This window comes from Vicugna pacos, chromosome X (assembly GCF_048564905.1).
Source record: "Vicugna pacos chromosome X, VicPac4, whole genome shotgun sequence".
In the NCBI taxonomy this organism is placed as follows: Eukaryota; Metazoa; Chordata; class Mammalia; order Artiodactyla; family Camelidae; genus Vicugna; species Vicugna pacos.
The window spans coordinates 107,044,547-107,152,297 of record NC_133023.1 but is presented as its reverse complement, the minus strand read 5'-3'; the positions used below and the strand labels follow the sequence as shown (position 1 = coordinate 107,152,297).

Below are 107,751 nucleotides of genomic sequence, written 5' to 3'. Positions count from 1 at the left end.
GGGACACAGACCCAAGACATCACATCATTTTATGTCTAAATATTTCAATATGCATTTCTAAAAGATAAGGACTTCTTTTTAATAAACCATAGACCCAATACAATTACCACTTCAAAAAATTAAATGTCATTCATATCACCAGATGTCCAGTTTTTTTCACATGTACCTGGGAGCCTTATATGTTTTCAGAAACTTGAATTGGTGTCCAAATATGGTCCACACCTTGTGGTTATTCATTATGTTCCTCAAGTCTTAAAAATCTGTGAATTCCTTTCACGTCACCTCTTTTTCCTTAAATTTCTTTTGGTAGGAAAAAAAACAGGTCTCGTGTTCTGTCCAGTACCTCATAGTGCAGATCTTAGTGAAAGTAACATTTCGGTGCCCTTTAACATGTCTTCCAGCCTCTTGTATTTCGTTAAAGTAGTGATTATAGGTATAAGCTTGATCGGACTGAGGTGCTTGTGTGTTTGTTTTATTGTTGCTGTTTTACAAGACCACTCCATAGGTGATGCTGTGTACTTCCAGTAGGAGGGACAATAGTGTCTGGTTGTCTCTCTCTGTGCTGATGCTGGCAGTCATTGATGATCATCACCTTTACCCACAAATCCATTATGGCGTTGCTGAATGGCAATGCTCTCATTCTCTCTTTCTCTCTTGCTTTGTTTATTAGCTGAAAAACTTCTATATGTAGAAACTTTTCCTTGACCACATTCACCATTGGGTTATACTGAGGGAAAGGTATCACATATTTGTCGTGTTGGCTTATAATATTTAAATCTCCTCTGCATTTGTATTTTGTACAATTTATTTAACTTATATTGTTTGCTTTTTTCATTAATAATTGGGCATATTTTCAAAAAAAATTCTACTTCATGAGTATTTTGAAAGAACTGGCTTTTGTTATTCAGCTCTACTGTTTTCCGTTTCACTATTTCTGCATTTATATTCATTATTTCTTACCTTCTAATTCTATGTATTTCCCTCTGAGTATCACTTGGGCTGTATCACACAGATGGTTTTATATAGCTTTGTATGTATTGCTTAAGTTTTTGACAAGTTGAAGCTATCACTATTATTTAGTTATTAGACTTTTTTCAACATACGTACAAAAACTAAAGTGAGTTAAATGATTATTTTTATGTATTCATTTATTTATTTTTATTAAGGCATTGCTTAAACAGAAGTTTTAGGTTCACAGCAAAATTGAGAGGAAAGTACGGAGATTTCCCATGTAGCCCCAGCTCCCACACATGCATAGCCTTCCCCAATATCAACATCCCACACCCAAGTGGTACATTTGCTACAACTGATCAACCTATACTGAAACCTCATAAAGAGTCAAAGGTAATGGTTGACATTCAGGTTCACTCTGATGTTGTATATTCTGTGGGTTTGCGCAAATGTATGACATGTACCCATCATTATCGTATCACACAGAGCACTTTCACTGCCCTACAAGTTCTTTGTGCTCAGCCTATTCATCTCCCCCCCAACCCCGCCTCAACTCCTGACAGCACTGATTTTTCTTTTCCCAAAGACTCCATAGTTTTACCTTTTCCAGAATGTCATATAATTGGAATCATACAGTACGTAGCCTCTTCAGATTGGCTTCTTTTACTTAATAATATGCATGGAAGTTTCCTCCATGTCACTTCATGGCTCAGTGGCTCATTTCTTTTCAGTCCTGAATAATACTCTGTTGACTGGATGTACCACAGTTTATGTATGCGTTCACTCACTAAAGAACATCTTTGTTACTTCCAAGTTTGGGCAATTATGAATAAGGCTGCAATAACCGTCCATTTGCAGACTTTTGTGATTTTAGTCCTCAGCTCCTTTGGGTAAGTGCAAAGACTGTGATTGTTGGGTTGTATTGTAGGAGTATGTGTAGTTTTGTAGGAAACCTTCCAAACACTTTGGAAGACAATGTTGAGTCATCTTATCCATAAATGTAGAATATTTCTCCATTTAGCTTTTTGAGTTTGTTCATCAGAGCTTTGTAGCTTCCTATATAAATCATGTGTATATTTTGTTAGATTTATACCCAAGTATTTCATTTTTATAGAGTGCTAATGAAAATTGCATTGTGTCTTAATTTTAAATTTTACTTGTTTATTGTTGTTATCTAAGGGAATTGTTTACATTTGTATATTAACTTTGTAACCTACAACCTTCTTATAATTGCTTACTTGTTCCAGGAGTTTTTAAATTGTTGATTCTTTCATATTATCTACATAGACAAACGTGTCTTCTATGAATAAAGACAGTTTTATTTCTTTCTTCCCAGTCTTTATACCTTTTATTTCCTTTTCTAGTTTTACTGCATTAGCCAGAACTTCCAGTACTATGTTTTCAAGGAGTCTTGAGAGGGAACATCCTTCCTTTGTTCCTGATCTTGGTAGGAAAGCTTCAATTTTCTCACCATTAAATATGATTTTAGCTGTAGGTTTTTTGTAGAGTTTTTTAATCAAGTTGAGGATGGTCGACTCTGGTCCTCCTTTACTCAGAATTTTTATCATGCGTGGGTGTTGGGTTTTTCAAATGTTTATTCTGCATTGATATGATCTTGTGATTTTTTTAGCCTATTAATGAGATGAATTACATTAATTGATTTTTTAATTGAAGTATAGCTGATGTATAACATTGTATAAGTTACAGACGTACAATGTAGTGATTCACGATTTTTAAAGGTTATACTCCATTTATAGTTACTAGAAAATATTTGCTATATTCCCTGTGTTGTGTAGTATATCCTTATAGCTTATTTTATACATAATAGTTTTGTACATCTTAATCCTCACCCCTATGTTGTCACTTCTCTCTTCCCTCTCCCCACTGGTAACCACTACTTTGTTCTGTATATCTGTGAGTCTGCTTTTTTTTTATTATATTCAGTTGTTTGTTGCATTTTTTAGATTACACATATGTCACATTGTACAGTATTTGTCTTTCTCTCTCTGGCTTATATCACTTAGCATGATGCCCTCCAAGTCCAATCATGTTGCTGAAAATGGCAAAATTTCATTCTTTTTTGTAGCTGAGTAGTATTTCAGTGTGTGTGTGTGTGTCTGAGTGTGTGTGTGTGTATACCACTTCTTCTTTATCCATTCATCTATTGATGGACTCAGGTTATTTCCGTATCTTGGCAACTGTAAATAATGCTGCTGTGAACATAATGGTGGATTCATCTATTTTTCCTTGCTATTCTATTAGTTTTTGTCCCACATAGTTTGATGCCCTTTTGTTAGGTGCATACACATTAAGGATTGTTATGCCTTCATGGAGAATTAATGCCTTTATCTTTATGTGACGCTTTTCTTCATCCCTAATAGCTTTCTTTGATCTGAAGTCTCCACTGTCTGAAGTTAATAAAGCCGGTCTTGCTTTCTTTTGATTAAATGTTAGTATGGTTTATCATTCTCTATCCATTTACCTTTAATCTATATGTGTCTTTACATTTAAAGTGAATTTCTTGTAGACAACATATAGTTGGGTCTTCTTTTTGTCCACTCTGACTATCTCTGTCTTTTAATAGGTGGATTTAGACCTTTGATGTTCAAAGTGATTACTGATATGGTTGGATTAATATCTACCTTTTTTTTTTTTTTTACTATTTTCTATTTGTTGCCTTTGTTCTTTGTTCCTGTTTTTGTCTCCTACTCTTTTCTTCTTATTGTGGTTTTAATTGTTTGCTTTATATCATTCAGTTTTCTCTCCTTTCTTAGAATATCATTTATACATTTAAAAAACTTTTTTTAAATGGTAGCCCTGCAGTTTTTAATACACATTTGCAACTAATCCAAGTCCACTTTCTAATTACATTAAATCACTATGGGTAGCATGAGTAGCTTATAACAACAAAATAATCTTACTTCCTCCATCCTGTATCATAGCTGACAAATCATTTCACTTATACATAAGCACATATGTGTAATCAAATACTTTGATGCTATTATTATTTTGAACAAACTGTTATCTGTTAGATAAATTAAGAATAAGAAAATTTTAGGTTTTAAAATTTTACTTTCACATATTCTTTCCCCAGTGGTCTTTATGCTCCAGTGCTTTTTAGTTTAGCTCCAAGTTTTTAACCCATTTTCCTTCTCTGTAAATAACTTTATTTAACATTTCTTCAAGGCAGGTCTGCTGGGAACAAATTCCCTCAATTTCTGTTTGAGAGAGAGGGTCTTTATTTCTCCTTCACTTTTGAAAGAGAATTGGATAGGGTACAGAATTCTAGGTTGATGGAATTTCTTTATCTCAACACTTTATTTAATTTCACTCCACTGTCTTCTTGCATGCATGGTTTCTGAGGAAAAGTGAGATGTGATTCTTATGTTTGCTCTTCTGTGGATTAAGTGCTCTTTTTACTCTGGCTTCTTTCAGAATTGTGTCTTCATATTTGATTTCAGGTAATTTAAAAATGATATGCCTAGGTGTGGTTTGGTTTTGTTTGTTTGTTTTACCTTTATCCTGCTTGATGTTCTGAGTTTCCTGGATCTGTGGTTTGGTGCCTTGACATCAATCTGGAAAAATTCTTGGTCATTAGTTTTTCAAAGCTTTCTTCTATTCCTTTTTCTTTTTCTTCTCCTTCTGGTATTCCCATTAGGTATATGTTATGCCTTTTGTAGTCATGCCACAGTTCCTGAATATTCTGGGTCTTTAAAAATCTTTTTCCTGTTGGCTATCAGTTTGTGAGTTTCTACTGAGATAGTCTCAAGCTCAGAGATTCTTTTCTCAACAATGTCCTGTCTACTAGTAATCCCATCAAAGGCAGTCTTAATGTTTTTAAAATAGTGTTTTTCATTTCCAGCATTTCTTTTTGATTCTTTCTTAAAATTTCCACCTCTCTGCTCACATTGCCTGTCTGAACTGCATGCTGTCTACTTTTATCAATTACATTCCTTAGCATATTAATCATAGTTATTTTAAATTCCTGGTTTGGTAATTCCAACATTCCTGCCATATATGAGTCTGGTCCTGATGCTTGCTTTATCTCTTCGAACTATATTTTTTGTTTTTTAGTATGTCTTGTAAATTTTTCTGGATATCGAGGCATGATGTACTGGGTAAAAGGAACTATTCTAAACAGGCCTTTACTAATATGGTGGTGAGGTGTGAGGGGAACGGAAGTATTCTACAGTCTTATGATTAGGTCTCAGTCTTTTAGCAAACCTGTGCATCTGCACTGTGAACTTCAGTGCTTATCAGGTAATATTTTTCCCCTTTCAGTGAGACAGAATGGCTAGAGTGGGCTGGACTTGGGTATTTCCTTTCCCTCTAGGTCAGATAGACTCTCATAATACACCAGCAGATGAGGAATGGGCTTGTTAAGAAGAGCAGAGTGCTCTGGCTATTTGAAAAGTATTCCTTTTGCCCTACCCCTGCCAGAAAAGCAAAGGGATTTTTCTCAGATATTCACTGTGGGAACCTGGGCGGAGGTAAATATTACATTTCCATGGGGACCCACCTATGAATGGTCATAGAAATATGGACGCTAAAGGTGATTCTGATGAGGGTTCACAATGAAAAAGGAGAGCTGGAGAGAAAGCAAATGTCTTCTTTGGGAATCCATAAATAATCATGATAAAATGTTGGCAGAAATCTGGATGGTAAAGGTCGTTCTGGTGATTTCTCAGACCAAAAGGAGGAAGAAGTTATTGAGTACTAAAGGAAAGGAGATCTTTCTTATAAAGGGGCAAAAAACTTAGTCGAATTGTGGTCCACTGTTTCCTGGAAAGAGAATTTTCAAGCAATACAATTGGATATTTAGCAGAAGAGATTTCTGAGTGATGTGGCTTGGATCCTCACTGTTGCTTAGAGTAAAATTCAAGGAGAGAGAGATGAAAGCAAGCAGGAATTACTGAGAAAAAGGGAATCAGACTTGGCAATTTATTACCCAGAGATGGGCTCTAGGTCCCAGTACCCCAAAGAGACCTGGAAGCCACCTGATTTGTGCACATGCACAGAGAGGGCTGGTCATTTGTTGTCAAGCAGAGGTGGACTGATCACAGGCAGGTGGACAACACCCCCCCACCCCGGAGTCCTGCACTGAGGTCCTGGCAGGGGCTTCTGACCTCACGCCTGGACCCTTCTGTGGCCGGCTGGTCCTTGGGACTGCACACGTGACCTCCCTGAAGGATCTGCATGCCCTGAAAACACACAGTGCTACCAGGGATCCTGTGGCTTCGGGTCCTGCCTGCGGTCCCCCCCTCCCCCATCCAACGTGCAACCACTTATTCCTGGGGGCTCCCCCAGTTTCCTGGGACCCAGCCAGCCACTGGCCGTGCCCACAAGTCCTGTCACCTGGCTCCATCCAGCCCAGGGGACCACACAGACCCCCTTGGACCCTGCTCTAACCATACTCCAGTGCTGACTCGAGGTCCCAGGCCACTGTCACCTCCCCCTACCCCCATCCCCAGTAGACCCTTCCTTCAAATGCCCACAGCAGAGGCCAGACTCAGCTGAAACTTTCAACGAAATTTATTAAAGAGAAACATTGACTGAAACTACCGAAAAGAGGGAATGACCACACAGGCAGGAACTTCTAACGGCCACTAAAGCCCACAGATCTCAGCCCCCTCCTCCTCCCAGGGTCCCTCACCAGGTGTCTCAGCTGCCCCCCACCGTGCTGCGGCCCTCCCCACATAGTCTCCCTTCCTGAGGGCCCCACGGTCAGCCTCTGGCCAGGACGGTGGACCCCAGCAATGACCGCTGCCCCCAGGGCACCCCTCCCCCTCTGGCCCACATGCTGGGGCCTGGCCCTGCCCTCTGGCCCCCACAGGACAGTCCAGGACACTGCAGAACACGGCGGGGAACGCTCCCCCAAGCCCAGGACAAGGGGTCACGAGGAACAGCGATGGCAGATCACAGCACGGTCCCCAAGGACCCTCCGCAGCCCCCAACCTTCCCCGGCCCAGTTCTTCCTTCCCGAGGCCACCAGGTGGGCGTCGTCCATCTGTCCATCCCGCCGTCTCCTGGGACCGGGCTGGGGTCTCCGGGCTGGGCTGGGGGTACTGCTCAGAGAAGAACACACACACATCTCCACAGGAACAAGCAGCGTTTGGCCTAAATCTACTCCGACAAAGCGGACGTGGCGCTCACGACACTGGGCCAGAGCGAGCAGAGCCTTGGTGCCCTGAGCTCAGGGCACGTGGCCGGGCCCAGAGGTGGCGGCCCGGGTAGGAGGGACACCCGGCCTGGGTCCACGGGCACCTCAGGGCTCTGCACGGAAACGGGCGCTGGTGTGGGGGGTGGTGAGGAGATCACTATGGGGCCACAGAGACACAGGCTTCCTATGGGCTTCCTAGTACAGGGAGCAGCCTGCCCCAGGGGACGGTGACTAGGGGCCCCTCTTGGAGGCCCAGGCACCTTGACATGGCCCCTGACATCTCCCAGGGCAGTGTGGGGGCAGACGTCTTCAGGTGGCCCTCACCAAGGCCGGGGCTGGGCTCTCAGGGGTGCTCTGAGGACGGCCGCCCGAGTTGACAGGGTCTGGCGGTGGCCTTGGCATTGGCAGCTGGTGAGCTGTGGTTGGCCAGGTCAGTCCCAGGTCGCCTTGCCTGTTCTCTGCACGTCTCCAGTGGCCATACACAAACACAAGAATGAAACACCCCTCCCTCCCACCAACGAATCCTCCACCCTCCTGCTTCTCCACCACTACCTCCTCCTCCTTCTCCACCCTCACTTCCGCCTGTCTCCTCCTCCCCTTCCTCCTCTCCTCCTCCTCCTGCTGCTTTGGAACAAGTTTCCCTGCACACCCACTCACACCAAAGCCTGTTGTGGGGTACTGGCCCACCAGGTACCCAGGAGCCCTGCCTGCCAAGCTGAGCTGCAGCTCTTGTCTGCGCATCTTCTCCTTACAGTCTTGGTGCTCCTTGCCCCCACAGCCCTTCTTGGGGGCAGGGGGAGGAGACTGCCTGTAGGCTGGTGCTAGGTCCCCGGGGCCGCTGGGTCTCCTGCCCTCACTGGCGCAGAGGCTCCAGGGTGCTGCCTTCCTGGGGCTCCCCTGGAGCAGTGTAGATGATCCTGAAGATGGGCTGGACCCTACGAACCCCTCTCCGGGGCATCGCCCCTCTGCCACGCAGCTCTTCCTCACCGGTGCTGGCTCCTTCTGGCAGGGATGGCCCCGGGTAAGGCTCCTCTAGGCCCCGCGTGGCCTGGGGGCCTGTCAGCATCATCAGCTGAGAGCCCACGGGGTGGGTGTTTGGGGGTGGCCAGAAGATGGGGCCGAGGCCAGAGCCCTTGGCCGCACCCTCTTCAGCCTCTGCTGCACTGGGGTCTCTGTCTGAGGCTTGGGCAGCCTGTGTGCTGGATGTGGCGGCCCTCTGTTTGCATCGCCAGTACCTTCCTGAGCTGGTTTTGGCTTGGATGGAGTCCTTTCCGGCTGGTGGAGGCAGACGGGGCTCGGCCTGGGCCTGGCTGCCCTGCCCCTCTTCCCCACTCAAGCCCCTTGCTATTTTTGTGCACTGCCCCTTTCCCTCATTAAAAATTTTCCATTGCCTGCAAGGGGAGAGGATGCCTGGATCTGTTGAGCCTAAGCTTCCTAGGGCTCGGGATGGCTCATAGCCCCAGCCCCTGTCCCGTTTCCCGACTCTTCTGCTGCAAGCTGAGGACTCTGCTTTGGCGAAGGTTGGTTCTTGGCCTGAGGACACGCTCCCTGGCTGGGGCCTTCCTCCCCGGTACTGTAGCAGCAGGACAGTCGCCTGCGCTTCAGTGCCGGGACAGCCCCTTTCTGGATGGTCTGAGTGCTCTTCTCACTAAATGGCCCTGCCTGTAGGATGACCTGAGGTGTTGGGACAGTGGCCTCAGCCACTACGTGCCTGCCCGGGGCCTTGCGGCCCCTTCCTACTTGCTTCTGCCCCTCCTTGGTCACAGCCATGGTGGTCTCCGACTCCTCTTCATCCCGAATGAGCTTCATTAACTCCAGGAAGGTGGGAGCGCACCCTCGCTGATCCAGGAGCTCTAGCTTGCCCCGGAGGGCAGCAGTCATGGAGGCCCGAGCCAGGATGTGTTTCAGGTGAATCATGTCTGTGCTTCTGACAAGGGGCTGTGCCGCACGGCTCTCTGCAGCAGGGGCTCTAAGCGCAGCAAAAACCCCGAGATTTTCTCCCCAGACTTCTGAAGGGTCTGGAGGAACTTAAACTGTGAGGTTCTATAGTCCTCTTTATTCCCGAAGATCTGCTTCAGGGCGTCCAGGCACTGCTCCACAGTCATGGCGTCATCATTGGCCTGGAGCACCCGCATGACGGACAGGGCAGAGCCGCGCAAGCTCTCCACCAAACGGCGCCTCTTCTCTGCCTCAGACACTTGCCACATCTGCATCATCTCAGTGACCTGCTCCAGCCAGGCTTCAAAGTTCTCTTCGCCCGGGCTGGGGCTAGTGCTTCCTGAAAATACTTTCAGTTTCCGGTACCACATGCTTTCTGTCACAGGCTGCCAAACGGGTAGCTTGACTTGAGCCAAGCCCTCTGGCTCTATGCCCTCGGTGGGGGTGGTGTACCCCAGGGTCTTGACCACATCGACCATTCTCCGGCCCTCGTCTTTCAGGAAGTAGTTCAGTCTATGGAGAAATTCATCATCCGGGCTACGGGGTTTCACCACCACTTCCCAGGTACCTCCCTTTCCTAGTATCTGACTGGGCATCATAGCATAATTGATGGTGTCAGCTAATTCAATGAAAACTGACTTAGCATTGTCTTCCCTTCTGAACATTCTGCCCAGCACCCTGTAGTTGCACAAGGGCTGTAAGCCTGCCTTCAAGGTCTCCTTAATTTCAGCCTCACTACACTCCACAGGGATCCCCACGATCAGCAGGGCCTTCCTGGAGTCCAGGTCCATCCCCTTGCACCAATCCTCCAACAGTGACAAGGCCATCGCTCCCACTTTCTATGGACCGATCTATCACTGGGGGCAGGAATCAGCTCACAGTGTTGGACCAGGATTCAAAAAATCCTGAGCCAAGGCCAAGTATGAAGGCAGAATCGTCCCAGGTTTCCACAGCCTGTAACGCAAATGGGATGAGAGCATCATTAATGCCCACCGTCCCACCCCCACCAAAAAAAGCCCCTCCTCTTCCCCCACTTCCGCTCACAGGGATCCCTGCTTCTCAGGGCTTCCCCAATCATTTGGTGGAGGGGTCTCTTCAGGCCAAGTTACCCCCAACTCATCCCCTCCCTGCTGACCTCCTCTTGCTGTGGGTTCCTCCTCAAAGTCCGAGAACTCTGCTGTGTGTACTGGAGGTGCCTGTGGTGGAAAGGCTAGAGTCAAGAGGTGGGGCCAGATGCCGAGGAACACAGCCAAAGCCCTCCAAGCAGGAGTGAACAGGAGGCTGTCCCACTCCCTGGCTCAGGGCTCTGCAGGCCCAGGGCACCTGCTACCCTCTTCACTGGGGCGAAGGTCAGAGGATGGAGACGTGAAGTTCCCTCCTTTCTCAGAAAATGCCTGACAAATGAGAAAGATGGCTGGAGTTCTGCACAATGCAACGAAACTGGTGGGTGTGGAGAAGGTGTGACAAGCGGCAGTGTTGCCATGGATACGAAAAACAGCGGGGACCCCGAGTTTCCATCACAGAGGAGATTCAGGTTAGGGAGCAACAGGTGATGTCACCAGCCTCCGACCAAAGAAGTGTCTTTTGCTGTTGTGGGGGGAGGGGAGCTGGAGGGTGGGCAGCAAGGACCAAGTGCTGAAAAACACAAGAGCTTATGGTTTCAAATTGTGTAGACACTAGAATCAGGGGCCGAAAAGGGACCCCAAAAGGGTCTCCAGGACCACACTGCAGGAAACAGACAACTCTCACCCTAGGTGTGACCTTACCCTGCAGACCACCCCTCCCCTCCTGCTTTTTGTCAGTTTTACAGAGGCCCCTCCCAACATAGGTCCACTTCACAGCTGCTCACCTGCTGCTTAGGGCCCCCCTGACAGATGCGGGGATTCCACCCACACACTCAACAGTACGCCTTGCCCTCTAGCTCTGACCACAGTCAGGCAGTTCCTGGTCCCGGGGTGCTGGGTACTGCTTCACTGGATCTGTCCAAGGCAAGGTAGAAGTTTTTCACTATGATTCTGCCACAGACACCCCTGCTCAGGCCGCGCCAATTCTGAGTCTACAGAGGTGCCCACAAGTACCCTGGTATAAGGAGCCAAGAAACGGCTCAACTGGCAATCAGCATTAGAACAGAAGGGATCTTACAGTAAGATTACTGCCCCACCCTCAAGTCCACCGCCGCCCTCAAACCTTGCCCCCACTGTCAAGTTCCACCCCTCCCCAAGCCCTATCCCTGCCACCGAGTCCCGCCCTCACTGAAGCTCAGCCTCTGTCTTAAGTCCCACCCCTCCGGAGCCCAACCCCTTGAGGTCAAGCCCCACCCCCACGGAAGCTCCATCCCTGCCCCCGCCAAGTCCCACCCCTTCCCAAGCCCCACTCCCCTGAGCCCAACCCCTGACGCCAAGCCCCACCCCCCTGAGCCCAACCCCTGACGCCAAGCCCCACCCGCATGGAAGCTCGATCTCTGCCCCTACCAAGTCCCACCCCTTCCCAAGTCCCATCCCCTCCCAAGCCCCACCCCCACAGAAGTTCGACCCCTCCCCAAGCCCCACCCCCACCCTAGCCCAACTTCTGCCACCGAGCACAACCCACACGGAAGCTGGATTCCTGCCCCAGCCAAGTCCCATCCCCCTCCTAAGCCCTACCTCCACCTATGCCCAAGTCTCAAACCCCGCCACAAATCCCTAAAGAAGCCCTGCCCCCACCCAAGCTATGTCGGGGCCTCTTTTTAAGGCCTTTCCCTGCCCCAAGCCCTGCCCACACCCGAGTCCAACTCCTGTCCCGAAGCCTCCCACCCTTATTCCCCTGCGCTCCGCACACACACCTAAGCCCACCTTCCTAAGTCACCCCACCCCTTCACACACCCGCTACCACAAACGCCCCCTATTCCATTGCAGGAATACATCTGGTCAGTAGAAGCTGGTGGAGGCCAGGAGAGGGGTGGGACTGAAGACACTTTCCCTCCAGGGTAAGGCTCAGAGCCACTTGTCCTGACCGCAATGGCTCTGGGCGGGGTTAGGTGTGGAAATGGCAGGGAGCTGGTGGGGTGCCATGCCTGACCCAGTGCGATCCTACTTCCAGCCCCTAGCCCCTGGGATGCCAAGCAAGATGCCGAGGATCACTGGGAGGAATCCCATGCGGTTTGGGTTGCTCTCTGTGCCCCGGGCCCCAACTCATACCTGCTGGAGATGCCTCCAGATCAGAGCGCCGGAGCACCGCAACCACCCTGCGCCTGTCGCCTCCGCTGCCGCGGTGCAGGCTGGGCCAGGAGCTGGTGGCGGGAAGAGGTTGTGAGGTGACAGGACCCCCCCCCGGGACTGCACACGGCCCGCTCGCAGCTGCGCCCTAGCAGCGTGTCACCCACCACCCCCTCGAAGGGGGAACTCCGCGCCCCGCCCTGCGCCCCTGTCCCTACCTTCCCCCGGGCGACAGGGAGTGGGAATCAAGCTGGGGGCGCCTTACGTTACCGAGCTGGGCCGAGTCCAGACTTGGATTAGCTCGAAGAAGCCCGCCAGGCCTGCCACGTGCTGTAGCAGGCCTAGCAGTCCTTGCAGTTCCTGTTCCTCGTGTCTGTTCCCCATTGGACGGGATCTGTGGCGTGACAGTCACCAGCCGCTGTCCCTACTTGAATACTCCAAGCAGTCTGCACAGAGCTGAGTGCAAAAGTAAAGCCCTAGCGGGTGCTCACTAAAGGAAATCCAGATCCCAGTTTATCAAGCTGTTTTCTAGGTAAAAGAATACAGCTGCTTTCTGTGAAACACAAAAGCATGAAAATTTGCAGGGTTCACCAAAAGGTAGAAAACTATCAAAGGAGTTCACTCTCCCATTATACTCTCGACTGCACGACCAAGCATTACCCATCTAGTACCCAAACTGCTTCCCGCCCTTTTCCAGAGGCGATTTCTTCCACAAAAGGACGGCTGCAATGTTTGCCCAGGGGCCCGCGAGACACTAATGCGCTGCTCCGGATAAGGGCGTGGGTGAATCTCAGTTTAGTGCCCTGGAAGGCATGCACAGTCCCCGGGAGATCTCGATAAGAAGCCTAGCTCTGAGTCGGGAAGGCTGGGGTGGGACTGAGATTCTGCGTTTCTCGAAAGCGTGATGACTGATGCCGCGGATCCTTGACGGACGCTTTGAGCAGCACGCCTCCGAAGCCTGTAGTCACTTTTCAAGTTGTGGGACTTTGGTGACAGAATAAATTTCTTTTGCTTTATTTGGGACACAGAAGAAGAGGCTTTTTGATAAAGTCTTCATAAAAATATGAAAAGCAAACCAAATTTTAAATTAAAGATTACTAAGCAAGACATTTGCAGACTCCCCTTTGAGCACAGATACCCGCTACGTCTGGGAAGGGGAGCACAGACCTGAATACACCTTCCTTAATTAGAAGGAACTATTGAGAGGCTGGTTAATCACTCCGGTTCCTGTGCCAAGCAAAAGCGCTTACCTGCTGCTGCCAGAAAGTCGCAGACCCCAAGCAGGGGTCTACCTACCCTACCTACTTTTACCTGAGGACTCTCACAAGCCCCCACTCAGCCCCCTGGCATTACAGGTATCACGAGCTGTCACAGAGGGTGATACCATGGGAAGACGTGTTCTGACTGTGATCCTAGAAAAGTGGAGGTTAAGAAACACCTCTAAAAACATATATTAGTTTCAAGTGTACAACTTAATGATATTTGTATATGTTGCAAAATAACCACCGTAATAAGTCTATTTAACATCTATCGCCACACATAGTTTTTTTTTTCCCTTGTGATGAGAATTTTTAAAGTCTCCTCTCTCAACAACTTCCAAATATACAATATAGTACACTATTATTAAGTATAGTGTCCATGCTGTATATTACTTCCCCGGGACTTTTATTTATTTTATATGCATGTTTTTGTGTGCCCATACGTGTACGTAACATTTCCTACCCCTGATGGTATTACCAAATGAGATTATAAAATCACCCCAAGGAGCTCCATTATTATTGGTTTAGAGATAATTAAGTGCTTTTATAAATTGAATACTCAAACTTCTCAGAAATTAATGAAAGGGAACTCATTCTCACAAAACTTTATTTCAATAGTAATTATATTCCACGTGTAGTACATCAGCCTTAAAGATACTTTCCAAGATCTTTTGGTAACTGAAAACCTTAGACTTTGAGAAAAAATAAACCTTAGATTTAGACTAAATAAAGTATAGAAGGTATGCAGAATGCGTTTTTGTTAAAGAAAAAGAATAATTTTGTCCGAAAGTAAAATGACCGGTTGTTCCAGAATGAGAAAGATGAATGTGTAGGACAAAACCTGGATGGATGTGGTTCTCAGAAAAGGGATTTTATTTCTTGTGGTCAATGGTAGTTAAAGTTCAATGGCTTTATTTATAAGGTTTTAAAAATGAGCTATAATATCAAATAGCACACTGATGCAAAACTAGAATTTCGTTTTCTCTGTTAATAAGGTGACATGTTTCTTAGATTATTGGTGTGCTCTTAACAAGAGTTAATAAAAAGCTTTTCTTTGCTTCTTGAGTAATCTGCCTAGAAAGCAAGGGTTCTTTCTTACCAGAATAATTTTCTTTGCTTTATGTTCACTTTATTATAGCCTTAATTACTTGAGAACCAAGTCTCACTTTTGAAAGAACTAAGGTTCTTTATAACTGCGTTGCCTCCTCTATTTACTTTTAAAATATTTTGTCACTTTGGTAAAGTAGATAGACAAGTAGTGTTTCTCGCTGAGCTATCATCTTATTTAAAGAAATATTCAAAGCTTCTGACAACCTCTTAATTTTACCTTCCACACTCAAATCCTTAGTGATATATCCTTGGTCTCAAGTTTTATTTGTGTTTTCCAAGAGGGATCCTGGAAAATCACAAAAGAGATTTCACTTTATAAAAACAGAGGTGCTACATATAATTAGGCTAATTTGATATGTCGAGTTTCATGGGCAGCTTTATCAAATCAGAATAGATGGCTAACGTTCCCTAGTTTAAATTTGTGTGGGCCAAATATGAATATAATATAAATGTTTCAGAAATTGTAAGAAGTTCTTCAGGATTTGCCAGTGCCCTCATGGTCTGTGATGTATCGGTGCTGCTTTGGCTGACATTAAACAGTATAGTGTTATCAGTCATAACTGCAGTTATCCTGGAAATGTTGCATGCTGTAGCAACCACTAAATTTCCTTGTCAATTGCATTATTTTTGTGATGAACTCTAATCAGATCTTTAAGTATGGGTATTTTAAGTCTCTTGTGCACTGAAGCTTCCATGAAAGGGCTTGTAATCAGCTACAGGCCAGTATGCTTCATCTTCAAGAAAAAAGGACTGTCTCAGACACCCCTGGAAAGTACTATGCCAAGATGCTCTAAGGAACAAGCTTCTGATGCCACGACTTAAATAACTTTGAGATTCTACCACTCACTGGACTGAGCCAGAATTTCCAGAACTCTAGTGAAGAAGCTGATGGGTTCATCAGACGGCTGACCGAAGACAGCAGAACAAGAATCAGCTATATAGGACTGACTGTGCTCCTAAAGGGTGACTGTGGGTTTATTTGGAATACTGCTTATGCTTTCAGCTACTTTGCCCCTCTTTATAGACTTCACAGGTTACCATGTAACAATTTGTAAATTGGACTGAATCCTGTAATCTTGCACACGTTGTCAACCTGTAACGAATTTCCACTTGTTCTAGTTCCTTTCAATATCTGATAACAACCTTCCAAACTAACATTTCTCATTTGTCTCTCTCCCTCCTGATTTGGCACCACAGAGACCTAAAACCTGACTGCTTAATCCTTATCAAGACTCTAAGTTGCCTCAAAGCTGGCCTTTCCTCCCGGAATCTGAAGAAGCACTGAGATTTAAAGGCCCATGACTTGCTATATATACTTAAAAGGACTTATGACCCTAGCAGACCAGGCAGGAGTCACATTTCTCTAGAACAAGTCACTGACTGGGTCAGTAAGGACAGTCATGCCTGCTTTTATATGAGAGGCATCCCTCTTTTAAGATGTCTGACACTAAAATAACTGTCCGTTGGCATCACCTCTCAACCGATGGGTTTGCTGATTTTGCAGGAGGGATGCCTCCAAGAGTTCTTAGGAGACTATTTCTTATACCCTGCTTTGCCCCACTCAGATCAATGACCCCTCTAAACTGTTTAGCAAGGAATGAATGTCAGTTTGCCTTGAACAAAAGGAGAAACTGACAATGTTGAATTTTACCTGAGCCCTGTGAACCAGGAAAGAAGCAAAGAAATCCCCCTTTCTTTGTGTTCTGGGAAGTGGCTCACTGCAGAAAAAACTTTCTGCAGAGGACTTAGATAACACTAAGGGATGACCCTCTTATTTCCTATGACAAAGCCAGACACAGACTATCCAAACTCCTATTCTTTACCTCATAAATGATTAGCTAAATTGTTTTGTACTGATGATGCTTGTTAATCAAACTTTGGTTCTGTTTCTCTCTTTCCTCCAGGACCCTGGACTTTGGCCCATCCCCAGCCTGAGTCAGCAGACAGCCCCTCCCGCGAATAGGCTGGCTTCAGGGCAAAATACTCTCTCACCTGCTGTGCAGTCGTGCCACCCTTTTATCCCTCTTATCCACATCTGTTCCTTTCTAACCTTGCTTACTCTTCTTTATAAAAGAAAAACTTTCCCCCTAACTTTTCAGATGCTTGCAGAATTGATGATCACAGCATTCTCCCTACTACAAAAGCCCCACTCCCTCTATGGCAATAGACCATTTCCCCTCTTTCCATAATTCTTCTGAATAAAAGTCTCTCCTTACTAAGTGTGTATTTGTTTTTTACTTAACAAGATTTAATATACAATAAAGCACACCCTGTTTAAGTGTAAAGTCTGATGAGTTTTGACAAATGTATACATCTATATAATCACCATCCCAATCAAAATTTAGAATGTTTCCATCACTCCATCAAAGAGTGCATACTGTGTGATTCCATTTATATAAAACTCTTTAAAATATAAAGTAATCCATAACGACAGAGAGCATATTCATATTTCAACAGTTTATTGAGATATATTTAACACACAAGAAACTGCACATATTTAAAGAGTTCATTTTTATTAGTTTTGACACACATATATATCTGTGGACTGATCACCCCATTAAAATAGTGAACATATACATCACCCTCAAAACTGTCCTTGTGCTTCTTTGTAATCCAGCCATGGTGCAGCCATCTTTCTAGGGGTAGGGGGACATGGGCAGCACTCATGAGCAGGGATCAGTGTTTAGAGGATGTTCAGAGGGAAAGGAGTCCTGTAGGTGCTGTTAGGTAACGGGCCTGGCACACAAGGTGCTCCTGGGGAACAGCACTGTGCAGAAGGAGCACAGTAAGGAGGGCCTGAGCAGGGACATTTCATGGCACAGAAGGCACAGTAGGAAGCACTCGCAGGCAGAGTGCACGGTGCAGAGGCCATTCACAGGCAGGGCGTGCTGTACAGAAGGCTGGATGGAGGCAGTGTTCATGGAGGAGCCCGTCAAGAAAGCAGTGCCACTCTTTCCCAAGCAGGCCGGGTTGAGAACAGGGAGTCAGTGGCTTACATAAGCAGTAGAAGGCTGGAGCAGTGAAGACTGCCGGTGTTGCATGAGGAAAAAGCTCCTAGTGGTCCCAGCTGCCTGCAGGACGGTGCTGGGTGATTCTCAGGAGGTTTCCCAGAAGCCACTGGGAAAAAATCCCATGTGTGCCCTGTTTTTGACAACCTATAATGCCCAGTGCTGCTGCCAGAGAGTAAGGATTTCTCCTCTAGAGTACTCTAGTAGCTGGGGAATTGAGCCCAGAAGCACCTGATGAGGGATTCTGGGACATGCAGTTCCTAGGGTTATCCCTCAGTATCAAGGAGAAAGTGTGCAAAGGGGCAGACACGTTGCCTGGTTGCTAACAGCCAGTACAGCATGGCCTACCTCTTTGAACACTCACCATCCACAATACTTCTATTCACATTTTTCTTCCAAGTGATCAAGCACGATGCAACCATATCTCGTATAGGGAAATATGCCTTCACCTTCTCCAAGGAGGGGCAATATCAAAAGTCCCATTTGATACCCTCTCATTCTCTGGGGGATGTCTAATTCTGTCATAATTATGCTTTGATATACTTGATCGATAGGTTAGATTATAAGATTAAGCACCACTCACAATTTTAACATAGGATTTTGAAATGGGAGAAATAGGAGTAATGGGTCAGTATAGCTTCTATAGCTCTTCGATTTGCAGCTGGCCACGAGGTCACGGTCAGTATTTGTGACTTCCTTCTTCCACTAGAATTTCAGTTCCCTATGACCTAATCTAGCTGGTTGTGGTTGTTTGCCTGGTGGGAAGATGCAAACCTTCTTTCTTAACCAATCTGATCCCTTAGTGGTCTTGCCTGCATGAGTCATTACAGTCTTCCATTACCGTGTATTATTCGACATGGGAACACAGAGATACTCCCAGAACACTGATCTCCTAAGTTCCAGATATGGTCCTTCCTGCCTCCACTGTTTAACAACGACCCTTTTCCCCTCTCAAGCATCAAGAGCAGTCAGCCAGCTGGTAAAAGAACCCTCTTCTTTGTTGTTTCAGTGGCAAGAAATGCCCCAACTGACCAGGTGGCAGTCTCAAGTTTCAACTCAATGTAACCAGCATTGAGTCTCCTGGTGGAAGCTTTTCTCCCTTGGGACCTTCATAGGGCAAAGATACTGTGCAGAGAAACATTGTAAGAGGAAAGCGTTCTGTAGAAATTCACAGGTTGAATACATTCATGAGCAGAGTCCCTGGGGGACATCACGTGGGAACGCATGGGGTGGGGGGCCCACACAGGTGTGGATCTCTGAAGGAGGAGGAATAGGGGAGGCTGAGTACTGGGATCAACCTGCTTGGTGGGAACCTGGTCTGCTAAGTGATTTTTCAAAATGACACTACCTTATTTTTCTTTTAGGTCTTTGTGTTACATACTATTATCAACAGAGAATCCTAGAAATATCTGGTTAGGAGTTGCTGTAATAGTCCTTGTCTTTCGAACTGGTAAAACTTCCTCCTTTCCTAATGGTACTCATATAGCCAAGATGGCAGCTAAGGTTGCAGTGAGAAAGCAGCTAAGGGGACACTAGTTCAATGCCTATTGAATACTGGGTCCCACTGTCCCTGCTCAGTAGTGGAGGGATCTCTCTGTTGTGTTTTCTACCTTTCGACTGAATTCTTGATACCCTTTTTGGCCCTAGGCTGGATCAAGACATAGATGGCATGTAAATTATATTTTCAGATACAAAACTCAGAAGCATGGATTGCTTGATAGGTAGAATGACTATTCAACAAAATTCTGACAGCCCGGGACACTGGCCTTAATGAGCAAGGTGAAAGTCTTGCCTATTGATATACATCTGCTGGAATGGATTTGGGTGTGATGGGGGAGCACCTTTGAGGAGGGTGTTTAAGAGGTGTGTATTCAGAATTACTGTCAAAGAAGAGTTGATGGGACCAGGGGTCTTTACATGGGAGAAGAGTTGACAGAGAGAGAATTCAATAAACCTCTTTATCTATTTCAGGGGTGATAGTTAAAGGGAAACATGTTGTAACTCAAGAATGCATTTCCACTGCAGAATGGGCTTGTAAGGACCTAAGCTCCTGGTCATTTCAAGTGTTCAACAAGGACCAGGCGGCCAAGCTGCAATAGTGAAAGGGAGGATGGGCCCAAAAGAATAAAATATTCTTCACTAAGATCTGACAGGTCTAGAGTTCCACACTCCCTGTACATCCATAGTTTCTAGATCATGCTACTTTTTTTTCTCTTTAGATTTAATACTTCTTAAAGCTTTTATTTTTGTAGAGAGAATGGCTTCAAGTAATAGGAGAAAATAAATCACACCATGAAATACACCAAGTTATTACATTTAAAAAAGGAAACCTTAACATTGACACATGAAATATCTTAAGGTTTATTATAATTGTGTACATTAATGTGGGTTAAGCAAGGCTGATTTTAAATGATAGGCAATTAAAAAGCAGCAAACATGTAATGCAACCACCTCTTTTCCTTAAGTCTACAGAATTCTGTGCTTTCTTAAACATGAAAGAGGTTGTTTTGGATTGAAATCAGTATCTTGCATATTGGTTCTAAAAGTCCCTCAAAGGTAGAATGTATCTTGAAGGTGGGGAAGCCAGCCTATCTTGGACCTATTTATCCTGCACTCCATCCGGTAGGCACTCATGGAAGGCACCTCCCACCCAAAGGAGCTACCTTTCTTTCCCTTTCACTCATTCACTCAGCATGTATGCATCAGTTCCTACATGTGCCAAGTCCCACGCTGAGGGCTAGTCTTGAGGAAGACCAGCTCACATTTAGTGTTGGCACATTGCATATTGTACCACTTTTCCTCTCCAGAGAAACTCTGATGCACATCTAGGCAAATACATGGAATGTTCCTCTCTGATCATTTGGCAAGAAGCAGCTACCAGCCAATTAATTGCATAGGACTCAGAAACTGGAGAGAGAAGGAGAGACATCTTCTAATTAAATCAAGACAAAAGGCCCTCATGTTTCATCACTCAGGCTGCTTCTCCATTTGAGAAACTTACACAGTGATGCTGGTCCCAAAGGCAGAGGAGCCCAGATGAACCTGAGCAGAGCATCAGCTGACTGCATGAATGGGCCTACATCTGTCAAGCTGGCCAACAGGTTTTTCTGTTTCAAGTACCTGGGGCCCCAGAGGTTGCCAGTAGCTTGTGACAGAGTCTAGACTGGAAAACAGGAGGCCATTGAAGGCTATGTGCTCCAATCAGCTAGCCCACTGGAGCTTTCCATAGGCTGACAAGCTCCTCTTTGGGAAGGTCTATGAGTCAAATCTCTTCCCAGCAGAGAGCAATTTATTTCAGAAGCATTTTCACGGAAAAGAGAGGTGGGGGGCTGACACTTGTAGTATTTTATGGGGAGCCAGGATGCCCACAGGAGGAGGGCAATTTCGCACCTTCTCCTCTTTGTAAAAGTGGGCCTCAGGGAAGGCCTGAGGAGGGTAGTGTTCCTGGGAGGATTACGTAACCTCCACAAAGTGCTTGGCATATACTCGGCACTCAATCAATGCTCATAACTGTGGTTACTGTTGCTGGAGAGCGCATGGGCTCTGGAGAGAGACAGCAATGGCTCTGTACAATGCAGTGATCACCTCTCTAAGCCTCAACATCCTCACCTGCCAAATCGGGACACAAACAGCCTCTGCACAAAATTAGTATGCAGATTAATGTCATCACTTTGTGATAATGCCTGGTTATGTAGTAAGGCCTCAAGAAACGTTAGCTAATTTTCTCCCTTCTTAATCCTGCTGGACTCTATACATCCTAAAATCTACTTTAGGAGATTTCTGTATAAAGCTTAGGGATAGGAAATTGAGGGCAAAGGTACTAATTAGCTATCAAGATTCAGCCACAGATGTCCCTTTGGTCAGCAGCCACCTAAGAATCACATCTATAGAATTTAAACCTAATGTGTAAACTTTCTAATATATGCCCACATGCCTGTAGGAAAAAAGTCAACTGTACTGAAAGCTAGGTAGGAGGAGGTAATTAAAACCTGCCATATAACTCAATCAAAAGCAGCTAGCTACCCATAAAAGTATATGGAAAGTTTAAAAAATAAACAAGCTAAACATTAGCCTATGTCAATCCCTAGCAGTCAATGTCTATAATTTACCCACCAGGGATCATCAACAGTCTTCAGCCTGGCCCTTCAGAAGCTTCAGGGTGTCTCCTACTGCTCTTAAGTCCCAAAGGTACACTCAGAACTGTGAACCAGAATGTGATCTGTTCTCTGTCCCAAGAGTCAGTACACACTGAACCCCGTGCTCCTGCAGAGGCCTATCATGTCAGGCCACCTCAACTCATCAGGAAGCCGCCGTGTCCTAGGGAAGCCAAGATGGAATTCTTTGCTTGAGCCTGAAGCAAGATCATGGGTGCGAAGTGCTTTCTAAGCTATAAAAAGCTATACGCATGAGTAATTATCATAGCATCATTAAGATACGCTACTGGATGAAAGCAAGTTCAACTCAAGAAGGACAAAAGCATGGAGAAATCAAATGGAGGAGGGGGAAGTGACGGAAGAAGAGCCAGCAACTCGGAGTAACTGTCCAGGAGTCATCAGTTTCTTCTCAGCCTGAAGAAGCAAAAGAAAGTAGAAGTATCCATGAGACTGGAAATGCACACCCAACCCAATGACCAGTCAGAGGCTCTTGGTGAGGTTGAGGCATCAGGAGTAACAGTCCAGGTCAAGGTGTCTTCTGGAGAGGAGGCAGAACGGGCTTGTAGCTGGTGGAGAGCCTGGTTGCTACCCATTCCCATTGACTTCAAGGGAGATATTCTGCTCTGTGTTCCTAGCTGGGGGAGGTGCTAAGGAAGAGGGGTTGTCAGGATCAAAAGGCACCACAAAGCTCGGACACTGGGGTCAATTCTGTAGGCTTTTAGCACGCAAACTTATTTTCAGGCAGAGTTGACAATGTGGCCAAGAGGCTGCCCAAGCAACCCTTCCTGGTCAGGCCTGCTCCAGGACAGCACCATCCCTTCCCACACATACACACTTATCTTGAACTTTACCTGTCGCTGGTCCCCCATACATTGTTTTACTGAATACCTTGGCTGTGGAGTCCTGATCTGATGCTATACGAGCAGTGGTAGAGGTGGTCCAAGGGACTGTGGCAGAGACTTCTGGACCTGAAGCCGAAGTCCTGACTGAGGATCAGGTTGAGGTCCTGATTCTGCCACCCGCTACCTAGGTGTCTCCCCATGTCCTTTTCCTTTCTAAGGCTAACAACAAAGGCCTGGCTGGCATCCTAGGGCGTAGCTGAGGTGCTGCATGGAAGGCACTTCTTGAGAGGAAGAGATTATGATTCCCACAACTTGGAACTGTCCATGAGGAGGGTCTTTATCTGTGCCATCTAAGACTTCAAAGTATCACAGGGCATAGTGACACAAGGACTCGGGGTCCTCTGAACAGAAAGGCTGAGAGAGATAGCAGTGTCCCAGGTTGAGATTCAGGGAGAGACCAGGGTACATTTCTTTGCCCTAATAAGTTTCCTCATTGCTTGGACCTTGGGGTGCCAGCACCCACCTAGAAGAGCTTCTCATAGCATTTCCCACAGTGAATGGTGTCACGGTGAATGAAGATCTGATCCAGAAGCTCACCCATCGGTTTACTGCAAATCCCACACTGAAAGAAAAACAAGCTAGAGGTCAACATACGAGTAAAGTACTATAAACTAGTAGACTTTGAAGTAGACCAAAAAAATGGCAGAAAACAGAGACAAAGCCCAAACTAAATAAAACTAAAAACAAAAACCTAACAGGCAGAATGATCACACAGTGGTTAGGAGCCCAGGTTTCATAATTGAGCCTGGGTTTGAGCCCCAAATCCATGACTTATTAACTGGGTGAGCTTGGGTGAGTTACTGAGACTAAGCCTCCATTTCCTCATCTATAAAACGGGCACACTGGCAGGTTATCAGAAAGATTTAGCAAGTTAGTTCATGTAGAGTACTCAGTCTGGGGGAGACATAAAGGAACTGCTCAAGTAAATGGCAAGGTCATTGCTGTTATAGGAGGACTGGGGGACATTAACTGTGATATTTAAAGTTCAAAGGAAGGTGATATGAGGGCACAATGAAAGGGAAGGCTATCTCAGCAGTCCAGTTTCTCTGACTTCATGCTTCTCAAAGCTGCCTCCCTGGCAAACGCCTGAAGGATGAGAGCATCTTGCCATCTGCAGCAGACCCCCCTGGTACTAGGGGCCAGCACAAGGTGGCCTGCACACAGTCTCAAATAAGAGGAGCCCAAGAGTCCCCTTATGGCTGGGTCTGCACCTGTCTGCAGCACCCCCCTGGGGTAAGCCTTCCAGCTCCCGGCTGAAAGAGACGAACAGCTGCTAGGATCCTTAGCTCCCTCTGCTCATTCTTGCCAAGCATCTCTCTCTGATGACTCTGTGTTCCATTTTTCAGTTCTTGTCTCCTGGCCATTTTATTCTTCAGTGTAAATTAATCAGACTTCTGTCGTTTTAGCTACTGTGGATCAGGACTTGAACCTCAACTTAGCCAACTAATGATGATCTATTTAGGGGGTCACCTCTGGAAACACAGAAAAAAACCAAGACAATGATTGGGCCTTGCAACGTGCCTTACACTGAGGAGAACACAGACCCTAAAGGGTTATTATGATGCTGTGGCCATAAGTGTCCTCTCTCAGACAAACAACAAGGTCCTACTGTATATATAGCACAGGGGACTATATTCAATACCTTGTAATGGCCTCTAATGAAAAATAGGGAAAAGTAATATATTTGTATAAATTAATCACTATGCTGTATACCAAAAATAAATACAACATTGTAAACCAGCTGTACTTCAATAAAAAAATGTGCTCTGTGTATTCCTAAGTGTAATAATACAAACTAGTATTTTGAAATGTTATGTCAATCTAACAAAGGCAACAATTAAAGGTAGTGACAGACTAGTTTATACATATAAGCCTGAGCAATGGGATGACCTTTCCTGGGAGGCTGCAGAGTGTAGCTGGGATAACATTGGCTCTGATATCAGAACCGGGATTTCGACCCTTGGTTCTGAGCAGCTCTGTGATCTTAGAAAAAAAATCTCCTCTTCACCTCTGTGTTCATGGCCCATGGTGGCAGCTCTCAGGCACCCTACCTGCATTCTAAGAATTACCCAGGAATACCAGGCCTCACTATTTTGCCACAACTCCGAGTTCCCCAGCCCCTACGTGAGCCCCAGTCAGGCAAGGTTACAATGCCGGCCTTTCCGTGCTGCCTCCCCCTGTGCTCTCCTCCTCATCCCTGTTTCCTCTGCACACACGATGGAGACCTGCTCAGCCCCCTGAAAAATCCCCTGTGTACCTCCTTGCCTCTGACTGCAGACCCACCTCCATCATAAAGCCCCCTTAAAACCCACACCAACCACACCCTCTCCCCAACACTTGACCCTGTGAGACCAAATGTGCCAAGAATTGCTTAGGTCTCAGACTTCTGTAATTTTGCTCTGTTAGTTAAGGATATAAGTATAATTAGGTACATAAGTATAATTAAGTAATTCGGTATATAACCGAAAGTTGACAAAGTCTTCTAGGATTTTTCATGTAAGCCCAGGAATCAGGAAAACAGAATGTTCTTTGTCAAACCACATGTCACAGTCCCTCTCTACCACTGCTCCTGAAAATTCTGGATCCACGCAGATGGAGGAGTTCCCGCCACCTGGCCTTTTGTCCGTTCCTCCAATGTTCTGGGCCCTTCTCTGCCTTGGTCACTGCTCTGGCCAGACTTTAGGTGGAACGGCAGCCCCAGCTGGAAACTTGTTAGAGGTCGATTCTCAGGTCTCATGCAGACCTAGTGAGTCAGAAACTGGGTTGGGGCCCAGCACTCTGTGTGTTAACAAGCCCTGTTAAATGGGCTCTGCGTGGCCTACACTTCCTTTTGGCCCATCTACCCATCCCCTGCCCTGGGTCTGAGACAGTAGTCACACCTGCTCCTTTCTCCTCAAATGTCCAACACTCCTTCCCCACCTGTCGCTCGAAGAGCATTCTATTTTTTATTGACTGAGAAAACAGATGCATCTCCTGTGTGTGACACACGTATTTGGCCTTTCCTATCCCTGCCGTGTGTCAACTGGCACCCATCTTTCTCTGCTACAGAAGTCCATCACGGTCACCATCAGCCTCTCTTTCTCCTGCATCATTGGTTTGCTATATCTACTGTATGTCTCCAGAGCATAAACCAATGCTTAGCAACTCTGCCCTACCGTTAGCTTGCTTGGCTCCCTTACGAAGCCAATCCCTCAGGAGAGTCTCCCAGACTCACTCTTTCTACTTCCCCGTGTCCTGTTCTGTTATGAGGAGTCCATTCCAGTCAAGCTTCTATCCCAATCACTCGACCAAAACTGCCACTACTGAGGTCACTGATGGCTTCCATGCTGCAGAATTCAGTGGTCAATTTTCAGGTTTTGTCCTATTTGATCTCTCAGCAACCACTGAAAGGGTGACCACTGCAGCCTTCTGAGAAACTGTGTCACTTGGGGCACTCCGTGTTACTTTGCTGCCTCCTCTGGAGACCCTTCCTCTATTTTCAAACATCATCCCCAATCCAGCCACCATCTTGACACCTCAACTGCAAGCTCCCTCATCGAGTGACTCATTTCTCCAGCTTGATCAACTGCAACACTTTCCTAACTGATCTCCCTTTTTTCATTCTTGCTCCTCTGCAGTCTCTTCTCTGCCTAGCAGACTAGGGATTCTTTAAAAACCATGAATCAGACCTAGTCACTCCCCTGCCCAAACCCTCTACTAGGTTTCAATTGTATTTAGAATAAAATTCCAAGTGTCTCTGTGTCCTGCAAGGCCTACATGAGCCAGCTCTTAGCCAGCTCTGGCAGTTTATCTCCTACCACTCACCCCTCACTCATGCCATTTCACCCAGGTGAGCTAGAATACTCCATGCTCCTGCCCCAAAGCCTTTGCGCTTGGCCCTCTGGTGGGAACAGTATTTCTCCAGAAAACTGTTTTGTCTCTCCACGGTATTAAGGACAGAGAATTGTCAACACTCTAACTCCCTCGGACTTGGAAGCTCATTCAGCTCCCAGATCTGCAAAGCCTCTGAGATGGAGCCCTGTCCACACTCTCTGAAACCATCAACGCCCCCTAGATGTGGATGATGCTCTCAGCAGCAGCACCCCTCTTCTCTTCCTTACCTTAAAACAGTAGTCATGGCAGCAGATGCCAAGATGTTCTAGTGTAATCTTTGGAGAGTCTCCGATCTCCCGGTTGCAGTAAGTACAGATTCCACCAGTTGTTCTATGAAATAAAAAATAAGAATCTGTGGTCAGGTTGGCATGCAGACTACTGATGTGATGCAGCCAGACCCTCTGGTTTGACACAGCTCAGGTTTGCTCCTAGGACTCCTAGCCCACCACCTTTTTCTGTGCAACTGGTCGCATAGCTTTGGGCCAGACCGGACCTCAGTCCACTAGAGACCTTCACATTGTTTCTAGAAACCAGCCATGTATCTTCACCCTACTCTCTGTCATAGATATGGACATCTTGCTATGATTCTCATTCCAAGCAGCTTGCCTCTCCCTGTCCCCCTGACTAGCATATCTGGGTGCGAGGCTATTCCCTCTAGAACAGGAAGATCCACATCTTCTCCTATAGGAGTAGACCGGGCTTCCTGTCCTGATGGCCCTACTCTTCATGTCTAGGACCACTGAGTCCTGCCTCTCAGACCCTACAGCCCTGGACCCATGCTGCCCCTGTGATACTCCAGGGGCTATCACAAAGTCAGCCTAGCTGCAGAGCCTGCTGGGGGGATCTCATATGGAAGTCCTAGATACCGAATTCTAGGTTAAGTATCTCCCCAGGTCCAGGATCCCTGCCTTTGTTCCTGGAGCCACCCCTGCTTTTCTTCCTCGGACAGAACTCGCTGAAAGTTCCTATCTGTTCTGCTGTCCCAGGGCTCAGTCACTTGACAGTGTTGCTAAAGACTCCTGTCCTCATCACAGGCCCGGTCCTCCCTTGTATTTTACCACCACCAGTTGCAACTCACAGATGGCAGAGTAGAAACATCCCTTACCTGGGAGTAGTCAGAGCCCTGGGATTTAGTCCTGCCTCTGCTGCTAACTCACTGTGTTCAACCTCTGATCTTAGCTGGATTCAAAGGCTTTAGTTGCCACAAGTGTGACACCCTGATAAGGGAAGCAGCACCCTTGCTGTGGTGAGACACATCAGATCCAGAAATGGATCAGAAGCAGCAAAGCAGCAAACAAAAGCAAAGGGGCTTAGCGTGTAGATCTCCCTTAGCTGTTTCTCCTCTGTAGCTCTGCGGACTCCCTGGTGACGCAGCAGACCTACCTCTCAGATGGGAGTTTCTTCTCCATGTTGCATGAGTCCTCAATGCTGCCGATACTGCAACGGGAACGTGGTGGGAGAGGGGAGGGCAGAGAATGGGAGCCAGATCACTACCACGGTCATGAATGCAGAGTGCTTTTCTGATTAACCTTGTGGTCACAAGCTGAGACATGACTCTGCACGACCAGCCATCGTCTGTTATGCTAAATGGCAGAAGAATCTTTAACTTGGTGCCAAGGAGGCATAATTCTCTCAGAGAGAAGCCCTTGCAAGGGGGAGAAAGAAGATGTGCCGTGGTGAGAAAGATGACAAGGTGAGTGGCTAGGATTCTTGAGGTCATGTGTACCAGGAGAACCCTGAGTCTCACTGACCAGGGGGAAGGGGCCGTGGCTTTTCTCCCCACATATGTGCCTGGGTTATAATATAATAGTCACCAGGAGCCCACTCACAGTAGAAATCAGACACTAGGAATGGGAACAAAAAAAAAGTAAAAATGAAAGAAATAGGGAAAAAAAAGAAGGAAACATTGCAACACATCTGCGCTTAGGTTACAAGCTTGGATTAGGAGTGAGGTTTTTTTTTCCTTTTTGCATTTTCATTTTTCCATAGTATGACTTTTTACAATAAAACCTAATGGTTAAAATAAACTATTGCCAGGGAAAGGCAACTAGGTAGAAGCTTTGGAATGTGCTTTAGTGAAGCTGCCATTCTCACAGGAACTCTGTGATGAGTCGAGGCTGAGTGTCCTCAGAGCCATGCTCAGAGCAAGGGGAGCTAGAATTTCAGCCCAGCTTCTGATTTCTTCTGAGCATTGAGTTAATCTCTAAGCTTCCTGGGAGGTAGAGCAAAAGTGGAAAACATACTGGACTACACAATACTCACTGTATAATTAAAGAAAGTACTAGTTTTTCATAAGTTGTAATCCTTTGAATGTTAAATTCAATTTTAAAATAAATTTAATTGTCAGAATTAAATTTAACAGAATGGTGGAACTGAGAGTGCTGGAGGTTTTCCAAAAACCTCCCTGAATAAAGCTACAGAGACAAAAAACAGATCATTAGCGGCCAGGGGCTGTGACTGGTGGTGGAGGGAGCTGCTAATGTGTCTGGGGCTTCCTTTTGGGTGATAAAAATGTTCTGGAATTGGGTAGTGGTAATGATTCCAAATGTACTAAGAACTACTGGACCGTACACCTTAAAAGAATGAATTTTATGATATTTGAATTATATCTCAAAATAGTCATTATGAAAAACCATTCTAAGGAATTGCACATGAAGAAACTGAGGCTCAGAAAGGGTGGGCATCTTGTCCAAAATGACCTAACAAATGGGGGTTGAACTGGGACTTGAAGTTGACCCCTACACCCATGCTCATCACTGCACAGCAGCAGTGAAAGCTGGTCTGGAATCCCAGAGGCCCAATCCAGAAATAAGGCCAGGATGCTCCTCTCTGTCACTACAATCCTAACCCTAGCAGTGGGGCGATGTGTCATAAAAAAATTCCCAGGAGGACACTGTCTCAGCATGGGTTAGTTTTTAACTGAGGTGGCATGGAGGTACCTTCAATGTGGCATCAGGAAGGAAGCAAAGAGATGATGAGTGAAAAGTGATGACTGATATCAGGACCTGCAGTCAAATATGTTTTCAAGTGAGGCAACATGGCATGCTGGGATGAGCATGGGAGCTGAAGAGAGGAGCCCTGAGTTCTGGAATGGGATGGCATTAACTAGATGAGCCCTGAGCTCTGTCAACAGCGATGCTCTCAGGATTTCACAGAAGAGACAAAGAAACAAAGACAGGCAGAGATGGATGGTGCTGGAAGTAGAGTGTGGGATGAATTAATGATAAAGGGGGAACCCAAACACAGCACGTCAGAATAGCTGGAAAGGCATAAAGCATGTCTATGAACAATTAAATCATCTATCTGTTCAATACAGAAGCTACTCTGGGTCAAGCACTTGATGATGTAGGAATGAGGGCAAAACAGGGCCTGACAGGAGAAGGCCATGGCATGGAGGGATCTGGGGCTCACTCTCACCTGTTGTAGAGTGAAGACAGCAGCCTCTCGGAAGAGCGCTCCCCAGCATTCATGTACTCTTTCACACATACAATCCCTTTGCTGTAGAAAGAGCATAGCCAGACAGAAGTGTATTTGTAGATTCCAGGGGACTGGGCCTAGGCTAAATGAGGGGTCCAGAACAGGGAGGACCCCCATTTGGATTGAAGGAAGTGAAGGAGCTTGTGGGAAGGCAGAGGTGCTGCTGGGTTCTAGCCACTACTTTGGGGCAATGAAACCAGCAAATGGAAGCTGCCAGGCTGCTGAGCCCACAGTGGCCTCGGGCTGAAATCAAAGCCCATGAGTTCAGCCCACTGTGTGCAGATCTGAGAGTGCTAAAAAGAGGCTACCCTCCTTCCTGCAGATCTCAACACCACAGTAGGCACCGCGTGTCCCAACACTTCAGTCCAGTGGACTTTCCATCTTCCTCTCTGACCACGTTTTCTTTCCCTTCTGCCCGAGACCAAGATAGCCTCTAAACCTCAGTCCTAGACTGCCAGTCCTCACAAGCTCTGTACGAATCTCCATCAGCAGTCTAACCCCTCTCTTCTCACTCCTGGAGCTCCAGAGGTCTAGAAGTCATGTCACCCTGGAGAGACCCGTGGCGACATTGGATACAAGGTTTACTTCATGCTGAGCTCACCACAGACCCAACTTTGGCCCTATTTCCATGCTGTGCACTCCAGCTCCTCTGATCTCCCCCTACACAACCCCCCCTCACTCAGCCTCCTTGTGATGGCTCCCTTCCTACGCTCTAAGATGGCAGGTGAAGCCAGGAGTGCAGGTGAGGCAGTGGGTAAGCACCTCTCCTCACAACACATAATGTGAGACAGACAGAGACCCAGGCGTGTTCCCCAGGAGATATCAGCAAGGTCTCAAGGACAGCAGAGCCTTAGAAAGGCCCACAGACAGCAGTTTATGTCAGAGGAACTGAGGCTGCACTTTGTGGCACCTTGACCAACGGGCTGCTGGGATTTGGAGGAGGCACTAGAGCTAATGTCAGGAAAGCAACATAAGACAAAGCCAAGTCCTTTAGCTCCAGGAAGGAAACAGCCCGGAGAATATCTTCTTACCTGGTTGACTTGGAGTCCGATTCACTTGGAGACGCTGGGATGTAAACATCAGGCTGCTCAGAGGTGGCAGTGGTGGCAACAGTGACCATATAGCTTGAGGGGTTTCTCACCCTGAAAGAAGTGAAGGGAGGGGCAAGTGTGTCACCACTGAGAGCTGATGTCTTCCAGGGTCAAACAGGGTTTTTAGGGGCTAATCCCAAGACTGTCGCTTAAAAGCATGCTGACATTTTTTCAACAACTCTTGAAAATCACTAGCTTTTGTTCTTTGAGGCTCCTGAGATCAATGGGTAGAAGCATTCATTTTACAGATGGGAAAACCCAGGCTAGGTGACCCAAGTCACACTATAAGTCAGTGGCAAGAGCACTTCCAGCGTGTGCCCAGAACCGCCCCTGCAGCCAAGAGCCTTGGCCTGTGACTAACATGAGGCTCCGAGGACTTGGCAGACACAGCCCCACTAACCACTTCAGTGGACAGGGCAGCCCCTCCCTGCAATGAGCCCCCCAACTCCATCCTCCAGTGAACTCTCTGGATAACAGAAGGCTGAAGGAGAGAGGGGCAGACTAGCTCAGGCAGGGAAGAGATCTGGGTGTACCTCACTCTGGAAGACGCCTGCTTTTTCCACACCTCCACCACACTTCAGGGCGTTCTTTTGGGTTCTGTTGCTGACTCTCCCCCATTTGTCCCATTTGCCTCCCATTTGTCTCATGCTTGCTCCCTGTCCAGCAGCCTTAGCCCTGGGTTAATTTTGGCTTCTCTCCAACATGGCGCCACTCAGATCATCTTCCAGAGGTGGCTGCATCCACCCAGCCAAGGGATATTACCCCTCTGCCAGAGAATCCAGTGCCCAGCCCCTCAACTAGTTCAGAGTGGGGAGGGGTGGGGAGGGTAGAAAACAATCACAACCTGGCACCTGCCTAGCTCCCCAGCCTCATCTTCGCAGACCATGCTGTGTGTACCTGACCTCTCTCACGCCTTTGCACGTGACACCACTTTCTCCTCTGGGAAGCCCTTCCGGAGTACCTGCCCTCTGACCCCAGGCTGAGTGAGGTGCCTTGCCTCAATGTGCCCAGTCACCATGTGCCTATTCCTATGTCACTCTAGGACACAGGAATGCACCATGGGGAGTGGAGGAGGTGGGCTTGCTGCGAGGGAGCCTCGTGAGAACCTGGAAAGACAGATGGGCAAGAAAACAGAGAACCAGACGGTGTGAAGAGAACTGACTAGAAGAGGAAGGAAATAGCATCCACTTCTGATGGAACAACTTGCGAGTGTCGGGCATCCTCTGACCCACAGCCAGCATAGTAGTCAAGGGGGCAGCAGAGCTGATGAGGCAAGGATAAAACATCCCATGGGGACCCATCCAGGACTGCAATGTGAGGAATGGGAGACCTCCAATGGCAGGGCTCCCCGTTCATCATCAGGGACTGTCCCACTTCCCTCCTACCCCTAGTTTACAAGGTTTTGCCCTGGCCCTGGCCCTGCCCACCTAGTCTCCTATCCCTCAATCACCTCACCTCCTACCTTCCAACCACAGGACCCTTCTTTTAGTCCCTTCTCCCTGACTCCCTCTCCCTCCATGGCTTCCATATGTGCTCTGCTGCTCTATCTGCCTGAGCTTCATCTTAGGTTCTCTGCCAGGTTGGCTCCTCCTTGTATTTCAGGTCTCAACTGAACTCCCCCTTTTCAGCAAAAAAGATTTCCACAACCACCGTAGCTATAACACTCCCTGCCCTGGCCTCCCTCCATCAGAACAGCAGATAGCCTTCTTTTCTGAGCTTCTTAAAAACAGAGAAGCAGCAGATGTAGCACAGTGATCAGCAATACAGGCTTTGGGCTGACTGGGTTCTAATTCCTGTTAGGTCACTGTCTAGATGGATGACTATTGGCAAACTATTCAACCTTCCCCCACCTCAATTTCTCACGTGTAGAACAGAGATGATGCCAGTACCTCCTCCACAGTGGTGGTATAAGAACTGAGTAAGTCCATATAAAGCACAAGAACAGTGCCTCCATATTCTCAGCACACAGCAAATACCAATGGTTACTACTGTGGTGTTGCTACTATGGTATTTATTCATTGTGTGCTTCCTGGGTCAGGAGGTGGGGCTGGCCATCTTGTTCAATGCATATATGGTGGCTACCTACCACCGGCTCATGAGAGACTTATACATCTCCTCTGGGTAATGGCTAGTGGCACTTGGTTATCCCCAAACTCATTGCCACTTTCAGGAAAGATGTCTGGGGAGCTAAGGGAGCATGCAAATCTTGCCATGCAAGACCACCCTGGTGGCTATGGCAGTGGAAGAGTTTATTCACACCAGGTAACACCTTTCTCAGAGACCTTCCATCTCCACGAATGGCAAAGGTATCCCATGCCCCTCTCTCAACCCAGGCCTTCACACTCCAAGTGGCTACCAGATAACATGGTTCTCGACACTTTCTTTGCACCAGGTTTCCTCTAACAGATTTGATGCTATGGCTCCAAAGTGAAGCCGGTGGCGACCTACCCCTGGCATACCCATTGCTAGTCAGCATCCCACAGGCTCCTAGGCAACCACACCTGCGGAAGATAAGTAGCATGTTTACTGTGTTAAACTTTGTTCTGGGTCGTGGCCCCTGACAAAAGTCCGGTCTGGCAGGCAGAAGCCCAGCACAACATAGGCCTTACCTGCTGGCCTGGCTGTCCAGTTCCAGGAGCTGTGCAGGTTTTCCAGGGCTGCTCTGCTGCTCTGGGGTGCTGGGGTCTGCAGATGGCTGGGTGGGTGCAGCTGCTTCTCCCTGGCCATCTCTCAGGGCTCCAGGCCTCCCCTGCCAGGCCTCTACCACCTTGGTGACCACATTCTTCTCCTCAAAACCTGCCAAGGAGCTGAGGAAGAACGAGCACCCTTATGGAGCGAGTGCCGTGGGACCAGCCCTTGCTCACTCTCTGCACACAAATATCCCCTCCCATGGCCACAGCAGGCTCCTCTCCCGGGGCGGGCAGGACAGAGAGGAGTCTGGCAGGGCCCCTAGCTCGGAGAGAGTTCGTCTCCTTCCCAGGACTGCTGCTCCCCTCCAGTCAATAAAGGCAGTCCCCAAGAACACCCTGATTACTTCAACAAGTTTTTTAAAAAACTGTCTCTTTCTAGGTGGAAACAGCAGCATTTCTGTCCCCCTCTTCCTTCTGCCAACCCTCCTTTCTCCAAACCTTCCCAGTCCCACTTAATCTGTCTTTTCCCCAGGCCGCGGTGCTCGGAAGGCCCATGCACGAAAGCCCAGCAGGGACGCAGCTCTCTGGCAGGGGGCTTCTCCCCCAGGCTGCCTTGGCGCGCTGGGTGGGGGCGACGGAGGTGGAAGAGAATCGTCCCGGCTCGCTACATTCTCAAACGGACTGGTGATCCTACAGCGAAGTGGGAAGGGCCATGAAAACTCAAAGGCTCCAGAAAAGACCTGAGAGTTGTGGTCCAATCCACTTGTTATCCTCGCACGCCATCTGGCGGCCGCTACGGGCAAGGTCCAGAAGAAGCCCTGCCAAGGCCAAGCTTGCCCAGGGCAGCCATTTTCTTTATTGATGGTCGCATTTCCCGGAGGACACCACGGTCCCAGCACACGACTGCAGGAAATGGCGGCTGGCGCAGGCGCACTACGCCAAAGGCAAGGGCTCACGAGTCCGGGGCAGGCAAGCGCATGCGTACTCTTCTGGCCACTTTGCTTATAACAGCTAGGACCTACTTGTCTTTTTTATTAAGAAGTAGTCACACTTATTATTACGAAGCAGTAGCATTTTCATTCTTTTTTTTAATAGATGAAAAGGCTGGGGTTGAACGTCTGCTTGCATCTCATTAATGGCACTCAGGATGTAATTTCAACCCCACTCCCTGCGGCTCAAATCTGATCACGTAGCTGCCGCTACACTGCCCATCACTAAATCTACATCTGTGAATGGAAGTAGGGTGCAAGCAGAAGCTAGGGCTCATCATTTAAATGGCCCCTTTAAAATAAACAAAAAGGCCTTTCCTAACGTAAAACACCTCATCCCCAATCCCGGGGCTTCTCAACCCCCTACAACAGCCAAGCTTCTTGAAAGAGCTGTGTGCACTCACTCTTCTAACTTCTTCACTTCCTTCTCCCAGTCAACCCTCCACAGAAACTACTATTGCTCCACAATATCCCAAACTATCTGTGCCGAAAGACCTCTCCTCCTTCACGTGTCTAAGACCAGTATGTTGCCCTTTAGGTCCCTACCTCCACTGGGGGCTCTCCAGGGTACCAGGGAGCACAAACGCAACAATATGAGCCTGAAAAACCTAATTGGAAATGCTCTGGATATTCTGTCCAGGTAGATGAGCCTTGGAGATAACCCTAACTGGCTGTTTGGTTTCTCCTTGGTCCCCCACCCACAATTTAGTCTACAGTCTCCAGAAGATTGTGTATCAGGAGAAAAAAAATTAAAAGCCTCCTATAAAAATATTAGTAGGAAGCTTTAATCTTCATATTCAAGTTGAGCATACTTGGCAATTGTGTTTTATAATACATCAGCTTAAAGACAGGTTCCAAAATCTTTTTCGTAATTTAAAACCTTAGACTTAGGCAAAATTAAATCAACTCATAGATATTCAGTAAATACAGAGATCATTTCTAAGTAAGATAAAATACCAAAACATTAATTACTAACCCTAATCTTAAGTTTATATACTTTTTGCTTATTTTTTATAGCACAGAGAGGCTACATTTGGATCTGTTAATGTGTTCATTTGTCCACATTGAAAAACTATACTATAAAAAGTATGTAACTATCAAGTTTTATGAGACATACATTCATAAGATTTACTAGTTTGCTACAAAATGTTGGTATATGACAGTTCAAAATGGTCTCTTAGTTTTCTCTATAAGAGAGAAATTACTCAGTTAAAATTATAAGCAATATGTATAAAAGAGACTTCTAAAAGTAATAATGGCAAAGGGAAACAACTTTGTATGCCAGGTATGCAAATATGTTTTTGTTAAGGAAAAAGAGAATAGTTTTGCCCTAAATTAAAATAACTAGTGGTTCAGAAACATGTAAAATGAAATGTAAATGGATATTTTTAAAGTTATAAAACGTTCACAGAAGTGTTATTTGTTGTAGTCAAAATTGACTTTAATTTAATGAGACTGTGTATAAAATTTTTTGAAAAGAGTTCTAGCATCAAATATACTGATGCAAATCTAAAACTTGGCTTTCTCTTTGTTAAAAGTAACAAAATCTTATTGGATCATTGGTCTGCTCTTAATAAAAGGTTATAAATGGTATTTATTTCCTCTTGAGTAATCTGTCTAAAAGGCAAAGCTTTTATGTCTTATTAAACTGATGTCCTATCCTTTCTGTTGACTTTTCCATGTCCTCAATTATTTTTTAAAGGCTTTTTAATTTTAAAGGAGCTAAGAGTCTTTACAATCATGTTACCTCCTATAATTACCTTAAATTTTTTGTCACTTTGACTCAATAGATAACCAAGTATTATTTCTCACTGTCCCATAATCTTATTTAATCAAACATTCAAACCTCCTTATAACATTTGACATTTTGCCTTCCCCAAATCAAATCTGAGATATCTTTCACACCTAATACTGACACTGGGATTTCCAAGAAGGCCCAAAGGATTTATTTATTCTTTCATCTTATAATAAAAGAGGTGCTAAAAATAATTGGGTTTTTTTAATATTGTGTAAATTGCATAGGAAGCATTGTCAAACCCAATAATAATAATAGTAATAATGGTGAGCCTTTCCTAAATTAAATTTTGATGGGTAAGATGTTAATTAGGTAAAATTCTTACAGATTTGTCAGTGCCCTTACTGCCATATGTTTCTATTTCTCAGAGTCCTGGTGCTGCCTTGCCTGATTATTTAGACAACAAAAGCACAATGTTATGTCATAATTTCAATTATTTTTAAAATGTTATCTTAGTTGCAATTTTACTTTTTAAAATTTAAATACAGTGTATTCTAGGCCAGTGGTTTTCAACTGGAAATTCATATCATTTACCTATGGGATTTTGTTAAAATACAGACGTTCAGGACCTTTTCTTCATGGGCAATTTGACTTCATTCAGCTCTTAAATATCATGGTTTTAGATACGGTCCTAGTACCGTGTGTCTGTTCCTTGACTGACTAGAAGCATTCCCTTTTAAGAGGGGTATTGCTCCTATTACTGTTAAAAATTTGTTAGAACAAGGATTCTAATTCTTTCAAGTGACTGAGGAATCCATTTCACCAGTTAAGTCATCTAAGAAACCCAACAAGTTCTTCCTCTATAACACAAATTACATTGTCTTTATTATCCTTAGTCATCTGAAATGACAGCACTAATGAACTATGAAAATTAAAGTTTGCTAAACTGATGGGAGAATTCAGTCTCCCATGGCCTAAGGTTTTATCCTTGGCACTGACTGTCCTCTGGTCCTCTTCTGCTGGACCACACCAACTGTTCCTATGTGAAATAATAACCAACCTACCCATGAGAATTCTCTATTCTGTCTGGGCTCTCAAAACTTCTAACTTGGTCAATTCAGAGACTCTAAAATATTGACAAGGATTTTTACTATTCTCCATCCACTCTTCCTCACAGTGCTGCTGCTACTGTTCCCTGTGGCTCTCACTCTGCCTCCCTCTGTGCTTCCCCGAACCCCAGACTAGTCAGGCTTCGTCCACTAGGAGGGTACTGTGACTAGCTTTCCTCCTGGCACCTGCCCATTCTGGGGCTGAGGGACTGATTGCTACTTGAGACTATTAGCAGTAAGCAGTCTTTAATCCCTTGGCATACAGACTCCAAATACCACCCTTCCTGATGAACCTAGTCTACTGAGTCACCATGCCAGCGACTGGACCCAAAGACTGGAAATGGAGAACCCTGCTGGGTCTGGAAAGAGGAGCTGTCCACAGCCACACCTCAGCATGCTCGAGGACTTGGACTACTAGAAGGAAGAGACTAAGGGCGCTTGCAAAGTGTTGCTGCCCACCTCAGAAACGGCACGGTATGCCAGGGGGATGCTAGGCAGGACGTCCAGTTGGAAGCCAGAGCCTTGCCTTGGGTGCCCTTGTCCGCTGACCTGTTTTGAGTGTGCTGCTTTGGCTTGATATCTCCTGGGCATTTTCCCAGTTGGCTTCAGGCAGTGAAGGGGTTATGTAATCCACCTAGGCATGTGATTTCTGACTTGGCACTTCCTTCTCCCTCACTGCTCCCCCAAGTCTTACTGAGTGCCCAATTCTGGGTCCATTATACTTACTGAACACTTTTCTCTGTCTCCAACTCCACAGCTACCACCCTAGTCGTGGCTCCATCATCTCTTACGTGGAGGACTGGAGCCACTTCCTAGCTCTTCTCCCTGTCTGCACACTGCTCACTTCCAGTCTATTCTTTTCATTGTTGCCATTGAGATAATTCTAAAACGCAAATCTGACCATATCAATCCCCTGCTTAAAACTGTTCTGGCTGTGTAGGAGGAATGGAAAAGGGTGCAGCCACTGTGGAAAACAGTATGGTGGTTCCTATAAAAGCTTAAGCATGCAATTACCATATGACCCAGCAATTCCACTTCTGGGTATATACCCAAAAGGCTGGAAAGCAGGATCTTGAAGACATATTGTACACCTCTGTTTACTGCAGCATTATTTACAATAGTCAAAAGGTGGAAACAACCCAAGTGTCCACTGATGGATGGATAGACAAACAAATGCACTAAGTCCATATTATGGAATATTACTCAACCTTAAAGAGGAAAAAATTCTGAAACATGCTACAACACTGATGAACTTTTAGGATGTTATTCTAAGAGAAAGATGCCAGTTACAAAAGGACCAATACTGTATGATTCCACTTACATGAGGTATTCAGAGTAGTCAAATTCATAGACAAAAAGTAGTATGGTGGGTGCCAGGGGTAGGGGCAGAGAGAATAGGGAGTTATTGCTCATGGGACAGAGTTTCAGTTTGCAAGATGGAAGTGTTCTGGAGGTGGATGGTGGTGATGCGTGCACAACACTGTGAACGTGCTTAATGCCATTGAACTGCACACTTAAAAATGGTTAAGGTGGTTAATTTTAACGTCATGTGTATTTTACAACCATTTAAAAAGAAATCTTGGCTCCTCCTTGTCCTCTGGAGAAAGTCCAAGTCCTTAATGGCATAAGAACCTGACCCTGCCCACCTGTGCTTGTGATCACTTAGTTTTTGTGTTGCTGTCTCTAGGACCACCTTCAGGGTCAGTGATTCACTAGGAGAACTCCCAGGACTCAGCATAGTCATCCAATTTATTGCCACCAAAGGATACCAAGCAAAATCAGCAAAAGGAAAAGGCAGTGTTTTCATCCACAGTTGAAGATTTTTATTGGAGGCTGGTCACGTAGGCATTTTCTGCCTGGAATATACCCAAGTTCCCCAATCCGAGAAGACAAGCCAAGATCCAGCAGAGCACACTGTTTGTACAAGTGATCCAGGCTGTCAGCCTTACCTCTCATTATTTAGGGAAAGGTTCATATCAGTGCAGAAAACCGTTCACTGTTTCAACTTCCCAAATGCCAGCTAAGGGCCTACCCTGCAAACAGGCTTTTCTCAGGAGAGTAGTCTCTGATCTGCTACGTTAACTCCTGTCTGCACACTATCTGCTCAACATCAATTCCTCCACTGCTTTCTCTCCATAAACTACAGCTGTATCAAACTGAACGGTGCTCCCAGCTACCTGTCTACAGTCCACACACAGGAGATTCACTTACTCCTGGACCCCTTCTTCACCGTTGTGCAAACTTCAAGAGGAACATCCACTATCCCCTCCATGAAGCCTTCCCTGATTCCGTGAGTCCCGTCAAGACACGTGCTCCTTCTGGTATATGCTGCCACCCTGCCTTATCTGTCCCCCCAGGTCACGGAGACAAAGGGCAGGGACTAAGTCTTATTTGTCTGTTTCTCCAGTGCTTACACATGTCTTGCCACTGGCTAATTACTAAGTAAACTTTTGGTTTAATTACAGAATGTATGGCTCATTAAGTCACAGAACAAAGGAAGGCACCCACATTACTCTGCTCATTCCTCCCCCTCCTGTCTGACCTACATGTGCACTCAGCCTTCCCTCCTATCTCAGACACAAAACCACTACCACCTGCCAGCCCCCACTGTGACCTCAGTGATCCTTCACCTTCAGGTTTGCTCACTCTCTTTTTGACAACAAACTCTCCTTCTCCGGCCGATATTTCCTCCCTGGGCACACAAGCACACTCTAGGAAGCCCTCCCGATCATCCTGTAACTGTGTATCTGCTCACCCCTCCCACATCTATCACTTCATGGCCATTTTGGAGTTGTGTATTTCTACCAAGTGCACCTCCTCACCTCCCATTGCCTCCTCAATCCACCATAATCCAAACACCACCCTTTCTGTTTCCCTAACCTTCTCCCATCAAGGCAGCTATAAGCTCCATGTCATCAAATTTGGTGCCCTTATTTTAGGGTACACAGAACACTGGAAAGTTAAGTCAGCTTGGCTTGGTTTCCATGACTGTACTCTTTCCATATTCTTCCACTTATGCAAAATTTTCCTTCTCAGTACCCCTCCTCACATCTTCTTCCTGTAAAAGACTCTTCGAAATGATTTTCTAGAATTCTAACCCATCTGCCTTTGTTTCTCTCTTATTTTTACTTTTTTTTCATTTTACATACATTATTAGAGTTTTAGGGGGCCAGTAATTAATACCTTCTTTTTTTCTTTTCGACACAAGAGCAGAAAATGGAGATAAATGTCAGCTAAGGAAGCAGCTGGCTTTACATGCAGAAACCAAAACGAAGGCTTCCCTTGCATCCCTGAACCACAAAGACTTACTCAGCCAAGGGACTGGCTGGACAACTGGCCCTGGGAGCTTGTGGAGAGAGGCAGAGAATTCAGGGGGATCCTTCTGGGCTGCGTATCTAAGGCCATCTGCTTCCAAAGACAAGGAGAATTAGGGGCCAAGCTGGGTCCATGCAGTTCCTGTTCTCAACCTGGCAAGCAAATAAGCCACTCCTGCCCAAGAGCATAGGAGGAGCAAGGGAGGCCAGTAGTGTAAACAAGAGACCAGGGAAATGGCGCCCCACCAAACCCTGGTCCACTTATGTTCTCCAGGCAAGCTCTTACACTCTGCAGGCCCCAGTCTAGCCTTCACTCAATCCCAGACCCGACCACTCAGTAGTCTACTGGACATCATTGCCTGGATTCACACTCAACATGGCCCAAGTGACCTTATCAGATCTCTGCACAGCATACCCCCTACTCTCCTCACTGGCCCTTGGCTAGTTCCTGTCACAGTGCAGGGCCACGATTATACCCAGTCGCCCCACACTGAAATCTCAGTACCAGCCTTGGCCACCACTTCCCCTCACCTCCAGCTGGAGGGAATCTTCCTACGAGTCATGTCTGGTTGTCACATTCACCTTCATGAAAACTGTCAGAAGGTGGGTCCTACTCCTCAGCCTAGGAGTAGGTGGTGCCCAACTGCCTCTCAGCACTTCCCACCAAGCCACCAATGCACCCTTCCTTCACTGTGCTCACCCTGACTCTGCATTTCCTTTACAGCATATCTGTCTGTCTGGCAAAGGCTTCCAGCTCCAACCTCATTCCACCTATAAAAAAAGTCTTCCTGACACCCCCCAATCCCCAACCCCAAAAGAAACCCAATCACCTCCTGCTTCATCTACAGGTTGCACTTTTTATACTCTGTCTTGACAGATGGAACACTACACTGAGTAGTGTGGCAGGAAGCCCAAGGCTGTGCATCAGTGTCTTTGGCCTGGGTTTCTACAGGGCTGGGGGCCAAGGATGGGTATAAAAATAGCCTCCTATTTAACTATGGAACCTCTATGGTATAAGAATCCCAGTATCACGAGGGTGGATGAACGTTTTACTTTTATCCCTGCAAGACGAGCCACAGGAACTATCTCCTGCCTTCTGGGTGAAAGTCTCGACTCTTCCCTTCTAGCATCTGTCTTGTGTGAGAAACCATTCAATTGGATCTGCAGAAGCGATAACTGATTTCCTTCACTCTCCTTCGCTCTCCTCAAAATCTCCAAGCAATACAAACACGTTGTGTTTCAGAGATCTGACAGTGCATCTGTAAGCTGTACAGGGCACCCAGTGCAGGGGCCAGCAGGCCAGAATCCATCAGGAGAGCTTTGACTTGAACACCCACACCCACACCACATGGTCACCTCCAGTGACAGTCCCACTCTTACTGTCAGCCATGTTCTCTTCCTGTCACTCTGACCTCCTCTCTCTGCTCACCTTAACACGCTCTCTCGTGTTCTCCCCTCCCCTCTCTCCCTCATTCTCAGACAGAGCCATTTTAGACACACAAATAGCCCCTACCTGACCTCTGACCCCCAACCTGCAGTGCTCATATACTCTGCAAGACTTCCTTCCTGCTCCACATGTCAGAAATTAGTTACAGCTTCTTACCTCTGGGTACAGACAACTGCTTCCATCACAGGCCCACAGCACCAAAAGAAGCCCCTTGTCCCTGATCCATGCCCAGGGAGTCACCATCCTAACCCCACTCACGGGACAGGAGCCTGAGCACTGGGGTGTGCAATGTGCCAGGCACTGGCATGCATGTGAAGCAAGAGCAGGTCACACCTAGGTTGTGGCCCCTGACAAAAGTCCGGTCTGGCAGGCAGAAGCCCAGCACAACATAGGCCTTACCTGCTGGCCTGGCTGTCCAGTTCCAGGAGCTGTGCAGGTTTTCCAGGGCTGCTCTGCTGCTCTGGGGTGCTGGGGTCTGCAGATGGCTGGGTGGGTGCAGCTGCTTCTCCCTGGCCATCTCTCAGGGCTCCAGGCCTCCCCTGCCAGGCCTCTACCACCTTGGTGACCACATTCTTCTCCTCAAAACCTGCCAAGGAGCTGAGGAAGAACGAGCACCCTTATGGAGCGAGTGCCGTGGGACCAGCCCTTGCTCACCCTCTGCACACAAATATCCCCTCCCATGGCCACAGCAGGCTCCTCTCCCGGGGCGGGCAGGACAGAGAGGAGTCTGGCAGGGCCCCTAGCTTGGAGAGAGTTCGTCTCCTTCCCAGGACTGCTGCTCCCCTCCAGTCGATAAAGGCAATCTTCACGTGTACTAGATGAATTTCAGAAGATGAAACTATAGTTCACCATCACCTTGATCCTGGCCCATCCTGAACTCAACCCTACCAGCATCAGCAGCTTGCCTCCAATCGCTGGTGGGGCTACCTCAGGACAAGAAGATCACACCCCCAGCGACCTCCAGCCCTGGGATTCAAGGAAACTAAGCCCACAGTAGGTAGGCTCCCTGCCTTCAAGGTGGAATAAGGGGGGCAGTGTTCCTACCTTGGAGAGTACGCCCTGAAAGCAATGTGACTCATCAGCCTCAGGTGGAAGGAACCAGAATATCCCAGCAGGGACAACAAGCTGATTACCACATCCACTGCACCTGGTAGATCTGCAGGCACATCAGTGTTGGGCCTTTCTGTGCTGCTTCTACCCAGTGATGTGCTGCAGCCCAGCCAGGTACCAAAAGTGGTCCTTCCACATAGTGCTGCTCCCTTGGCCAGCAGAATGCCCTGACACACCCACCTCACCTCTGCCTGGGACACAAACATTTGAGCCAAAGGCAAACCAAGAAGACTAAACAGCTTGTTTCCTGACTCTGGGAGCCCTGAGCTAGCTTTACCACGGACTTAGTCTGAGTTCTATCCCTTCCAATGTTCCCTACAGAATTACGGTAATAGAGGTTATCCTCACCAAGTTTGTCAATAAAGCCAAGTTCTCAGCAAAGAGCAATCTGGGGGTCCACTGTGACACAAGGACAAGTGGACAAATAAGGCTCCTTTGCCCTAGGACTCAGAGCAGAGTCACTACAATTATACAAGGTGTAACTCACCTCACCCATAAAAAAGATGTCTTAGTAAAACAATCACAGGACATCTTGCTGAGCAATTTAACATCCCAGAGTCCAGGCCCCTAATGAACTGCCTGGAAGTCAAGTGTTTAGAGATAGGGAAGGTAATATGTCTGGCTGTAACGAGATCAAAGATCTAGAAGCCTAATACACCTAATGCCAATTCTGGACACAATCACACTCTACATGGAAGAGAACAGCCCTTTCTACTCTTGCACTACCTCTAGTAGTTGACAGGCATTGTCCACAGTGAATAAATGTGCTTAAAGTTCACCTGTTTCTCTTGAAGAGAGAACATAACCCTGAAAAGATGAAACTTGCAACATAAGAGGAAAACAGCATACGTTTTAGATGTAAAGTCTAGTAAGTTTTTATAAAAAGAGAATTCAACGTTGATGTAGTACATTGTGACAGGAAATGTCCTACATGCTTTGGACATACAAATCCATTTAACCGTCACAACAACTCTACGTGGTAGGAACTAGTATAGCTACTACTCTGCAAGTAAGGAAAATGAAGCACAGATGAGTAAGTTGCCCAAGGCCACATGGGGAGTATGTGACAGAGCTTAGATTTGAGCCCAAGCACAGGCGTCCATGCTCCGCCTCTTCCTGTACGTGTGAGTAGTGTGATGAAGCAAAAGCAAGTTAAGAGTATGGCAGAGTTCCTCAACTTTGGGACAGTTCCCCTGCTCTGCAGATCTCCCTGCCCACCCCCATGAGCCTCCTCACCCTCCCTCACCTAACTCCTGGGAACTAAGCCCCTCCCCCAGGAAGCCCCCCAGCCCAGCGCAGGCAGGTCCTCCTCGGGGTGGGCGTGAGGGGTCCCTCGTGGTTGGAGCGTCCAGCTGCCCTCCCCGCGTGTCCACAGCTCGTGCCCCCGGCAGGTTCTGAAGACCCGCGCCCAGGGTCCAGAGACGACCAAGCGGGCTCGGGCCACAGGAGCCCCTCTCGGCTCCTCGCGGGCACCGAGCTCCCTTGCTCTCCCCTTCATCGCGGCGCGGTGGTCCACACGTGGTCGGGCGTGCGGGGCGGGGGGCTGCTTCAACCCCAAGCCTGTGGGACCGCCGGGCCCTCCGGGCCAGGCGGGGGAAGTGCAGAGGCAGCCTCGGGCGGCCCGAGAGCTGAGGGGCGGCTCGGCCCAATTGTGATCCTCGCGCGACATCTGGCGGCCGGCGCGGGCACCGCCGCGGGAGAAGCGCCGCCGAGGCCTCTCGCGCCCAGGGAAGCCATTTCGCTTTGCGAACCGTCGCGTTTCCCGACAGGCACCGCGAGGCAAGCTCGCCGCTGCAGTTAATGGCGGCGCGCGCAGGCGCCCTCACGCGGAATCCAAGCGCGCACGGGCCAGAGAGGCGCACGCGCAGGCGCACACAGGGCCGTCTCAACGCTTGACTAGACCCAGACGCGCGCAGGCGCTCACAATCGGGGACACGCGCAGGCGCTTAAGTGCCGGCGCGCACATTCTGCGACCGTCGCCCGATCCCTGCTGACCGGGTGGGAACAGTCTGCGTCCACCGCTTTTTTCCTTCCTACCCGCAGAGATCATGACAGCTCTATATCAGGGTTTGTCAACGTCGCCATTATTGGCATTTTAGAGGGGATAACCGTGTGGTTGGTGGGAGCTGTCCCATGCACTGTAGGACGTTAGACAGCATCCCTGGTCTCCACCGTTTGCCAGTAACACCGTTATCCCAGTTGTGGCAATCAGTAGTGTTTCCAGACAATGGCAAGTGACTCCCAGCGGGTGGGAGATTGGGGAGATGCCCCTGGTTCAGAACCACTACCCTAGAACAGTAGTTCTCAGCTTAGGCTGAACATAGAAATAAACTGGGAGCTTTAAAAAAAAAAGTTATTGATAGTGGAGGCCCACCTCAGAAGAATTAAATCTAAATCTCTCTGCATGGGGCTCACGATGCTTTAAAAAATTATTTTTAACACTTCCCAGATGATTCTCAAGTGCAGCCAGAGTTGTCAAACACTGATCAAGAAAATTTGCTTTGATTTTACAAACATTTAATCAGAGGAGAGTAGTTCCAAGTCTGTGCTCTAGAGTTGGCTAGATCTGAGCTCTATTCCTAGCTCTGCTCCTCACAGGAGCCCTCCATTCCTTCACTGTCAAATTGTATAAGAATCCAGATCCTGCCCCAGGTTTGGGGAAAATTAGGTGAGACTATACAGATTGCATGCTGTACACGTTAACCATCTGGCAGTTACTGGTTCTGGGTCTTGAGAATAGGCTCCAAAGAACAGATTTCATAAAGTAGCTTTTTAAAGTTTTTCTTAGAGCCTCTGGCTTTCGGACTCAAGTCTGCCATTTGTAAGCCCTTGCCAAGTCATTTAACCTTTCTGTGCCTCAGTTTCCCCATCTTACCCATTTCACACAGTTTCTGGGAAGATTGAAAAGCACCTAGTAAAGTGCACTCTAGGTGTCAGTTATTCTTTTCACTCTGTTAATTCTCAGTGAAATGTGAAACAAAAAAGGCACAGAATAGGGCCCCATACCTTGGAGATCCATTGCCCACCCAAACCGCAGCATCATGGTTTATGTAAAAAAGGAACTGCAGTGTGGTGTGCAGTTGTAAAAATTCACTCACCTTTTAAACACCTAAATCAGACCATCCTCCTCACTGGCTTAAAACTTGAAATAAGATACAATCTCCTTATCATGGTTTACCAAGGCCCTGTTCCAGCTATGGTCCCCCTTACCGGGTAGGCTTCAGCCATTGTATGCTTTGGAACCTGCTAAGCGTGTTCTCACAGCAGGGTTTTTAAGTCTGTGGTTACCTAGCTTCACCTCTTTTCTCGTTGCTCCTCCTAGAGTTGTTGGTTCCTTCTCTTCCTTAGAGGAGCTCTGCTGAGTCACCACCTCCACTCATCTAAGTAATAGCCCTCCTTCCAATATCACTATCTTAGCATCCTGTCTATTTCTTTAGAGCACTGTTCTTCCCAGGAGTCACAGAGACCTGGGTTCCAGTCCTTTGTTCTTCATTATGGTTAGGTGCAAACCTCACAGGATTGTGTGGAGGACTGAATGAGAGTAGAGGGCTGTGCACACAGTAGGTGCCCCTAAAGTGAAGTAGCTGTTGTGATTATTAATGATATCTGGTACTAAAGGCCAGTCAGCCCCTGCCTACCTCAACAAGCCTACTGTTCACCACTCCTCCCACAAGGATCCTCACTACTGGCTATACTCCACTACATACAGTGCCCAGAAAACACCAGCTTGTTTGCAGTCCTTTGTACAGCCTGTTCCCTTTGCTTGGAGGACTCCTAGTCACCTTTCAGGATTCAGCTCAAAAGCCACCTGCCCCATGAAGCCATCCTGGGCTCCAACATGGTGTGTTGTTCCAGGCTGGGCCAGGTTTTGCCCCCATCAGTTATGTCAGATTTGTCTCTGTGCTCCAGCCTCCAGCACAGGGCAGGTACCGTCGAAGCGGTCACTAACTTCCTGCTTATGGAGGACTTCCTGGCCAGAGGCAACAAGGTGTAATGGAAGGCTCTGTGGCCTCAAAGGCAGAGGCCAGAGGTTTTCAGCTGGGGCTTTGGCCGTTGCTGCATTGCTTGGGCCAGCTCACAGGCCTCACTGGCCTCACCTTCCCAGCCAAAGGCCCATGCACACCTGAGCTGCCTTGCTGCACCACGGAAGCTCCATACCGTTGGCTGGTGCCTTACCCCTTCAGGTCTGTCTCCGTGTCCTCCAGGTCTGCTGGGCTGTTGCTCTTCCTGTCAGCCAGGACAGCAGAGGCCAATGTGGCACCAGAACTAAGGGAGGAAGCACACAGGCCTGCTGAGGCCTCAGACCAAAGGTGACTGGGGCCCAGGTTTTCCACTTCTCAGGGAAGGGGGACCCACATCTGCCAATAAAGGCTGCCATTAGTGTGGCACAGACGCCACTGTATCTGAGAATATCTTGTGAGCCCTGGCTGTAGCCTTAGCACTTGAGGTCAAGACTACGCCGTGGCCATGATCAGCTTGGAATCCCTGAGGAAGTCTACTCCTAGTTTTGGGTTCCAGTATACTTGCCTGACCTACACTTCCTGGGGCCCTGTAGGAATCCAGAAACATCGTTCTTTACTAAAAGTGCCACACACCCCCAGCAAAATGGCCGCTCCCACTGGTGGACTGGGAGATGAAATAGGGCAGAAGCCTGCAGCCTGGAAACACACAACTTCTTCCCATTGCAACTTAGTGCCTCCCCAGCCACCTCCACATGCTCTCTGGGACTGAGCCCTGTGCTGCCGGTTAGCAGTCCCTGGGACTCCTCCCCCAACTCCTGCTTGCTGGGCCAGGCTGCAGTCCCTGCAGGAGAGATTCACAGAGACCTCCTAGCAGGGTCTTTTCCCAAACTCTGCCTCCCAATGTCCTCTTCTCAACCATCTCAGCTTGGATCCCTGTGGGTAGTTGCTGAGTTGTATGGGTCTCCCGAATTATCACCTGTACCCCCTCTCGCACTGCCCCAGGTGAGTGAGTTCACCTCCAGGTCAGGGCCCCTCCCAGCCTTCCCTCTCCTGTGGTGATCACCTGATGTGAAGATGGTTGAGAAGCACAAGGGGGATCCTGGGGTGCTGAAGGCGAGGATGAACCTTGAAGGCTGTCTGGCAATGGGATTGGTCATGGGGCAGTTGCTCTGCCCTTACCTGGTGGCTGCTGGTCCAGGCTTGCGAGGCTGCAAGTTGGCGCTGTCTACCTCCTGATCATCCAGGACAGGGCTGAAGCCAGCAGCTGAGCACAGTCTGTGGAAGGAGGTCAAGCCTGGTTGATTCAGAACTTTGTGTCTGTATGTCTCCTTTCTTCGAGAGGTTGGCTACTGTCCCCGACAGATGATGGAGACTGGGGAGTTGCTCAAACAGATGCTCGGGGCACAATAGTCACTTCTACCCCACGGCTGACTGACACCAGGGCAGTGTGCCTTAGTGATTAAGTGTATACACCCTGGAGGCACATTGCTTGGATGCACATCACAGCTTTGCTAACCTCCTGGCTGTGTGATCTTGGGCACATCACCTGATGTCTTTGGGCCTCAGTCTAATGTCAGTGGAATGAGGATGATAACTGGTCTGGCTCATACGTTTTCTGAGAAGAGTAATTGAGTTAATAGATGCCAAATGCTTAGAATCCTGCTTGGGCCCTAACATCAAGTTAAGACAGATTCAGTGGGTGTTGTCTTATGCAGCCTTCCCAGGGGAAGGCTGGATACTCCACCTCTCTGTAAATCACAGCACACCAAGCAGCCAGGCCTCAGAGGGCACCACGCCTCCTGTGCGAACCTGCACCCTCCACCTGAATAGTACGCTCACCAAAAGTTCCTCGTGTTTGCTCCCAAACTCATTTACGCCAGTTGTGCTCACAAACAGTATGACCAAATTCAGTTATTGAGTAAACTCATGAAAATGTATGGAAAAGGAGAGTGGTTTTCTTTTCATGAGAAACAACCTTTTCTTTGGAAAGACAAAAAACGCAAGTCTCTTAAGAATCATTGCCAAAATCAGTGTAGTTAAGACAACATGAAAGACTTAAAAATCATAAGAATCTAGGAGATTCTTCAGCTAATCTTGTAAGTTAGTATGAGCTTTGGCTTCATTGTAAGGAAACCAAAAGCAGAAAGCAAAGCATTCACTTTTTGAGGGTGCATAAGTAAGAAGGGTGATCTGGATGAATATTCAAAGACAAAGCAGTCAAGAACCAAACCTGTCACATTGGACCAGAGGATGGAGTCAGTGTGCAGGACCATGCTGGCCAGCACTCGGCAGTGCAGGCTGCAGGTGCTGGGGTCTGCACAGTCCTCCCCACCAGTGGCAGCTCAGAGAACTGAGGCCCTGGCCTTGTGGCCTCTCCTTTTGCCTGTTGAGGCTCAGTGGGCAGAGGCTGGGGCCCACTGTCCTCTCCCCGTGCTGGCTTGTGCTCCTGATTTGGAAGTGGGGGCTCTGGGGCCAGGCATCAGTTGCAACCTGGTCAACAAAGTGAGGGTAAGGGGTCTCAGTGGGCTTGGAGACATGGGGGCAGCCAAAAGAGCCAGTTGGGAAAGCAGGGATTCCTTCCTCAGGCAGACGCCTGGAGTGCAGGGTGCCGGCTGGCAGCGTGTGCTCATGGCTCTCTGCAGACACTGGCTTTGCCATTCCCCTCTGGCCACCTGCTCTGAACCATAAGGGCTGTAGCACAGCTTGGGGCTGACGTACCTGTGCCAGCATCTGCAGGACGACGCAAGCTTGGCTTGGAGCCATTCCCCAAATCACCTAAGAAAATGGCCCTGGACTCCACCCAGATCCAAAAACTCAGAGCCCAGCTGGAAACACTCCTAGTCTGTCTCACCGGGGCTGCTGCTTTTCTGCTCACTGACCCTGAAAGCAAAGCTGGCCAGAGGAGGAGAGGGGCCGGGGGGTGGAGGGGGAGGACTGGGGGCTTCTGGAAGGCGAGGGAGAAAGCAGGCATGAGAGCGCTCAGCCAAGGAGGAAGAAGGCACGTCCGTCCTACCTGTCTCGCGCCCGCCTTGTGCCTCCTTGGGAGGGGCTTGAGAGCCAGTGGCAAAGGGTAGGAGAAGGAGCAAGATTCAGCACTGGTAATTCCCTGAGGCGGAAAGCCCAAGGACAGAGGATGTGATGGCAGCGGGAGTGCTGGCGCCGGGAGAAGCAGGAGGCAGGAATGTAGGAAATGAGCAGTGCTCTGCCCCCAGCAACTGAAGCAGTTTTAGCAACTTGACCCTGGCCTGTCACCAGGAACATGAGAGAATACCCAACTTGGGGCCACCAGCTTCCCCTGGGTAGCTCACCCTCCTCTCCCAGAGCTGATGTCTGCTCCAGCCAAGCCTTCAGGTGGGGAGCCTGTGGCTCCAGCTCCCACGTGGCCAGCACTTGACTGTGCACTTGATCTGTTATGGGCAGAGAAGCATTTGCTGACTGTAATTGGCTTCTGCTTTGATCAAACTCAGATGTCCTGAGAGCAGGCCTCAAGGACCAAAAGCTCAAGCCTGCAGCTGCCACCCTGCACTGCTCCATTTGGAGCCAAGACTACAGCAGCAGTATTTCTATTTTTTCTAAACTTGCTGGGCTGAGAGCAACAGTGGAGGCAAGAAACAGAGCAAGGTGGCAACTCAGGAGGAGGCTGGTACTTTGGAGGGGGGCAATCGCCAACATAACCAGGGTCAAAGCACTTGGGGCCACTAATAAAGCATAGAACCCAGGGCAGAGACCAGGCTCCCAAACCATCCTGGGTCCCCTTCCCTAGTTCCCAGGCCTGAATCCCAACTGAAGGTCTGAGGCTCCACACTAAGAAGACAGTGGCAGGCAGACAAGGCTGCGTGCTCTTATCCATTACTGGCTACCAGCTTCCTGTTGAGGAAATACCCAACTCTCAGCCACTGTTCACCACACCCAGGCTCCCCTGGTCCAGCTTGAAGGACAGGTCAGTGGGATGGTTGTGGGATGCCTGGGCACAGCCACCCTCTCTGGGCTCATCATCCCCTGCTAGGCTCTGCCTCCCATCCTAGCCCACCACCGTCCACATTCCCTTTGTCTACAGGTCATCCTGGAAGTCCCTGTTAGATGCACCCTTTGGTCACTGACTTCCCCAGACTGCCAGCTTCGCGGCCTTGCTTGCCTTGGCTGAACAGGGTGGCTTTCAATGGAACAAAAGCACAGTGAGGCTGGGCCAAGGGCTGGGATGGGGGTGGCCTAGCCTGGAGTTTTGTCCCCTTCTGCAGCTGGCTCCCTGAGGGAACTTGGCAGGCTTCTGCCCCTCTCCAGGCCTCATGCATTTCTTCGTTTATTCTTTCAGTAGATATTCCTTGAGGATCTGCACTTCCCCAGACACAGGGGACACAGCAGGCCTTGGATGGTGGGCTGCATGGGCTCCATGTCCCTGAACTGAGTTACCTGTCAGAGTCTTGATCAGAGCCCTTGAAGTCCCCTTCACCAGTCAAGTCTCTCTTGGGCTCTCTGGCGTTGGGGGCCTCTTTGTTTTTGGCACCTGGGGAAGACCTATGGTGGAAAGAAACACAAGTTAACCACATATCAGAGGGGATAGTGACTGCATCCCCAAATGCCAGCTGTCTCCAAGGAGCTTAAAACCTGGTATCGAAGGATTGGCCAATTCTGCAAATCTACTCACAGCTTCTGCTGACTGAGGGTCAGACCCTATTCTCATGACTCCACATGCATTAGCTTTCCACATCAACCCCACAACGTGAGTACTGTTATTATCCATGCCCACTTTCCAGATGAGAAAACTGAGGCACAGAGAGCCCGGAGTGAATTGCCCCAGATTCCATTGGTAACAAAGGGAACAGCTGAGATTTGAACCCAAGCCATCTGGCTTCAGAGTTCCAGACTCTAATTCACCACAGTGTAAGACTGATATTAACCTTCTGATTCAAACTCTCTCTGTTCTCTCCAAGGTCATCAGGGAGAGTCATGGTGTCAAACTCAAAAGAGAAACTCCTATTGTCATCACCTTCAGGAGCACTGACCAGTGGGCCATTCCCGCCTTCTCTCCCCCTTCTGTCCATGTGACTCTCTGACACTGCCTCCTACCTCCATGGCCACACCTTCCCAGTCTCCTTCACCTTTTTCTCTTCTTCTGCCCCTTGAATGTTGGTGTTCTGGGTGTTTCTCTCCATCTGCATGCTCCATCACCTTAGCCACCTCCTCTGCTCCCAAGGCATCAACCGCCAACAATGAACCAATGACCTCTGCATGTTCCCACCCCCTACTCTGTGCTCTGACCCATACCTCCACTGCTTCTTGGACTGGCCCTTGTAGCTTACCTTCAACATGGCCAGAACTGACCACCCTCCCCTAGCTGCCCTCAGAGTGGGTGACCAGGCGGTAGCCACCTCCATGATAAAGTCTGTGTTCAGCTTGTTGTCCCCTCTCCTTGATTCCCTTGACATTTTAGCCCATGTAAACCTTGACATTGAACCCTATTTCAGTTCTCATCTGTCTATAATATGGAAATCTCTTGAGCCCTGACCTCTCTCCCAAAACTCAACTGCAAACCCTCAAATATTTCCTGGTAATTTGCATTTAGATACCTATAAATAAACTCATCATATATTCACTCAAAAATACTAAGTATTTCTATCACCCCTCCCTCTTCCCTCCCCCTGGTCCCCACTAGTGTAGTGAGTGAGTATGGAGCAAAACGTGCATGGTGGGAGTCAGGCTGCCTTGGTGGGAGCCATGGGTTGGCCTGCTCTTGGCTTTGTAACTTTGAGCAAGTTACTTCACCTTTCAGGGTCTCAGTTTCCTCATCTGTAAAATGGACGTAGTGATTGCATCTGCCTCCTGTATGGGGGCACGTGCAAGGCTGCTTGTAGCAGGGCGGGGCTTAGTGAATTCTAGCTTTCCCTCTTTCTCCCTTTGCCCCAACTTGACTTTCTTGTTGGAAAATGGAGGAGGGGCACTCCCGAGGCCTTATGGGAACACAGCACAGACCTTCCTCAGAGACAGCCTGGTTTTTTCCTGAATCTCTCGGGGTCACTCTGCCCCTGTTTTTCAGGGACTCGTCACCTTAGGAAAACCAAGGAAGCCACTTTTGGTGTTGCCTTATTAAAGAGATCATCATGCTGGATGATTCTCAATGATTTCAGCAATGAAAGCTCCAGCAGGACATGAGGGGACCCAGAGCCACAGCCCTGCTCTCCAGGAGCTTGGAGTCCTTGGAAGAGCACCATCTATGAGTGGACAAGTGTGATTCCTCGTGTGACTCTGCTGGAGGTAGGAACACAGAGCCGTGTGAACTCCACGGGGACAGCCCCTCACGGAAGCTGCCTCAGAAAGAGACACAGGGAAAGGAGGGCTTCAGAGGGGAGACATGTGAGGTGGAACTGAAAACTGCAGAGGGAAAAGGGCATCCTGGGCAGAGCCCACAGGCTGCACAGACGAGCGATGCTGGGGGAGGCTGCAGTGGCAGGCCCGGGGGCAGGCCTCACCAGGTGAGGTAGAGACTTCAGGCTACAGAGGCTAATGGGGGGGTGGGGGAGGGGTGGAGCAAGTGATGGAGAAGGCCTGGATCCAAGGGAGGGCAGTAGGGACAGAAATATCTCTAAAATAGAATGACCAGAACTCCATGCCTGAGTGGAGTGGGGTGTAGACAGGGAGGAACCAAGGAAGAGAGGAAAGGGACCTAGCGATCTGTCAGGACCTGTCTTGGAGGTCAGTTCCTCCAGGAAGCCTTCTCTAACCACCTCCATCCCCCCTGCCATGCAGGTGAGAGGCCCTTGCTCAGAGCTCCCACTGTCCAGAAGATTATCCTGGGCAGACTCTCCGGCACCCCTGTCCCAGACCTCATAAGGCAGGGTCCCAGTCTGTGTGCTTCACTGCCGCCTCCCAGGCCCTGGCACAGGAGTCAGGCGTGTGGCAGGGGCTTAGCACACGTTAGTTGGGTGAATAGCCAAATGAGCTGGAGACACCGTGCTACAGAGAAGCAGGAGGCCTCCTCTATGGGTCTGCTCCTTAGGGAGAAGTGGCCTCTCCCTGCTCAGATATCCCCTTGCCCCCACCCCAGCTTCCCTGGGGCCTGGCTCCCAGCCCCCTGAATCCTACCGGCATGTTACCTGGTGGTCTGGCCCCTACCTTGGGGGCAGGGGCTGGGTCTACCATGCTCCCTGCTGGTTGTACTCCTGCCCCATCTCTTGAGCTGTTGAGGCTGACCCATTGACCCTGCCCTGATCCTGGTGACCCCTCTCACACAGGCAGGGATACTGCCCCAGTGGCCTTGGGGGCCTCCAAAAATCCCATATCCTGACTCAGCACAGCTGGCTGGTCCCATCCTCAAGGCTCAGCTGGGTGAGCCATCACTTCTAGGGGGATCCTGGCACACTGCTCTCACTTCTGTCTGTTTCTCCCCCACCAGGCAGACAGTCAGCAACTCCCAGGTCGCTCATACCCCCCACCAACCAGCCCCCAGGCCGCATCATTTGCACCCTGGCCCTGCTGCCTCCATCTCTAGAATGGTGTTTGAGGAGCCCAGACAGCAGCAGGGCCCCTGTACCTCATTCCTTCCAGGTCTGGGGCCACCAGGCGGAGTCCCACCCCAGGCATCATGATCTGCAGGCAGACAGTCTCCTCACCTCTTGGGCTGCAGCCAAAGGAGAGAGCCAGAGAGTTGCTGGTAAGAAAGGCCTCCCCTTCCCCATCTGTGCTGATGCTCCCAGGGCATCCTCCCTCAGGAGCCTCCTGGCTAGTGTGGTGGGGCACCCAGACCCATTGCCCTCTTTTCTCTTGTCTCCCCTTTGGACTTGAGCCTTCTTAGTGCTGCAGCTGAGCTTGGACCACTGACCTTCAGGTCCTAGAGGAAGGGGACTGAAGGACCCGTTCACCAATCTCCCACCCTGAAGCCTAGCCTCGTTGAGGCACAGTGGGGGACCTACTAGGTGGAAATGGGACTGCCAGTCCTGACAATGCTGCTGAACATAGGCAGAGGCAAGCCCTGCCCGTGGCCCCACTGGAGAATCCAAAGTGGCTATTTGTGAGGCCAGTGGGAATTCTGAGTTCATGGGCTGATGGGAACCAATGATGAACCAGATGCCCAGGAAACCTACAGACCACATTTAGAGTGAGAGCCAGTGGGAGGGGCACGTCAGAGAGTCGGGGGATGAAGGTAAGAGAACAGGTGCCTGTGAGCTGGAGCCCATGGAGTATCAGGCATTGTCAGCACTCAGAGGGCCCCTTTGAGGGTTCCTGTGCTCAGATATTGGTCTGTGGGTGACTGCACACATCCCTCCATGTCCCATGCATTTGTTTGCCCCCATTGCAGGGCCTAGAGAGAATCCTGAGCTCCCTGGCTTTGTGGGGGTACCCTTCACTGCAAACCATGCCTACTCAGGTCCACATTACAGTCACTCAGTCCTGCCTTTGGTTGCCCATGAGACCTGGGGTACAGATAGGTGTGAACCCCCAGCCCAACAGAGGGCAGCATGAGGGTGGAGTGGCCTGGGCGCCGACTCTACTAAGCTGTAGGGCTGTGGACAAATCCAGCCCCAAAGGCACCTGAGAAGTTCCATGAAGGTGCAGCCCAGCCCAGGCCAACTGGAGAGAGACTGGGTGGAGGAGGTGGAGCTGGCAGGGCTCTTAAATAAGGAAACCAGATGGGCTTGAAGTAGGGGGTGAGGGGCTTGACATGGTCAGTCCAGCACTTTTGAAAGGCCACTCTGGGGTCCCAGGAGGAGGAGGGGTCGGGTGGAGGGGGGCTGGGTGCAGACGGTGAGTTGAGTAGTCCCCTGTTTGGGTGATAATGAGGACGACAGCATTAAAGCCCCTGGCTGCTGTCCCTACTCTGTGCCATCTAAAGCACGTGGTGCCAGGAAGCAGGGACACATCCTACTTGGGGACATCACAGGGAAGTGAAGCATACTTTCTCCCTGGTGGTTCTTCTTATGTCAGAGAAGAAATCGGGGCAAAGCGCTGCCCCACCTGGTGCCTCTCCCTCGATGCCTTCCTCCTGAGCGACTCCTTTTTAAAAGCTCAGCTCAAATGGCACCCCTTCCAGGGGTCTGTTATGGGTTGCACTATGTCCCCCCAAAAGATATGTTGAAGTCCTGTCCCCTGATGTCTGTGAATGTTACCTTACTTGGAAATAGGGTCTTTGCAGAGGTAATTAGTTAACTAAGATAATTATTCATTAAAATAATGTCATACTGGAGTAGGATGGGTCCTAATGCAGTATGACTGGTGTCCTTATAAAAAGGGGGCATTTGAACACAGACCTTCAGAGGGAAGACAGCCATGTGATAACAGAAGCAGAAGCTGAGTGATGCCCCTGCAAGCTAAGAAATGCCAAGAGAAAGGCTTGGAACAGATTTTCTCCCAGAGCCTTTGGAGGAGCACATGGCCTCACTGACACCTTCCTTGATTGAGAACTTCTAGCCTCTAGAACTGTGAAAGGATAAATTTCTGTTGTTCCATCCACCCAGTTTCTGGTACCTTGTTACGGCAGCCCCAGCCTATCCTCCCCTGCAGCCCCCACCAGCCCCACTACCTCCCCAGGCTCTCAACCACAGATAACTCTGATCCAATTTGAAGTTCTCAGCTGGGCTCATCCAGTGTGGCCCTAGTTGCCACTGGGAGTGACAGTGGTCTGTAGCAAAAGGTGTGCCAAAGAATTCATCCAGCTAAGAGAGGGAGAGGTCAGGGAGGGAGGAGGGAGTATCTTATCTCCTCTGGCGCCCACAATGGTATTTCCCTCGGAGGCCAGCAGGTGGCGATATTTGTCTCCTCATTTGAAGGCAGAGCCCTGCCAATTAGGATGTGCCCAGCGACCTACCGCAGCATGCGAACGCTGTGCAAAGGACTTTACATGCATCATTCCATTTAGTACTGGGGACAGCCTCTGGAGGTAGGTATCACTACTCCCTATTTTACACATGAGGAAACTGAGGCAGAGAGAGGGAAAGTGACTTGCTTAAGGTCACACAGCCAGTACAGGGCAATGCCAGGATTTTGCCCTGTACCAGAAGCTGTACTTTTACTCACTGCTCCCCAGTTACTCTGCCAGGTCAGAGGGGGAAAATGAGACGAACCCAAGAAACCAGGCCCTGCGGTGCATGGAAGGAGAGCCCATGCCACAGGTGAGCAGTGGAGGTGGGAAGGGGAATAGGGGGGGTTGACGGTGGAGACCAGTAGCTCAGGTTTGGACACTTGGCGCTGAGGGGCCTTTGGAGTTCCACTGGGAAGAAAGATAGCTGGAGAGCCCACAGGACACACTGAAGTCCCTAAAGGATTTGGCGCCTAAGACAGGGGCACCTCCAGATCTGAGCCATGGAGGGTGGGGCAGGGGCACACCTAGGGAGTGGCAGCCTCAGCAGGGCCATGCCTGGGGACAAGGCTGTGATAGTTTCCTTTCTTTCTCTGCCATAAACCAGCTTTTTCTGAGGCACTGCGGGACCTCAGTGTTTGGTTGAGTCACTGCTCCCCAGAAGGCTGGGCTCCTTCAAGAGTACAGCCAGGCCTGGACTCCTCGGATAACCAGGCAGACAGGAGCTGGGCATGGAGGACTGATGGTGGCTACCTGACCCAGTGTAGGCCCTGATGGGGTGGCATCAGAGAGGAAGGCTGCCCACCTGGAAGCTGCCCCATGGGTTCCAAACACTTGGTGACACAGGTGTGATGGAAGAAGCATCATGTTGAGCCTCCCTGACCAGCTACTATTGCACACTGATGGTGAGGGGGCCCTTTCCTTCTTGCTGTGAGATATCTTAGTATCTGGAACATTCCAGAATCTGGTCCCATTTCTGTTTCCTGGGGCCTCACAGGTAAGTTTGACCTCAGACTTCCAGCCTCCAGAACTTTGAGATAGTATATTTTTGTTGTTTGAGCCCCCAATTTGTCTATGACAAGCCAGATGACTCAGATTAAACACCTGAAGGAATTTTCCACAATAAATATTAAAATACGTCTCAAATCCATAATATAGCACAACCCAATTCACCTCCTATATTCTTTCAGAAGGCATCTGAGACCACCCATTCATTTTTTTTTCAAAAGAGAAATAAGGAGAAATCAGAGATGTGTACTGTTTTGGCTGAATTGTGTCCCCTCCAAAATTTATACAGTGAAGTCCAAATCCCCAGTGCCTCAGAATGTGAGATGATTTGGAGTAAGGTCATTACAATTAAGATGAGGTCATACTGGAGTAGGGTGGCCCCTGATCTAATATGACTAATGTCCTTATAAGAAGAGGTCAGAGCACACACACACAGACAGAGACCCGGTGAAGACACAAGGAGAAGATGGTCAAGGAGAGAGGTCTTAAGAGAATCCAGCCCTGCCAACACTTTCATCTCAGACTTCCAGCCTCCAGAGCTGGGAGACAAGACACTTTGGTTATTTGGTCACGTAAGTACCAGTTTGTGGTACTTTGTTACAGTGTCTCTGGCAGACTAAGCCCCCATGTTCCATCCATTACCAAGTTCCATCCATGCTAGCTTGTGAGGCACTCTTGAAGTTTCCTACTTGTTCAGAAGTTCTTATGGCAAAGGTTCAGACAAGCAGGGAGACTCAAGAGAGGGAGGAGGGGAAGAGGAGCAGCATCCGGGCAGAGGCCCACTGGCCTCCTCCCCAGGCCCTCACAGGAATGGCCTGGGGCTGGCCTCGCACTCCTGGCTCCCTCTGGACACACAAACTCTGCAGCCTCGCTCTCCTCCACCAGTCTGTGCTGTGGCAGGTGGTCCTGTCTCTCTCCCAGCACAGAAGAGGTGGCCCTGAGGACCGAGGGCACATACAGATGGTTATGGGGCTGGAGATGGGGAGGAGTGTGGACTTGCAGTGGCATTACAAGGGCTGGAACAGCCCCTGAGGCCGGGGCGCTCTCGGCAGGACTTCGCACGATTCAGCTCACAGTACAAGGAGGTACTGATTGCCTTTCGCCCGCAGACAAGAGAGCACCATTATCTGACTGGACATTCTGGGACTCAGCAATCAGGGCAGAGCAGGGCCCCGCCTGTAGTAAGATCGCCAGCGCTCAGCCTGCCCCTGCCCTGTCACCCCATGGCCAGACCATCCCATCTGACAGGCTCACGGGCCAGAGCCAGCTTCTGGCACCCACCTGGGCTCCCAAGTCCTGGCGGGGCTGGGCATGCGCTTTGTCCACATCACCCGAGATGCTTGGGCTCTGCCTCTGTCCGTGCTGCCAAAGAAGGGGGCTGTGAGGGGTGGCATGGGGACTGCAGAGCCTTCCCTGATGGAGGCAGAGGACAGCGTGTGCAGCTTGAACTTGACCAACTTATAGGAGAGCCTTGAACAAGCCTAAAAATAGTGGTACTTTTTCTCGGGCTGTTGTAGCTGCCACTGGGCTCAGAGGTGCAAGGGTTAAGTTGACACACATAAGCACTAAAGGGACAAGAATGAAGCGCTGCCTCCCAGGCTGTTTTGCTCTTTTCAACCCTAGGACATCCAGCCAGACAGGCTCTCACTGATTTCTGTGCCCCATCCTGTCACTGGGCACATGGGGACAGTGACCCTGAGGCCCGCCAGGGAGGTGACCTGGCAGAGGTTCCACAGGGACTGAGCGGCAGGGAGGAGCGATTGATTACCTGCTGAAGCTGGGAGGGGATCTTTCCAGAGCAGGTGGGTCCTGGCTTTTCTCGGAAGGCACATCCTCATTCACCACCTCCACCCTTTGGGCAAGAAAAGAAACAGATGCACCATGTGTCCTCGGGGCCCATCCGGCCTGCTCTGCTGCCCCTGAAGGACATGCCTCTGTTCGGTGATGCTTATGGCCACGAGATGGCTTAGGCTGGGGTGTAGCAACTGCAACTTGATATAAGGACAGCATCCTGCGTTGAATAGTGCCCCACCAAAATCCATGTCTGTCTGGAACCTGTGAGTGTGATCTCATTTGGAAATAGAGATCAGTTTGTAATCAAGTTAGGACGAGGTCACACAGCAGTAGGGTGAGCCCTAAATCCAATGACCATTGTCCTTATAAGAGGGAAATTTGGACACAGACACACAGCCATGTGATGATGGAGGCAGAGATAGGAGTCATGTGTCTACAGGCCAAGGAATGCCAGGGAGCACCGGCGATACCAGAAGCTGGGAGAGAGGCCTGAGCTGCTTCCTCCCTGACAGCTTCCAGAAGGAGCCAACCCTGTTCACACCTTGATCTTGGACTTCTAGTTTACAGAACTGGGACACACACTCCTGGGCTTTGTTATGGCAGTCCCAGGAACCTAACACAGCCAGGAAGAGCATAGCATTATCTGTCATTTCCATCATGCTGCCACCACCCTCTGCTGGCTGTTGTCCACTCAGCCTTTTTGGTCTTCCCACCTCTGGGCCTTTGCACAGCTGGGCCCTCTGCCTGGAACCCTTGGCCTTCTGAGTCTTCCTTGTTTTTCAGTCCTCAGCTCGCTATGCCACCTGGTCGTGGATGCTTCCCCTATGTATCCAACAGAATATCCCTAAAATTCAACTTTCCAGGGGTTTCTTCTCCGTCCTCCCCTGAGTAGTCTCCTCTCACAGAAGAGGTCTTGTCAACTCATGGTGACACCCCTCCATCATGCAGCTGGAGTGTCCTGATATCCAAATTATGCCCCATTGATCCCTGTTCATCCACCTCCAATATCATGGTCAGTTCCAAGGGTCTGGTCAGGCAGGAGCTCCCAATGTCAACCCTTTGAACCCCAGCCTAACGATCCCTCCTGACAAGGTATTGTCCAACCTGTCCCTGGTAGGGTGGGAGGGAGGGCAAAGGAACAGCTGCTTTGGACCCTGGTAGCTACTCTTGTTTCAAAACTCCAAAGGCCCTTGGAAACACTTCAGCTCCATCTTGGGTCAGGGGCCTAGCCCTGTTAGCCCTGTTAGGCAAATGGAAGTTTCTGGTCACAAGCTGTGTTCTCTCAGCTGGGCCCCTGCCTATGCAGAATTGGTGGCCATGTGTGCCACCACAACCAGCAAGATGCTTGTTTGGCTTTCAAAAAGAAGCCACCAGCCCCTCATAATTCCCTCTACTCAGGGACAGCTACCCCATTGCCCACCCTGCGTCCTCTCCACCTAGTGCCCACACACCACCCCTGCCAACAGAAGACTTTGGCTGACACTTACCTCTTCGCAATGAATGGGGCCTGTGTCTCCTGGGCAGGGCTGCTGGAAAGGAGGCAGAAAGGTGACATGTTGGGCAGAGCCAGTGGACAGGTGACGTCACGGCCTGTCTCCCATTCCCAGCACCTTGCCTGCCCTGATGGTAGCAGCCAGACCTCTCAGTTTTCCAGAAAGTACATTTGAGAGTCCCAGAAGTTCTGGCCAGGAGGGCCTTCTCAACCCGCCCCTCAACAGCCCGAGGAAGACTGAGGGGAAAGAAACTGTCCCAGAGCGTGGAGCTGGTTGGTGGCTGAGCTGGCCCGATACCAGGCCCTGCCATGTCACCTGCTCTTCTTGGCCGCTGATAGGACATAGGAGTGCTCACGGGGGACCGTCTTCCTCAGCACGCTGCTTGCAGCTTCTGACCTGGGACGACACAAGAAGGGGGCAACAGATGGTGTGAGGTGGGACTCGCTCTGCCAGCCTAGCCTGGCAAGTACTCGGGAGGCAGGCGGAGCTTTTGTGGCCCCACACATAGTAGGCAGCAGAGTGGGCAGTCAGTGCCTGGCAGCCTGGCTCTGGAGCTCTTGGCTTTTCTCTTACACCTCCCAGGCCCAGGGTCCCCTGGCCCTGTGAACTCTGCCCTTATGATTGCCCAAGAACCCAGGCATCACTTTGTGACATGGAGCATGGGCACCTCTGGAGCCTGGCCCTGCCCCCTCCCTGGCACACACAGAAGGGTTCTCCCTGGCCACTCTGCACAGCCTTTTTTGGCCCAGTTTGCTCAGGACCCTTTTAAACAAACTGATAGAAAGTCCCGAAGCACCTCCCTCCCTAGGCTCTGTCCACCCACAGATGAGGTTATCCTTGGACTCTCATTACCTAGGTTCTGCCCCCATGGAAGGTTCATGAGGTCCCCTGCACTGGCCCAGCACAGAGCAGGTGGTTGTGGGACTCAAGGAAGGCTACCTGTTGCCAACAGCCACTCCTCCAGGAAACAGGTCAGCACTGATGCTCTACATACTGTGCATGCTGTCACCCCAACGGGCACCATTCCTATCTCATCAGTCTTCAGACACTCAGGCCCGGCCCTGCCCTGCCCATGGGATGCCCAGCAGGCACCATTACCTCCGTTTCTGCTCATCAGAAGAGATGGGCACCTCCTCTTCAGGAGCCCCTGATGCTGAGCTGCGCCTGACGTTGTAGGGTGCCCTAGGGAGGGGGGAGGGGTTGAAGATGCTGCCAGTTGTAGCCCTTCGTCCCTCTAACTCCACTTCTCCCCCTTTGAGAGCCAGCTGTCTTCTGTCTCCCTGTTCCAACCCTTGCTGTCCCCCTAGACTCAGTTCAAGCCTCACCCTCCTCCAGAAAGATGCCCCAGCTGCTGTGTTGCTGGGTGATGGTGATAAGGGACAGAGAGTCCCTGGGAACTGCAGGCACAGTCCACACCTGTCCAGAGCCCTCCTCACTTGCTGGGCACACAGGAGGGAGCCTTGGATGGGGCCACAAGGGGGAGCTCCAGAGGGAATCCCAAAGATTTATATCCAAGAAGCAGCCCAGATTTAGGCCCAGGGTGCGCACAGCTGATAATGCTGCCAGGGCCAGCTTAGGCTTACCAGGCCCCAGCCCAGTCTGGTGCAGCCCCAGGGCCTGGGCCCAGGACCCTTTCTCCAGACCCATCAGCTCTTTCTAGAAGCTTTCTACAGCCCCTACTTGGCCTCAGATCAGAAGGGCAATGTGCATGCTGTCTAACTTTCTGGGGCTTGTCACTCTCTGGTGGGCCCCAGGCCACAGTGGCAACTGGCAGGGATGTCACATCGGCAGGACTAGTGCTCCTGAGCGAGCAGCCAGCTGTTCTCAGTGGGCCTGGTGTTTGGTCTGTGATGGCATACTCACAGCTTCTTGTAATCTTCTGTGGTCATCTTGTAGCCCGAGGAGGAGGGGTGGGGAGGCCCAGAAGGGGCTGCTTTCAGCAGATTGGCAGCGCTGGAGAGGCAAGGTGTTTCCATGTGTCTACCTGCAGGCCCCCTCCTGCTTCCAGATCTGTGCAGATGGCCCAGCAGGCACATGGCGGGTGGACAAGGGGTTCCTGGTGGCCTTTCCTCTTTGCTCTCAGCCCCACCAGGTACCCAGAACACCTGTGCCACCTTGAATGGGCCAGGCTTTCTGCCACAGACAGAGCCAGCCCCCTTGGTCCCACCTTTCTGATGGAGCCCAGGTTGAGCCGGGAGGAAGGTGGACTAAAGCTCCCAGCTCAGCGCCGTCAATCAGCAGGTCAAGGCTACATGCCCTGCCCAGCCTTCTCTGTGTGCTTCTGCCCTGGTGACCAGGGCCAGTTGGGACTGGCCCAAGTGCCAGGGCACTGGTAGTGGTCCAGGGCCCTGCCTCACACAGGAAGAGAGCTGCCACCCGCCACCCCCTCAGTGACAGGCAGAGGGCTCACTCTGCCCTAAGCTTGGCCATGGGCCCTCACACCTCCCGCCGGCTGACACCCAGTGGACACACCTTTTTGGAGCTCCGTTGGCTTTGGGGAAGTGCTGCTGGGGCTGGGACGAGCTGTCTACGGGCTTGGTGAACACTCCCCTGAAAGACAGCCCGGGAGAAGCAGCCCAGTGAGCTCCCCTGGGAGAAGCCGGGGGGCAGTGTGGGCGGGCACGGGGAGATGGGCATGGTCCTACGGTCACCTACCGGATGATGTAGCCAGTGGGAGCCCTTGTGTTCGGGGGCCTGCCAGGGGAAAAGAAGGTGTGATGTGAAGCAAGGACTCGCAGGCGGGCCCAGGCTGCCCAATGATAGCAAAGAGAGTGGGCCGAGTGATCACCCCAGGGTGGTCAGAACAAGGGGAATAAGAGTGGCCAGCTGCTTCCCAAGCCAGCCCCTCTGCACCCATAGCCGGGGTGCTAGTTCTCCTCTGCCTGTCTGCCTCATGCTCCCCAGGAAAAGGACCCATCGCTGATCCTTCCGGTCCCTGGGTCACAGTAGGTGCCCAGGAAGGCATGTTCCATGGCTAGGCATTTGTACAGAAGTGTCCCCTTCAAAGTTGGGTTTCTTCCTGGCCTGCTAACAGCCCTCGCCACCTCTACTCTCAGAGCTGACCCAGCTCAAGCTGGAGGTTCTGTGGTTGGAGGCCTGGAACTGAGGCCCCCACCCTGCCTGGCCCCCTCCAGGAAGCCTCCTGAGGGCCCAAGGGGCAGAGCCCAGGCATGAGCCAGCAGAGGCCAGCTGCCCTTTACTTCCCACCCATATCGAGCTTCCCTTTTCCAGCCCCTGGGATGCCCACATTGCAAGTCTTGATGGAAGTCTGGGTTTGGAGGGCACGTCCAAGGCTTGGTCAGTGGCTGGAAAACATTAGACTCCACGTGCTGGGCACTTCCTGCCTGAAAGCAACCGAGGGGCTCAGAGGACTCGGGTGGAGGGTGTGGGCAGGCCAGAGCTGAAGGTGCAGGGCAGGCAGAGCTGTGAGTTCCGGGCTCAGGGGCAGGAGACAAGGACTCGGCAGATGGCTCCTCTGTCTGAGAATAGAGGAGCTCGGGGGCTGAAGCAGTGAGGGAGAGTCTTTAGGGTGTTCTCCATTGTGACAGACTCTGTCCTTAACAGGGCACAGCCTCTTGGAGGTGACCAACTTGCAGGGATACTTGCACTGGGACCTGAGAAAGAAAGGTGACTTATCCCTCTTCTAGCCACACAAGCATTTTTGGCTGAAATACCTGTGGCCTGGAGAGGCTGGACCATGGCCCCTGAATGGCCTTGGACATCCCCGGAAAGAAGGACAGCCAAGATGTGTGCAAGCTTCCGGGTCCTCCTGCTCCTGCGCCTGAGTCACAGTGCTCTGGGACGTGTTTTCCAAATATACTCCCAAATCGAAGTCCAGGGTGAGAACTGAACCCCTCAAAGTAAACATACCACCCAACAACAAGACTATCTTTGAACCACCCTCAGGCCCTCGCCAACCGCACCTGTCACAGCCTGTAATTCTCTCTTCTATGTTCTCCTCTCTAAAGGGGTCATGCCTGTGTTCCTGCTAGGATGTCAGTTCCCTGAGGAGAGGGCTGTGTCCTCTGTGCCCAACACAGGACCTGGCAGGTAACAGGGGCTGAGTCACTGAGAGATTACCGGCCAGAGTTACTGGATGCAGCCCCTGGAGCTAGCAGTGAGCCTGGACCCCTCCCTTCCAGTCGCCATCATTGCCTGTCCCCCCCACTGGGAAAGGCCTGGCACTGTACTCACCTGCCAACTGCCAGCTGTTTGGAGCCAGGATCAAGCCTGGATTTGGTGGTCCCCCTAACCCTAACCCTAATCCTAACTCTAACCCCTTACATCTCAGGAGTAGTTCCTCCAGATGTGGGCAGGATGTGCCCACACTTCAGAGCCTCCTGGAACGCCGCTATGCAAGAGTCCTCAAAATAGAGAGGGATGGTCTGTTCCTCTTGCCCAGCTGTCAAAATATGTCATCTTGAACTTGGGAGATGGTTGGGGCAAATGTGTGAGTCTCCCTTGGCACACTGATTACCAAGTGCACACAGCCATCAGGCCTACCCACAGGAGGGAGTCACATGTGACTCTTGAAAAAGTCACTCAAAGGACCTCAGAGACAAACATTGTCTCACTCCCTGCAGGGGAAGTCTCAATGACAATTTTGATCTCAGTTGACAGCTGGAACCATGGTGGCCCAGCAGGGGAGGCACCGACCGAAAGGCCACACAGCAAAGCTGAGGACATGGACCCAGTGACCTCTGCACTCCCTTTCTGACGAGGGAGCAGATGGGAAAAGGCCATCCTTCTTGTGGACTTCAAATGACTCCCCATAAACCCTGATGTCCTTTCTCAGCTCGGGCTTCCTCCATGTCCCCTGAGGACTGCAGTAAGGGGCCCACCCATCAGCCATCCAGGCACCACCTCTTACCTGGCCTTAGGCACCTCCCCAGGTGAGGAAAAGGATGTGGCACGACTCCGGCCTGACGGCAGCTCTCTGGGGAAAGAGGGAACCCGAAAGCGTGACTGCCAGAGTCCCTGCCACCAGCCACCATGGGGCCTCCATCCTAGTGGCTGCCTGCTGGGCCCCCAGGCAGGTGGGGGCTGCACTACATGCACCCCAGGAATGTGGCCCCTGGTTCCTGTCTCACCTTCTCCCTCCCTGGCCTGCCTCCACATGCCACAGGCCTGTGCGCGCACACACAGCCTGGTACCCTGGCTTTCCCATCCCTTGATCCTCAGCTGGATTGCTTTCCCATGCTCTGCCCTCCCCAGTGGGCCTGTGGCCAAGTAGCCTGGCTGAGCTCTGGGCAATGGAAGCCCATCGGCATCCCCAGGTATGGACGGGGCCACACGGAGCACCACTCCACACCCGACCTGTTACTGCCCACCCTCCAGGCCTCCCAGACTCACAGGGTGCGGCCCTCCGAATCATCCTGCTTGGTGATCCAACTCTTGTCCCCCTTCAGCGTGGTTCGAACCTTCATCTGCTTGAGGACATTATTACGCTCCTCCTCGCCTGGTGGGAGAGGCTTCCCTAGTGGGGGCCAAACAGCCTCAGAATGAAAGCCCAGCCCCAGGACCCCGACGCCTCCTTTCTCACTCTGTTGCACAGGCAGCGCCTGGGGCCCTCGCAGGGCAGGCCTGGAAGGAGGCAGCCGCACTTCAAGCCCGGAACAACAGGGAGCCCAGGCCTCACCTTTGGTGGTGCCTCCAAGAGCTGAGATGCTCATGGTGTTCGCTGTGCAGGCCCCTTCTCAGTGGATTCAACAAGGCTCCTGGGGCAAAGGCAAGACCATGGCTTGTCACTTCATGCATTCATAATGGCTCTTGGGTTACCATATAGTCCTTGGCACACTGAGACCATCCAGGCTGTCCTTTGAGCATTAGGAAGATGGAGCCCTGGGCAGAGGCACCCGCTGGGCTGCACACCCCATTGTCTGCCCAGGGCCAGTCTCCTGGAGAACACGACATGGGCTGCCAGAGGCTGTCTGTTGGAGAGGTGGCTGGTAAGAGCAGACCACAAACCCTCTTTGAGGGTTCAACTGGCCAGACTCCCGCCCTGGGGGCCGACGCTGGTGAAGTTGGAAGGAGGGAATGGGGGAAGTGCAGAGGCTGGTGGACAGCCGCTCTGGGGCTAGACCATCTTTCTCACTCCTTAGTAGTTGTCTGACAAACCTCTCAAAAGGGTCATCTAACCTCTCCGGGCTGCCTCAGTGTCCTCATCAATCAAATAGGAGTTAAAAATAAAAAAGTTTACCCTTTGGGGCAGCTGTGAGGACTGAACGCACCAATGTTCTTGCAAGTGCCTGGCACCACCCAGCACATCAAAGTTCACAGGGTACTCAGACAAGAGCCAGGCGGCAGTGACTCTCAACTTGTCCTTGTGTGGTTCAGAGGTTGGCTCTATCCCCAGTGAGGAAAGCCCAGGGCTCCATAGCCAACTCTTAATGGATCTTGGGCAGCAGGCGAGGTTGGGGAAGCAGAGGACGTCCTGCCCTCCACTCTCTCTTCATTTCTCTGTCTTCTTGCCCTGCCCTCCCGCCTTGTCCCCTCTCTGCCCTTGAGCCAGGTGCTACCCTTCTGTGGCCAGTGAGCAGTGGGCCGTGGTGGTCTCCAAGGCCTTCACAGCACCCATCATGGGACTAGCTGCAGGACTGACCCACCACGGCTGGCTGCTGGGGCCTCAGGAGAGGGGCCGGAGGCCTAAGCAAGTGGATGTGGAGGGAAGCAAAAGCCCTGGCTCGGCCGGCACCGTCCTAAGGCAGAGCAGCCTCCCTTGGAGGGGCCTGCCACCCTCTGGGCTCCTCCAGGGCCAGGCCCTTAGCAGCCAGGCCCTGCTGCCAGCTGGCAAGTGTTGGACATGTTTCCACGGAGGTTAGGGGCACACAAAAATGGGCAGGGCTGGGGGCCAAGAACAAACCAAATTTGCCACATCAGCAAGAGCTGGATTTCCCATAAACAGCACCAAATGAGCAGCCTAGGAGGCCTGAGCCTACTGCGTGCCAGGAACAGCACCTCATCAGTGTGAATGGGCTGCCACGTCAGAGTTCTATCGAGCAGACCTCACTCCGTAGGTCCCTCGGACCACACTGCCCAACTGTCCCTTCTCAGCAGCCCATGGAATTGCCACACTGGGCTACCTGAGATCTTGGTCCCCCATCTCCTGGTGCTGCTGACTGTCTGGAGGCCTTGGGGGAGGCCCTGGCCTCTTCTGGGCCTCAGCTTGGGACCTCCTACTACTCGTCCTTTAAGCTCCTTCAGGAACTTATCATTTTCCCGTTGACAAGCCTGTTGGCCAGGTTGCCTAGAAGTTTTCTGCCAAATCAGACCAGAGAAGCCACTTCCAAAATCAGGACAGACTCACGCACAGACAAAATGACAGAGGCAGAGGGGCCACTGGGGACTCCTGGGCCAAAGGGGCAGGGACATGCACAAGAGCCCACAGCAAGGGAGGGCGGAGCTGGAGTGGGGCCCCATCTTTACAGCTAAGATCCCACCTCACCAGGCAAAGGCCAGGGCTCATGCTGCATCTTAGAAGTCAAAAGACTTTTTTGATGGGACCATAAATCTGAGTCAGGAAGCAGAGACTTCTGGTGGGCCTGAAGAAGGCGGCAGCTCTTTAGGACAAGGATACTTTCAGGTGATGAGTACCAGTCAGACGGATGGACATATGAGGTTTGAATCTATGTCCCAGCTGGACAGCTGACTTTCCCCTTCATCCCCACAGCTCTGGTTCAGGCCACAGTCACTTCTGACCTCCTCCTTGGTCCACTGGCTTTCATCTGTGCCTCGCTGATCACCCATCAGCCCTCGCTTCTCACTTAGCTTCTGCTGGCTCCTTACTGTCTCTAAGACTAGGAGTAAACTCCCCAGTCCCCTGGCCACTTTTCTCACCAACCCCTCCTCCATGAACACTGCACTCCAAGTGGACCATATGCCTCAGCATCCCTGGAAGGTGGGCCTGCCAAGTTCATCTGCGTACTTTTGCTTATGTCGCTGGGCTGGAGGCTGGCAGGGGCCGTGCTGCTGACTTACTCAATATCACCTTTGACCTAGGTCTCCTCTCAGGCCCACCATCCCCTCCCCTCATCCAATCCTTCTTAGAGAACAGGGCAGTGGGCCGTCCAATCAATAGGCAATGAGAAAACCCTCACTGCAGACAGGAGCAGCTTTGGAGGCTGGGTGGACCACTCTGCAGGGCATTTCCAGGGAAGGTCAGTCAGGGCATCTTTTTGGAGGACAGGTCTCCATGTATATCAAAAGCCTTAGAGAGGGCGAGCCCATTGATCCAGCAGCTCCACTCACAGCAATCTCTCCTAAGGAGACAATTGTATAAGCAGAACATAGCACACAAGAGGGTATCTTCCTGGTGCTGAAAATGATGGTGAAAATTTGGCAATACTCGAAGTTCCCAATAGTTGTATTTAAGCATATTACAATGCAGCTTTTAAAACAAGATGTGTAGGATGTTTCCATGTCCTTAAAAATATATTTACAGAAAAATTCACAGGAAAAGAAACCTCTGAAAGGATATATTCAAAAACATTTTGCTCCTCTGTGTATTTATAGTCTTTCTGTCACACAGCAGCAGAAGCACCCCTGCGAGCAGGAGGCAGGCTTTGGCTCAGAACACTAGGGGTGTAGTAAGACAGAAGGAATGCACTTTGCACATGTGGGGAGGACTCCCCCTCCCCCTCCCTCGGCCAGCTGACTGTAGCCTTGGCCCTGCCCTCCCAGGAGGTCTTTGGATGTGGACTATGAGCACCCAGTCTAGGCATCGGGACAACCTGGCAGCAGTAAGTATTCCCTCGTCCTGCTACACTGTGAGCAAACTGAGCTCGGGGAGGCTGGGCAACTGGCCCCCAAACACTTCCAACACCTTCAGCTAGAACCTGAGCCCCAGCTGTGGCTGCACAGTAGCCTGGCTGATCTCATACGTGACATCACGTAATGCTCCCTGGAGCACAATGCCAGTGTCCAGGCGGCCTGGGCACACCCACTGCTGGCAGCTGGAAAAGCAGGGCACTTGGCACCAGCAGCTGGCTCACACCTGCTGGAGGGAGGGGACTCTTGGACTCGGCCAGCCATGTAGATGGTGCTTGGCTCAAGCCACTACCAACTCCGAGCACCAGACCCCAGAATCCTCTCCGAGCTGGACAGCCCACACCCTGAAGCTCCAGTATTCCTCTTACTCTGGGCACTTGGGCACTTACTCCTAGGCCCTCCTGGCCCATGAGCCCTGCCATCAGGAGGGGCCACCCAGCCTGAGAGCAAACACCGTCCCCCCAGGCTCAAAGCCCTGCTCCTCGTCCCTCAGGGGCCTCACATGGCTGTGATGTTATCCCACTGTCTAAAGTAATGCTGATCCACCAAGCCTGTGGACCAGCTCACCGGGTCACCTCCTGGCAGGACGGTCCCAAGTCAGAACACGTGCTGTTCCCTGGGATTTGGTGCCAGCTCTGTTCCATCCCGTGACTTGGGTGTCTGGATGCTGGTGAATGTCCTCACCTCCCAAATGGCCCGTGTGAGTGTGGGCCTAGTCAGGGCAGCCACTCTGTGTACCTTTCAGGACTGTGGCCCCACTTCTACCTTGATAGGGAAAAATCTTCTGATTCCTTAGGAGTGGTCACATTGCCCTGCCCAAGGGCCTGGCCTAGATCATCAAAGGAATGGGTGGCTTATCTGCCACTTTCCACCCCAGGCATCCGTCATGACACACTGCTGGAGCCTCACTAGATGAGGCCCCACTAGGCAGGGCCCCTCTTCCATTCGCCGTCCCATGTCTCTTGCGGCACAGGGGTGTGTCCCCAGCAGGGCTGTCTGGGAGAGACGGGGACAAATCCTCTCTGATGTGGATGGCTGCCCCGGACCTTCCTCCCTGCTGCTGCAGCCTCTCAAGGCTGCCTGGCAACCTCCCAACGAAAGGGTTTCTGGCCCTGATTGGATAGAGCGAAGCGAGGAGCCAATGAGAGGGGTGCACGGAGCCTGTTGTCGAGCCTGGTGGTGTCAGAGGCCATCAGTGAGTGGAGCTGGAGCTGATGCAGGCAAACCAGAGGGAGGGAGGGAGCCAGGGGAGCGGGCAGACAGTGACACAAATGCTCGGCTGACGCGTGAGGACACAGAGATGGAGAGAAACAGTGGGAGGAGGGGGCACCCTGTCACCCCACAAGGATGTGCTCTGCCTCCAAGATGAGAAGACTAACTCTGAGAAAGGTTTCTAGAATTGCCAACTTTCTTGACTCAACGTGTTGTGCACACCCCCTTTCCCAAGCAGGCCTCTGTGTCTGCCCTTGACAAATGGCCTTGAGCTTCAGCCCAGAGGAGCTTCAAGTCCCCTTGGGGTCCTCACTCTGGTGCTGCTGCCACCCCCACAGCAGCCCGCCCCAGGATTGAAGTGCCCCTCCCTGGGTCCTGCTGGCACAGCTGGGATGGGCTGGCTTTTTCCAGACAACGGGAAGAACGCCACTGCGTCGGTGAGGCCGTGGGGCCTGGGAACACAGGCAGCCCAGCGCGCAGGTCCCCTGCCTGGGGTCTTGGAGGCAAGGGCTTGTGTGGAATGAGACAGCGGGCTGAGTGACTACCCTTCTCCACCCTGGATGGCAGGGGGCTGGAGGTGGGCAGTGCTGGCTGCGAGTCAGGGACCTCCTAGGTAAACCAGGAGGGAAGAGGAACAAAACACTTTTAGCCTGGCCATCCAGGAGCACAGAACATTGCTTTACACCAAGGAGCCATAGCCAGAGGGCACGGGTGTTGGGGCTTGTCTGTGTGTGTGTGCTGGGCGCTGGCCACCCAGCAGAAGAACAAGGGGCAGGGCTTCTTCCACAGGGCTGAGTTGTGACACTCTGATCCTTGCTGGCCAGTTCTGTCTCTTGGAACCATAGCCCACTTCTCAGGTCTGGACGGACCTCGTAGGTGTGAGCTAGGAGTCAGAGTGAGGAAGTAGCGGGACAGGGCAAGAGGGTACAGCCCAGAGAGTGACCCATATACCCAGGCCCAGTGACCAAATACGGTTGCAGCAAGGACATCTGGATAAAGCCACTGACGCTTTGGGCCACCCAGGGCAGGGGCCAACCTCAGGCTACATTTAATAAAGCTCTGTAGGCAAGAGTTTTCATGGGTCTCTGGGTCAGAATGTGACCTCTCCATCACGTCAGCAGAAACGTAAGCACTCCTGTCTGGGGCAGGAGGCAAGAGGTGAAGTGATGAAAAGTCCCTTATCTCCCAGCAACTCGTTCCTAAACTGGGGGCACCCAGCCCATTCTGATCCTCCAGCTGGGTGCTGCCAGGAGCAAGGGGTGGGTCTGGGAGAAGACAGCTGGCCCAGCAGCAAGGAGACTCCTTTCTCCCATGGGGCCTCGGCTCTCCACCATTGGATGAGGGTGTCACAACTAAATCATGGACAAACAAAACCTGCAAGGGGGACCAGGCTGTCACACCTGTCCCCTCTGGCCCTCCTATGACAAACAGCCGGAAGCTCCAGGCTGCCAGAGTCCCTTCATGCCTCCCTCCTGGCCCAATTCAACCTGGGAGCTGCTACCCTCAGTGAGAAGAGGGTGGGAGGGAGGTAGGGAGGACTCCGTACATGACCCTTCCAGGTCATGCCCCTTGTCAGCTGACTGACAGCTTGACCCACTAGATCTAGGTGTGGCGGTGAGGTTCCTGCCCACGTTCACTGTAAATGTTCCTTTTGGACAAAGAGCCTCCAGTGGCCCCAGCATCAGGGAATGGACTCAAAGAAAAGTCCCTCTGTGCCTTAGAGCCACTTTCTAAAAGAGACACCTGGGTCCTCTTTGGGTGTGTTTCAAGCAAATGCCTTCAAGCTTCAAGATCAGGGTCCTCTCTAGCACTTAAGTGCCCATGAGAAGCCCCTCTCAAGGTCATTCAGGGTAACAAGCTGCCCCAGAATTGGGGCAGACTGGGTCTCCAGGGGACAGTGACACCGAGACAGTCAAAGCCCACCTGGCTGGAGAGCCCCACCTGTCCTTCCTCAGAGAACTTCCCTTTGCAGCCGACCTGGCTGCCACCAGAGCCTGAAGGGTGCAGCAGACACCAAAGCTGAGCGGGCGGTGGGGGACACACCTAGATTAGAAAGCCTCAGGGACGAGCCAGCTGGGCCCATCATCCATCATTTCACAAGAAGGGCACTCGTGCTATCTCTTCCAACTCATGTGCAAAGGAAAGACCAAGAGACATGGACTCCAAGTCCTGGTTCTGCTAGAAGTCACTGGACATGTCACTTTCCCTGTCTGGCCGAAGATGAAGCCTGTTCTCAAAGTGCTCCCTGACCCATGCACCTGGCCCCAGGGGGGTGGGGGGAAGGCATGGGCTTCAGTGCAGCCCCTCTGCCCATCACCAGGGCCACAGGACCCCATGAGGTGCCAGTTTCAAAGCCTCCCTCCCAGGCCTGTCCTTCTTCTGCAACATCCCCCCGGGGGCAAAGGACCCCCCATCAGAGGGAGGGAGGGCCCAGGTTGTGGCCCAGGAGGCTGCAGCCAGAAGTGCAAGGTTGAACTGGCGTGCACACCACACACTGGGCTGAGAAAGGCCTGGACACAGAGATGGATGATGCCGAAGCAGGACATGACATGGAGTATGGAGGGGGCTGGGGATGCTGAAAGTCCCTTGACCGCCATCCCCTGTGTGGGTAACCACGTCCAGTCCTTTCTCAAGGCATGCACTTGGCTGACTGTTTGGACCCAGGCCGACCTAAGCCGACACTGGGTCAGCCAAACTTATCCCCCAGGCCAAAAGGGCTGGAATGATCAAACATCCCATTTTCTGAAGCAGTCTCCCGTGACCAGGTCTCATGAATGGTCTCAATCATCCTGATTCCCAGTCTCAGCAGCTAGCAGTAGGGCAGTCAGCAGACGGAGTGCTGTCCTCCAGGGAGGGGTGGAGCAGGCATTGCTGCAGCTGCTCCAGGGGTTCTTGGAATCCAGAGGTTCTCTGCAGCCGTCCAGGGGCAAGGGGCCCTTCTGAAGCCTTCCAGATGGATGGCTGAACCACTGGGTCATGACTGAGGCTCTCAGTCTGCAGCTCAGCACACAGTTCCAGGAGCCCTGGCCGGCCTCTCTTGCCTGTTTGAGTGGCAGAGTGGAGCACCTTGACCACCCGTGATGCTCCAGGCCCAGGGCTCCCGTCTGGAAGCCGAGGGGTAGTGAGAAGGATGCACACCACGTGGAAATAAAAGCGGGAGGAGACTTGGGTTGCAGAGGGAGACAATGTAATATGGAAAAAAAAAACCGCATGGAGTGGGGGTAGTATTTGTAAATGTGCTTTTCAGGTAAATGACTTCTGCATGAAGATCTGGAATTTCACCTCCCCCAAGCCCACCCCTAACACCACAGAATCTAGACTTCTCGGTGTCAGCACTGGAGGGGCACTGGGAGGCAGTCGTCTGGGGCGGGCCAGCTTCCTCCAGGTTCTGGGAGCTCAGCTTGGGCCCCAGGGGGGCAGAGGCAGCCACGGCCACTCAGCCACCTGTCACTCCCTAGGGGCTGGGATTCCTCCTGGCTCTCCTGTGCCCATTTTCTCGCTCTCAGCAGGCCAGATACAAACAACTGCTTAGGACAACTGGACCATTTCAGAAGTGGCTTGGCCTCAAGGGCCAGTGAAGGCTTCTGGGCAGGACCCTCTGAGATGTCTTGGTGGAGGCCAAGGCCCAGGTGGGGCCAACATGCTGGGAGCAGTAGGGCTGGTGCATGAGCCCTTACCCCAAACAAGACACTTTGCCAGAGCCACCCATATGAGCTACCCGCAGTGTTCCCTGGGCTGCCATGAGAAGGGGCCAGAGGAAGCTTTGGAGCCCTCCTGCTGGGCCTGGGCTGGCTCCGTCCCTTCCCCCACACACCCCAGTTGTCTCTGCAGCCTGGAACCGAGGTGGTCTGAAGCCCCTCCCCATCTCCACACAGACAGCCAATGGGGCTGAGAGGGACCTGGGCCCCCCCTCCACCTCAACCAAGTCTCCCCATCCTCTGTGGCCACCCATTCAGCCCAGTGACAGGGAAGTTCCATCCACCTGCCCCTGACTAACACTGGCCAAAGCCAACTCCTTTTGTCCTAGTCACAGGCTGCCCTCCCCCTTCCCAGGCCCTCCCCTCTCCCCTTCCTGTCCATCCCAGACCCGGAGTTCCCTGAGCTCTGCCCCTACCTCTTATCACTGCCCTGATTTTTGGATGGGAGTATGGACACCCAGAGAGGAGAAAGCGTTTGCCCAAGGCCACATTTTCATTTAGTCAATGAGCATTTATAGAAGGTTGAAGCCAGGCTGGGTGCTGGACAGACAGACAGATAGGAGCTGAGAGCAGCCCTGCTGGACACTGCCAGACACTGCATTTCCCAAGAAGGCCCCTTGGCTCTGGCCCTCCTGAAAGAATGAAATATTGAGTAGGAGCTCATGGGGCAGAAGTGATGAGGGACTGTCTGTGTAAGCATTTTCACCAGGAATCTCCATTCTTGGGACTGTAAGCCTTGTGCCTGCTCACTCCATAGCAACCCTCTGCCCCATCAAGCTCTCTGGGAAACTGACCTAGCCATCAGAATCTGGCGTGCTGAGCCAGGGATCGCAGGGACCAGAGCAAGGAGGCCAGACCGAGCACCCAAGGTGTGTTCACAGATGGGGCCAAGGCCAGGGACTGTCAGTGACAGCGGGCAGCAGCCTGGGGCCTGCCCACCTCTGGCCCTGGAGGCCAGGCCACCTCTTGGACCCAGGATGTGGCCCCAGAGCCCCACAAACACCGCAGCTGCTCTAGTTCCCAGCTTTCTCTGGAAATAGGGAGTGAGCATGCTCCCTATGGGAAAAGCCTTGGCAGTGTTTCTGAAAGTGGCCCCTGGATCCCTCTGGCATCCAGGTCCCCTGGGACGTGTGCTTAAGTTGCAGATTCCTGCCTTCCATGTTAGACATTGAGAATGACACCCACAGGCCTCTTATCCTTCCATTTTCCAGTCCCCTCTCCACCCAGCCCTGCCCCTCCCGCTTCCCTATCCCCGCCCTTCTCAGTCCTCACTCATCTCTGTTTCCTGGTGCCAAATCAGTACGTGTTTCTGTGAAATAAGGTAATCCTCAAGTGAGTTTTGAGCAAGTTCCTCTCTCTGACTCAGTTTGCCTTTGGAAAAATGAAATGACACCAGCCCTACCCACCTCCTGGCCCCACCACAGCCACTCCTCAGTGGGAAGCAACTGTCGTACAAGTACCCCCACATCAATTTCCCCTTCTGAAAGAAAACTCAGGAACATTAACAGTGGGGGATCCAGATAAGGGAGTTCTTTGTACCATTCTGATCACTTTTCTGTTGTTCTAAATTAATCCAAAAGTGAAAAACCAAAACAGTGAAAATTATAAAAGAAAGCCAATCTGATTTTAGTAGGCGTCCAGAGATGACCCAAGAATTATGGTGGTGTGGCAAATCATTTAACTGGGGGTAGACACAATCTGCATGGTTGGCATAGACTGGCAGGGATGTTTAAATGGCTTTTCCTCAGGTGGGGAGTCCACATCCCTCCCAGCCTGGCCTCAACCTCACCTCTGGCTACCATGGCCCCCAAGGAGGCCACTGCAGTCCTGGCTCAGCCCATGGCCCTGACAGGCCCTCGCCTCCGTGCTGCTTGTGGCTGTGCAGCAGGTGCTTCTGGCTTCGGCCTCCTCTCTGTCTGGGCGACAAAACTGGGGCCTCCAGAGGTTTTGTGATGTGCTCAGGTTTGCACAACTAGACTGCGGCTGAGCTGCAGTCTCAACCCTGTCTGGCCTCCGAGCCACTTTCTTCTGCTGGGCTGTAAAGGCGCCTTCCTGTCCTGACGCACACCCTACTACCAACCATCTCCTGATGCCACTTTGCAACCCTCAGAAGCAATGACACCAACCTCTCCTGAGTGTCACTCTCAGAGGTGTGAGTCACTGACAGATCCCAACCTTAGGAGCCCAAAGGTCTGGGGAGCCACGTGGGCTGCCTCTCAGAGCTCTGGTGCCATAGGAAGCACCTCTCCTCTTCCCCGGCCACGGTCCTGCCGGATGGCAGGAGGGCCTGGCAGTGGGGGCAGCCTCCCTTGGCAAGCAGAAAGCAAGCTGGTGTTATGCCTGAGCTGGCATCTTATGAACTGTGGCTTGAATCGAGACCCAGACCAACGGGATCAGTCAGCCGTGGAGGCTGAGAGGGGAAGGGAAAAGGCAGGGTTCCAGCTTCTAGAGTGCATTTGGCCAGATTTGAAACTCTTCTTGGCATTCGACTGAGGACAGTTCAGGGACTGGGTGCTGATGCCTTCCGTGGGCAGGTCCCAGGCCCCCTGCTAGAGGCCCAGAATCTCCCCACTGCTAGATCTTATGAAGTCACTGGGACACTAAGCACAAATGCAGGACAGGCTAGAGAAGCCTGAGCTGAAGCGTTGGCTGTGCCTGGGGTAGATGCCCTCAGCTGGGGGCGCTCCATCTGGAATCTGGACACCCACTGAAGAGGAAGTGAGGACAGTTTTGATGCAGGTGGCAGCTCCTTACTGATGGCTCATCTCTCTTCCCAACTAGACTGTCATTCCTTGGGGCAAGACCTGCGTCTGAGTTATCTTCAAGCGTTTAGGAAGAACCTGCTTTGGTCTTTCGGGAACAAGGAGGAGGCTAGACTCAAGCATCCCCAAAGAACGCACTCTTCCTCCTGCGTCCAAGCCCTCCCCTTCCAGGAAGTCTTTTTCTAATCCTCCGAGCCAAGCCCGCTCCTGGCTCCCACAGCTCCTGGTGCTTATGCCACTCAGAGCTGCAGCACCCAGTGTGGTCATGGGCCACCACTGTCACTGACCTGTGAGCATCCATCCAGAGGGTGGAAATGAACAGATCTGGCACACCTGCTGTGTGCCTAGCCGTGTGCTGGATGCCTTCCATCAGCTCCTCACAGTTGAGTGTAGAGCCCCCAAGCCAGGCTAGGAAGCACAAGGGCTGGGGCTGGGAATTGATGGAAAGAGGGGGTAGGGCAGGTGAGGCGGATCTGCTCCTTCTCATCCTGGAGTGGCACACAGGTGTTGAGGCAAACAGCACAAGTACCAAGGCCAGCCAGCAAGCTGGCACCTGGTCTGTGCATCTGTCTTCTGGCCACTTGCTTCTAAATGGTGAGCAGGACCTCTGAACTGGCCTCTTAGGAGTCCCTGATTTTTCAGATGAGGCAGTGGAGGACCTGGGAAGGTAGGATCCCCCTCCACTGTCCCTGCCTTCCCCAACAGCTCTAAGTGAGCTGGTGAGGAGGGAGTGGGAACCTAGAGTCCCTCCCCATGCCCATGGGGCCCTGCTTTCTGTCCACAGCCACGTACCATGATCAGAAGTACAAAAGGCCATGAGGCCCAGGCAAGACTGGGTACAGGTGCCAGAGGCCGGGACCACTGCTGGGTGGGTCGTGAGGGGCTCCCTATCAAAGCTCACAGAGTGGTTATCAGATGCGGTTGTACTGCCTCCCACAAAGTGAAAATGAAGTGCAAATGGCTCAGTGAGAACACAAGTCCCATTGTGCCTCGGATGTCCCAAAGCCCAGGCACGCCCATCACCAACCTCAGCTGAGCCCCCAGTTGTCCTGGGTGGGAGGCAGCCTGGTGTCTTACCCCCTCGGACCCATGGAGGTTCCCGGGTGGCCCAGCTCAGAAGTTACAGAGTGGACGGAGAAGCTGAGCTTTCAGTCTCTTTCCAAGGCAAGGTATCACTCTGCCTTTCCAAAGAGGACAAGGCTCTTGGCTCCCCTGCCCCCATAAAAACAATCCAGCTACAGAGCCCGCTCCCAGCAGATCGAGTCGATAACACTCAGTGGCACTTGATTCGGCGCCTTCTGTCTGAGCATCTACCTTCCCAGTGGCTCCAGGAGATCGCCCTGTGTACAGCACATGCTCATCACAAGCCACCCGTGAGCTTCCTGCTCTGGGCTCCTGGGCAAGCCAAACTCTGGGTCTCAGTTTTCTCCTCTATTAAATGGACACAGGGTGAACTAACTGATCTGTGATTCCCTTATTCTTGCCGCCTGCAATCAACTCTCAGAGCACCCTGGCCCCAGGCCTTTTACTAACAACCCAACCCTCTCTTCCAGAACGAGTCAGGACGGAGGGACCCGGCCAGGCTTCTGCACCTCTCTCCTTAATTTCTTTGCTCTAAATGAAAACCAGAAAACTAAGCACATTGCCTCTCCCAGTGGAAGCCCACAAGGGATGCTTAGAGAGGGTGGAGATTATGGATGGGGAAATTGAGGCCCTGAGTTGCCCCCGTCACCCAGCTGGGCACTGTCCAGCTTCCCCCTCGCTGACTCTGCCGGGCAGCGCGACGGCGACTAGACAGCCCTACCTGGCACAGGTGCCCGTCTGGCGGGGCGGGCAGAAGGTCCGGCGGGCGCGGGGCGCGGGCTCCCTGAGGTGGGCAGCGCCCGGCCGGGGAGCGGACGCGGGGTGCGGGGCGCGGCGGGGAGCGCGCAGGGCGGCGAGGAGGCGCGGACTGGGTTCCGCCCGCAGGAGAACAAACAGGTTTTCTCCTGCGCCCGGAGCCTCACCCCTCGCCCCTCCCCTCGGCCGGCCCTCTTCCTCTGCCCTCTCCTGGGGTAGGTAGTTGCGCCTGGCACATTCCTCACATTCTCCCGCCAGTGTCCTCGGCCCGCCCTCCCCTTCCCGGCCCCGCCCTGCGGGGCTGCTGGAGAAATCAAGGCCCGGGCTCCCTGCACCGAGCCTGGTGCGAGCTCCAGAAGGCTCTGCCGCCATGGAAATCTGCCAGGCAAATTCTTCTGGGCTCGCGGCCCCGGGCTGGCAGGCCTCCGCCACGTGAAGGGCCCCGGCTGCCTAGTTGCTCCCCTGCCCGCGCCCTACGCGATCTGGCCCCCGCTTGGGGCCGATGACTTCCACAGATGCTGCGGGTTAATTCTGTCGAAAACTACTGTTCCTAGATCCATTTTACAGATGGAGATCCCAGACAGGGGCGGGGAGGGGGCTGGGGGCTGTCGGCTGAGATCATGCAGGAAGTCCTAGAGGCTGGGAAGAAGAAAGTGAGAGCGCCTGCTCCCCGGCTGGGCCTGGGAAGTTCTCGCCATGGAAAGCCATCCTGGGGAGATGGGGTTTCCAAGGCCCAGCCTCGAACACCCCATCAGCAAGCCAGGCCACCCCTCAAGCTGGGTGGGGAGACACATCCAGACTCAGAGGGCCAGTGCTGTTTGATGAGTGGCATTCACTGTTCCTTTTTGAGTATTTGTGTCATTGTCATGCTTGCTGAGTACTTGCTCTGTGTAAGGCACTGGGCTGGGGGCTGCAGCACAGAGTTGGCCGTGAGTTGGCCTACCAGGATGACAGGAGCAAAAGGAAAAGAATGGACTAGCAGGTTTTTCTTCATCAAGCCCTGCCAGATCTATGTCCCAAATGGCCCTCCAATCTATCCACTTCTCTCCACGCTCACTGCCCAGGTCTCGGCTACAGGACCAGTCCCCTCATTGGTTTCCCTGCCTCTGGTCTTGCCTTCCTTCCCATCCAGCTCCACACAGGTCAGTGTAAAACTTTACACATCACTCCACTGCTTGCAGCTGTTTGATGGCTTCCCATCATTCTCGAGATAAAAGGCAAAGTCTTTGAGGGGCCCTAGGATTCAGCTGTGCTGACCTCTCCCTGTAGGTCCAGCCACCGTCTCCCTGGATTCCAGCCACACTCACCTCCTTCTGCCTTCTGAACATATCTCAAGTCCTGTCTCCTTGAGGCATTTGCTCCTGGCACTCGGACTCCCTAGATTGTCCTTTGTCCCCTGGTCTGGTTAGTGAACTCTTTGTCATTCTTCAAAACTTAGTCAAGTGTCTGTAAATCCTCTCCTGACTGCACAGGCCACCCAGGTGAGTAGATCACTTCCTTCTGTGTGCTCCCCCAGTCCCTCTGACTACATCGATCTAGCATAGTGGCTGTCACCTTTTATTGTTCTAGATGGTGAGCTCCGGGAGGGCAGGGCCCTGTCTGAGTCATCACTGGGGCATGCATGGGGACCAGCATTGGGGGCTGGGGGGACTGAGAGGTGAGGGAGACTCTGGAAGCTGTACTCTTTCCTCTGGGGCTTTCTCAGATAGGGAGGAAGCAGCCCTGTGTATGTTTGAATATGTGTGTGTGGGATGGGGCTGGAGATTGTGTGTAAAGTCACTTCAGTTCATCTGTGTCTCTTGCCAACAAACATTTTCCTGCTTCCAGTCTGGTGGCCAGCATCTAACACCTTCCTCTCCCCTATGTCAGGCTGCTGGTGGCCATGAATTTGGCTTGGCATTCTAGCTCCTAAACATCCTAGATCCTAGGGTGTGTTACACGCTCTCTCTGGGCCCCCTTACCCTTCAAGGGCCCCTAGGTTAAACCGGTAGCAGGTAGAGGCCACCAGTGGGAAATGGCAAGCTCACTGCAGAGCAGTGAGTCCAGGTGAGCCAGCTGGCGAGTACGAGGAAGAGTGGTGTCCAAGGCCACCGACGGCCAGTCAGCAGCAAAGGCTACCTGGGTTGGGCTGCCTGGGGGCCTCAAGCTCTTCCCATATCCCAGGTGAGTCAGCCCCTTCTGGGTCCGACCTGCCATGGCAGAGCCAGCCAAAGGGACCAGCCTTTCCTTAACTCCGCCCTCCCTGCCAGGCTGCCAGGCCCTGCAGCTGATCTTGCCTGCAAACGGGTTTGACTCGAATGGTAACTGCCTTGCCCTACCCTGCCCTGCCCTGCCCACCTGCTCACTACCCCAACAGAGCCCCACCCCTCCGGCCAGGGCCACCCCTAGCCACCTTAGCCAGACTTCAAGGCCCCTGCCAACTTCATCAGCCTCCTCTTTGACTCCTTGCCCTCGGGCAGGTGGGCCCAGACACACCAAGTGCTCTAGTGGCACCAGGCCCCACACAAGATGTCCCCTTGGTGGTGAGCTCTCATCCACTCCCAGCCGCAACACTGCCTCCTTCATGAACTTCCCTTTTGCTTAGAACTCAAGGGCCAAGACCCTGGTGGCTTCTGGCTGCTCCTAGACTGAGCACTACCCCTGCCTGGCCTGAGCTGGGCTCTGTCCCTTTCTACTCTCAGATTCTCTTGTACCTTGCCCCCATCTCTAGCTCCAAGGCTGGCCATCCCCCCAGGCTCTGGTGAAGTCCCCTTGAAGTCCTCCAGCTTGGGCAGTCTCCCCATGACAAGCAGGCCCTCAGCAAGGCCCTACTCTGAAGACACAGATGCTCCCTTTAAGGCAGGTGGGCTTGCGGGTGGAGCCAGGCTGGGCCCCCTGGGGAAGCAGGAGGCCTGGAAGGTAGAGGCAGGAGTGGGTGGTGGTGACTTCCCATGCTGAGGGGAGCCACGACCTGTGAGCAGACAATGGAAGCCAGGTTGAAGCCAGCAGATGAGTTGAGGGACAGGTGGCCATTTGGAAAGAGCTGGCCAGCAGTGCTCCTAAGCTCCGGGAAGGCCCCGTCCTGATCTCCAGGCCTGGGAACAGAACTCAGGCAAGCTAGTCTAGCCGAAGGGTTCCCAGGTTAGGAAGGGGGATGATGGGTGGGGCCCTGAAAACCATCAGGCCCCAGAGCCAACCCAGGCAGAGTGTCCTCACACGAGAAGCGACCAGAGATGAACAACTGATGCACACCCTGCCATGTGCAGACTGGGAAGCAGGTCCAGAAAGGGACAGCATTTAGTGGGGGCCGCAAAGCCAGCCTGAGGCCGAGCTAGGACTGGAACCGGGACTCCAGTTGCTCTGGATGGAGCCCCCGCCCCACTGGGGCTCTTGGGTGCATGTGTAGGGAGGGCCTGGCTCCTGTTTGCACCCTAATCCCCTTCTTTCCCCTCCTGCTAGGGCCCGCCCTGCCACGTCATCCTCCTAACTTCTCAAGCAGTTTCCACTTGCTGGGTGACTCCACTGGCTCCAAGCAGGGTGGGTCCCTTGGGGGCAGGGGTCCCCAGTCGTGATTGCACCCACAATGGCCTCTACAGAGCCCCAAACCTGCAGGCCAAGCCTCTGAGTCTGTAACCAGCTCTCCAGGTTGCTGGGAGCTGGTCCAACTCTGCAGTGCATGGAGGGAGACCCCGCCTGCCCAGTCTTGCCTTTGGGGCCCCTGCCCCACCCTCAACCTGCACTCCCAACTAAGGGGCCTGTCCCTTTTCCTGTCGCACACACATATCCTCACTCACTGAAGGCCCCCTTTGGGACCTCCTGTTCCCCACCGTACTGCCGCCCCCGCCCCACCCAGAGACCAGTCAGACCCAGCCCTGGAATGGAGTAATAACTCCCAGTGTGGTGGGGAAGGCAGACCAGTTTGGCTCCAAGGGGCGGAATTCACACCTGAGGATTTCTTGCTCTGTGGACAGTAGCCCCACCGGGAGCAGGGAGGTTGTACAAGCAGGCTCCCCCCAGCCACGTGGCCATCTACCAGACCTGCAACCTGCCCCCCCCACCGCCTTTTGAATCTACTCCTTTGCATAAGCCCAGGAAACACTCAGCGATCAGTCTTGGCCTGTGTGACCTGATGCCCCAGAACGCAGACTGCCTTTTGTCTCTGGCTCCAAAGCAGCCCCAGGCCAGGCCTCCAGAGCACGAGTGCACGAGCTGAGCCAAGTCCCCACTGGCAGATAATCCCCACATGCCCTGAAGAATGGCTTTTCGCTGCTTTCAGAATCATCCCCAGATCGGAAAAAGAATGTACTAATTGGAAAACCTCCCCGCCATGGTTTTCCGGAGTTTTAGTACAGTTGGCCGGCAAGGAGGCTTCTGGGATGAGGAGGAAGGGAAGTCATGAGGAGGAGACAGTGGGCTTGCTGCCCAGCACCCCCTCATCCCCCGAGCTCAGAGCTCAGCCGCTCTTGGCCAGGGGCCATGCTGAAGGTCCCAGCCTGTCAGCAGCCTGGGGAATCTGGAGGCTGTCTGACCCTGTGGGGAGCCCTTCCCCCAAGCTGGGCCCAAGCCCCGCCCCCAAAGGCCCGCCTTTGCCCCAGAAGCAGCCCAGGCTCCTGGGACCCTTCGACAGGACCCATGCCCGTTGGGCCTGGTTAGAAGAGGAAAGGTGTGGAAGCCACCACCTGCTGAAGACACAGGAGGATGCCCCCAGACCTGACCTGGGCCCCAGGCTGGGAGACCCAGCAGGTGGGTGCAGGCCACACAGCAAAGCTGACTTCTGAACACTAGCTCTGTCCGGTGGCAGAGGCCCAAATTCTCACTCAGGGGACCGGCTAAGCCTGACCCAGCTAAACCACTGGTCGGGGGAGCCGAGGCCACAGCGATCTGAAGGTCTGTCCACCTCCAAGGGCGGCTGATTTGTTCCTTTTGGTCAAGCAGTGCCCTTGCACTTAAGAAGGGGAAATGAGGTGGATCCCTGACAGGCCTCACACAGGAGAGGCAGGCTACTATGACTCACCCCGAGCACGATGTATGCTTGTCTATTAGTTTTTTCCGGAAACCTCCATGGGTACATTGCTGCCTTGATTTCCTCAAGGGGAGCAGACTTTGAGAGTCTCGGGGGGATGAGGTCAAACAGATCAGAGGCTGCCTTCTTGTCCATCTGAGCAGGACCAAGGGGCCAAAGCCCCCTTGGTGGAAACTCCTCTTCTCAGCATCGAGGGAAGGGGCTGACTCTCATCACAAGGAATCAGAGCAGTCTGGGTAGGGATGCACCTGGACCCTGTCTACCCTACTCAGCGCCAGTAACCTGTAGTTGGGGACTATGAACTTGACCAAACAGTTCTAGGCTCCCTGCCATCATGCCTTCCACCACTCTCCTTTCTTCCCAGCTTGCCCTTTTGTGACCATGAGGACTGCAGCTCCCTCACCAGCACAGGCCCCTAGAGAGCCACTGGCCACATGTGGCTAGTTAAATTTAAATGAATTACAATGGGATAAAATTAAAGCTTCACTTCCTCATGCACAATAGCCACACTATGTCATGAGGCCGGTGGCTTCTGTAATGGACAGCAGAGACAGAAGAAAGTTGCATCCTCACAGAAAGTTCTATCAGACATCCCCACTCTAGCCGCTCCACTTCTTAGAAGGACGCGCTCCACTTTCTCCTTAGGTGAGGCCGGGGTCCCTCCGCTAAGCAAGGTGCCTCTGCAACTTTACTCAAGGGAGGCTTTTCCTTCAGCCACACTCCACTCACCTCTGGGTAGACTACTCTGTCCCTGGATGGAACCCTCTCTTCCTTTGAGGCTCTGGCCAACTGCCTAATGCACCATGAACATTCAGGCAAGGCTCTGCATCGGGCTCATTTTTCTTTTCCACCCAGACCTCGCTGGATGTGAGAAAGTGACTGGGAGAATGGGGAGGATGGCAAAGATGTGGAGTAATGAGTGCGAGACTTCAGCGTCCCTGCCTGTGCACTATCCATCCCCAACCCTCAAGCCTCTCAGTTCTTTGACCTTGACATCTCCCAAGACTCGGTCAACTCCACTGCAGCCACCTCTTCCCACAGGGGCAGCCTGCATCCTGTTGTCACCTCTGGAACCTCTACTGCAGGGCTTCCACTTTCTTACCTCTGTCTTTCTAGTGGGCTTGTTCAACTACTTCCTGTTGGAAGATAGTGACAGTTATCTTTCCAGCTCACGGGGACCTCCCATCTGTTGGTTTACTTTCTTCCAAACCATTAGCCCTTTCCTCTCTTCATTTCCCTCCCTACCCAGCATGGAGTCAATGGCTCATCACTTCAACAGCTCTCTTGTTAACACCCTAAGCTCTGCTGTCCCTGTCACCCCTACCTGACACTGCATCAAATCTGGACAAATCTAAACACCTGCTTTCTTTGTGCCTGCCCCAAGGTTATGACAGTGCTGGCAAAGGTCACACAACTGTCAGAATGGACGAATTCCTGGATCCCACCCTTCTCACCTCCACTGGGACTTCCGTCTTTATAATTAGCCTTTTCTCCTCTGCATTGTAAGAATGTCCATTTCATTTGGAGTGTTCCCATCAACATTAAAAAAAAAAAGAATCTCACTTGACTCCACTCCCACCTCCAGTTAGTGTCTGTCCCATCTCTATGCTCCTCTACTGAGCAAAACTCCGTGAAAGAGTTGTCTAGACTCACTGTCTCTGCTTCTTCTCCTTCAGTTCTCTTATAAACCCACTCCTATCAGGATTTCAACCCTACCACGCCCTTTAAATTGCTCTTGTCAATGTTACCAATGATCTACATGTTGCCAGACCCAATCCTCACATCTCTGCCTTCCCTTAACCTCTTAACCACAGTTGCTCATTCCTTCATTATGGAAAAACATGCTTCTCTTGGCTTCCCTGACACTCCACTTCTCCGGAGGTATTGACAGTTAGGAGCACAAACTCTAGAACTGGAATGTCTGTGTGCCAATCCTGGCTGTGTCAATCAATAGCTGTGCGACCTTGGGCAAGTTCCCTGCCCTCGCCAGTTTTCCATTTCTCACCCATACAAAAGAAATGAGAATCTCAGCCTCTACCTCCTGGGGTTGGTGTAAAGGTTACATTGGTAACACATAGAAAGTGCTAAGAATAGAGCTTGTTACATGGAGAAATGCTCAATGAAATCACTATGTGGATGTTGATGGGATTCAAGACACGCAACCCCTAAACATGGCACCTTGGTGTGTTGAATATCTTAAGGTGAAAGAGTTTGAGAAAATGGCAGAAGCAAGAAGGTCTCTCTGAGCTTCCCCACATCCCTATCCTCCTTTGAGGTAGCTCATAAGACCCTCACATGAGATGTGAGAGGTGCCCTCCCTATACCTGGAGAAAAGGAGCATCCTTGTCTCTAAGACAGGGATAATGGCAAGAAGCATCCAAACAAACAAACAGACCTTGCTGAGTTCCCTCAGTTTATGACAATCAGCTCAAACTCTTTGTCTATAATATCTTTCCAGGACTTTCCACTCTTCAACAAACCTAGCCTAAAAACACTCAGTTTTTTTTTTTTGCAGTATAGTCAGTTTCCAATGTTGTGTCAATTTCTGGTGTACAGCATAATGTTTCAGTCATACATATATATACACATATTCCTTTTCATATTCTTTTTCATTATAGGTTACTACAAGGTATTAAATATAGTTCCCTGTGCTACACAATAGAAACTTGTTGTTTATTTATTTTATATATACTAGTTAGTAATCTGCAAATCTCGAGCTCCCAATTTATCCCTTCCCACCTACTTTCCCCTTTGGTAACCATAAATTTGTTTTCTCTGTCTATGTGTCTGTTTCTGGTATAAATATATAAGTTCATTTGTCTTTTTTTTTAGATTCCACATATAAGTGATATCATATGGTATTTGTCTTTTCTCTGTCTGAATTACTTCACTTAGAATGACAACAAAATCCATGTTGTTGAAAATGGCATTATTTCATTCTTTTTTATGGGTGGGTAGTATTCCATCGTATAAATATACTACATCTTCTTTATCCACTCATCTATTGATGGACATTTAGGTTGTTTCCATGTCTTGGCTGCTGTACATAGTGCTGCTATGACCATTGGGGTGCATGTATAAAACACTCAGATTTAACCATTTCTTCAAGTCTTCACTTCATTCTGAAGGCTCCCATCTCACATAAACCTTATATTAAATAAATGTGTCTGCTTTCTCCTGCCAAATTTTCTTTGTCAGTCTAATTTTCTCTAGCCAGGGACCCTAAGAAGGTCAAGGAAACCCTTTTCCTCCCCTACAGCGTCCAAGGGTAGATTCAAACAACATATTCAAACAAAGCTCTTGTTCCCTACCCCAAACCCACCAAACCTCTCTTCTCTAGGTCTTCGTCATCTCCATCAGTGATGCCTCCCAAATGTGCAGGCCAAAGGCCCAGTTGGCTACCCTGATTTTCTTTCCCCTCTCATCTCCTACAGCTAATCAATCTGCCAGTCCCGATGACAGCTCCACCTCCAAAATATATGTAAAGCCTGACCACTTCTGCCCCCTTCCACTGCCACCACCATCCTAGTTCAAGCCATCATCCTCGCTCACCTCCTCCCTGGTCTCCTGGCCTCCACTCTTCCTCTACTGCATCTACTTTCTGCAGATTAGCCAGAGCAATCTTCCCCTGTGCTCTCAGTCTGAGTGATAAGGTGACTTCATTCACTCAGCTGTCTGCGCTGGGAATTGGGAAACCATCTGCGACTTCTCCTCCCCTCTCCCCATCCAGGTCTGGTGCCTGTTGTGGTTCCAGCCTCTTCTCCCAGGTCTCAAGAGTCCAAGCTCCTGTCACCCTGAACTTCTTGCTGATCCCCACATAAGCCTTCTTTTCTGTCTCCAAACCTTAGTGTGAACTGAGATCCTGTTGCCCTGATTAACTCTTACTATGCTCACACCTCCAACAGGAAGTCATCCTTCACCAGTAAGATCCAGTCAGGTGTCTCTTCTTGGGCTGCGTTTCAGCCCTAGCACTCATTGCCCTGCAGAGTTACTGTCTCCTGTCTCTCCTCCCTTCCACTTGGATGTAGGAGACACGTCTCATGCTCACCCAAGCACCGGGTACAGTTCCCAAGTGGGCACGCAAGAAATATTTGCCAAATGAATGAAAGAAAGGATAAGAGTTCATGTCAAATGTTGTGTATTATCACATCACATGCTGGCATTTCAAATCAGTAAATTAAAAGTCTATCATTTAATAGATGACATTGGAATGACTGGCCATGTGGAAAAACAAGCTGGATTTCCTACCTCATACTCCATACCAAAATAAACTCCAGATGGCTCAGAAATTTAATGTAAAAAAATGAAACCATAAAAGTACTAGAAGGAATCTTGGGGTGGGAATGGCCTTTCTAAGTAAGTCATGAAAACCAGAAACTGTAAAAGAAAAGACAGAGAAATTAAAAACTTCTGTATGGCAAAACCCATCATAACTGTCGTTAGACAAATGACAAACAAGAAAAGTTGTTTGCGCTGCGTGTGACAGTGAAAGGCTTAATCTTCCTAAAATAAAAAAAAAAGGGCTCCAGGGAGAGGGTACAGCTCAGTGGTAGAGCACATGCCTAGCATGCCTGAGGTCCTGGCTTCAACCCCCACTACCTCCATTAAATAATCAAACAAATAAGCAAATAAACCTAATTACCTCCCACCTGCAAAAAAAACTTCAGAAAAAGGACTCCTTTCTTTTAAAAACATTTTTTATTTGAAGTATAGTGGTTTTATTTTTTTTTGCATTTTTTGGTTTGCTTTTGGGGCGGGTAATTAGGTTTGCTTATTCATTTATTTCTTAATGGAAGTACTGGGGATTTAACCCAGGACCTCATGCATGCTAAGCATGTGCTCTACCACTGAGCTATACCCTCCTCCCAAAAGCAAAGCCTAGGAAAATGGTCTGGCAAAGAAGGAAAGTGAAAAGACTTGCAAGAGTCTTCCTTAACATACCAAGGGAATGCAAATACAATCAACTAACTCCACCTTTGATTGCATTTACCTGGTTACCTAAGGTGTGGGAAAATGGTCACTCTCAGGCCCCAGGGACCCTAGAGGTGGGAGGATTCATTGCTGTGACTTTTCTGGGATGGCGATCTAGAAATATGTAACAAAAAGAATGATGAGGACTCCCTTTGACACAGAAAACACCAACATTTAAAAATTCTTTTTATTATCTGAAATATATGACGGTATATATGCATATTACATAAAATGTGATGTACATAAACATCTACCCACCAGCCAGCACCATTATCTATGCTTTCTGCCCTCTGTCCTGGTACTCGGGATGACCTGTCCTACCTTGGATCCTTGATCCCACCTCCTGCCGCCTACTCAAGGATGGCCAGCTAACATTTCTTTCTTTCTCCTGGGTCATCAGTTATTTCCTCTTTGCTGGATCACTCTGATCTTCATGCAAACACATTGTAATTCTTCCCACCATCAAAAAGCTTTTTCTTGATATGCATCTTCCCCTCCAGTTACTCTCCCTTTATTTCTTATCTCCATTCCTCAGTAGCAATCCTGGAGAGAATTATCTACACTACCTTGCTGTGATTCTTCTCCTTCCCTTCTGTCTCATGGCCAGCACTTCACAGAAATGGCTCTGATCCAGGCCACCGGTGCTTTCCATCTTGCTAAATCCAATGGTCAGTTTTCAGTTCTCATTGGGCTGGACAGGTCAGCAGCATTTGACACAGAAAACACTCCTTCTGGAAGCACTTTTCTCTTGATCCCTTCTCATCACCCCCACCCCATCCAACCCTTTCACTTTGGAGGGTCCCAGGACTCAGTCCTTGGAAGTCTTCTCAATGATGCTCATTTTGATGGTGATTTCTAACTTTCTCACATCTCCAAGATTTACGTCTCCAACTCAGGTGTTTCCTATAGCCCAAGGCCTAGTCAGTATCTCCACGTGCATAGCTATTAAGCATTTTACTTGGTGTTCCAAATTGAACTCCTCATGGGCCGTTCCAAACCTGTTCCTTCCACAGCTGACCCCACCAAAGTTGATGGCCATGCTACCCTTCTAGTGGCTTTGGCCAAAAACCTTGCTGTGATTCTTGACACCTCACTTTCTCTCACTTCTACTCACATCCAATCCATCAGAAAATCCTTCAGCTCCACCTTCCCAATAGATCCACAAATCTGGCCACTTCTCCCCATCTCCACTATTTGGTGAGTTTCTAGTTGTATTGCTGTTAAAAAAAAATGCTGCTCTAGACATGGACAAGAGAGTTTCCAGGTTCTCAAACTTTTGTGGGCTTCAGACTCCCCTGGAGGGCTTGTTAAAACCCAGAGTGCTGGACCTCACTCCCAGAGTTCCAAGTATGGTTAGGAATGTATTTGTATTTCTAACAAGATCCCAGGTGACGCTGATGCTACTGGTGGGGAAATCGCACTTGGACATCCACAGCTCTGGGGCATAGTATACCCAGGTTTGGAAATGCTGAGTCATAGGATGTGTGCATGTTTGATCTCACAACATGGATTTTCCTTTCTGGCGGCAGTGCCCAGTGTACCACATCCTTGCCAACACTTGATGTTGTCAGAGGTGTTACTGTTGCTGGTGTAGTGAATACAAACCGTTAGGTCATGGAAGGTTTTGAGTTGCATGACTGGCATTTATCTTTAGGTAATGATTACATGGGGTTGGGGGAGAGAATGAAAGTACAACTATGCTCATTGCAACATTATTTATGATATTAAAAAACTGATAACAATGTAGATTTCTATCAATAGGTATATTCAAAACAAGATAATATGAAACTGATCAAGATAATGATTATAGGTCTCTAGTTACATACATGGAAAATTCTTATATTATATTTTGAACAAGAGTGGGGAAAGCAATTTACCTGAGATGCATGACAGTATGTAGAGTGTGATGTCATTTCCGTAAAATTGTCCTTGGAGAATATTAACACTTGGTATCTACAGGAGATAGATTTTTGAGTTACCTTTACTTTTTAAAAAAATTTTCTGCAATGTTTGATTTTTTTAAAGTGTGCACAACCTTTTTTCCTTAAAAACGTGATTTTCAAAAAATACATTATATTTGATTGTATATGCTAGAAAGTATCTGAAGGTTTCACATGAAACTGATCAGAGCCTCCAGGCAGTCGGTTTGTGTGGGCTGAGTGGGAAGTTACTTTGAGTTTTCTCTTTATTCCATTCTGTACTCTTTGAATTTTTATGGCAGTGTATTACTTTCATAATAATAAAAAAACACTAATAAAAACTGAAAAAGAGAGAGAGATATTCTTAACACCCAGGCCAGCCCTGCCAGCCCAGCCCACCTAGCCATACTGAGGCCCCAGTGACTTTACAAGGCGCCCACTCAGATTGTGCCAGACCTCCTCAGGCTGGAGAGCTTTCGAGCTGTGGAGCTAGGGCCTGTCGTAGGGTTGCCCACGAGACTTCCTCCCACTTCTGGGTGCTACCTTGAGCCAAGCAATGTGTCACCCCCATAAAGCCTGCTGCTGTGGGCTCCCCCACCCTCTGTGCTGGAAGAAGAGGCCAGCCCCTCAGAGGGCCCAGAGAGAAACCATTAACAAAGCCAAGGAGCTGACTGACTGTTGAGGGTGGGTGGTGGGCAAGTTCCAGTAATAAACAGCCTGTGTCTCTGATGAAGCCCTTTTAAGTCTGGCAATGTCAGGGCTGGGAAGAAATGCAGTCTACAAGATCAGAAAGGTGTCAAAATAGTGAATGTGAGATCATCTACAACACACTTGTGTGGCAGAATCGGGGGTTGCCTGGAATGAATAAATTAGATTTAAAACAAATAAAAGGCTTTGCACAGCAGGGACTGGATGTACAAAGATACTGTCTACAGATGTAGTTTCTTGAAAGCCACTAGAAGGGGATGCCTCTCTGAACTATTGGTCACTGCCATGTCAAAACACGTGGCTCAGTCCCTTGAGAGCACATCATGTGATCATCATGTGGCTTCCCTCTGTCTCCCCTACAGCCTGTGAGCTCTAGAAGGCAGAGGCCTGGCTCCCACTTGTACCCAACTCGTTGTAACAGGCATGGGGCCTAGCACAAGCTACATGCTCAGTGAGTGTTGGGTCAACACAATGGGATCCTCTCCAGTGTCAACTGAAATAAATGCACACCACCTAAAAGCTGAGAGTTATGTTTTATTTGGTGGACATTTCTGAGGACTCACCCAAGGATGACAGCCTTTCAGGTTGCTCTTAGGGACTGCTCCGAAGAGGGAGGGGAGGAGTCAGGATATATACGAGTTTTTGCAACAAAGACCAGGTAGTGGGAACATGAAAAGGTTACTGTTAACTAAAGAAAACCAGATATCTCAGGGGAAAAAAAAAAAGAAAAGAAAACCAGGCATCTCAAGTTAAAGAATTTAGTGCTTTTCTATGTAAGGGAGGAAGCAAACATTTGGGCTCAATGAATTCATTCCTCTGACAAGCCCCTAGCTATCTAGGGCCAGTGTCCTGTCCTGTCTTATTCTGAGTCCCCTCAGAGGGCACCACTGTGAGTGGCTGCAGAGGCCTGGCTGCAGGCTTGTCTGCGCCCTGAGTTCACTGTTGGGTCGGTGTGGCAGCAGCAGCTGATGACTTGATGGCTTCAGCATTTTTTGTTTACTGACATGATTTGCAGCATTTTTTGTTAACACCAGGATAGAAAGAAAATAGAGATGCCATTTTGCAAGTGCCCATTTTCAAAACTCAGGGTAGAGTCACAGCTGGATGTGTCCGGGCATTACTGCCCAATGCGCAGTGGCCCAGCAGGCCCATCAGGTGGGTGGCAGCGCTCAGCTCACACTGCTGGGCTCTGGACCACGGCAGCCTCCTTGGACTAGTGGGTCCCTCCCCAGGTCCAAGCCCCTCCCTGGGAGGGGAAGTGACACTGTTTTGAATATATCCTTTCTCTTTAACAGGACAGCAACACAAACCAAAAACTGTGTGGGACATCACAGTGCCCACTTCTCTGCTCCCCCACCATGGACAGCAGGCAGAAGCAGCCTTTAGTTGACCTTGCATGATTACTGCATTTGGCCACTTTTAACGTTTGTGTGAGGAGAATACTTATTTACAAGTAGGAGCCCAGTAAATACTTAGTGTCTTTGTAAAACATGTTAAATTGTGTTCTTTAAAGTTACGTTTTAGAGGTCATACATACGTGCTCTAACATATCACAATTGCATAGGATTGTAGGAAGTCACCCTGGAAGATGGGCCCTGAGCCCCATCCCACGATACAGGCCAGAGGAAAATGACATCGGTGGCAGGCTTCAGGTGGCCTGCACATTTGTCTGGTAGGGGAGACAGTTACAGAGGGTTTTCAAGCTCCCTTGAGCCTCAGGCCTCAAGTAAGGAGGAAGCAGAGGTGAAAGGTGAAATCGTGTCTTTCTGGGGTGGCTGAGAGCTCCTTCAGTTCACAGAGGACAAGGGCTGCCCCGTCAATGTTTGCAAAAAGAGGGCAAGAAGGAGAAAAGGAAGGAAGTGCGAAATCTGTCAATGAAACGCCACCATCATTAAGGTTCTTTGCAGTTATTCCCTGCACCTAAAAGTTGGACTCGTGGTTGAAGCTATTTTTATAATATGAGCATGCACACACACAGAACAATAAAATTATGTATGAATACACACATATAATATATGTGTAAAATATATACACATATAACATTTAAAATTGGATTGGAAGGGTTTAAATTACACTCACAGTAAGGATTCCTTGGAAAGAGGAAAGGCTATTTGGATTGAGGACAATAAAGATGAATTTAGATATTAAAAAAAAGTTGGACCCGTGGCCATTTTTCCAAGACAAATCAGTCTTTATTCTGTTATTATATTCCTCCAGGAAAAAAGGCAGGGGAGGGACAGAAGATCATCATGTGCTTCAAAATAGTAGGAGAAACAGATAAGAATCTCAAATGCAAGGAGTCATCCTTAAACGTGAAAGGTGGGGCTGGGAGGGGGCTCCTGGTCTGGGAGATTGGCAGGGAGGGGAAGGGATCAGGAAGATGACCCAGGTGGGCTGCCCTCTCTGTGAAGTTAAGGCTCCATGGAAAGCTCAGTTAAATGTGGAGTCACATTTCTCTGTCTTCTATTAGATCATCTTGTGCCCACTTTGATGTAGGTTTCTTGCACCAGCAGAGACATTCATATGTAGCTGGGCTAGACTTTCCTCTCCTCTCTCCCCAGCCCCCCGACTGCCAGCTTTGACAAGGGAGGCCCCGCCAGCCCTGTCCTCCCTCGGTTGGGAGGAGTTAAAGTGTCAGAGAGGGTGCCGGCTTGCTTCAGCTCCTTGCACAAATCTTTTATTCAGGAATTAGAGGAGCCTTGGGAAATTATTGAGGAAGGAAGTGGGGTAGGAATCCAGTCTACGGGAGTGTGGTTCTCAGGGTCAGGTAATGAAACTTGTTTAGGAGGTAGTGAGACTGAGGAGCTTGTGTGACAAACAAGCGGAGAAGATGACTGACACTGGGATGTCATGGGGCCAGGGCTCTAAGGGACTGTCTGGAGTGGAGGCCAAGCCTGTGGGGGCAGAGGTAGCTGGCAATGGTCCCTGGAGGCCACAGAGGGCATGGCGTCACCTGGGCAGTGTGGGAAGGGTTGCGTGTGTGTAGAATGATAAGGAAGGTTGAAGGAGAGCTCTGCCCAGCTTAACTGAAAGCGATCTTCCATGAGGAAAGAGCCTTTGAAGAAGGGGTCAGACATCAGGCATCAGCAGTCACGTTTGTCAAGACTCTTCAAGTCACCAGGAGCTGAGGGGAACTAGGACGCCTGTACTCTGACCTGCGGGCTCCCAGGGGCTATTCCTAAACGCTTTGTTCCCACAAAGAGCCAAACACTATTCTAGCCGCTGGCTGAATGCAAGGTACTACGTGCCCCTTAGTCTAAAGACATCCACCCACAGTGGCAGCCAGATACCTTCCACCAAGATGTATGAAAGGTGGAGGCACAGGTCTGGCCATTGTCACCAGCCATGCCCCTCCCTCCTCTCCCTCCTCTCCGCATCGGGGAGAAAGGACAGCAGGGGCTGGTTTGCCCGTGACACAGGACTGACCATGGATAGGCCCTCGGAGAGCCCTTAAAAGAGCTCACAAAGCCCACACAACAGAGCCAGCGTCCCTTAATTTTCTGCAAGAGGGTCTCAGGGAGGGTCTCAGCCAGGGCCTCAGGGAGGCCGCCCTGGGCAGTAGATGGGTAGGCAGAGTCAAGTCCAGTCTGAGATGGACATTTTAATCTTCTCTGAATTTCAGTAACTAAAAAAGAGAAATTTCTGAAAACTGAGGTCAATATTATGATTATCCCCATTTTACAGATGAGGAGACCAAGCTCCAAGATCACACAGCCAGCAAGCAGTAGAGCTAGGATTGGCGCCTGGGCTGTCTCCAGGGCCTGGACTCCTCACTTTCACATCTAGCACTTCACTGGGTCCAGACTGCTCAAGTGTCCGGTTATATACAGAATTAGGAGCCAGGAGGCTTTTGTGGGGACTGAGAGCCCCTGTTAGTAGGTTTCCTGTGAAAATCCTCTTGGGGGATCTTGCCTCCCTTCTTTCTGTCACTTTGTAAAGAGGATTTCTTCCTTTAGTCAAAATTAAATTTGAATCCTACAGGTCATCAGTATAAGAGAGTCTGGTGCAACTTGCTGCTTATGCCAGGATTTAAACATCTGTGCAAAATGCCACATTTGAAAGAAAGTATGTGATTGGCTCTTAGCAAGGTATTTCTAGAAAGATCATGGAGTGACTTGCACTTGGGCACTAACCCCCAAGGAAGTGCCCCATGGCTGTCTGTCTTTGGTGATGGGGCAGGGTGGGGTGGGGCTGAGTCCCTGGTAATGGCATTGCTCCTACTGGGTCTGAGCAGGCAGACCCATGCCCTGGACCCTAGGTTGCTTGATTAATATTCACCCTCAGGAGGAAGTATAGCTCAGTGGTAGAATACGTGCTTAGCATGCACAAGGTCCTGGGTTCAACCCCCAGTACCTCCATTAAATAAATAAATGCTAAATCTAATTACCTATCCCCTCCCCCCAAAACTAACATACACCCTCACTCCCCACAGGCTGCTGCTGTCAGCACATTCTGTGCCCTGCCCGGAGGGCAGAGGAGCTGTGACCCTTTCCTCCCTCTTTAGGCTATGGTCCAGATGAGGACACTGAAGCTCAGAGCAATGAGGTCATTTGTCTAAGGCCACACAGCTGGGGAGTGGCTGAGCCTGGACAGTGATCTGAGGCAGCCAGAGCCCTTCAGGAAAGTATGCCTGCTGGGTTCCACTAACTTGCTCCAGGAGACCGAGCTGCCTGGCTCTGAGAGCCTTAGAAGGGACAGTACACATGTGTGGAAGCAAATTTTATATCTGACAGATTCTAATTCTCCTATCAGGTTGGAAGTCAAAGCTTATCTTGAGAGGAGTCTTCCTCAAGTTTCTGGGCAGGAGAGAGTGGGATAAACTTTGAAACATATGCATGCCCAGGCTCCACCCCCAGAGCTCCCAATTTTCAGCTTAGAGGTGAGGTCTGACAATTCACATTTTCCACAAACATCCCCAGAGATTCAGGTGTTCTCCTAAGACTGAGGACTGTGGATCCCGAGGGAGGCAGGCAGGTGGCATGGGGAGTTTCGGGAGGCAGTTCAGGGGTAGAGCTGAAGCAGTTGTGGGGCCAGGAACCTTCCTCAATTCAGTTTCTCGGTCTTAGGTCCTGGGCCATGAAGGTGGAAAGGATATCAAGGATATGAAATAAATGAAGGATGTGCACTTTGATTTAAAATGCATTTCCTTAGAAAGTTTGACTATTGATGTGCTATTTGCTTCTCAGATTGGATTTCATCATTTACATCAACATGAGTTGACCCTGCAAGACCCAGTTTGCAATTGTACTCTGGCACCAACACACTTGGCCATGATATAAGACCCTTTGACTACGGCCACTTGGCTAATGATTTGTTGAGGGATGTTTTTTGTTTTTTGTATTTATGCAGAGTGGGATTGGTCTGGCATTTTCCTTCTCCATTATGTTCCTATTAGGGACATTCCTTCTTTTCTTAGTTTCTGGAAAGTATTGTTTTTGTAAGACTGGAATCTTTTCCTTGGATGGTTGATAGAATTCACTACTGAAACCATCTTTGTATGGAAGTTTTGTTGAAGTAGAGAAACAGAATCAGAAGGAGATACATAAAGAGATTTCTTGACAGGAATTGAGGGCCAGCTAGGAAGCCTGAAATCCTTGGGGCAGAGCATGAGGAAAGGCAGGATAGAATTCTCTGGAAGAAGCCAAAGCCATCATCCACACGGGAGAAATTTCTTCATCAAGGAAGCCTCGGCTCTGCTCTTAAAGCCTTTCAATGCATTGAATCAGGCCCAGATTATCCAGGATAATGTCCCTTAAAGCCTATTGATCATGGGCTTTAATTGCATCTATAAAACACTTGGACGGCAAAACCTAGGAGGGTGATTCAGTAGCTGGGGACTGTAGCCTAGTCAGATTGGCATGTAAAATTGGCCATCATGGGGTGAATGGATTTTTCATTGCTAATTCAAGTTTTAAAGTATTATAAGAATATTTGGACTTTTCCAGGTTGCATGTTTTTCTATGAATTAATTGTATTTTATTTCAACCTTCCTGTTTTTGCTCATAATTTCCTGTTACCATTTAAAGTCCGTAGCATTTGTAATTATGGCCTCTTTTCCATTCCTGTTCCTTCTCTCTTTTTCGTGATTAATCTCACCAAAGTTTTGTTAATTTTGTTGGTCTTTTCAAAGAATAAATTTTGGTTTTGTTGGCCCTCTGCATTTAATTTTTTCCATTAATTCTGTCCTTATCTTCATTCATTCATTCTTTCTTCAGGTTTATTTTTCTCCTCTTTTTCTAATTTTTTTGAGAGTGATACTTAGCTTATTAATTTTAGCCTTCTTTCCTTTTGAACCACACACATTTGGGGCTAAAATTTCTCTCTCAGTGCAACTTTGACTGTATCCCACGAATTTTGATATGTATAATTTTCTTTATTAAAAAATTCAAAATATTCCTAGCTTTCTATATGATTTTTTGACCTATAGTTGTTTAGATGCACATTGCTTAATTTCCAAAGGTGTCACAATTTTCCCAGCTATCTTTTTGTTGGCAATTTGTAGCTTAATTGCATTGTCTGAGGGTCTTTACTCCATATGATTTCACTCCTGTTCCTTGTAGATATTTTTTGAGTTTTTCATTCATTTCCTTAAACATAGTAAATGTAGCTCTTTTATAGTATGCATCTGATAGTAATAGTGTTTGGGGGGCACCTGCCACAGGTGAGCCTAGGAAGGTGGGTGAGAATCTCATTAGTTCTCAGGAAAATGCAAATTAAAACCATGAGATCTAAAATTAGAAAGAAAGAATACCAAGTGTTGGTCATTAGGGAGGGGCCCTAGCCCAAGATGACTCATAAGGAGAGGAGATCAGGACACAGACACACACAAAGGAAAGATCTTGTTTTACTGAATTACCTCTGTAAAGACCCTGTCTCCAAATACTACAGTCCATTCTGAGGTGGGTGAAAACATCAAGATATGAATTGGAGGGTGGAGAGACAATTCAACTCCTAAGAATCCCTGAAAGTGGTTGGGATATACTTTTATCTCCTCTTTCCTTGGCCCCTACTCCCAGCTGTGACCAGAATTGGAGAAGATGCATGTTCAACTTTACTAGATAAGGTTAAACAGTCTTCTAAAGTGCTTCCCTTGCATCCTTGCCAACACTTGGTATTCTTTCTTTCTAATTTTAGATCTCATGGTTTACATTTTTCTGAGAACGAATGAGATTCTCACCCACCTTCCTAGGCTCACCTGTGGCAGGTGCCCCCCAAACACCATTAATATCAGATGCATACTATAAAAGAGCTACATTTACTATGTTTAAGGAAATGAATGAAAAACTCAAAAAATATCTACAAGGAACAGGAGTGAAATCATATGGAGTAAAGACCCTCAGACAATGCAATTAAGCTACAAATTGCCAACAAAAAGATAGCTGGGAAAATTGTGGCATCTTTGGAAATTAAGCAACGTGCATCTAAACAACTATAGGTCAAAAAATCATATAGAAAGCTGAGAGTGGGGTCCAAAGAGAGAGGCCCCAGAAAGAAACAAACCTTGCTCAAACTTGCCCTTGGACTTCTAGTCTCCAGAACTGAGGAAATAAATTTCTGTTATTTAAGCCACTCAGTCTGTAGTACCTCATCCCGACAGCTTGAGCAGACTAACACAGTATACATGAATGCATACATACGCTCAAAAAAGGCACGCACGAGGGACACGCAGCATAGCGCTGTTTGTAGCAGCCAAACACAACCCCCATGCCCATCGGAGTACTTCCACACGCCTACAGACTCTCAAACATGTTATTGAGTGAGAGAAGCCAGACATGTAAGAGCACATACTGTGTGGTTTCATTTATGCAAAACATAAAAATGGGGAAAGCTAATCTCTGCTACTAGATGTCAGGGAGGCAGTGACAAGGAGGGGACTGGCCGGTGGGCTTCTGGGGTGCCTGTTGCGTTCTGTTTCTTGGTCTGGGTGCTTTGCACACTTAATGTAGTCTTTGTGAGCTGACATCAAGCTGTACACTTATGTATAAATATGCACATTCTTTTTAGTGTCTATTTTGCTTCAATTCAAAATTAAAAAACACAAGAGCACCAAACTTGGAGGGTTTTTTGGTTGTTTTTTTTTCACTAACCTGAAGGACTGGAAGTGAATTGAGCAGGGATGGCCTTCCAGTCCACCCCCTGGGACACACAGGTGAGGGCAGTGGGCAGCTGTTGCCTAGTGTTCAGTGGGGTGTGACAAGAGCATGCCCTCCCGGTGCATGGAGCCCATGGTCATTGGGTAGGGGATGAAGGGGAGCCCAAACAGAGTCAGAGAAACCTGGGACCGGGCTGCCGACTCCATGCACCATAGCATGCCCAGTGTCTAATGCACTGGGCATAGCCCAGTCCTATCCCTCCCCGCCAAGCCCTGCAGGCCTTGGTTCGGAGTTTCTCCCCACTCTGACTTGGGGCAGGTTCCTGCCTCCAGGCCTTGCAAGCAGCTACTCACCCAGCTCAAGTACTGCTTGCCCACTGAGGTCCTGAACATAAAGGGCAGAGGGAGTTTTCTCCTTGGTTCTATGAGGCAGAGAGAGCGTCACAGAGCCCCAGAGGGCAATCCTGCAGAATAATTGAAGGTCCATCTGAGTTTTTGTAGGCTTTTTTTAGAACCACCATTAAGAATATTCTGGTGATGTGGGACAGTGCAGGGCTGTGTGGTTCTCTCTCTCTCACAGACACACACACTCACACGCTTAATCACAGAAACCATCTGGGTTGTGTGTGCTTGTTTGGCCAAGAGTGCCCACAACTGGCTGTGTTCTGAAGCCCATGGAGCTGAGGGTGGTGGAGAGCCTCCTGGGCTGGTGCTCCGTGGGGAGGTTGTGAAAGGCACGGCATGTTACCACAAGATGAGGCGCACAGCCCAGCAGTCACCAGACTTTGCTCATGGCTAGATTTGGGCACAGAATGGAGATGATGTCACTAGAACTTTACGTTATTTCATCCAATTAACTGAGAGTTAATTAGTATGTCCAGAGTGCTTTGAAGCTGAGGAGCGCTGTTTATTCACGATTAGGATGGAAGCGGCAAGCTAAGAGCGGCAGCTTCTGCCTCTGACTTGCTGTGAGGCTACTAGGAGACGTTTGTCAAAGTGTGTGTAGGGTTCGTCCTGCCTCTTCCAGCTTCTGGTGGCCCCAGGCTTTCCCTGGCTTGTGGCTGCACCACTCCCATCTCTGCCTCTGTCTTCACATGGCTGTGTCTATATTTCCTCTCCTCGGTAGGGCATCATCTTATTGCATTAGGGACTGAATGCCCTCATCCTAACTTGATTATGTCTACCAAGACCCCGTTTCCATGTCAGATCACGCTCATAGGTACTGGGGGTTAGGGCTTCAACACGCCTTTTGGAGGAATGCAAGGCACCCCGTAACAGGGCCCACCTGCTCTCCAGTGTCCAGTGAGTGCTTCATTCCTGTGCGTTTTCCTCCCTCACTACTTGTTTCGTCAGCTTCTAGAAGGAGCTGGACAGAAGGCTCTAAGAGGGGATTGTTGTTGTAATAACTATTCTTTCAGGAATAGGCTTTTCTTCTTGGACTAATCTCAGGCCTCCCTGAGTCTTGGCCCCCTTATCTGAGCAATGAAGGGGCTGACCTGGGTGCCTTCACTCAGTTCTAAACACTGGAGGAGGAAGGTTGGGCTGAGTGGGTGCTTGAGTCTGGCTCTAGAAGGCTACTGGCAGTCCTAGGACAACTTGGACCCATGGAAATTGGGCCCTGGAGAATTCATCCAGCCTTGGTTATTATTCTTCTCTCATTATTGGGTTGGGTTTTCATGTCAGTGGCCTACCACAGCAGGGACCGCCTCTGGCTAACCCCCAAGGCAGCTTCTGCCTTCCTGTCAATTCCACTCAGCACAGCTCTGTGCAGCACTCCAGCTGGGGTGGGGAGGGGTGGGCCCCAGGGCGCCAGTGCCTCTGCTGGACTGCTGGGGTCACAGGGGGTTTCTGAGCAGACCCTGTATTGGGAGACTTCTTCATCTGGAGGGACGCAGTGTAAGAGCCTGCAATCTTGGCCTAGGCTAGTGTCATTGGTGGAGGAGCAGGCCCAGCAGGAGCTTCACCTGGCCAGCCTACCGGCCTAGTGGAGGCTTAGAGGAGTCAGCAGGCAAAGGCGGCAGGAGGCATTCCAGGGAGGGGCCTGCGGATGCTGCAGTCAGCAGCGGGCCCCTCAGTGCAGTGGGGGGCCCTTTAAGGCTCCTGAGCAGACTGCCTGTGGGGCCCCCTGGCCTGCAGGGGCTGTAGATGTCAAAGGTTATCTTGGGCCACTCCACACTGAAAAGAACCTCTCGAACACAGTGGTCTGAGCCAGAACTAGCTTTCGAGAAGGGGGCAATCAGATAGTCATGTTATCAGGACAGGGACGTCTGGAGCTCTTGGCTCTGCAGTGGCTTGGGACGCCCTCTCCTGGACAGCTTGCAGGGCCTTGGGGCCCTGGGTCTTGTCCCTGCCTCTCTCACAGGGCCCAGTCTCTATGGGCTTTGTCTCAGCACCACATTGGGAGCCTCTTAAGTTTCACTCCCCCAAATTCCAATCCCAGCCTCAAACAGGGCACAAAGAGACATGCCCAAATCCTGGTTTGCCACCTACTGGGACCTGAGTCCCAGTCCCAGGATCAGAGGCCCTAGTCCTGGGCCTGGAGGCAGTGCTGGGACGAATACTTGCTCACCTTGGCCACTGGATTTTCAGCACTTTCTGAACCCACCTTTACAGATCCACCCACATTTCTCAGCACCTTCTAAGCCAGCACCATCCTGTTAGTGACCTCTGTACAGGGTTTACAATAATCACTTGGTGCCAAACTAGCCCAGCGAAAGATCTGAATAGTATTTGGCAGACAAGGCTGCAGGGATCCAGCTTGGCTTGCTCACGGCTCTTGGCCCATCAGAGGCAGGTGGGAACTGTAGGTAGGCAGTCCTTTGGTGCTTTACTCAGGGCTTTGCCTCTCCCAGCCAGCTCTGCAGGGGCTGCCCCACCCTGGATTCATGGCTCTTGAGCCTGTGGGGACTTGTCTGCCCTTTGGCACCCCTTCCGGCTGGAGGCCTGCCTGGTACCCAGGCCCCAGTACCTCTGTGCGTCAGTGGCCTGCTCAGCACGCTCTGCGTGCCATTGTGTGTAACCTAGAACACCGCCTAACCTAGTCATCTTGCTACCTTGCACTTGGGGTCAGATAGAACCTTGTGCTTGATGGGTTTTGCCAGACAAATCTTAGAGGACCAGCACACTCCTGCCCCACTGACCAGCAGCCCAGAGGGACTCCTTTATAAATCCCATATGCCTCATTAGCCACTGTGGTAGGTTGAATATTAGCCCCCAAAGATGTCTACATCATGAGGGGAAGGGGATGTGATGATGGAAGGAGAGACAGGAATGACACACTTAGAAGATGGAGGAAGGACCTACAAGCCAAGACTTACAGACAACCACTGGAAGATGAAATAGGCAAGAAAATGGATTTTCCCTCAGAGTGTCCAGGAGCAGCCACCCTGTTGATACTTTGACTTTATCTCAGTGGAACTGATTTTGAATTTCTGACCTCTAGAACTGTAAGAGAATAAGTTTGCATTATTTGAAGCCGCTAATATTCCTATTCAGGGCAGAGGTAAGGGGCTCAGGCACTCAGGGTTATCCTGGGAGAAGGGAAAGCCATCGGGGAAAAGAATGTTAGGCCAGAGGGCTGTCAGCCTGGGTTCAAGGTGTAGCTCTGACCCAATCAGTTTGTGTCTTGAGAAACCCCTCTCCCCACCCAAGGCTTTGGACCTCCCTGTATAAAGTGGGAACAATAGTAAACAGGATTGTTCTCAGGATCAAAGTTCCCTCCTTTGATCCATGTCATCTTGCTCTCCATTCATCTTTGGCCTTTTCTCCAATCCCCTGCTAGCAAAGCCATTCAATAGATCTTCAGTGTCATTGGTGTGACTAGCATTGTCTAGGACAGGAGCTGGAGGGGTCCTCAGAGTCTAAGTAAATCTGTCCTGGAGAAGGCCATCATCAAGGAATATGGAGAAGATGAAGGAAGGATAGAAGTTTCATGGAAAGGACATGGAAATCTGCCTTGGGTACAAGAGTACCACCAAATGGGATGGTGCTAGCTGCCTCCCTGGGACCTCTGAGCCTAGTTGTAATGAATTGTGATTCTTTCCTTAATAACTACCTCCTCCTATCCTGCTGGACATTGAGCTCCATGAAGACTCTAGTCTCCATCATTCACCATGGTGCCCCAGCCCCTAGCGTAAGGCACAGTGGGCGCTCAGTAAGTATTTGTGACTGTTAGACTTCAGGGTCACTTCCCTGTTCACTGTCTGGGCACCTATTCTTGGTCTTCTGCCTCCTCAGCTTTGCTGCACTGTCTGACACTGCTGAGTATTCTCTCAACTCTTGGTGACTTAGTTGTTAATTCACTTCTTAATCCTCAAGGTCTCATCCTTCATTCTCTTGCATTCCTATGGCTTCAAGTAGCAGCAGTGGTAGGCCAAGACCCTACAAATATCAACCTCTCGCCTTCTAGAACTCCAAAGTTCCTCAGGCTCACCAAAGGCAGAATGGAAGCCTCTTGGTATCTTTAACCCCTCCCTGTCCCTTAGCCCCATAGCCAATCAATGGCTGAGTATTGTCATTCTAGCCTAGAACCATCTCCAATCTTCTTTGTCTCCCCACGACCAGTTCCCCGAGACAGACACACTGTCAAGTTCCTCCCCTGGACTACAGAAGTAGCTCCCCACTGGACCCTGCTTTTGCTCCCTCTGCCTGCACTCTCCCCCCAGCCAAACACAATGTCACTTTGTCACTTTCCAGTGAGTGAGTAAGTCAAAGCTCTTTAATTCCTGAATTGTGATCAACCATTTCTAGCCAAAGCCCATTGTGGTACCCTTGGCCTGGAAGCTGGGATGCTATTCCGCCTCAAGCTGACCAAATCGCTCTCGTCCTGTTTTGTTTTTTGATAGTAGCCACCAGAAGGGGTGTGAGGTGGTATCTCATTGTGGTTGTGATATACACTTCCATAACGATTAGTGATGGTGAGCAGCTTTTCATTTGCCTGTTGGCCTATCAGTCATTCTTAAGCAGAGGTTGGCAAACTTTTTCTGTAAAGGGGAAAACAGTAGTATTTTAGGCTTGCAGGTCACGTGATCTCTGTCATAACTGGTCAACTCTGCCATGGTAGCACAAATGTAACCGTAGACAATGTGTAAACACATGGGCATGGCTGTGTGCCAGTAAAATACTTTGACCAAAAGCCAGGTGACAAGCAGGATTTGAGCCTAAGTTCATAGTTTGCAGACCTCTTCTCTTGAGGCAAGGAGCCTGGGCTGCTGATTTCTCTGTGGGATGCTCTGAGGGTAAGAGCTCTGTCTTGCTCACTTCTGCATCCCTTTGGACTTAGGAGGTGCTCAGTTAGTTGTTTTTTTCTGAGTTGATGTTCCCCAACTTCTCATGGAGAACAAAGCCAATGGTGTGTGTGTCTCCCAGTACCCACTAGAGAAGTCATCTTGCAAGAGTTGGGAGATAGGCTACACTACAGGATAAGAGGATGGACCCTCTTCCTTCCTTTTCTCCCCTACCCCGGACACTCTAGCAAGTTCTCTGGGCTGAAGGAGCTAATGTGAATAAACCTCCTGAGGCTGAGTGGGTGAGGGGCAGATCTGACTAAGGGAAGTCTCATTTGGGTCCAACATCATTTGGAGTCTTCTGTGATCAATGAATGTGCTTGTGAAAAGAGGTGCATGCTGGTGATGGAAGGTTCTAGTATCTCCTGATATGCTTCTTTTCTTTCTCTCCATTCCTAATTAACTTGTGCTCTTTGAATCCTTCGCTTTGGAAAGCCTCAGATGATAGCCCGTGTCCCTTCCTTTGCAGATGGGCAACTTTGCTGCATTAAGCTGCCTGAATCTAGATGCGTAACCTGGAGTGCACTGGCCTAGGGCCTCGGGAGCTGCTGGTCGAGCCCTGGCTGTGCTAACTGCCTGAGTGCCCTCAGCCACAGCTGCTTCTCTCTGGGGCTCCCCCAGATGGTCAACATGGGTGTTAATGGCTTTCTCCTCTCCATGCCCTTCCAATCTGGCTACACTGACTAAGCATCTTCCTGGGAGTAAGTATCACGCAGGACCTCAGGGACAGAAGAATGAATCAAAGCCCCTGGCCCTTGAGAAGACTAGTGGCTTGCAGGAGATCTGGGCAGCTAAGCTGGTGATTACCCTGTGACTGAGGAAGTGCTCAGAAGGCAGTGTGGGCCTGGCTGTGTAGAAGCGTGGAGACAGCTTCGTGGGGGAAAGCTGTGGGGAGGACATGATGCTGGAGACGAGGTGAAAGAAGAGGAGGCTGCAGGCCCAGCTGTGCAGAGGAGGGTGCCGTGGAGGAGCTACAAGGAGCTTAGATGCTAACCTGCTGGGGTGAAAGGAGGGAGGGCAAGGGAAGTCACATGGAGAGGTATTTCAGTTTGGCAGAAAAGCAAACGTTCTACCACACAGGGCTGTCTCACACAGCAAGTGGAGAGTGGCTAGAAATGACTTCAGAGCTTGGCGGGCGGCGGCAGCCTCCACCTTGGTTCCAGTCCTTCTCTGTTATGGAGTCATGGACCCCACACAGAAGAGCTGGCCCCAGGCAACTCCTGTCCCAGGAACACATGCCAATGGGGATGACGATGAAGCCCGGGAGCCCCACTCTGGCCTCTGCCCCCTCAGCTTCTCTCCTGGACCCTCCCACCAGAGTGGGCTTCCCTGCAGTGGCTGGTCCCCCTCCTGCTGGCTCGAATTTTGTGTTGGGCCACAGTCACCTTTGAGTAGCTGATGACAGCTGTGTGCCTCTCCTGCCAAAAGACACACTCACAGATGCCCCCAAGGCTGTGTCCAATTTATGGGGTTCGCAGACCTTCCGAATCCACACATGAATGCCAGGCCTGCAACCTGTGCTCCAGCTAGGCCCGCTGGCTGCTCTGTTCCCCTTTCCCTGGGCTGTTCCCCTGTGTTGCAGCTGTTATTCTAGGATTCCTGGCCAGGCGGGTGGTTATGTTTAGCGCTGCAGGGACACTGGTTGGCTCTGCCTCCAAGGAGCTCCTGGCCTGGCGGGAATACATTAAATGAGGCAAAGATTGCGAGCTACAGGCTGGGAGCCCAGAGATGATTTCCAATTGGGAGGATTCAGGCAGGCATTTGTGGGGGAAGGGGAGGTAGCCATTCTGGACATAGGGTCATAGAGGGGGAGGACTTTTCAGGTGGCTGGGACAATCTGAGCAAGGGGGATGTAGGACAGGGTAAGAGAAGTTTGGCTGGAACACAGCAGGCATGAAGCCCAGTGGAAGAAGCTGGAAAGGTGGGTGGGGTCCAGGAGAAAAGCAGGAGTCACTGAAGTGTTTTCGGCAGAGAGGCAGTTCTAAGTCTGTTTCTAGAA

General features: G+C 50.3%; 2 protein-coding genes across 16 annotated transcripts; both read right to left on the bottom strand.

Annotated features, from left to right (window-relative positions):
- Positions 1 to 6,465: 6,465 nt before the first annotated feature.
- Positions 6,466 to 13,633, bottom strand: LOC140691989 (paraneoplastic antigen-like protein 5). Its single transcript, XM_072956597.1, has 5 exons — positions 12,509 to 13,633; positions 12,226 to 12,317; positions 10,899 to 11,028; positions 10,185 to 10,245; positions 6,466 to 10,003 (listed from the first exon to the last, which is right to left on the bottom strand). Exon 5 carries the CDS (start codon positions 9,874 to 9,876, stop codon positions 9,025 to 9,027), a length of 852 nt encoding a protein of 283 aa, XP_072812698.1. The 5' UTR covers positions 9,877 to 10,003; positions 10,185 to 10,245; positions 10,899 to 11,028; positions 12,226 to 12,317; positions 12,509 to 13,633; the 3' UTR covers positions 6,466 to 9,024.
- A 6,331-nt stretch (positions 13,634 to 19,964) lies between these two features.
- ZNF185 (zinc finger protein 185 with LIM domain) lies at positions 19,965 to 79,950 on the bottom strand. 15 transcript variants are annotated; one of them, XM_072956870.1, is made up of 25 exons: positions 79,741 to 79,948; positions 67,137 to 67,215; positions 66,851 to 66,974; positions 66,369 to 66,434; positions 64,154 to 64,192; positions 63,971 to 64,048; positions 63,362 to 63,508; positions 62,597 to 62,680; positions 61,814 to 61,894; positions 61,493 to 61,531; positions 59,980 to 60,063; positions 59,493 to 59,573; positions 54,942 to 55,028; positions 51,824 to 51,928; positions 50,722 to 50,820; positions 48,593 to 48,688; positions 47,628 to 47,717; positions 42,741 to 42,938; positions 33,727 to 33,924; positions 31,058 to 31,168; positions 29,967 to 30,047; positions 27,933 to 27,986; positions 26,777 to 26,879; positions 23,140 to 23,238; positions 19,965 to 22,188 (listed from the first exon to the last, which is right to left on the bottom strand). In XM_072956870.1, the coding sequence occupies exons 2-24, from the start codon at positions 67,168 to 67,170 to the stop codon at positions 23,140 to 23,142; spliced, it is 2,178 nt and encodes a 725-aa protein (XP_072812971.1). In that variant the 5' UTR covers positions 67,171 to 67,215; positions 79,741 to 79,948; the 3' UTR covers positions 19,965 to 22,188. The 15 variants fall into 15 exon arrangements, with proteins under 15 accessions (XP_072812971.1, XP_072812972.1, XP_031530957.1 ...); XM_072956871.1 differs by having other exon boundaries at positions 61,493 to 61,534; positions 66,851 to 66,956; XM_031675097.2 differs by having other exon boundaries at positions 61,493 to 61,534; positions 79,741 to 79,947.
- Between the last annotated feature and the right edge of the window lie 27,801 nt (positions 79,951 to 107,751).

Excerpts from the sequence above, each read along its gene's own strand:
- LOC140691989 (XM_072956597.1), bottom strand. The coding sequence starts at position 9,876 with ATGGCCTTGTCACTGTTGGAGGATTGGTGCAAGGGGATGGACCTGGAC.
- ZNF185 (XM_031675097.2), bottom strand. The coding sequence starts at position 67,170 with ATGAGCATCTCAGCTCTTGGAGGCACCACCAAAG. Across the intron at positions 62,681-63,361 it reads ACAGAAGATTACAAGAAGCT|GGCACCCTACAACGTCAGGC; the intron begins GTGAGTATGCCA and ends CCCCCTCCCTAG. Across the intron at positions 59,574-59,979 it reads TCCCCTCCCAGCTTCAGCAG|CACGGACAGAGGCAGAGCCC; the intron begins GTAATCAATCGC and ends CTTCTTTGGCAG.